Below are 115,644 nucleotides of genomic sequence, written 5' to 3' on the forward strand. Positions count from 1 at the left end.
TGTTCCTTTGGCTCCACCCTTTCTGGGCTTGTAAACTCACCTCCAGGTAAGGCTTCAGGGAAGGCGAGCCGTCTGCAGATGGGCCACACACAGGATGAAACCAGGCCAAAGATGGAGCATAGCACAGAAGACAGGCAGATAGGGGTGCTGGCATCTGAGTTCCAGCAGAGTTCAGCGGCTTCTCCTTTCTGGTTGTAAGCTCACTTCCAGGGAAGGCTCCAGGGAAGGCGAGCTGTCTGCAGAAGAGCCACACACAGAATAAAATCAGGCCGAAAATGGTTCACAGCACAGAAGACAGGCAGATAGAGGTGCTGGCATCTGAGTTCCAGCAGAGTTCAGCGGCTTCCCCTTTCTGGGCTTGTAAAGTCAGCCATTTCTTACTCACTCACTCGCTGGGTAGCTTCAGAATACAGTTTTTGGGGGGTTCGCTTCCCAGGGCTCTGGGGAGAGCTTGAAGGATTCAGGAAAGACAGAGGAGCACAGGACAGGGTTCTCTTTAGGTCCTCAGCTTCCTCAGAAGAAGCACAGCAGGGCAGAGACTCCGCAGTTGAAGCAATCAGCACTTCACCTGGCAGTCCCCACAGTCAGCCATTTCATAATTTTTTTTCTTATTTCTTTTTTTTTTTTTTTTTTTTTTTTTTTTGGTTTTTGGTTTTTGGGCCACACCCGTTTGATGCTCAGGGGTTACTCCTGGCTATGCGCTCAGAAATTGCTCCTGGCTTGGGGGATCATATGGGACACTGGGGGATGGAACCGTGATCTGTCCTACGCTAGCGCTTGCAAGGCAGACACCTTACCTTCCCTGCCCCTCATGTATTATTTTTTATGCTACATTTTTCAAGTGGCAATTGAAAACCCTCTCTTTTTTTTGGGTGGGGGGGGGCACTTCCAGCATGCTCAGGTATTATATCTTGTTTTGTAGTTGTAGTTGGGAATCACTCATGTTAGTGCTCGGTGGACCATATGGGAATCCAGGGGTCCAAGTCCATTGGCAAGTACCCTACAATGGACTATCTCTCTATCTATCTCTTACTATCTCTTACTCAAACACACAGGAGCATGACCTGATAGTAAAGTAAACAGTTTGAGAAACACAAGATCCCATGAACTCGGCAAAGTCTCAGGCTGGAAATTGGTGTCAGTGCCAGACTTTCCTTAAACAGGCAGCATTACCAAAAACAAATCAATAATTTTAAAATATGAATCAGGGAGAGAAAAATCAAGTTCACCTTGAAAAGGACAAGCTCCTAAAGCAAGTGAGCTAAAGAAAGTCCAGTGTAAGTGCTCCTGGCGCCAGGCTGTAGGGTCACCTGGTCCTGGGGTGGGGTCATTTCCATTTGGTGCCCACAATAATAACTCTCAGGACACCCCCAAAGGCCAGGCAGGTGTCCTAAGGATGCTGATGGCAGAGGGACAGGTTTTATGGTGTGCAAAAGGGAGGTGGCTTTTAGGGGGAAAGGGAAGTTCACAAATCAACACAGCAGTGAGAATGATGCAATTTTTATCATTGCTTTCATTTTGAAGGCAAGATTTTTATTATATCATTTTGGAGAAGTGCAAGACAGCGTAAATTGGAAAAGAAATCCCCATTGTTCCTGTCTCCATTTCAGCTGCTCCAACAGAATTCCGTGCTGGGGTACCAGACTGAGCTGAAAATCAAACTGGGGACTGGAAATCAAACTGGGAACTCTGCCTGCTGGGCATGCACTCTAGCACTTTCCTGCTGGGCATGCACTCTAGCACTTCCTTTTTTTTTTTTTTTTTTTTTTTTTTTTGGTTTTTGGGCCACACCCGGCGATGCTCAGGGGTTACTCCTGGCTGTCTGCTCAGAAATAGCTCCTGGCAGGCACGGGGGACCATATGGGACACCGGGATTCGAACCAACCATCTTTGGTCCTGGATCGGCTGCTTGCAAGGCAAACGCCACTGTGCTCTCTCTCCGGGCCCCACTCTAGCACTTTCAACCATCTCCTGGACCCACCAAATTCTTAAACCTTAAATTCTGCATCTGAAAATGAATTTCTTTAGGATATGAATATATAATATTCTATATAATACTATCTATATAATATTCCTGGTTTTGATCCATACCTAGTGGTGCTCAAGGTTTATTTCTGATTTTATGTTCAAGGATCACTCCTAGTATGGCTAAAGGTTGTAAATCATACTAGGGTTCTAACTAGGATCTGTGGCATACAAGGCAATTGCCTTAACCCCTATACTATATCTCCAGCCTTACTTTTTTTTGTTTGTTTTTGTTTTTGAGCCACACCCATGAGCTATATGCTCAGAAATCGCTCCTGGCTTGGGGGACCATATGAGACTCCTAGGAATCGAACTGAGGTCTGTCCTAGGTTAGCATATGCAAGGCAAATGCCCTACCGCTTGCGCTACTGCTCCAGATCCATCTCCAGCCTACTTTTAACATAGTAATGAAATGAAGGAAGTTTAAGTGTCTCAAAATATGTCTCAATAATGGAAACATTTAGATGTGACTTTCAGCAAAACATGTTTGCCAGTTTGGCCCTGGGCTTTCCCCTGAAAACCTCCATGATGACCATCATGAAAAGCCTCCATGATGACTGTCATGGAAGGTTGGACAAAGGAGTCAAGGTTGGGTCATTTTTGAAAGTGGAAATTAATCCAAGCAAACTCTAAGGTGGACTTTCAGTCAAATCCCTCCAAGAACCTCACTTAAATTTTATCATTTACTTCTTGTAACCTGGAAATGAATTTCTATGGAAACTGGGATCTCGTTTGACAATGGGGTGATGGAAATGAGGCTCTGCTTCCCTGAGTCCAGCTGGGACAGTCACAGATGATGAAAAAGGCCTTTGCAGCCATGCTTTTGGGGTTGTCTTACAGATGAACCGAGGGTGGTCACCATCTCTGAGCCTGAGGCATGAGACCAGGACAAGCCAGCCCAATCATGATCTCTGCCTTCTCCAGGATCTCTAGAATCACTTAACACCAGCCTAAGTGTTGACCACAGTTCTGGTTTTATTTCTAATAAGAGTCTCTCCTTGGATGCTTTCAAACCTCCCACCATTTCCAGCCAATGGCAGGTCTAGCTCTGCTCAGGAAGCTGGGACCAACCTAGACAGCCTGAGGAGGGTGTCCACTAGGACGAATGAGGGGTCCTGCCAGCTATCCAATGGACTCACCTGTGAAACCACTCAGATTCTTCCCATTACCTCCACTGACCTGACAAGAGAGGCAACCAGGTCTGAGCTTCTCAAGCTTATTTTCCCTCATTCCAACTGCCCCATCAACTGTCTCTTAACTGCTCTATCAGATTTAATTTAAAAATATCTTGTTTTCAAAAAAAAAAATCTTGTTTTCTTCCCTCCCATTTCCCATGTTTTCTTCCAACACTGGAGGCTGTTTCAGAGGTTGAGAATTGGGTGCTTTGGCTGTGGTCTGGCCTGGCCTCCCACCATCCCTAAAATAGTTTCTCTGTGTGGTTTCAATGCCGACCTTTCTCTAGTGTGACCTTGAGAAAGAGGGACTGAGGGTGGGTGGGAAACAAGCCAAACCTGGCTACCTCCCCTTAAGACCCCCTTCTCTACAGAGCCTGGGAGAGTCAAAGGGGCTTTTGAAAGGCAGAAGAAAGCCACAAAAGGCCCTAAGAACAAAGCTCAAACTGTTACCAGATCTCTCTACTGTACATGCACAGGGCCGTGATACTAGAGTAGAAGGTTCCATATGTTCTACACATTTTCTCCAGTATATCTATGGGCAGGGGAAAATTAAAAGAAAACCACCCACAATTAATAATACCACACTCCTGGTCTTCAGTCTCTTCTGTATTGGAAGGGCTGGGAGAGGCTCGGGGAACAGCTAAACTTCCTGAAGTTCAAAATCGCACAGGTTTGTGGGTGGGAGCAGCTGCCGTCTTTTTTCTTTTACTTTTTCTTTTTCTTTCTTTCTTTTTTTTTTTTTTTTTTGCATGTGTAGTTTACTCTCAGAAAGTGCAGACTACTGGGTAGAGAGACTTTTAAGAACAATTGGAAGCATCAGCTCTCTTTGTAAGGAACTCTAGAGTTATTAAACGCTGAATTTGAGTGTCTTCAGAAAAATTTTATTCCAAACTTAATTTGCAATTAAAACACCTCTCAGACCAGGGGTGTGTGTGGGGGGGGGGGTAGTGGTGGCTGTTAGCTACTTTGTGGAGAAGGTCAGGGCTGAGATCCTGAGCTCAGCACAGCCTGAGATACCCCTACCTCATTCACTCCCACATCCCTCCCCCAGAGACAGAGGTGGGATTGTGAAAAATGTGCTCTATTTCCAAGAGCATTTCAACTGGACAATGCCCTTGGAGTCTTGCCACCTCTCCTGCTGCCTATGTTGATATCCTGATTTACAAATAGGAAGTCACAGTAGTCTTTAGGGTTTGGGGCTCCCCACCCTTCACTAGGTTCCCAACTTCTGTCTCAAACCTCTGCCTGTGGCTGTCCCCAAATGCATACACTTCCCAATCCTGATGGCTGCAGGTTCCCTTTCTGCTAATTCCTCTTTTTTAGAGGCTGTCCACAGTTCTCCTATTAGCCCTCCACTGTGGAAAGTTCTGGAAGCAGTGGGGGAAAGGTGAGCAAAAAGGAAAGTACCTGATAGCTTTTCTCTGTCACACTGAGTGAAACAGGCTCAGAATTAATTCTACATGGAGAAAAAGGAAGGTGGGGGTCAGGATCCTAGGGAACAAACCTTCAGTCTCACTGTGTGCAGTCGAGGGAGCCCCTGAGATCCCCAGGAGAGCCAGGACACAACTCAGGACTCAGGTGGGATTAAGATAGCAGCCACCGAAGACTCTGGCATTTGGCATTTGACTAGAACATATGTAGTCTGCGCCTAAGATCTTTGAAAGGGAGAGAGCACTAGAGTCGCTGATATGGAATAGCTCTGGAGTAAAAAGAAAATTTTTAAGTTTCATTTATTTTTTATTTGAAGGGTTTGGGGATCACTCTTAGTAATATTGGAAGAAGTGATGAGTTTTATTTTAAGCAGAAATTGCAAACACAAAAGCCTTCAATGTACAGACAGGAACTATGAATGCCAGAGATAGAGGCCTCTAGAAACACCTAGAAGCACTCTTACAAACTTCATGAGAGTGGAACTATATCAGCAGATGGCCTCTGATCAAGGTAGAAGCTGCCCCTTCACCACCACAGAAAGGTAGCCATGCTATTGCCAGAGTTTGTCTTCTTTTAAGTTAGGTTCACACTAAATTGCTTTGTGCCATCTCCCACATTTTAAGTGCTGAATTCATAAAGCCTTATGAGGGCCAAGCAAGTCTTGGGTTTTGAGGCAATACTCTTGCTATCTAGTTACCGACTAGGTAAGAGGTGAGAAATGACCACAGAAAGGAGGAAAAGGAGAGACAAACCTTGACACAGATCGAAAATACTTAAGTAAAAGTTAGGAGGTATTTACCAATATAACTTAATGAAGCAGCAGTGATTTATCAAAAAAAAAAAAAAAAAAGATAGAGAGGGCCCGGAGAGATAGCACAGCGGCGTTTGCCTTGCAAGCAGCCAATCCAGGACCAAAGGTGGCTGGTTCGAATCCCTCCCGGTGTCCCACATGGTCCCCCGTGCCTGCCAGGAGCTATTTCTGAGCAGACAGCCAGGAGTAACCCCTGAGCGCCGCCGGGTGTGGCCCAAAAACCAAAAAAAAAGATAGAGAAAATAAAAACTGGAAAGTATCTCTTAGGGGAAGTCATGGGGAAACCCAAATATTATTGCTCTCTGGGGATTTTCTTTAAACCCAGACAGTAGTTGGGGATATATGAAACATGTTTGAGCAAAAGCGTAAACAACATTTGAGTACAAAAGAACTCATCAAATATGGTTGTCCCTAGAATCTCTTCTCAAAATAGGAGACCTCCCTCTTGTTGATGGAATTATTTGACCAAATTAAAGGAAGAACCTGGAATATTTTGGCCACTTTCTGACACCCCTGAAAGCTAAGTTTATATCAGCCTTACCTAGTTACTGACAAGACTCTTCTCTGTAAGTAGTCTGTCATGTGCCGCTTTGAAGCTGCATATGTGGGTTGCATGAGATCTGCGTCAAGGGGGCCAGCACCAGAGTGCATGCTATCAACAGCCTTGAAATCACAAATGTAGAAATCCAGAAATTTTCCCCCAAGAATAAGGATTTTAATGTGTTCAGAAAAGGAAGACCAGTTTAAAGTCCTGGACTTCAGTGATGAGGAGAGAACTCTCATTCCATGTAGAATTAGCTAAAATGGTTGGTGTTTGCCATTTTCCAAAGGCCATTTGATAGAGCATCTCTACTGAAATGAGAGTTTGTTGGGCATCTGACAGTCACATTACTGATAGCTACAGTTAAATTCCTTTTTGTCTGGGATCGCCCCTCTATCAATGGCAAGAAGTGAGATGACACATCAAGTTTCAGTTCTCCAAAGTTCACCTGGGAAGAAAACAAAAAGACCAGATGAAAAATAGGATCTTGTCCTCTATCTCAACAGTGTGGTCACCAGGAACCCCCTTGGCAGTCATTGTTGAATATGAGAAGCTTAAAGTACCCCCAGGTGATCCTAGATGTCCAAGACATAGAGTCATTTGTTTTCTCTGGTCACATGCAGATGAGTTTCAAGAAGTAGTAAAGTGTGAGAGGGAATCCACTTTCAATGTTAACGTTGCAGCCCAACAAGGTGTAGTGTAATATGAGTATTACCAGATGGGACTAGTTAGATGGGAAATCACCTGGAAGTTACCCTGAATAGAGTCAACATTGGGTGAAATCCAGAGAGAAGTGTTCCTGGGGGACTGATAAAATGCGATATGAGTTTCAATTAGCAGATATGGTGATCCAGAAGTTTCTGAGATCCGCTCCTAATGATAGCAAAGTTTATGTTGCAATACGTCCTTTCACAACCAGTAGGCTCAATGTTGTCTTTATAAAACACATTGCTCCAAAATAGGAACAATAACAAAGAAAAGAAATAGGTCACAATCCTAATGGAGGTGGCCTCAAGAGGGTGAGATGGAGAAGAGGTATTTTTCCATGGTTCTATAATATTTTATAAACTTTTGTTGCTTATATAACCAGAACAAAAAATTTTTAAAGGGAGGAAAAAGGAGGAGGAGGATAAGAAAGATAAAAGGAGAAGGTTGTTGGACTGTGACAAGAGCTTAAACAGTTTCTTCCTAACACATGTCACAAGGCAGGGCCCAGGGCCCATATCCACCTACACATCCAGTAAATCTAACCAATGGCTCTTCCTCCAGATAAAGCTCCACCAGCTACAGAGTCAGTTCCACTATTAGAAACAATGATCTCAAAGAGTGATGAGCATGCATCTTGGTCTCATGGTTCAGAAAATGCTTCTATAACCTCCCCTATATATGGTACATAGATTATGTATCATTTTACAAACACACCTATATGTATAGTATATATCAATTATTATGCTATGTGTATATATTTCTGAAAGAGCTCCTGGATTTTATGGAGTTACTAATAGACTTATTCTCAATTCTAAAGAGTTTAAAGTCCACTGGGAAGTTCTGGTTACATTTTTAAATTAATGAATTGGTTTTAAAGCAGAAACTAAAACAGGACAATGCTCCCAGAAAACTAGTAAAGATTATAGAACACAAAGGTCAGGATCTAAAACCACAGAACTATCTGACATTTGCAACACTTGGAAAAAAATTACATTATGTTCCACAGAAGGCTCCCAAGTTGCTCAATGTCATTGGTAGTTTATACTGTTTTTTATTTTTCTTTGAAAAAGCAAGCACACGAACAATATAGGAGTATCTCACTATTCTCTTCCATAAAATATCTCACAGTTTTGTGTACAAAATAAACGCTAGATGATTCCAGTATATCAACACCATTATGTAAATCAATCTATTTACTTCTTGGATCTACCAGCTAAGGCCGTTAGTTTATGAATTGTTAATGAGCTAGGAAAATAGTTGGCAACCACAAAAATCACTAAATTAATGGACTCTGTAAAGAAAGTAGTCATGATAAACCAAACAAAAATGAGAACAGAAAGAATATTATTGACCCTGCCATGCCCAAAGTACAGGTCAAGGGTAATAAGAGGTTGAATCTCTTATCTCTCCTGTTGACCTTTCTCTTGTATATTCTTCTCTGACATGATTTTCCAACATGTGAGCAGATGTGGACTGATAAATTAGAAGTGGAAGACAAATGGTCCTGCAGGATGTGGTTTAAAAACAAAACCGTGGGAAGAATAAAATAATGCCAGAAGTACTTTAATGTTCTCGTAGCAGTGTGACAAGGTAGGTCTCCAAGACCCAGATATGTGAATCTATGTAACTATGTAAAAGGAATCCTAAAGTCCCAGCTAAAAGAAACCCTTCAACTAGGGTTCGTAACCCCAGAGAAGAAAGTGACACTAAGACTGCCTCTTTATTAGACTTTGAGAAATGGCAAACGGCGATAGCAGTAGTTGTCACTGGGAAGAGCTGATTGCAATTTTAACCCAACTGTAAAGAACAGAGTTAAACTCAGTGCCAAGTCCTCTTATCTTATTAAGTATTCACAGCAGCTTTTGGAGGAAGGTGCTGGTATTTTCCCCTTTTCTGATAAAGTTGAAGACAGAGGTTATCTTGCCAGGGTGCCTAACCACCACATATAACTTCACACAATGATGCTACCCCCTTCAATATTGAAATAATTATGTCATGCTCTGTGCCAGAGTCTTGATGCTTTCTCCCAGTTGGAACAAGACTATGGCATCAATCATTGCATTCTATGTCATCATCTAGAGAGTATTTAGTGAGTTAAATGTTAGGTACTAGGCAGGTTCAGCTGGATTCAGCTTCCGGGAATTCAGGGTTCATTATGTGCTCTTACAGCATTTTCAGTGTAATAGGTTCTCCTATTAAGTTGTCATCATTAAAGCCAACAACTGATAACCTCAAATTACTTAGAAAATGATGCCTGGTTTTTTTTTTTGTATGTTTGTTTATGCAATATTTTGAGCACCCAATACCCTTTTGGAAGATCATTGAGTTAAGAATCATTTTTCTAATAATTTTAAGGTATTATTGGCCTCTTGCACTGGGTTTGATATTTGTACTTAAGAGTGTAAAAACAGGGGCCCGGAGAGATAGCACAGCGGTGTTTGCCTTGCAAGCAGCCGATCCAGGACCAAAGGTGGTTGGTTCGAAACCCAGTGTCCCATATGGTCCCCCGTGCCTGCCAGGAGCTATTTTTGAGCAGACAGCCAGGAGTAACCCCTGAGCACCACCGGGTGTGGCCCAAAAACCAAAAAAAAAAAAAAAATAGAGTGTAAAAACAGTGGAGCAGGGAACAGAGCGGTGGCACAGTAGTAGGGCATTTTAGCCTTGCATGCTGACCTAGGTTCCATCCCCCTGCATCCCATATGTCCCCCAAAGCCAGGGGTGATTTCTGAGCACAAAGCCAAAGTAATTCCTGAGCATCACCGGTGTAGTATCACAGCCCGTAGGATGGGCTTGGATGATGGTGGATGGTGATGGAGGTGCCTTTCTCTGCCATCCCAGGCCATGTGGCTCTGCAACCCACTTCAGCCAGCAGGTATCTGAGTCCAGGAGAGCAGTGGGTATAGAACTCACTCACAGGCAGGCTTCCAGAAAGATAACATCTTTATTTGCCCTGGCCTACGTGTGTGGCTTATATCATAACCATTTATGCTGTATATCTATTGAGCCCTGCATAGTCCCTTCTTCCTTAGCCATCTCTCTATCTTGCTTTCTTCTCTATGCTGCATTCAGGCAAATTTTATCTAACCTTCCCAAGACCCCTCCCAGGAATGGGAGGGTCTTGCAGGTAAGATCAAGTTACACAGGAAGAATGGGATTACACACCGGGTGTGGCCCCAAAACAAAAACAAAAATACAGTGGGACAGGTGTAAAAATTGCTGGAGCCTTTGTAACTACTTAAGCAATAGCACCAAACTGGAATGGTAGATTTTCTTTTTTTTTTTTTTAAGAAAGAACATAGCCTTTATTTATTTATTCATTTATTTATTTATTTATTTATGTATTTATTTGGTTTTTGGGTCACACCTAGCAGCACTCAGGGTTTACTCCTGGCTCTACGCTCAGAAATCACTCCTGGCAGGCTCAGGGGACCATATGGGATGCCGGGATTCAAACCACTGACCTTCTGCATGAAAGGCAAAGGCCTTACCTCCATGCTATCTCTCCGGCCCAATAGAGTGGTAGATTTTGTAACTGTCAATAGAGTACAATCCAGCTTTTAGATGAATCTCTTTTTCCTGAAAGCTTTAAAATCTTCTCTTAGTGGGTATCAAAACTTCCTCCATTCTCCATACTTCTGGAAGGCCCAGTATTCATGCCCACATACCATAGTATCCATGATGTAAACTCATAGGGCCAGCATTACAGATCCTGGAGTTCCTGGAGAGTGTGACCACATATGCAGCCATGAGACAACTCCAAATTCCTAGATGCTGACATACCAGTCAAAGGGCACCAAATTAGATGGGAAAGTAGCATAGAAGTCACCTAAGCTCAACAAAGAAAAACACCACAGAAGGTTCAACTAGCAGCAACCAGCTTAGTAAACCTTCAGACATTGACTTAATGACTCCTTTGTGAGATATAATGATTTTCATAAATTTTCTTTACTAAAGGTATTTCAACAATTCCTTTATCATTTAGCTGTAACAAGCAATACAAAATAAATTATTTTGTGCCTACCAAAGGAATTTGGGAGTAGGAAGAAAATTGGGGACAATGGTGAATAGAATGTTATACTGGTGGTAGACATGATGTTGGAACATTAAATACCAGAAACAACTGTATTATGAGCAATTTAGCAAATTACTTTTAAATAAAGTTATAAAAGGTTAAAATGTGGGGCCAGAGCAATAGTACAGTGGTAAGGCATTTACCTCACAAGCGTCTGATCCAGAACGAACCTCGGTTAGATCCCCAGTGTCCCATATGGTCCCCCAAGCCAGGAGCAATTTCTGAATGCATAGCCAGGAGTAACCCCTGAGCGCCACCGGGTATGGGTCCCTCCAAAAAAATAAGTTCATATGTAATAAATAAACAAAAGAAACCTTTTCTCTTGCAAATATCTTTGAAATTCTGTAAGGAAAAAAGTATTCATTTAGATAACTCAATCCTTGAGTAACTTTGTAATATTCCTATTCACAATGTATGCTAACACAGAAACCATCTATGTTCTTTGGGTTCATGTTAATGATGACATTAATGATGATCTTGAGGAAAAAGCTTTTGAATTAAGGAATGAACAAGTTACTTTTTCAGAGGACAACATTTTTACTTAGGCAAACAAATATAGACATAAAATTGTTTTCAGATAATGATTTTTGGCATGCATTTGTAATAAAATGAATCAAGTTATCTTGAACACTACAAGAAATTTCTTGATGGCAATTATTTTCAATGAGATAAGTGAATTTCCAAAATCTACCATCTGCCTCCATGATCTAATAACTTCCCAATATTTTTTGAAAATTTTGGAGAAATATTGATGATGTTAAAAAATATAACTTTTAGAACTTTGATAATGAAATGTGCACACTTTTAAAAAATTTGTGCAAGTCATTGAGCTAATATTTTCCAAAGAACCATGTATAATGTATATGGCTCAGGCCAGCATTAATAAAAGATTCTTGAAATATGATGAATCAATTTGTATATGAAAGAAAGGCAAAATTTTCTTAGACCTGATCAGCAAATTTATCCAACTCAAACTAGACTCTCAAAACCCAGCTGATTTGATGAGAGGAAAGGGAATGGTCATTTCTCAAAGTGATGAGTAGCCACTGAGGCAACTGGATAGACTGGTTGACTACTGTGCCTTTAACGTTACAGGCCAATGAGATCTACTCCTTGGGTTGATACCTCCAAAGGGATGTGGCAGCAGCAGAGCAAACAAAGTGAGAAAAATGATGTAGGAATATTGTTCCAATTTACTGTTCTTGGCCAGATAATTACCACAATCCCTGACAGTCTGTCACCTAATGACACAGCCAACCCAGAACCCCCAAAGTGCCTGTTTTCTTCCTCTAAAGCCTGAGATTGCCTGCCTAGTCACTCTGAAAAGTATCCAGTCTTTATCAAACATTGTCTTCATTTTTTCTGCAAGATCTGCTCTTTTTTTCTTTAGCAATAAAGGACAGAAAAAAAAGAGAAAAACTCCCTGAGCAGTTTGACATTTTTCCCACATACTCAATTTCCATAAAAGAAATGAGCAGAAATCAGTGTCTCTAGTTCTTCTGTGGGACCAGAATGAGCACTTCTAAAGCAACTAGATTGACAGGTGTAGTCCTGTCATGTTATCAAAGGAAGCAGAAGTACAAGGTGATGAATAAGAACAGAGAATCTCAGCATGCAAAAGCTTTTCCTGTGGGGCCAGAGAGATAGCACAGCAGTAAGGCACTTGCCTTAAACGCAGAAGGATGGTGGTTCAAATCCCGGCATCCCATATACGGTCCCATGAGCCTGCCAGAGCGATTTCTGAGCATAGAGCCAGAAGTAACCCCTGAGCACTGCTGGGTGTAAACCAAAAACCAAAAAAAAAAAAAAAAACCCACAAAACAAAACAAAACAAAACAAAACAAAACAAAAACAAAGCTTTTCCTGTAAAGAGTGCAAGAAAGTAAAGATGGTTTTCCCCTTTAAGTAAGTTCTCATCTTACTTATAATCCACATTAGCTACTTCAATCTTCAAGATGAACTACTAAAATCTTTCTCTTTTTTTGTTGTCTAATTTGGGGGAAGAAATATAGCAATGCTCATGGGGCCCAGGAACTACTCCTGGTGGGACAGAACTAAAGAGCCAGACAGATCAATGCTTCATCGTGAAGAACAACAAAGGTAGAAAGAAGGACCTACAGTGCCAAGGACTGAACTCTGGGCTTGCATTCATGATCTCCTGCATGTAAGGCACACACACACTCCAGTCTTTTGAGCTATTTTTCCCAGTCCCCCAAATTTTCAACCTTACTGAACATTTTTCATGTAAAGTACCTTAAGCATTCAAGCACCTTTTTTTTTTTTCCCGTTGGAGACTATTCTGAAAAAAATCTGCCATCACTATGATCCTTCCAGATAGCCTGGGTCAATCAAGCATAGCCTTTCCATGAATTCTCTGACTCTTTCCCTGAACACTGTGGAGAGGATGGTATTCATTGAGTCTGCAGAGGAAAAGAGATGAGAGAAATGTAGTATCTCTTTCTTTCGCACAGATAATGGCCTATGTGGCTACTCTCAGAGATTTTCCTCTTTAGAGGAAGACACAAAATTCTTACTTTGAAGATCAAGGAAGAATCATTTTCTTCACTATCCAGAACCAATGCTTCTGAGATCAGTTTTTTCTCTGGAGATAATCCATACCATCTTTGGGTATTCTGGGACTGAACCCAGTCTATATATCAGATTACTTACAGACTCTGGGTCAGGGATTGAACCTTTGCTTTTCATTTATCAGAGAATTGAATTATAAGCAGCTTTTATGTTTCATTTATTAGGGAGTTGATTAATAAATATTTACTGAGCATTTATTAGATCATTAAAATGCAAATTAATAAGATTAGAGCTGTCTATTTTAGGGAGTTGAAGGGTGGTATTGAACCACATTAGTCTGCTTAAGACTTTCTCTTCACTCTGTGCTCAGGGATCACTTCCAGAGGGCAATCCAGGCCATAAAGCACTTGCTTTATGTATACTTACTTGCTATACTATCTCTCTGCATCCACACTCACCTGTGCTGTCTTTTAGATTGTGCTTTCAATAATATGCCTGCTTCACATCAAGGAACAAAATTTGATTATTAGAGAAGTTAAGTTGGGATTTTGGGAAGCAGGATAACGATGGATAATTTTCAAAACTCAATGGAACTATTTAATGATTAATAAGCAAATAGATAATTTTAGAAAGATAATAATTTTGGATCCAATTCAAGTGCCAGCACTCATCCCAGAAAGTAGTTTATTCTTTCCAATTTTCGTTTTATTTTCTTTTTTTAATTTTTTTTATTTTCTATTAAGAGAGAATTAAAAAAAAACTAATCTCTTACAAGATATAGTAAATAGACAATCTCCCCAAAACTATATCTGTTACCAAAATCTCCCTGCAGAGACAGCCAAAGCTTTCTATTGCCACATAAGTGAGTTATGAGCAATAAGCCATAAGGACAATGGATGTATCACTTCCAATCCTGGCCTTCTCAGAATCCCCATTAGAAGGTTTCAGACTTTCCCAAGGTGCTGGCTCAATGGAGAGATCTCTGCAAACTGAGAGGAGGAGAATAAAGACAAGAAATATAAGATGCTCAAGACACTAGATAAGGTCATTAGCCAACTGTAGAGACCTACTTGCATCCGTATGCAGATAGCAAATGAATGTCATGCTGAATCAGAGAGTTCAAATCTAACTAACCATGCTTGTCCCCCTAACCTATGCTTGTTCCCTGAGCACCCCTCAACAAATGCTCATTATTTTATATAAAGTTATTTGAAGAAAAACAAAGATTGATAAGTTCAAACATAAGTTTAATTAAGAAGGCAAGATAGGACACATAGCAGCACATTCTAGATCTCAAATAGATGGAGTACACAGTAGAAGTTCAAAAATACTCAGAGGCAGGAGGATAAATGAGGCAGATTTACAGGTAATTTTGAGCTTGTCATTGCAAAATGAGTATATATTGCATTCATAATGGAGATGTCACTCATTTTAAACAACAAGAACATCATTATGAACACATCACACACAGTGTTTTCAGTGAAATGGCAAGGTGGTGTGTAAGTGTCACACATCATTCTGCCTAGTTACCAAACAAAAGATACCATTGCATACAGAGCAGGGGAAACCAAAAAAAAGGATGATTCAGAATTTGGTTTATAAGATTGTTTAAAGCGCATTTCCCCCAGGCATGTTCTTTGGTAGGAATTTCTGGAGAAGCTAGCAGAGTTGCAGAATTTTGAAATCTTGCCACCTCCCTGCCAGGAAGCAATGGTTCTGGGGAACAAAAAGAAAACATTGGGAGGAGTGTACATTAGCTATAAAGAAATGCCTTTGGTGCAAGCTGGAAAAGTCCCCTTCAGGAACATTTAAACATGATGCCTACAGGAGCTGTTGTGATCAGCACTGGGAGCAAAAGCTAAAAAACTGACTATAGGGAAGACAGAGGAGATTTGAAAGACCTCTTGATCCAATTTCCATATATAAAGTAGTCAGAATCAAATTAACTTAACCAGGAACTCGATAGTCATGGGCTCCAGCAAAGGTTAGTGCCATGTGGTTGTGTGGAAGTTTGAAAAATTTTTTTAGTTTCTTCCAAACCATTTTTCATCATTCATTTGTTCGTTCATTCATTCAGCAAACATTTTTTCAGCCAACTCTATGCTAAAAATTGTGCCAGGAGCTAGAGATTAAAGAGAAAGAGTAGAAACCTTGCCTTAATGATGCTTTCAGTCCTGTAAAGGATTTAATGCAAAAACCTGAAGTTCTCTCTAGGATAAAATCCAGGAAGGAGTAAAAAAAAATATGCATTGTGAAAAGGGTCAAATTTCTTGTCCTAGGACCAGCACAATTGCTTACTCCAAAGATTATAAATGGGTTTTAGGACTGGACATATAGTACAGGAGTTTATGCACTTGCCTTACTTGCAGCTGACCCTGGTTAGGTCCTCCGTATGGCATACTGAGCAATGCCAAAGATATCTCCCGAGCATAGAACCAGAAATAGCCACCCCTGAGTATTTTGGGTATGGCCTAACACCTCTCACCCAATTTTAAAAATAAATATGTAGATGGCTTTCAAGTCATATGATAATTCCAATTGATTAATGATGTTTATTTGAGGTACAGTGCTGAGATCAAAAAGGAAGAAGACTTTGATTCATGAGGTCAGCTCAATTCAGAAGAGAAAGTGACAGCCTGTTCGAATGCAGATGAGAGAATGTGTTTGCCAGGTATCTAATGTGCCTCATAACCATCCAAAGTCACCAGTTATTCAAGAACAGAGAGAAGCATTACAATTTTACAATAACCCAATGTAGTGAGGCACAGCATAATTATTCTGGTTATTTTCTTCTACTGATTTTTCCTTCACCTCTTTCTCTGCTATCTTCAAATAAGACTGGCCAGTATCTCTATAATAAATTGTCATAGAGAAGAAAGGTAATGAGATTCACTCTGCTTCTAGCAGCATTGCAAGGATATCTAGATTGGTTTGACTTTGTGAGTGAGGAAGCCAGGAGGAACTCACTGCATGAGAATGGCTTCCCTGCAAAGTTTTTGGAAAGCAAAACGAGTCAACCAAAACAGAGATGGTCCCTAGGGAGTGCATGAGCTTGTCCTTCTATAGTCATGGGATAATCTCTTTAATCTTAATGATAACTCTCTAACCAAAGAAACACTAATTTGTCAAACAGAATGAAAACTCAGATTGGTAGTATCCACTAAGGATAAAAACTCTCATGGCATGGTAGGTCAAACAAGAAAAAAAAAAAGACTTTGAAATAAGAAAATGTGTTTGTGTGTAAAAGAATTTAAAAAGACAATTTTGTGGGCTTTGAATACAGATAGTCCTCGCTTAATGACCAAGTTCTGGTTCAACAACTTGGTCTTTAAGCGAATTGGTCGTTAAGTGAGGAACTGCATGTACTGTATACAGTAGTACAGTATATGCATAGAACTTGACAATACAGTATTCTGAATAAGTAAAATAACAAGAAAGATCCAACTGAAAACTTCCACTTGTTTTAATTTGCATGGGTTGTGTAATTTTTAAATACTTCTGACTCGGGGGACAGAACAGTGGCACTAGAGATAAGGCGTTTGCCTTTCAAGTGCTAGCAAAGGATGTACCGTGGTTCAATCCCCAGGCCTCCCATATGGTCCCTCAAGCCAGGAGCGATTTCTGAGCTTATAGCCAGTAGTAACCCCTGAGCATCACTGGGTGTGGCCCAAAAAACCAAAACCAAAACAAACAAAAAAAAATAGTCTGATCCTTTCTTAAAACTATTTAAAGAGATTTTCTTAACAGACTGACTAATTTAGTGTCCTTATCCCTGCGTTCTGTGTCCCTTCTAAAGTCTGTGTTTCTTCTTAATATCTTTATGATTATGCCAAGGAGGTGATGGATAGATGAATTAATATATCTATTTGAATTAATATATATTTATTTGATTACTATCTGGTACATACATACATTTCCTATTTGGTGAATGACTAAATTAGTAAATGAGTAAAATGAAATGAGCGGAAGAATAAAGGAAAAAGTACTCTGGGAGATTTCAATAACAGAAGAAATTATTGAATATTCAGACTAGAATGAGATCCCTAATCTTGCTGTGAGATTACTTCTTATTCTGCAATCTTTAGATTAGAGGCAAGAAGGAGAGAGTGATTGGTAGCTAGCTCCCATCTTCCTAAGATAAAAGTAAAGCTCTGGGGCCGGGAAGGTGGCGCTAAAGGTAAGGTAAAAGGTAAAAGGTGGCGCTAAAGGTAAGCCTTGCAAGCGCTAGCATAGGACGGACCGCGGTTCGATCCCCCGGTGTCCCATATGGTCCCCCCAAGCCTGGGGCGATTTCTGAGCGCATAGCCAGGAGTAACCCCTGAGCGTCAAACGGGTGTGGCCCAAAAACCAAAACCAAAAAAAAAAAAAAGTAAAGCTCCACACCCTGCCTAAAAATGCTCTAGCTAAGACTCCAGTATTTCCTGGAGGTACCAGTTCACCCACAAAGAGGGTAACCAAATTCTCTAACATTGGTTCAGGCAGAGTCTGGAGAGGAAGTAAGGAGCCTGGCTCATGGCTCTAAATTTTTGATGCATTATATGGAGAACGTTCTAATTTCTTAGTTCTTTTAAATGGATTTTCTATGGGGTTGCGGGGGTGGGGGGGGGCACTCCTTTCTTCAGGAAACTGTTCATTCCCTGGGAGTGAAGCTTTAGTGGCTTGCTCCCAGGGAATTAACACCCACTCATTTGCAAATTGGCAAACTGATTCTTCCACAAAGCAGAAAAAGGCTCAATTCAGGGTTTAAAGGCAGCAATGGAGTTCATTTAACCAAGCCAACTTTTAATAAGATCAAAATAGTGCACATCAAAAATAAATTAATAAAGCCGCCTTTTAACTTGAATGCATGCTTCATTTCTCTCAAATGCCATCTGCTACCTTCATAGCAGTTTGTGATTGATCTTCGTGGATGATTTCTGGGGTGACTACTGAGTTAGGATGAAATATTCATTGCAATTTTACAACCGGCAACACTTTAGTGCCTGGGTCAGCTTTCAAAATCTGAAGGAGCTTCTGATGGAACAGATACCTTCTACTACTCAGTAATTTGTAAGAAAAATACAGGAGAAGAGCTTCCACTGAATTTGCTTAAATCTCTCTGTACTGGGACTTTTTTTCAGGATTCAGAATGGTTCAAATGGTACCAAAAGTTTTATTTGTATGTTGAATGAACACAGAGTCTTGGGTCCTGGATCTTAATGGGAATCTGTTTTTGGATTCTGACTCCAGTAGCACCACTCCCACTCATCTTCATCTTGTGAAGAGTGAGGAGTGTTGGAACATAGAGAAAAGGGAGGGGATGGGGCAGCAGAATTATCAGGGAGAAAAATAAGGAGTCTCCTACCTTTTATAGGAGCAAGTATCAAATACTATCTGGCTTCAGTACATTTTGTCCAGTGCTATTTCTTATGCAAATTCAACACCCAGAGACTAGCCTTCCACAAAAAGTTGACTCTGCTTCCCAACTTTATTCATCTTGGCCTGAAAGGAGTATCATGTACCTGATTGTGAGCAGGGTCCCCTCTCCAAGAAATTGTAGGCGAGATCTTATCACTGTCAGGCTTTTCTAGAAATCAAAAGCAGCTGCTCTTTGTTAAGGCATTCTTCTAAAGAGAGCCTCATTCTCAAAAGAAACGGTCCCGAGTTCATCCGAGAACACGATAGACTGACTATTCCTTCTAGCCAGAATACCAACCTCAGAGAAACCATCATGGCTGGGAACTTTTATGGATCACCTACTGTGTGCCAGGCACTAAGCGAAGAACTGGCATGGATAAGCTCAATGAGTCCTGCTTTACATGTCTGGAATTCTGATATTATTGCTTCAAGAAAACTCAAGGCTTAGAAAAGTTTTCTGGCTTGGCCCAAATCACAATTTGGAAATATGGCAGAGCCACCTCTTGCATGCACTTTTCAGATTCTGGGTGACACTGAACAAAATTCAGCATTGATGACAAAAAATGTCATCACTAACCCATTCCCAAGGCCACTGGCAAAAGTTCTCTGACTTTCTGCCTGTACTGAGGGGGATCAGCCACATCTGTTCTAATAGGGCCACATTGAACTTAATGCACTGAGTAACCCTGTAGCAGACTTTATCTGATGCCTTCAAGAGAGAAGAAAATTATGGAGCACAGAAGTGAAGTAGCCTGTTGGCTGAGAACACAAAGTTAGTTCATTGAGGAGGTAAGCATTTGCTTTCAGGTGTGCAACTGAGTCTGTATGCCCAGAGGACCCCTGACATCACAAATGCAGAGACAAGAGGGATTTTATTTCCACAGCAACACTTTCTAGGAAGTCAGTCTGTACTTCTAGGTCTGAGAAGAGCATAGTAGTGACCTGCCTGGATCAAGGTTGGCTAAAATAAGGGCATGTATAAAAAAAAAAAAAGAAAGAAAGAAATGAAGATGTATGAAAAAATCTTCTTAAAATAGAAACCAGTACCCCAACTTGCATAGCTGAGCACTATCAATATTTATCAACAGCAACATTCTACAGTTGGTGAAAGAGTTCTGTGATGGATCTCAAAAAACATTTCATTTAGAACTGTGGTGCTTCAGGCCTCAAAGGTTTAGCATACTGGTTTCTTCTTCCAGTATTCTTCTTTTCACTCCTCACTTTACTATTTACTATTTACTTTTTACTCCCCATCTCCTATGTATCATTTCTAACATAGATTTTCTTTTTTTTTGTTTTGTTTTGTTTTGGTTTGGTTTTTGGACCACACCCGGCGGTGCTCAGGGGTTACTCCTGGCTGTCTGCTCTGAAATAGCTCCTGGCAGGCACGGGGGACCATATGGGACACCGGGATTCGAACCAACCACCTTTGGTCCTGGATCGGCTGCTTGCAAGGCAAACACCGCTGTGCTATCTCTCCGGGCCCTAACATAGATTTTCATCATGATACACATCACACACACACACACACACACACTCACACACACACACACACACACACACATATCCCAGCTCTACTGATTTGTCCATATGTTCCCAGGTTCTGACCCCATATCTGGTATATTATAGGAGATCAAGAAATAAAGTTTTACAAGAAGAAAAGGAAGAAGTGCAGAGTTAATACAAAGTCCCATTAAAAAATACATCAAAATTTATACATGCCTGTGAGATTCAAGTGCCTTTTTCTGTTCTATTTAGAAAGATAAAGAGACTTGTAGTGACTCTGAGACCTATGCCCTAGACACACTCATCTCTATCCCTGTGTAGTAGTCATAGTAGTTTTTTGGGGTAAGGGGCACACCAGATGGCACTCAGGGGTTATTCCAAGTTCTGTGCTCAGAAATCACTCCTGGTAGGATTGCGGGACCACATGGGATGGGGAAATGGAGCCTAAGCTGGTCGTGGGTCAGTCATGGGTCAGCCATGTGCAAGGCAAATGCCCTACCCACTGTGTTATCGTTCCAGCATGGTAGTTGTTGATAATACTACTGATAATAAGTTCTCTCTTTACCTCTTTAGCCCATTAGGCTTTTATTAATAAACATATTTTATATTAATCTACAAGGACACTTGGTCATTCTTTTGAAGAAGAGAAAAGTCAAAATCATTTATATGTTGCCATAAATTGTAGGCTGTCTTCTCAGTTAATCAGTGTGTTTATCTAGTACTGTTTAGATAAGAACAGTATCAGAGCCTTCATAGCATTATCTTCCTTAGTCTGTAGGTTAAGCCTCTTGGCAATAGACTTTATTTACAAAAGAAGAAAAAGAATCATTGAAAAAATTTTGTTTGTCATATGGTAATTTCCTCTTTTCTAAGCCATTACTATTGTAAAACTTGCCATCAATTTAACAAAAGGTTCTGAGGAAATAGGAAATTCTATCATGTTGCCTAGATGTTTCTGAGCTAGTAATGTGTGCTTGGAAGGAGGAATGAATGCGTATTTTAGAATTAAGAAAAAAAGTCCATAGAAGAACAATGACCAAACTCAATATCCTAACAAAGTCATTGTGTATAAATAATTTATTTAGGGACTGGAATATAAAGGCCACATTCCATAGTACTTATGGCTTACTCCTGACTCACTCCTGATGATGCTTGGGGGACCCTGTGTGGTTTCAGGAATCAAACTGGGGCTGATCATATGTAAGGTAAATGACTTCACCCTGTAACATCTCTCTGGCTCCTATGTATAAATAATTCTACTTAGTGACATAGAAAACTTGAGATAAACAGGACATTTTCTACATGTTTACATCTATTTCTAAAATAACTTAATATAATTGGTTTCTGTATAATGTTATCTATTGGTTCATTTTCTTGTTTGTTTGTTTGTTTCATTTTGGGGCCACCTGGTGACACTCAGGGATTACTCCTGGCTATGCGCTCAGAAATTGCTCCTGGCATGGGGGACCAATTGGGACATGAGGGTCTATCCTAGGTCAGCCATATGCAAGGCAAATGCCCTACCACTGTGCCACCGCTCCAACCCCTCATTTTATTTTTTTATATGTTTTGTTTTGACTATTATTTTGGAAAGCATGCCCAGCAGTGCTCAAGAGTTGTTTTTTTCCTGGTTCCATGTTCAGAGGGTTCCATTCAGTGTGAGGGATAAACTGAGAACTTGGCACCTAAACCCTGCACTCTAGCATGCTGAGCTCTTTCCAGCCCGCAGTTGAATCACTTTAAAAGTTTGATTTCTGTGATCAGAGAGATGGCATTATGGGTAGGGCATTTGTGTTGCATGTGGCTAGCCTGGATTAAATCCCTGGCTCACCATATAGTCCTTCAAGTCCCACCAGGAATGATCCCTGAGAGCTAAGAGTAGAGCCGGGAGTAAACCCTGATCATCAGTGGGTATAATCCAAAAGACAAAATAAATTAAAAATCTGTTTCCTGGGGCCGGAATGGTAGCACTAGAGGCAAGGCAATCTGCCTTGCACGTGGCTGCCTTGCACAGGACTGACCGCCATTTGATTCCCTGGCATTCCATATGGTCCCCTCAAGCCAGGAGCAATTTCTGAGTGCTTAGCCAGGAGTAACCCCTGAGCGTCAAATGGGTGTGGGCCAAAACAAAGCAAAACAAAACTGTTTCCTTCAAAACCAAAAATTAAAGCAAGTCATGATTTTTCTTTATTAAATTTCTGGATGCTGATAGTTATCAAATAATATCTATAGAAACTTCCCAGAAACAACATTTTTGTCTGTTGTGTTAGATAGTCTCTTGTTTGTTGCTAAGGATTGACCCTGAACATTCCTTAAGGGGCCAGAGCAATAGCACAGTGGTAGACATTTGCCTTGCACGCAGTCAAGGAATTCTCAGAATTCCCTATGGTTCCCCAGAGCCTCCCAGGGGTGATTTGTGAGTTCAGAGCCAGTAGTAACCTCTGAGCAGCTCTGAGTATGGCCCAATGCCCCTGCTCCCCCCCCCCCAAAAAGAAAGAAAATGGCCTAGGTTTCTTCCAATAGTGTTCACCTGAAAAATTAACAAAACTTTAGAAATGCCTAACGGTTTATAACCTAAAGTGAAAAAGATTTTACTCAAATATAAAGAAAATTTTCCCAAAGCATTCCTTGGCAAAGCTTAGAGCTGTATATTTGCATGTGTGTCTGTCTGTCTGTCTGCCTGTCTATGTGTGTGTTTGTGTCTTTCTGTATGTGTGTTGCTAGGAATTGAACTCAAGGTCTCTCACACACACAACTTTTTTTTTTTTTTTGGTTTTTGGGTCACACCCGGCAGTGCTCAGGGGTTATTCCTGGCTCCAGGCTCAGAAATTGCTCCTGGCAGGCACGGGGGACTATATGGGACGCCGGGATTCAAACCGATGACCTCCTGCATGAAAGGCAAACACCTTACCTCCATGCTATCTCTCCGCCCATCACACACACAACTTAACTTCTCCTTATATTCAAAGTTAAGAGGTGAGGGGTGGGGCTAGACCTCAGTAGTAGAGTGCTGCTTTGCCTATTAAGGTGGTTCAGTACCAAACACCACATATATAAACCAACCAACCAACAAAAACCGAGTGAGAGGTGATATCGGAACAGTGGTGGAGGATCATGGACTTAGATGGTGGAAGGTCACCGTAATTTTGTATATTGATACTTTAAACTTTAACATTACTACAACCATATTAATAAACTACTATAATAATATTAAAAATTATAACGCAAACTTAACATAGCCTACATATAGAAATAAGAAAGAAAAGAGAGAGAGACATAAAGATAATTGAGACCTGGAATTGTGTAGAAATTAGTTTGCCTCTGATTGAAGCCTTGTGTGAATGGAAAAAATTCAATTTTTTGTTCCTGGTTGAAATGGTTTGAGGAAAAAAAAGGCTTGTGGGGTAGGGGGGTTCCGACTCTGTGAAGTAAAAGAAATGAGAAGCTCAGCCCGTAACTGAGCTTCCCGATGGATTATTGTGTTTGATCCCTTTATTCCCCCCACAGTGGATAATGTGTGTTCATTGTCACTTATCTGGAGCAGGTTTCTTTTACAGTCTCCGTCTATATAAAGTCGAGCTAGCGCTGGACTGGAGATGTGAGGAGCACCAGAGAGGCAGTGGACACAGCAGAGAGAATGAAGCAGTCAGGAACATGAGCAGCCAGCTGTGTCCTTGACACCCAGAGGTAGGAGCCCAGCATACCTCTCAGCAGAGAGGAAACCATTAGCCATGACTGAAGGGGGAAAGCAGCATTGTGGATCACCCTTGGATGATCCCCTAAGACCCAGCATGCTGCTTTGTTTTTAGCCTTGATTTTAACTTCTCATTCATGTTTCTGACCTAGTGTGATAGAAGCTCCAACCCTGGCAGACTGTGAAAATTCAGCCACCTTGGCTTGTACTGACCAAACTCTGGGAAGCAATGGTGATGAGGGCCTTCATGCTAATAGCCATCTTTGTGGAAGCCTCTGCAAGATCCTGTACCCCAAATAAAGCAGGTATGCACCAGAAAGGAATGTTTTCTAAAGCTTCCCTTAGTAAAGCATCGGAATGTGTGTGTTGGTATGTTTGTGTGTGCCATTGTGTGTGTTCCTGGGATTCAAACTCAGGACTTCACATGCACGAGGGACATGCTCTATGGTGGAGCCAAAACATCCCAATACCACTGAGTAGAAGACGTACTTGTGCTCTCTACTGTCCTTCATAATTTCACATAGGAAATTATAAAATTATGAGATTCTTTCAAAATTAAAGAATATTAGGTGGGTAGCCATAGATCGAAAAAGTAGAGATAGATCAAATCTCCACATTTTCTATTTTTTTATTGGTTTATTAAATTTCTGGTCCATGTCATAAATGACCCTTTCAGTGTCATCCTGTGAAATGATATTCCTATGAAATTGATATTTTAAGTTCAGCAAAGGCTGGTTTTCATGGTATTTTCAATAACTATTTCCAATTATTTTTTCACAGTATATTCCTTAGAAGAGTTTGAGCTTGGGGCAGAGAATGTGACTTTATTGTAGAACACATGCCTTGTGTATGTTAAGCTGTGTTCGATGCACACAAAATAGGTTCAAGTTTAAAAGTGAACCACAAATTTGAATACATGCTAAGAACAACACAGGTATTGCAAAAAGATAGCAAAACTATGAAGGCAGCCTGATGGTTTAAGGAGACGTTTTCTAATATCTGGTGAAGAATGGCAATGGTAGGTTTTAAAGTCACTGTTCAATTCTTTTTTGTGAACTAATACTGCCACTGTACCTGATATCTAATCGTAAATGTCTTCTTTTCAGATGTTATTCTTGTATTTTGCTATCCCAAAACCATCATCACCAAGATTCCCGAGTGTCCCTATGGATGGGAAGTCCACCAGCTTGCTCTTGGGGGTCTGTGCTACAATGGAGTTCATGAGGGAGGCTACTATCAATTTGTCATCCCAGATTTGTCACCTAAGAACAAGTCCTATTGTGGAACCCAATCTGAGGTAGGTCCTGGTCGTGGGCTAGTGAGGAGTCACTAAGGTACTAGAATCTCAAAAGAGGAAGTCTACCCCCAGTCTGACAAAGACTCAGATTTCACTAATTTCCTTTGAAGAAGCAGACCTGGAGGTGAATCTTTGAAATACTTGCCCTTCATTTTCCTTGCATGCAGAAAGATGGTGGTTTAAATCCTGGCATCCCCCGAGCCTGCCAGGAGCGATTTCTGAGCATAGCGCCAGGAGGAATCCCTGAGTGGTGCCTGGTGACCCAAAAACCAAAAAAAAAAAAGAAAAGAAAGAAAGAAAGAAAGGAAGGAAGGAAGGAAGGAAGGAAGGAAGGAAGGAAGGAAGGAAGGAAGGAAGGAAGGAAGGAAGGAAGGAAGGAAGGAAGGAAGGAAGGAAGGAAGGAAGGAAGGAAGGAAGGAAGGAAGGAAGGAAGGAAGGAAGAAAGAAAGAAAGAAAGAAAGAAAGAAAGAAAGAAAGAAAGAAAGAAAGAAAGAAAGAAAGAAAGAAAGAAAGAAAGAAAGAAAGAAAGAAAGAAAGAAAGAAAGAAAGAAAGAAAGAAAGAAAGAAAGAAAGAAAGAAATACTTGCCCTTATAAAACACTCCCACCAACCCACCCCCCCCCTTCATACTGCAGCCAGCTAGGCCATTTTTTTGGGAGGTCATTTTTTTTTTAAGCAACAAAATGCATTTCCCACTTCCCTCACTTGGAATTCAGAGCAGGAATGGGTTGCGATCCTTCTTGGAGATAATGGGTGTTTGGAAGGACATTTTAAAGAGCAACCAAACACAATACAATTCTTAACTGGGTCTTCGCAAGAATCTGTAAAAGATCATCATAATGAAAAGGAAATGCAGCTTCTTGCCAGGTACCCTTTAAGAATAGTGAAGAAATCTGACTCAATCCAGTTAGTACATGGAAAAGGAGGGTGGTGTATTACAGAATCCTCACTGTCATGAAAGAAGCTGAGTCTGAGGCCCCACTGACCGATGTCAGCATTCTTACTGCCTTGACTACAGTTTAGAGTAGACCTCTTTCAGAGCTTAGAAAATGAGCCAAAAAACTCCCAGGCGGGGCCCGAGAGATAGCACAATGGCATCTGCATTGCAAGCAGCCGACCCAGGACCTAAGGAGGTTGGTTCGAATCCCAGCATCCCATATGGTCCCCCGTGCCTGCCATGAGCTATTTCTGAGCAGATAACCAGGAATAACCCCTGAGCACTGCCGGGTGTGGCCCAAAAACCAAAAAAAAAAAAAAACTCCCAGGCCCACTACCTTTTCCTAATGTCTCCACTTTATTTGATGATTTCATGGAAATGAGTAATTCAGTAAACCCAAAATATAAAAGACATCTTTGCAATAATCCTCAGAGACAAAGAGAGGACGCTGGACGGTCCAGCTCACGACATGAAGCTCAACACAAAGAGTGATGAGTGCAGTTAGAGAAATAACTACACTGAGAACTATCATAACAATGTGAATGAATGAGGGAAGTGGAAAGCCTGTCTAGAGTACAGACAGGGGTGGGGTGGGAGGAGGGAGATTTGAGACAATGGTGGTGGGAATGTTGCACCTGTGAAGGGGGGTGTTCTTTACATGACTGAAACCCAGCTACAATCATATTTGTAATCAAGATGTTTAAATAAAGATATTAATAAAAATAATAATAAAACCAAATAAAATTTAAAAAAAGGAAGATAAAAAAAAACATCAGGGGGACCTTATGAAGGTCCCTTTCTAAAATTATACTTCCCTTCCCTTTTCATTGTTTTTGCTTTGAACAAGGATCACAGCTAAACTGCAGAGCTTGTGCTTGGTTGCTGGAATAGTATGTTTTAATTGCAGTCCTCACACATATTCTGTGGTGATGCTGGGGATCCCAAATGGCAGAAAGCTGGGATCACACTTGGGCATGTAGATTGAGGCCAAGGATTGAACTAGTAACTTCACACTTGCAAAGCATATATTTGACCACTGAACTCTTCAGGTATCAGAAGGGATCTTTGAGTGGAGGTTGAAGACACCTTCTGCTCTACTAGTATGTGATTTCAGACTCCAACAAATTTGAGGAAAGAGTCTTAGGAAAAGACTTCATGATTAAAAATGGAGACTAATGTTCTCTAATGGGAGAAGGTGAGGACATTCACTTCAAATTACTTTGATGGCAAAATGGATTTAAAAGTTTATATTGGGGCCCGGAGAGATAGCACAGCGGCATTTGCCTTGCAAGCAGCCGATCCAGGACCTAAGGTGGTTGGTTCGAATCCTGGTGTCCCATATGGTCCCCGGTGCCTGCCAGGAGCTATTTCTGAGCAGACAGCCAGGAGTAACCCCTGAGCACTGCTGGATGTGGCCCAAAAACCAAAAAAAAAAAAAAGTTTATATTGTCAGCAGGAATGATGGATGGTCCATCAGGTAGAATGCTTGCCCTGAATGAGCCTGACCTGGGTTTGATCCTTGGAAGCATGTATGGTTTCTTGCACACAGCCAGAAATGATCCCCAAGTGCAGAGCCCAGAATAAACCTTAAGTACCACCAGATGAGAATCCTTCCCAAAAAAGTGATATTGAGGAATAGATATTCTTTTAAAAAAATTTTATTTGGGTACCATGTTTTTACAAAGCCTTTAATAACCAAGTTTTAGGGAATCAGTGATCCAAATCCAAAGCTACTGTCAACATATCTCTACCAATGATTCAATTCCTCTCCCAGCACCACTTCCTTAGCAAGCTCATTTTTTAAATTTAATTATTATAGTTTGGGTTACATGCTTATGATAGTATTGACCCATGGTTTTGCTGTACATAACCACTTCCCTTCCAAATCACTGAAATGCCCAAGACCCTTGACAAGAGCCTTTATGTTATCCCGAGTCATCTCGTCAGTCCCTCTCTATCTCCAATTCTCCTTTCTTGGCATTTTCATACAGAGCCATTAATTCGCCATTCAGTCCCTTGACTTAACACTTGGGAATAGGGATTTCTTAGTATAATTCTTTTGTCTGGAAGCTCAGCACATATACGAATTCCCTTAAGCAGAAAACTTTCACTATAGATTGTTTTCATCAATTTTAGTGAACATACAAAAAATACTCTTGATAAATTCATTGACTAAATTCTTGATAAATTCATTTGCCCATGGCGAATATTCTTTCCCCAGGACTTTATCTCTGAGCCATCTTTACCCACTTTCTCTATAGCCCTCATTCCTATTATGGGCTACCTGGCCACCCTAAGTGCCTTCTTTCTTTCTCCAGTACAAGCCTCCCATCTACCACTTCTACAGCCACATTGTTTCCAATGACAGCACCGTGGTTGTGAAGAACCAGCCAGTGAACTACTCCTTCTCCTGCACCTATCATTCCACCTACCTGGTGAACCAGGCTGCCTTTGATCAGAGGTAAGCTTGGCTGTGGGGTGGCCAGACTGCCTGCTTGTGCTCTGCAGTCTCTGGCAATCAGGCATGTTGCAGTCCTTATGCAAAATTCTCTCCCCTTTTCAGAGTGGCCACCGTTCACGTGAAGAACGGGAGCATGGGCACATTTGAAAGTCAATTGTCTCTCAACTTCTACACTGTAAGTGGTCTCTATACTGTCCCATGAGCCTTCCAGGATATAATGGGCTGCTCTCTTACTCTTCCCTGGCATCTCTTGAATTCAAGTTGAGATGGAAGCTTTAGGCTAATGTTAACTCCTCTTAAAGACAGACTAGCATCAAGTTCAATGCATAGATTGGAGAAAATAACTCAAAAGTGCAGTAGAGATCTAAGGCCATTAATTAATAGATGAGAACAGTGAAGCAAGTAAAATCTTATGCATTGTTGAAAATTGATAGGAAGGAAGACAGTTAATGTCTAAATCTTAATCAAGATTAATTTCCATTATAAGACATTTCAGATATTGCTGTTTGAGATCTAACTGGTTAAAGTACTTGGCACAAGGGCTGGAGTGATAGTACAGCAAGGAGGGTCCTTACCTTGCATCCTATATGTATCCTGAGCCCACCACCATTAGTGATTCCTGAGTACAGAGCCAGAAGTAATCACTGAGTAAGTATGGCTGGGTGTGGTCCCAAAAAAAAACAAAAACAAAAATTAAACAAAAACTAAATAAACACTTAGCACTGATTAGTAATCTAGGACAAAGATAAAGAGAGAGGTTTGGTTTGCTCTCTATTGACTGATTCTTTGATCTCTGAAACCCTTAGTTTTTGGACTGCTTCTTCAAAAGTAGGCATGTTGCCTATGTTGAAATCAAAATTAAAAGCATGCTTTGGTCTCTCAAAATCAAGGGCTTTAGAGAAACTAAATATGCCATGAACATTAGCCCAGCTGTTCTCTTGCTTAGAAAAAAAATACTGGTGGAGAGATAGCATGGAGGTAAGGCATTTGCCTTGCATGCAGAAGGACAGTGGTTCGAATCCTGGCATCCCATATGGTTCCCCGAACCTGCCAGGAGCAATTTCTGAGCGTGGAGCCAGGAGAGACCCCTGAGCACTGCTGGGTGTGGCCCCCCAAAAAACAAACCCAAAAAACAATTTTGATTTTTCAACCTGTAATTTCCAAGGTGAAGAGATACACAAAGGGGCACTGACTTAGCTGGCCTGAGGAAGATGCAGGCACAGATGGAAAATTTGCCATAGAACTTGAGAACCTGATGATATCCTTACAGGTCATCATATCCAACTCAAATATTTCGCAAAGGAAGTAGTTATATTACCTTGAACACCACTGACCTTGAGCTCTTTGGACATGATTTATTGGCCCTGAAAGCTATTTTAACCCCGATGGACTCAGAAGGTGAGAGGTAGAGGGGATCCAAGAATAGCTTAGCCCGTTTACAGCTGAAGGCCAGATAGAACCAATGAAAAGAGTGAAGTTGGAGTTGTATGACTATTCACTTACAGAAGCTCTGTTGAAGGCTGTGACTCAATTTTTTGCATATAAAATCTTTTCTTCCCCTCCCCCTTCTCATTCTCCTTTTCTTTCTCTCTAAATTATATAAATCTTTGAGTTCCCATAAAACCTGCATATGCCCCTGGCATGTGTCACTAATGGTATAGTCCTGAGAGAAGGAATGCTTGTAGTTATCTGTAATCAGGGAGGCTAACACAGGGAGGCTGCTAGGTGATAAAAGGTTGGCTCATGCACGTTGGAGACTGGTGAGGTTTGTCCAGCAAGGAAAACAGGCTTCTCACAGTGACCATCTCAGGGGACATCCTGATGACAGACTCAACCAGGGAGTCATTTAGAAGACTTGATTGCTGCTTTAACCAGGTGGAAATCATAGATAAGATTCTAAGAAGATATTGATTTTTATAACAGTTGGCAATAGAAAAACACCAAGGTTGTCCAAAATTGCCATTCTGCCATGGCAGGGTAAGTTCCAGACCTAAATTAAAATTTTTCGTTTTGGGACCATCATGAATGTTGCTTAGAGGCTACTATAACACTGTGCTCTGGGGTAAGAGCCAGGGATACTCAAGGAGCCTATAAAATGCGGAGATATTTGGCTGCATACAAGAGGCATGTCCTCAGCAACTCTCAGACTACTGATAGATTGAACAAGATACTTCTTTACACTGTTCTAGAAATAAGGTGAAATCTTTCCCTGGGGTTCAGGGAGACCCTTTCAAGACTAAGGACCTCGGCTTTTTAGTGACTCTGAGGAAAGCTCAGAAAATTCTGCACTGATTCTTTGTCCTGCATGGGCCTGGTTTCTCATATCTGACTCCAGTACTTGCTATTTTCCTTTTCCCTTCTTCCTCTTAGAAAACTTTCTCATGTGTTTCTGAAGCAATGACTGCTCTCCGCATACATTTCCATCAAATTACCAGGGACAGAGCTATGCCCTAGTTTGCACAATGGAATCAATGCACTGTGGGTTGCTTAGGATTCTGAGGGCTCCTAATGCTGGGCTCCAGCAGCCCAGATTGCACTTGTAATCTTGTCTCTCTCTCTCTCTCTCTCTCTCTCTCTCTCTCTCTCTCTCTCTCTCTCTCTTCTCTCTCTCTCTTCTCTCTCTTTCTCTCTCTGTCTCTCTGTCTCTGCCTCTCTCTCTTTCTCTCTTTCTCTCTTTCTCTCTCTCCTCTCTCCTCTCTCTCTCTCTCTCTCCCTTTCCTCTCCTCCTGCCAAAGAACCATGGTTGGTATTCTTGGCAAAGGGTAATTTCAACTCCAAACCAAAGGAAAAAAAAAAGTGTGAGTGTGGGGAGGGGAGCTAGTCAGTTTGAAGAAGTAGTTTGCATTGAGGTTAATAAAATATAAACCATCAGTCCACTGGCTGGAAGCCTAATTCTGACACTAACTAGCTGTGTGACTTTTTGAAAACCTTCATTGGGCTTTTCTTTTAAGTGCTTTTTAAATATGGATACTAATAGCTCTGATCTCTGAAGTTGTCTATGAGGATGAAAGGAAATAATCCTAAGAAAGCACTTAGCACAGTACCAGGTCAAGGTGAGTTCTTGACAGACAGTTGTTCTAGGATTGTCAACTCTGGTCAACTCAGAATTCCTAAGGCTCAGAATTCTGTCAACTCAGAATTCCTAAGGCTGAGCAGCAGTGTCAGTACAGGACTTGGTTCATGCTCCACTAAGTTAGAAGGAGGCAAAGGAAACACTGTAAGACAGAAAAATTTCAGGAAATGTCTAAATCACAGACTTCCTGACCTAGAACAAACCTTTGAGGTAACTAACCTGGATCTTCCACTCCAAACCTACCAACATTTTGCAAAATAGCTGAAGGATAGGTTCTTTCGAATGGATAGTGGCCTATTCATAGCTCTAAGTGCCTCTTCTCTGAGTAAAAACCTCTGGGTCAGTGTCCCATTACAAACTGGAACCAAGAATTAAATAAATGTTCTAGACCTGGTCAGACCAGTAAGATCACAGGTGACCTTTATGCTCTGGAAAGCTCCAGAAATATATTCCAGAATAATAATTAGTTTTGATTAATTTTCTGTTATCATTTTCTTGTATCAAGCTTATGAGGAAAACAATTCACAGGCCCTTCCCACAAGAGCTATGGGGAAAGGAGACATAAGTATTCTACCTATTGTTGCCAGATAACTAACTCAACCTTTGGGAATGAAGCTAGAGAAAAGACTGCGATGATATGATTTTTCAAGGTGCTTTTCATCTCATTGTATGGAGTAGTTTGGTTGGTATTTTCTCTATTTTGTATGGATATCAAGCAAACAATAGGTGTAATACAGGAAAACTATTTGAAAATAACTTGAAAATATTATTTTCAATATATATAATATATAATAAATATATAAACAATAGGTGTAATACAGGAACACTATTTGAAAATATAAATTCCTCTGTTATATAGATGAGGGGAAGGCACACTAAACATTGCTTAAACTGACTACTATGAGTCTTTTGTTTCAAAGGTCAGGGATGTGGCTCGGTGTAGAATATATATTCTACATAGATGAGGCCTGAGGCTCTATATTTTTCAATATCAAAACAAAGTATATTTTTTAAAACTGAAATAGAATCAGTGGTGCATATTCTGTTTACTACTCTGTAACAGCCAAGCCACTTCTCAGAGAATAAAGGACATTTTCCCACATTCCAATATGCTGCTGTCTGGTTCTCTTGGAGATAAAACTTGGAGAAGCACCTCTGGCTAGGTTAAGATCTACATCTACATTATGCTCCCAAATTAACTCCCATTTTGGGAAACAGTCTTTTAAAATTTTAAAAAAAGAAATCTGAGCACCTGAAAAGGGGCCTTCAAAGCCACTGTAAGTCTGCACAGTAAGATAAAAGTCATGTAATTAGAACAATCTTGTGGGCCCAGAGAGATAGCACAGCGGTGTTTGCCTTGCAAGCAGCCAATCCAGGACCAAAGGTGGTTGGTTCGAATCCTGGTGTCCCATATGGTCCCCCGTGCCTGCCAGGAGCTATTTCTGAGCAGACAGCCAGGAGTAACCCCTGAGCACCGCCGGGTGTGACCCAAACAAAACCAAAAAAAAAAAAAAATAGAACAATCTTGTTTGATTATTGCAGCCATCTAATGGTGTGAGGAGTTAAAAGAAAATAACTGATTTCCAGGTACTAATCTAAGGACCCTGAGACCTGCATTATTAATGCATTATTAATCATTATTAGATGATTCTAGGTCCTGTCCACAATTTTTTTGGACTTGACACTTGAAATGTTAGAGTCCATCTTTAATAGATTCCATGTTTTTGCTCCTGGTTTCCTCTTGCAGTACTATAAATCTAAGTATATAAATATATATATAGTATATAGTATATAAATATAAGTATATATATACTTCGAGGCTTGGGGACTACTCCATGCAATATTCAATGAACTGTGCCAGTCAATTCAACACAAGGGCCCACAGGTAAGAAGACTTTCAGGGCCAGAGAGATAGCACAGCAGTTTGCCTTGCATGTGGTTGACCCAGGATGGACCTGGGTTTTATCCCCAGCATCCCATATGGTCCCCCAAACCTGCTAGAAGCGATTTCTGAGCACAGCGCCTGGAGTAACCTCTGAGCACCACTGGGTATGGCCCCAACAAAACAAGCAAACAAAAAAAAAAAAGACTCTCAAGCCCTGCATTTCCAAAGTGAGGTGGGGCACTAAAGAGCCTCCAGAGTCACACAGTGTTCAGGGGCCTTCAAGACCTTCGGTGGTACTATAGAGATCATAGAGTGCCAGTGTTCAAATGCAGGTTCCAATCCCTGCAAAACATGAATACCAGACTACTGAGCTCCTTGGTCCCAGACTCACTCTTTAAACATGTTTCTTGGTCTAAGCTTTTTATTTCCAAGCAATTAATACAAGCACCACCTAACGTCATGAAGGTAGGCCAAGGAAAGGCTGTTTCTATTTTACAGATAGAAAAACTGAAATTTATGTGGCTAATTTGCCAATAATGTGTCCCACGTTAAGTGACAAGAATGTGGATGAGTCTTTGATCCTATTACTCATTAGCAATGCTTTTATATCTGGAGGCTCAATTTAGGAATTTGACATGGTTACTCAGGTGAAATGAACCCCAGACACAAAGAATGGAGCTGTCACCTGCTGTGGGTAAGTCCCCTGGAAACATGAGTATTATTCCTAAAAGCTCACCCATAGCTGTTTGGAAGAGATAGTAAGGGCCCAGTCAGAGACTGTGCCTCTACCATACATTTTGAGTTGGAGCTATACTCTCTCAGACCAACCCTTGTAGCCCTTAGAACTTCATCATCTGCCCTCTATTCCTCTGATTTCCCTACTCCCCCTTGGTTTACTCTACTCCAGCCACTCTGACCTCTTTCTCTAATGCTGACCACACTTACCTTAGGGCCTTTTCCTCAAATGCTACTTTTCTCCCTGAAAACCAGCATATTCCCCTTAACTCCTTCTACATATATCATTAATAAGGCCTTCCTAATATTGTGTTCATCATCACCATTTTTCCCTATTTACATTTGCCCCACCTTATATTGCTCTATTTTAAATAGTTTTTCTATATAACAGATTAAATTCTGCTCAAACTTATGATGTAAGTCAGTGCTCTTATGTCTGTGGTCTATCTCATGACTAAAATATCAGGGGTTCTGTGTTCACCAAGAGCTCCACATGATTATTTGGACAAGACACTGTCCCAATAGTGAGCAATACACATAGTAGGTGATCAATAAACAGTAAGTGGCTACTGCTAGTGGTGGTGATAACTGTACTAAGGATCTGATAATAAACTCTCCAACCCATGCTAGAATATTCTCCAAAGAAGAGTTGAGCAAGGTCAGTGAAGGGTTGGATGCATTTGATCTCCATGCCCTCTAATGAGTAGGCAAAGTTCAGATTTTTGGCATTATTACTAAATTCCATTTTTTTTTCCCATCAACTAAGTCCTTTTTTCTCCTTGGCAGAGATGAGACACATATCTTGTCTCAATGTGAGCAACAATGCTATCTGGTGATATCTCCTCCTTTCTAAGATGACAGAGGACTCTGGGATGGGATGGAGTGACAGCGTCACTGCCCCAGACCACCTACACCTCTGGGTTGAGTCTCAACCCCGGTCCATCCTACTGTCTGTTCCTATCAGACCCAGTGGCTCAGTCTGTGAGCTCATAATACCCAGTGTCAATTTCCTCCCAAAGAATGCCAAGTTCTCCACCAAGAAAGAAGCTCCTTTTGTCCTGGAGACTTCCGAAATTGGATCCGATTTATTTGCAGGAGTAGAAGCCAAAGGGTTAAGTGTTAGGTGAGTACATTTTCTGTTTCTGTTTTCAAATACGAAGGAAGAAATGATCAAGTATGAGACTTTCTTAATACAAGTCACTCATAGGTACAGCATGTCTAGTGATCCATTTTTCCTTTATTTTCAGGTTTAAAGTGGTTTTGAACAGCTGTTGGGCCACCCCCTCGGCTGATTTCATGTACCCCTTGCAGTGGCAACTGATCAACAAGGGGTAAGTATTACTGTCTGGAACCCTGCTCTGAGAGGCAGAATGAGCAGATCCAGGCCCACACAAGCTTGGAATAGTAGGAGAGCTTGGAAATAAGAGGCAGGGACTCTTGAAGTCACATCTGTCATATCCTTTATCTCTGTAGCTGAATATGAAACTACAGAATGCTTCCTAGCACCCAGCCATTTCCCAGAGCACTTTATGGCAAATAAGTTTTTTTGGAGTTTATTTTGTTGTTGTTTTTTTTTTTTTTTTTTGGTTTTTGGGCCACACTCAGCGTTGCTCAGGGGTTACTCCTGGCTGTCTGCTCAGAAATAGCTCCTGGCAAGCACAGGGGACCATATGGGACACCGGGATTCGAACCAACCACCTTTGGTCCTGGATCGGCTGCTTGCAAGGCAAACGCCGCTGTGCTATCTCTCCGGGCCCAGCAAATAAGTTTTACAGATAAAAAAATAGGCATAGTGGGTGTGAGTCATGTTATTTTGTGTGTGTGTGTGTGTGTGTGTGTGTGTGTGTGTGTGTGTGTGTGTGTGTGTGTGTGTGTGTGTTTAAGAGTAAGTGGGTTGGCTTATCAGTCTGACCTGGGATTCCAGGAGGACTACATTAGATAATCCATAGGAAAAGCTTAGCACGTAATATCCAAAAGATACAACTGATATCTTTATTTCATTATTAATTCAGTCAATGTAATAGGGCTCTCTTAAAGTAGAGGACAGGGTGGAAAACTAAATTCATATTTGTACCAGAGACAGGCAGTTCTTGAAGTTATACATAGCAACAGTAAGTACACAGAAAGTGGAAAGACCATATCAGACCCTGTAGTCATCCTGGTGATAAGACTTGGGAAGATCATTCAAGAGAGTGAGAAGTGATCAAACTTTAACACTGCTTGGATACTGGAGGGAAAGGCAAGCCCAGCATCTGAGGAAGGTCTGACAGCAGTGGGTTTGCACCATAACATGTACAGCTTGTAAAGAGCTGTTTGCTGTCAGGGGAAAGAGCTTCTGGATAAGGGCGTTGAAATCTCCTTTAGTTAAGTGTTGCACATTGAAATCAAGAAGCATTTAGAATTGTACCTTTACGTGGCAGAGGAGAGGAGGAGCTAGACTAGAAGCATGGGTTTGCTCCTCCATACAAGGAGAGGTAAAAAGAGGAGGCTAAACTTTAAAAGATTTAAAAGATTAGACCAAAGCAGGCCAGAGTGCCCGTGTCATCATTAGAACTCAGCAAGGCAAAGTCTATACTGGGGTCAAGGCCAAAGAGGTTAGATAAGGTGGAGCCACTTTGGATATTCAAGTATTGATTCTTTTTCAAACACTTACAGAGCCCTTACAACATACCAGAATTGTTCTAGATAGGTGCACTATGAACAGTCCTTTATTTTAATTTCTTAAACTGTTCCCCTCTAAAATAGGTTAGAGAAATAGTACAGAGGCTAAGAGCCTCACCTTCCATGCAGCTGACCTCAGTTTGATCCCTGGCAACATATGTGTCCCCTCTAAAGTAGAAGGGGCTATTTCTGAGCACAGAACTTGGAATAGTCAATCCCTAAGCACCATAGGGTGTCATACCACAGGGTGTGAACATAAATTAATAAACCCTCTGTGTAGTGGGGAGCATAATAATCATTGTTTTGTACATAAGAAAACAGCCTTAGAATAGTCAAGAGTTGGGCCCGGAGAGATAGCACAGCGGTGTTTGCCTTGCAAGCAGCCAATCCAGGACCTAAGGTGGTTGGTTCAAATCCCGGTGTCCCATATGGTCCCCCATGCCTGCCAGGAGCTATTTCTGAGCAGACAGCCAGGAGTAACTCCTGAGCACCGCCGGGTGTGGCCCAAAAAAAACAAAAAACAAACAAACAAAAAAGAATAGTCAAGAGTTAGTGAGGCCCTTCATAGGAGGACTGAGAGATGTGCTGAGGTTCCTATAAGCTTTATTGAGATAATAATAGCAGAGTTGGAACAACCCCTCAAAGCTTCCTGCAGAAACATGGGCCTTGTTGCACTTCTGCCATGGAGTTTTGTTAGACTCTGTTAACAGCCATGTTATCAAAGGATGTCAGGGAGCTACTGAACTGAGTTAGAAACCTCCTGGGACCTGAAATTACTAGCAGGTCAGGGTGGAGTCCTTTCAGATAATGCCCATAAGCAGGAGTCCTAGTCTGTGCTGCATTGTGGAATCATCTTTGTGCAGAAAATTGGTCTCAGGGCTGCCCTGACCTTCATGAAATGGGACAGAGAAAGGCATGCTGGGAAAAACAGTCCTCAAATGCTGGTACACACAGGAGTGACCTTGCTTCTGGAGGATCCTGTAACCCCCACATCAGGAGGTCTGGGGTGCACTGCAGGACTCTGCCTTTAAATACACTCACAATGAAGACTCCTCTTGCCTCCTTCCTCCCTCCCCCCATTCCTTCCCACCCCCACCCATTCTGCCAAGAAGATGAGGCCTCACAAATTTTTTTCCTTGAGGCTAGAGATCCTTGGACAAAGATCAGCATTGAGGGGAATTGAAAAAAGCCCATTCCTCCACTCTTCCCAATACTTTGGGTTCATGCCTTTAAGGAGGAAAATGTTATTTATGGAAGTGTCCCAGGAGCTTAAGTTTACTACCTGAAATTTCTGGGGGAAAGGAGACTCTAGTAGCAGTGATGCCAAGTCTTCCCTGTGAGCATTCCAGCCACACAGATCTCTGAGGTAGCTAGGCCAGAGCACTGCTGAGAGGCACCAGAACAAGGCCTCTGGGCCTACTTCTGTCCTGCCTTGCCAGCCCTGGACAAAGCTCTGTTTACCTTGTTCCCATTGGCTGGCACCCGCCCCTGGACACTCAGGTGGCAATGATCTATTTTAAGGGCTAACATCATGAGTTCATGCAAGGATCTCTGACTTATTGCAAGAGTCCTGTTTCATATCTTAGAAAATGTCCTCAGCTCTGTCACAGCTCAGTACAGACAGCAGACAGAAGGCCCAGCATTCGCACCTCACTTGCCTCTCATTCAGCATTGACTCACTTTGTGTCTGACCATTCACCAGGTCACTAGTGTCTAGTTGGGCTGGAATAGGCTGTGGAAAGGGTCATTCTTTAGGTCTGCAGAGAGAGTAGAACCATTTCTGCTAGTGAGTTGTGCTGATGAAGGTGAGTCAGGGATCCTTCAAGAGGATGCTGACTTCTGAATTCCCTGTGCTGTGGCCCAGGGATCTTGAACTTCCTTATCTTATCTATTAGCTCCTTTCCATGAGGGAGACACTCTGGTACTCCTTCTCACTGCAGACCACAACCCCCCTTCTGCGGGCCTCACTCCTTCACAAAAGCTGTGTCTGCTCCCATACCTGGTTGCAATTCTGTCACTGCGGTAGGAAACCAGTGTGTCTCCTTTTCTATACCACTGACAAGTGAGGCTGTCCTGGGCATTGCAAAATTTCTGCAACATCCCTAGGCTCTAATCACTAGATACCAATAACACCACCCCTCTTCCCCCATAGGCCACCATGATAACGATTCTCTTAGGGTCCTTAGAGAGCAGGAAAATGGCCCAGATGAGAATCTCCCCCTTCTCTCTCTCCTCTATCTCTGTCTTTGTCTCTGTCTCTGTCTCTCTCTATCTCTGTCTCTCTCTGTCTCTCTTTGTCTCTCTCTGTCTTCTGTCTCTCTCTGTCTCTCTCTGTCTCTCTGTCTCTCTCTGTCTCTCTGTCTCTCCCTCTGTCTCTCTCTCTCTCTCTTTCTCTCTCTCTCTCATTTGACCAGCCACACCTGGTGGTACTCAGTGTTTATTCTTATATCTGTGATTAGAGATCAATCCACACAGGGAAATTCAGGGTCAGCCAGCAGCAATGCACGAACTCTTGCCCTTTGTACTATCTATCTTGCCCCCAAAAAAACTGTGTTGACAATACACCTATGTATCTTCTTTTCATGTATCGTATTTGTTATCTTTGGGATTTTGGAATTTCTCTATTTCTGATTTTTCCTTATAATTTGAAAATATTACATGAATTTACAAAAAAAAAAACAAAGACTGGGGCTGGAGAGATAGCACAGCGGTGTTTGCCTTGCAAGCAGCCGATCCAGGACCTAAGACAGTTGGTTCGAATCCCGGTGTCCCATAAGGTCCCCCGTGCCTGCCAGGAGCTATTTCTGAGCAGACAGCCAGGAGTAACCCCTGAGCACCGCCGGGTGTGGTCCAAAAACAACAACAACAACAAAAAAAAAACAGAAACAAAAACAAAACAAAACAAAAAACAAGAACTGCTCATGCTGCCTCTACAGTTGATTAATATTAGCCTAGAAGTCTCTCCCCAACATTTTTCTGGGCTTGGATAATATTTGGGGGGATTGGAGCCACACCTGTTGGTGCTCAGGAGTTAATCCTGGCTCTGCACTCAGAAATAGCTCCTGGCAAGCTTGGGGGATCATATGAGATGACAGGGATCAAAACTGGGTTTGACAGAATGGATAGAATTTAAAGAATATATCATGGACTCAAATTCCTAATGCAAACCCTCATAGCACACAGAGATGAGGTAGGTAGACAGGGAAGTTCTCATCTCTCATTCTTCTGCACATTCCCCACAGGGTCTATCCAGATCTCAGCATCCATAGCATTCTCTCCCCTTCTTTGAGACAGTTGTGTGGGATGTCCTCTCTATGTGGCTTCTCCTAAGCCATTCCTGGCTGTTGTCCCATCAGAGAATAGTGCCACATATTGTGCCTTTACACCCCAACTCCTCTCATCACAATATGACCTCATGGTCCCATGGAGGAGTGAGACTGACGATTGAAGTTTCCAGAAGGGTCACAGGCTGTATAAAAACCTAGGGTGCTGTCGTTTGTGGATGTCATGTTTTCTCTTTTCTTCCCCCTGTTCATGCCTTAGCTGCCCCACGGATGAGACTGTGTTGGTGCACGAGAATGGAAAAGATCATAGGGCAACCTTCCAATTCAATGCCTTCCGCTTCCAGAACATCCCCAAGCTCTCCAAGGTCTGGCTGCACTGTGAGACATTCATCTGTGACAGTGAGAAGCTCTCCTGCCCTGTGGTAAGCTGGAGCATGGTAAAGGGAATGCCAGGGGGCATCCTCAGCTAGGAAATTCTTACCAGGCCCTGGAAGGTGTGTTTTGAGTAGAGAAAAGGACCGTGTGTGTGTGTGTGTGTGTGTGTGTGTGTGTGTGTGTGTGTGTGTGTGTGTGTGTGTGTGTGTGTGTGTGTGTGTGGAGGGGAGTACATGCCAGGCCTGTGGTTCTGCTACTGTCATGCCCTACAGCCTGGCATGTGTCACTTGAACCTCTGGGCCTGGTTGTCACATCTATAGGGAGGTGATAGGGACTATGGCCTTTTGCAGAGTGCACTGTTTAAGCGAAGGGAGAACAGAGGTGAAATGATTGCAGAAGTAAAAGCATGAGGTAGGAGCAGCAGGCATTGAACAAAAGACAAAAGGCAGGTGTTGGGGTCAGAGTGACATGACAGTACAGCAGATAGGGCACTTGCCTTGCACATAGCCAAAATAGGTTTAATTACAGTATCTTATATGGTCTTCTGAGTACTGCCTGGATTAGTTTCTGAGTACAGAGCAAGGAGCACCTCCAAGTGCCCCCCAAAAAAACAAAAAGGTTGAATGTTTTAAACTCCTCAAGGGAAAGCATGAAGTCTGGCTCTGGGACTTGAGATGAACAGAGATGCTGCAGAGTCCCAACTGGACTCGGGTCACAGCCGACCTGACCAAGTGTTCACCTCTCCCTGGCTCAGTGGGAAGGTGCAGAATTGACTCATTTCGAGTTGCCTATCTAGGGGGGAAGACAATCTCCCATTGCCACCAGCTGTGCACATGGACTTCCTGACAAAAGGGAGCTTCAACATCACCTGTGAACTTGTTTGGGATGTGGCAGGCCTTCTTACTCAGGATTGCTGAAGATTGCTAAAGTGGGATTGCTATGGTAGGCCCAAATCAGAACTTGCCCAAGATCTTCAGGCAGTTCCAATACCTACCTGCTCAAGTCTGAGAACCTTCATGTTCGAGACTATAAAGGGCTAAAGGGCGAGTTGCAATCGCATCCTTCACACAAATGGAGTACAGTGGGTGTGGGACTGGAGCTCTGGCTCACAGTATCCCCAGTTCTCCCCAGAAATTTGGGGAGAGGAGTTGAGTCACACCCCCAGGCGGTGCTCAGAGGTTACTCCTGGACACTCAGGAATTATTCCTGGCTTTGAACTCAGAAATCACTCCTGACAAGCTCGAGGAAACATCTGGGTTGCTGAGAACCTAACCAGGTCTGTCTGGGGTTGGCCATATGCAAAGCAAATGCCTTTCTACTGTGCTATCACTCCGGCCCCTCTAGTGATTCATTTGGACAGAAAATGCCTCTGGTGAGCACAAATAGAGAGGGGAAGCAGAACGAACCAGTTGGTGAGAGTATGGCTGTCACTACTATGTTGCAAAAAGAAAACAACTCAGAACCCATTGGGCGAGTGTCCACTGAGCAGATGACTTCGGGGAGAGGAACTGTGGAGCAAGAGCCTGATTTCTTATCAAGAGGCTCTGTGTCAATCCCTCACACAGATAAGTGGTTAGATTTTGTTTGTGTGTGTGTGTGTGTGTGTGTGTGTGTGTGTGTGTGCGCGCACGCGCGCGTGCGTGCGTGTGTGTGTGTGTGTGTGTGTGTGTGTGTGTGTGTGTGTGTGTGTGTGTGTGTATGTGCTCAAGCACCCTTGAGGTGCTGGGTCTAACCTGGCTCCTGCATAATGTTGAGCTCTCATCTTTCAAAACAAGCCTTCTTTTGGCTTTTCTTTTGGAAGAGGTGAGAAATGTCTCCTAATTCTCACAAAAATGCAAGTTGGCTAATATCTGTCAGATAGAGGATTTTGGACTCCATTGGGTGGGTGACTACTTTTTATAAAAATATGCATTTCTTCTTTCTCTTCCATTTCCTCCTCACACCTGTATTCTTGCTCCACATCTCCTCTTTCTCCAGACTTGCGACAAAAGGAAGCGGCTCCTGCGAGATCAAACAGGTGGTGTGCTGGTGGTGGAGCTTTCCCTCCGAAGTAAGCTGCTCTGAATCCCCAGAATTGTACCATTCCAGGCTGCATCTACAGGCACCACTGCGATGAGTATTTTGACCAAACTACCAAACTAATTGTGCCTGTAGCTACAGCCTTCTCCTGCTCCTCCAGTATTCCAGCACAGGGCTGGGGTGAATAGTAACTCAGTCAAGGAGTGAGGCTAGGGAAGTATCCTCAAGGCTTGCTTTGCAACCTTGCTCCAGGGTTTTGGGGAAATTAGAAAGGGTCATGCATAGAGCACAGCAACAGATAGACCAAAAAAAAAAAAAAAAAAAGGCATGAAACATCTCTTGCAGTCCTCAAACTTTTTAAACAGGAAGCCAGTTAACTGTCCCTCAGATCGTTGGACTATAGTTTAAAAAAGAAAACTAAGAACAACAGTGGCTCGTGGGCTGTAGTTTGAAGACCCCTGCCATGACCGAGAGGAGGAGGAGTCGAGAGAGAGGAGGTGATTCAGAGAGTGCAGCACACATCTCACACATGAGCACTGTGGCCAGGGATGAGTCAGCTGATAAGCAGGACAGGCAGCAGTGGCAAAACACCCAGCAGTCCAGATAAATGTCCTTGGCAGGCCGCATGTGGCCTTCAGGACATTGTCTGAAGACCCCTGTACTAGACGATCAAAACTGGTCACAGCAATAAAACAGGTGGCCTTGTGCTGTGCCCTCCCATCTAACGAGGAGAGGTAATAAAAGGAGAGAAAAGGGCTGGAAGTTATGCACACATATAGACAAAGGGTCTCAACCTTGTCCTTGGTTCAGAGGAGGCCAGTAAGTCTCTTCAAGAATGGTCACTTATATTTGTCATGAGTATGTACCTATTCTATGCTACGAAGGGAAAGCAAGGTCTGTGAGGTGGGAGTTCTTAGTCGTTAAACTTTAAAGTTGCATTTCTCAACCAAGAGCTATATGCTCCCCTATATGTCTACAGGATATTCCAGGATGTTCCACAGGTGAAAATAGCATAAGTGGGGGGGGGGGCAAAGTATGAGACTAGTAGACCAACTAGTAAGGAAGAGAGGTCACAAAAAGAAAACAAGTTTGGGAGGAGGAGCTATAGCTTGAGAAAAATTGAGAGACACTTTTATGAGTATAGGGGACCAAGCTTGACCCAGAAGACCAGTGCTATCTGCCAGCTCATTATTTGCTTTTTATTGCCTTGCTGCTGAAGTCACACTCAGCACCTCACACATGCAAGGCACATACTGTACTGCCAAGCCACTTCCCTGTCCATACATCTCCTGCAAGATAAGGCCATATTTATATCTTTTCATAAAGTTGAAGAAAGATGAAAGAGCACTATTTTATGACACATAAAAATGACAGGAAATGTGCATTTCAGTATTTATCAAGAAAGTGTTCCTGGATGCAGTTATGCTTGTCATTTTGGTGTCACTGTGGCTGCTTTTGTGCCATTTCCACAGTGTCAAGTGGTTGCAGTCAAGACCTGATGGTCTTATTTTCTGGCCCTTTTCAGAAAGTTTGCCAGCCCCCACCTTCAGACACTGAGGTAAAATGGTATGAGATGAAGGCTCTGGAAACTAGCATATTGTACTATTAACACATAATCATTACATATTTCATGGCAAATTTGTTTTAAATGTGAGATATAACCATTATGCAGAGATTTAACTTGAAAAATAAAAGAACATTGTGAAAGTATAACAAAAAGATCAGGCCACAGTAATGATACAGTAAATAAAGTGACTTTGTCCTCAAAGTAACAGTTTAATCATTGGCTGTAGAGTCAGGATGACATGGGATGTTTCCTTCTGCCATCATCTCTTACACCTATGCTCTCTCTTTCTCTCTCTCTCTCTCTCAATACAGGCAGGGGATTCTCCAATCTTTATCACTTTTCAGGTAAGGAAAAAATATTTTCAAAAAAATATACAGGGTCTTAAATGTTTTAAAAGATAATAATAGGGACCGAAGAGATAGTATGTAGATAAGGCATTTGCCTTGCATGCAGAAGGACAGTGGTTCAAATCCCGGTGTCCCCAGTGGTCCCCCGAGCCTGCCAGGAGAAATTTCTGAATGGAGAGCTAGGAGTAACCCCTGAGTGCTGCTGGGTGTGACCCACAAAAAAAAAAAAAAAGATAATAATAAGGGCCAGAGAGATAGCACAGTGGTAGGGCGTTTGCTTTGCAAGTAGCTGACCCAGGACTGATGTTGGTTAAATCCCGCCATTCCATATGGTCCCTGAGCCTGCCAGGAGCGATTGCTGAGCACAGAGCCAGGAGTAACCTCTGAGCACCGCTGGGTGTGGCCCCAAAACAAAACAAAACAAAAAAGATAATAGTAAAATTGGGGCCAGTGTGATAGATAGCACAGTAGGTAGGGCATTTGTCTTGTATATGCCAGCATCAATCCCCAGCATCCCATATGGTCCTCCAAGCCTGCCAGGAGTAAATTTTGAGTGCAAAGCTAAAAATAATGACTGAAGGGGCCGGAGAGATAGCATGGAGGTATGGCATTTGCCTTGCATGCAGAAGGATGGTGGTTCGAATCCCGACATCCCATATGGTCCCCTGAGCCTGCCAGGAGCAATTTCTGAAAGTAGAGCCAGGAATAACCTCTGAGAACTGCAGGGTGTGACCCCAGAACAAAACAAAAAAATAATGACTGTCACCAGTGTGCCCCCCTAAAATAATAAAAGTTAAAAGTTGGGGGGTGGACAGATAGTATAGTGGGTAAAGCATGCACCTTATAAACAGATAACCTGGGTCCAATCTTAAGCACCACATATGTTCTCCAGGAGTAAGCCCTGAGCACCACTAGGAGAGACCTAAGACCCTCTAAGACCCAAATAACAGTATCATATTTTATGGAAACTATGGAATCCAACCATATAGGCTGGAGGTTCAATGCTTGTTCAAGAAATCTGATGTGATATTGCTGGGGCCCAGCTGTGCTAAGGGCTACCTGGTGGCCTCCAGGGCAATAGTCATGGTGCTGGGATGGCACTCTAGGCACCACATACTCCTCCCCTTTAAACTCTTCCCCCCAGGCCCCAGATCCAATGCTTTTAACAGACCAAAGTGTGTTTCCAAAGCAAGTTCCCTTTGGTTCTGGAAAAGCCTTTAAGAGTTGACCTTAACGCTTTCAAGTTCAAGGAGCAGGCAGGCTGGAGTTAAAGGTTGGTCCTTTGAGCTTTGAAGGGCTCTAAATGGAATGTTGGGATTCCACCAGGTTGCTGCACTAGGGATTCCTGCCTTTAGAGGAAGTGAGGTTCATGATCTCTTATGGCACAAATATTCTTGAGTCCCAAAAGTAACAACACCCCCTCATTACCTGGGAGTCTTGGACAGTGACCTCATCTTTCTGGCCCCCAGTTTCTTCTGTGAAATTAGGCTAATAATTGCCCTCCTCCTGCACTGCTATTGCATGAACTACATATTACAGCGAGAGGCATCAAACAATGCCTGGCATCCAGCTGAAACATCCCGCCAAGTTCAGCCATAATTACCCAGATCATGTCTATGTGCTGGGCTATGGCTACCTGCAGTGAGCAAAGTGGGGGAGCTGGCACCCTTCCTGATGTGTGTGAGATATGGGGGCTGGGGTTGAAGAATGACTTGGGTAGCAGCCAGGGAAGAAATAATTCCACCAACACCCACACTTCACTATGTCAAGGATCTAAGCTCAATTTATTTTGGTGGTTTGGGGCAAGGGGATTTGATTTGCGGGCCACTCCTAGTGGGTTTAGGAGATGATATGAGACTCCTGGGATAGAACCCAGGCCAGCCTTGTGCAAAGCATGAACCCTATGTGCTGCACTATGGCTCTGGCCCAAAAGAGCTCAATTTATTAACTTATAGATCTGGACTTTGGTCTCTGTATTAAGGAAAATTACACAAACTTCCTTTGTGGGTGGGGGAGGGACAGTTGTGCTTGGAAGCTACCCCTGGTTCTGTGCTTCAGAGGTTGTTTTGCCAGTCATTGAACCAGGGTTAGCTGCATAGATACAAGCGCACTAACTCCTATACTAGCTAGTCCTTACGATTACATTTTAAGACTCCAACCATACAATCTCATTTCTTGTGTGTGTGTGTGTGTGTGTGTGGTTTTGGGGTCACACCCAGCAGCGCTCAGGGGTTACTCCTGGCACTAGGCTCATAAATCGCTTCTGGCAGGCACAGGGGACCATATGGGATGCCGGGATTTGAATTACCGACCTTCTGCATGAAAAGCAAACGCCTTACCTCCATGCTATCTCTCCGGCCCCGTACAATCTCATTTCTAAAGAAAGTTCTAGGGGCCTGAGTGATAGCACAGCGGTAGCGCTTTTGCCTTCCAAGCAGCCTACCCAGGACCAAAGGTGGTTCGAATCCCAGCATCCCATATGGTTCCCCGTGCCTACCAAGAATGATTTCTGAGCAGAGAGCCAGGAGTAACCCCTGAGCGCTGCCGTGTGTGACTCAAAAACCAAAAAAAAAAAAAAAAAAAAAAAAAAAAAAAAAAAAAAAAGAAAGAAAGAAAAAGAAAGTTCTAAGGACTACATATACACACCAGTAAGTTGTGCTCTGTGGGTCAAAGTTCACCTTCCATTAGTCAGTGACTCAGAATCTGGGTTTGTTTCTTTGTACTGATGAAAGTGAGCTACAGAAACCCTAAGAGATAAACAAAATTGGCTTTATTTACAATATGGGGGCTATGGGAAAGACACCTTACCACCCCTAGTTGGTGCTTTAAGGGCATTAACTCTGGTAGGGAGTGGCCCAGCTCCCAGTAGAACTGGGTCCCTCCTTTCTGTCTGCCTCAGATGTTTTCTACCACCTCATCCTGATGCTGGGAATCTGTGGAGTCTTATAGAAAAGACGCAGGTAGGCAGCCAATCCTCCTACTCCCAGGATCATCTCCTCGGTCCATGACAGACCCACCTTATCTATGCTGCCAGCAAGAACCACAAGCAGAACCTGTTGTTGGAGGCAGAAAACAGTGCTTTGCCAAAGACAAGTTCCAGTGTTTCTCATGTCAGTGATGATTTTGCTGTGGAGTCTCCACCTCCTCCTGCAGTAACCCTTAGAATTGGCAGTTGCTGAGAAGTCTCCCTTCATACTAAAGGCAGAACCTTAACCAAGCACAATTGAGTATGTGGAGGGGGGCAGGCTTTACCCACAAAGGCAGTGCTAAGCACAGAACAACAAGGTTTTTTCACAAAGGCTATGCCTGTCTTATCTAAAGATTAGGGCTGAATCACCCCACAGGTGTGTTCAGTATTTCAATGAAGTGGGACTCAAAACACTTTTTGCTCGAGCCTGAAAAATATAGATGAAAATAATCCTTGCAAAGAACCCCTCATGGTAAGTTCATTTTTATTATAGGATTTCAAATGATATTCCCATTTATATAGTACTTATACTATAGACATTTCTAAGAACAAAAGTGGCTTTACAAGTGAAATATAAATAAAGCTACAAGAAATAATGCAAGTCTCATTAACATGACTTAAACCCCACAATATGGTGTTGCCCAAATAAAATGGCAACTTGAAGGTCCCCTAAAATATGTCTGCCAAGCCAGTCTGTGCCTGCCACACTCCGTGTGCTATCAGTTTCACCCTTTGCTCTACAAAGTCTCCACCTTTTTTTTTGTTTTTGTTTTTGGTTTTTTGGTTTTTGGGCCACACCCATTTGATGCTCAGGGATTACTCCTGGCTATGCGCTCAGAAATAGCCCCTGGCTTGGTGGGACCATATGGGACGCCGGGGATCGAACCGCAGTCCGTCCTACGCTAGCGCTTGCAAGGCAGACACCTTACCTTTAGCGCCACCTTCCCGGCCCCAAGTCTCCACTTTTACAGAATAAAATGATGTCCTTGAGCCTTTTTCTAAATTTTTTTTCTTTTTCTAAATATTTAAGCCCATATCTGTGTTTATTTTATTGTTAGAATGAACCCACAGCAAAACTCACAAATGCAAATAGGACCAACTCCACGAATTCAAAATAGGTTGATCTTGATGATTTACATTGTCAGCAAAATAACAGGAGAACATGTCAACTGTGCTAGATAACTGGTGGACCCTGAGATTGCATCATGGGTCCTGGGCTCTGAAAAGAAAAACATACATCTAGGTTGGTTTCTTTATCGTGTGTAGACCTAATGAGTGGACTTATCATTTGAAAACATGCCTGACTGTATTTTTGTATTAGATGTACTTGAGAACTGCTGAGATCTGTAGTTTGAAGGCGCTTTACAATTGTGTTAATGAGCTCAGAAATTACACTAGTGCTCAAATCTCTGGAGGCATGGAATGCATGTTTGTTTAGCAATAGAGTTAAATGACTCTGTGTCTCAACTGTCTCCAGGCCGGTGCTTCCACCAGAAGGAGATTTATTCTTCTTGTAAATTCAGAATATTTTTAGTGAGGAAGTACAAAAGACACATTTTATTGGTTTCAGTTAAAAGCTTTTAACTAACTGTGCTATCAGAGCACAATAATGTTGAGTTAGTTTTGCTTTATTTGTTCATCATGTTTAAATATGTTTCTATTTGGTACTGTGGAATAAATAAACTATCTTGAAATAATGACCAATGACTCTTCCCATTATGAGATTTTGTGCTGTTGGCCAGTTCCTCAACCTACTCAGTAATGTCATACTGAGGTTTCTGAAAACATACCAAAGAATTTCAGTCTTCTTAGCCTATTATGATTTCCTTTTGAAAATTTCCAGCATTGAGTTTCTGATGTTTGATGTAAGCAAGTCCTTCTTTATGATTCACATTTCAGAGGTGATCTTTCTGGCCACATCTGTCTCTAGTTCCCTATTGTCTGTGACTAGAGTCTATGTTTAACCTAAAGTGAACTGTGTCCTTAGATATTTGGTTGCCCTTTGGTTCTTAGAACATCTCACTAAGGGAATTAAAAGAAAGAATTGGCACAACAATCACTCTTATAAATCCCCATTAGTGCTAAACAAAATACAGACACTTCGAGGAGAAGGAAAGAATGTATTCTCCCTCAGGGATACCAGGTTGACATGGGGGAACAACACTGGATCTTAAAAAACAGCTCTTATTAAAATTTGTGGATGTGATCTCTAAAGGATACCCCCACCTCACATTATTTTTCTCCATAGATGAATCTATATTTATAAATATAGATCTAGATATAAACATAAATTGTGTAAATGTACTTAGTAGATACATTGTTTTATATGCAAGCACAAATAAGTCCATGTCTATTGTGCCTGTGTGTGTATGCACAAATATGTAGCTTTGTGTGTATGTAAGTTCCAAATGTTTATATTATAATGTTAAAATAAAACCTATTAGAGTTTTTATTACATCAAATAAATTTGTAAACATTTGTGAGTTAAAGCTGAAGGTATCAGGATATAAACATCTAAAATATACACATGATGGAGCCAGAAAGATAACACAGCGGTAGGACATTTGCATTGCACCTTGAATGATCTAGGATGGACCCAGCTTCAATTCCCGGTATCCCTCAAACCTGCCAGGAGTTATTTCTGAGTGCAGAGCCAGGAGTAACCCCTGAGCACCATCAGTTGTGGCCCAAAAAACAAAACAAAACAAAAATAATACACATAAAATGTTTAGAGACACATTTTATACAAACAGAGATGAGTGAATAGAAAATTGCTACATCTATGTATTATTTTCTCATCAGCTTTTAATGTGACTATATTTGATTAGGTAGTTATTTTATACTTTTTGTGTAAAAAAAAAAACCAATGCCTTATTGTTCTTACTATATTGAATTAATAAAATTTGAGCCTCCTTCTCTCCAACAAAACTGAGAGTTAAAAGTCAAGGTAACCTTTATATTCTCTCATGTTTCTTGATGAGATTCCTGAAACTCAGTTAATGCTCAATAAATGTTCTTTGAATGTATGAAATGGATGATGGATAGATAAATGAACAAGAAGAGTCTTTGTTTCCTTTCATGGTTAAGCAAAGTGTTTGGAATCCAGAAGTCCTGATCCAAAATAGATGAAGAAGTTGTAAGTCATTTGAAGATATAAATTTGGGTCCTTTTTCCTTTCTGGGATGACAAGGGAAGGTCTTCTGTCTTTTTGATAAATGTTTCCACTTTCTCCATCAGTCACAGGCTTTCAGTCTTAACACGGGGAGGTGGAAAGGAGATTGTTGCAATGCAAATGGAACCCATTTACAAAAACAAGAGTTTGTAAAGGCCATAGAGTCTGGTCTCCACATGGACAGAAGAGTCTTATGATAGCCAGACTTAGGAGCCCAAGGAGATAGGACTGTTTGTAGAAGTACTTCTTATGCTGATTCCTTCATACTGAAGAAATGCAATGTTCCACCAAAGGTTTTGTGCAATTTGTATTCGGTTGGCTAAATGATAGCTTATTTATCTATAAAGAGTGCTAAAGGTAGCTCATGGCTCAAACATAAAAGAGACATTCCTAATTTCAGTAGTTTTCTCCTCCAATCTCAGGAATGACAGGACAGTTCCACCCTTCCAATTGCTCTGCTTTATTCAGGAGCAACCACAGGGAAGGTCATTTCAATATGAACCATATCTGTATTCAAAAAAGAAAAGCAAGGGGCCAGAGAGATAGTAAGGCACTTGTCTCCTTTATAGCAGACCAGAGTCCAATTTATCACTACCACCACTCCAATATAGAGCTAAAAGTAAGCTCTAAACACTGCAGAGTACACTGTCCAACTCCCTGTGCATGCAAATACACGCACGCATGCGCGCACACACACACACACACACACACACAGTCACAAAATGCATTAGTACCTCAAAAAAAAATCTATTACAAAAACCAACATGCAAACCAACATGGAATCGTTTTTGTGTGTGCAAAAAAAAATTTTTTTTTTTGGTTTTTGGGTCACATCTGGTGGTACTCAAGGGTTACTCCTGGCTCTGCATTCAGAAATCATTCCTGGAAGGCTTGGAGGACTATATGGGATGCTTGGATTCAAACCACCATCCTTCCTGTGTTGGCCGCTTACAAGGTAAGCGCCCTATTGCTGTACTATTTCTCTGGCCCCGGAGAAGAAAATATTAATAGCAAAATGGACAGGTTTATTCTTGTCTACTAAAGTTTGGTTTCATTACTTCATAAAAGTAAAATTCTTCATAAAATTCTAGCCTTGATTGTATCGTTCGCTTAAAGGAATTAAAACAATAAACTGAGAACAGGACATTGTCCACTGGGAAAATGTTCTCAAGAAGCGTGAGCTCAAAACAAAGACTCCAGGGAGCGTCTACAGGGCTCTTGCCTGCCTGGAAAGACCTGATCTGATGCTCAGCCCTAAGGCATCAAGTCCTCCACACATTCCAGAGATGCCTTTTGGCTAGGGCTCCTCTCTACTTGTAGGAAGACTAGCTGGTAAGGAAAATAAATCCTCATGGTGGAGTAGAATAGTGAGGCCTGTGCTCCAGACTTCATTCTCTTGCTTTCCCTTCACCAAAAATGAAATTGGGTTAACTGCAAACCTAAAAGCTAATGGGCCATAAGTATTTAGCTGTTTGAGCAGGCTCAAGGCAGGGCTGAGAGCACCAGCCCCTCTCCACCCTCTAAGAAACCATTTACCCCAACCAGTAGGTCTATCTCTTCTTTTGCCCCAGGCCTTGTGCTAAGAACAAGAAAAGAACAGCTAGAAGGCTCCCTCTTCTGGAAGACACACTCAGTCAGTAGTCCAGATATTCAATACACCTCAGAGAATGATTCCCCACAGATTCATAGGAGCTCACAAACAACTTTCAAGAAAATACCTCAGATTTCTGGGACTTGCACTTCTTCCTCAGTAAATTCAGGGAGTGGAATTGTGAAGCCTTCTTTGCCTTTCAACCAGTACGTTGTTTGTTCACCTTTGCCCTGTGGGAGATCAAGGGGAGAGCTGAGGATCACAGAGGAATGGGAAGGATCTGAGATGACAACTAGGATTTTACTTGTTTGCTAACAAAAGCACAGTTCTGTGAGGCTATTTCTAAAAAGGGCTTAGCTCTTAAGTGAAAGTTTGACTATTTCCTCAGACCTTGAGGATTAGCCTAGATCAGTGGATCCCAAATTTAACTACTGTTCAGTTTTGAGGAAAAAGAAATCACTGGATACCTATCTTCCTTATATGAACGTAAGTGTCCCCAATTGCACTCAAAGCTACTACTCCCACCCCAGCATTAGTCCAGCTAACCCAACCCCATCCTGAGGGGCAGTGATATTAGCCATTTTCAGAAAGACAGGAAGTGGACAGTTGCATACTAATGAGGAAAGTTAGAGGTGGGTGTGGAAAGCAAAGCCCAATGTGAGAGGAACCATCCATCTTTCCCTCTGAGGAACCCCTCAAAAGAAGCTCCATCTCACTCCTTGTCCTGAAGGCCAGTGTTTCTCAGAGGACAGCTGTGGACCAGGACGAAATACGTTGAGGTGTGTGTGTGAAGGAGAAAGATATTTAGCAATATAGACATGAGGTCGTAGGACCCCCAAGTTAGGCAGCTTCACTTCAGTTTCTGAGCACATTATACTCAGGAGAAAAGACATGGAGGAACTAGTGTCTCAGAATTACTTTGACTTGGTAGCAAAGAAGATTGGGATATTCCAGCAAAAGCTGAGAATTTGCAGGTGTGAAGGGTCAGAAGAAGACTGCATCAATGAGAAAGGAAACTTCTCACAGGATTGGGCTTATGAGAAGCTAGTATCTGACAAAAATTTCAAGTCTGATCCTGTCTTGTCATGTCTGAGGAAGTTCTGGCCATGGTGAGTGCCTCAAGGCACATCTTCGTGGTCTTCCTATCTCATATTGTTGAGTCACTCAACCCAACAATTGAGATGAGCATGGGATGCTCAGAGGGCCAGGTCCTACCTTGACTAGAATGGTGCCTCTCCTTCGCAAATCATACCTTCCCGAGGCCAGCAGGGCACCTGCAGTGGTCTGAGAGACGTGGATCCGGAGAGCTGCCATAAACCAGTTGTTCCATGTTAACTATTTTTTTTTTTTTTTTTTTTTTTTTTTTTTTGGTTTTTGGGCCACACCCGGTGACGCTCAGAGGTTACTCCTGGCTATTCGCTCAGAAGTCGCTCCTGGCTTGGGGGACCATATGGGGCGCCGGGGGATCGAACCTAGGTCCGTCCAAGGCTAGCGCAGGTAAGGCAGGCACCTTACCTCCAGCGCCACCGCCCGGCCCCCCATGCTAACTTTTTGCCTGGAACTTTCTTAGGCCTATCGAGGGGTGGTGCAAAGGAGAGGGTGCACTGCCCTTGGCTTAGTCTCTGGGAGAGTGGACCCCTGCAAAACCAAGCCATGACTCTGAAGTGCCCCATATATGGGCAGGATCTTTAATAATCCAAGTGTTACTCAGACATTGTTGGATGCTGCTTAACCTTTACTAAATTCAATCTATAAACAGAAGACCAACCTGATTCCATAATGCAGCTTGGAGTCCCTGTGGATGAAGGCCAGCGAGTACCTCAGGCTTCCTGCACTGGGCCATATCACTGACAGCATGGGCAGCAACGATGACTGCCACAAGAGTCAGATTTAGAGGCTGCCTGAACAGTTTCACCTGGGCCTTAAAGGCAGAGGTTTAAATCTAGGTTGGAGAGTGGGAAAATGATTTGCAAGTGTTTCTATATATGTAGGATAATGTAGATTTTTTTTTTTCCTTTCGTTTTGTTCTTGTTTATCTGAGGGGCCACACTCAGTAGTTCTCAGTAGTTACTCCGGGCTCAGTACTCAAAAATCACTCCTGGCAGGTTTAGGGAACTATGGGATGTCAAGGATTGAACCGGGGTCAGCCCCAGGTCAGCTGCAAACAAGGCTAACACCCTACCCACTGTGCTATGGTTCCAGTCTCAAGGAAATGTAGAATTTTAGAAGAAGCTTAGCCTCATTTCTTTAAAACTGAAAAGACAAACTAATTTTTTCTGGCCAGACTGATAAATGTTTCCACTGCAATAATTCATGCAGGGTCAGAGTGATAGCACAGCAGTAAGGCGTTTGCCTTGCACATAGCCAAGCTGGGATGAACCTGGGTTTGATTCTCAACATTTTGTATGGCTCCCCAAGCCTTCCAGGAGCAATTTCTGAGTAACCTCTGTGCTGAGTGCAGCTGGTATGGCCCAAAAACAAACAAAAAAAGAAAGAAAATTCACATTGGTCTCAATAAAAACTATAAATAATAATAATAATAATAATAATAATACTTGATGAAATAAAATTACTGCAAAGTAAGAGAGGTGATGGTCCCTGGAAGAGCAATGAGTAGAATACAGGGTTCCTCTACATCCCCACAACCACACTCTCCATCCATGATCATCAAAGCACAACCATAGGTCAAATCCAACTAGCACCTGTATTTGCATGCAAAGTTTGACTAGTACATGTTAGCCATTTGTTTATATGTTGCCTAGATTTCTTTCATATGCCAATGCAGTGACATAGCTGTGACATAAGTAGCTGTTACAGAGACTAGGATTATACAGGAAAGAGTGGCCAACTCCTGATCTTCATCCTCATGGACTTATTAGATGTGTGCCTGCCTGTTCAGATTGGAAAGTCTCGGAAGGCGGAAATGGTATGTGTTCACGGAGCCCCAAAAGCAGATACAATGGCAAAGCCCCACCTACAAGTCTTGTGGTCAGTGTTGTCTGAAGTGGTAATGATCTAACTTCTAAATGGAAAGCGGAAGACAAAATTCAAATGACCCTTTATAATATACCCTCCAGTGAAAAATAGCTGAGAGGAGGAAAGTATACTTTGCAATACTTTGAATGATACCCACGGAGACTGCTGCTTTCCATCCGGGAGGCCATGTTCACTGTGTCTCCAAACAGACAGTATCTGGGCATAGTGATTCCTACCACACCAGCCACCACAGGCCCTGCAAAGGAGGAAGAGAAGACCATAAGCCTTTCCTGAGGATCACTTGCCATAATTCTCATTGAGTTCACAGGTGCAATTCAGCAGGAATATGTTGTGTCTTCCTGGAAAAAAACTGGGTTTACAGAGAGGTGATCGAGAGAAACCAAAGACTTATGGTGGCACCATAATCATTGATGGTTTACTGAAAGTTTGTGTGGTTCCCCCACTCCACTAAATTCACATGTTAAAGATGTAACCTTCAAAAGACGGTTTTGGGAAGTGGGCTCTTGAAGATAATTAGAGTCAGGTGAGGCCACGATGCTAAGACTCTCATGTACCAATAATACCCTCATCAGAAGAAAAAGGGCATATGTTTGCAAACCAGAAAATTTGACCCCACTGAAGTCCTATCTTAGACTTCCAGTCTCCAGAATAATGAGAAAATTTCTGTCACATGTCACTGTTCAAAGTATGCAGACTATGGCATCTTGTTATCACAATTCAAGCTGAGCACAGCAAAAAAATTAATGGTTAGTCATTCATGCACTGCAGAGAAATGTAAACAGAGCCAGTGAGATGCATACACGAGAGCAAATGTTTCTGACTCTGGGTCAGGTTTTATTTCACTGCGCCTTGGTGGTGAAGCCTTTGATCAGCTATTGAAATTGCACAGCCCAGTGCAAAATGAACAGAAGGAGCACTTAATTTAAAAACTTTTCTGCATCCAAAGATAGCAATAATATAAAGCCTTTAATCAAAATATAGAGCATCCTGCAGGAATCTAACAAAATCAGAATGCATCAAAGGGCCTTTGACACAGAGGCATGACAAAAAAGCAACCCAGCAGAAATATACTGAACTTTGTTCCTTTTCTTACTTCATTGACTTGGCGTCTTTGGGTATGCTGTGGTTGCCAAACTGGCTAAGAGTAAACTCGCAAGGCAAGTTCAATTTTTCATTGGCCCTCATGTTCCTTTTTCATTTTAGGGTTATGAAAAGCTTCAAACCTAGATCTTGAAGACAGAACTCTCTGCCTGCCAGCCTACCCAGACCCCAAGATCCCCTGCCTCTATGTGAGCTACCTGTGTGGAGGCCAATCCGGAGCTTGAGCTTCTCTGTGGGCATGTGCCCAATCTGGAAGTGCAGGACAGCACTGAGGAAGTGCAAGGACATGGTGGCAATCTCATCCACATGCTGGGTGCCATTGCGAATGGGAAGTCCACTAGCCACCATGTAGGCATCACCAATGGTCTCGATCTGAAAAGAAGAGTTAATTAAAGGTACTGCTGACCATGAGGACCAAAAGCCAGGAACCAAAATGGAGCCAGGGACCAAAGCCACTCATCAGTACCCTAGGCTTTGAGAGAGCCTGTTTCACTATCAGTGCTCCTGCCCCTTGAATTTTCTTCCTCATGCCAGTTGCTTCCACCTCTGAGACCAAATAGTGGGGGGACCTGTTTAAACCAGACAGCCAGCAGAGCTCTATGGGGAGTAAATATTTTAGTTCTAACTTCCTATTTCAATGTCCAAACATTGCACACACATCTGACTAGGGTGCTTGTGCATTTGGTTGTGGTGCTTACACATTGGCTGCTGAGCATCATCCACTGTGCATTGTGCATTAGTGCTAGCCCTGGGTCACACCACAGTTTGAGGCTCACTGCAGATCCTACTCCCAAGCTGCATTCATATCTAGTTGTTGTGCTTGCACATGAGCTCACAAGGGCTACATACTTGGCTGCCATGCTGGACTCATATTTCTTTTTTTTGGGGGGGGGGGGGTTGGGTCACACCTGGCAGTGCTCAGGGGTGACTCCTGGCTCTGTGCTCAGAAATCACTCCTGGCAGGCTTGGGGGACCATATGGGATGCTGGAATTCGAACCACCGTCCTTCTGCATCTAAGACAAATGCCTTACAGCTGTGCTATCTCTCCAGCCCCTAGACTCACATTTCCTTTTAGCTATGTCACTCCCCGGGTTTTGCACCCTGTCATTCTAGGACTATCATATACCAGGCTACAATAGGGTAGATTGTGCTTGTGTTACGGGAAATCACAGACAACAGAACTGCCAAAATCAAGCTCAGAATGTGCCTCAACACCAGGGATTACATGGCCTCACACTCGCAGGGCAGGATCTTTAGTCACTGTGCAATTTTCCCGTTTCTTAGATGATGTTTTTATTTGTTTGTTTGTTTGGTTGGTTGGTTGGTTGGTTGGTTGGTTGGTTGGTTGGTTTTTGGGTCACACCAGGCAGTGCTCAGGTCCTGGTTCTATGCTCAGAAATCACTCCTGGTGGGCTCAGGGGACCATATGGGATGCCGGAATTCGAACCACCGTCCTTCTGTATGCAAGGTAAATGACCTACCTCCATGCTATCTCTCTGACCCTTGGATGATGTTTTTAGTTTGATTTGTTTTACTGAGTTTGAGGAATACCTAAGGGTGATTTGACTCTGTGTTCAATGATTGTTCCCAGTGATATTCAGGAGACCATGGTGGTATAGGGATTAAATGAGGGTCAGTGATACACCAGATAAGTGCCATTACCTCTGTATATCTCTTCAATCCTGATGGAGTAGATTTTGAAGGATCACAATGATTCATGGGCCAGAGCGGTGGCACAAGTGGTAAGGCATCTGTCTGCCTTGCCCACACTAGCCTAGGACGGACCTCGGTTCGATCCCCCAGCATCCCATATGACCCCCCCAAGCCAGGAGCGATTTCTGATCACAAGGCCAGGAGTAACCTTTGAGTGTCACCGGGTGTGGCCCAAAAACCAGAAAAAGATTCATTAAGTGGATTCCACCCAAATCAACCTAAAGTGTGTTCATCTTTACAGAGTCTCATATACATCGACAAATCTACATTCTATAAATATTTACATAGACATGCTTCTACATGCCTGGACCAGCTGAGAGATCCTCTTGTCTCCTAACCCATGTCTAAGAACTGGCTTTTAGATTGGCCATTCACATCACATGACATGTACAAGCTCAATGTTACAGTCTTTTCCAGATGCCTTTTCTCTTAAGGGGGAATCCAAGGATGATGTGGTCAAAGCAGAATTTCAGGTATGAGTTAAGCACTGTAAACACCCAGGTATGTGGTCCCCAAGTTACACGAAGTTAACTATTTGGGGGGTGACATTCCCCACCATGAACACATCCTTTGTGATGAAAAGTTGCTTTGTTGTATTCTTCATAATTGGGAAGGATCCTACCCAGTGATTCTCAGAGACCAGTGAGATGCTGGAGTTTGAACATGGGACTTGTGTTTGCACAGCACTTTACACCTTTGGGCTACTGCCCCTTTAGCCACCAAACTAATTTGACTTTCATACAGAATATGACTGACATGGCAACACTGAGTGAAGTCCGGAGAAAGCCACCTAGCAGAATAGATCTGATTGGAGGGGGAGAGAAGGTCATGTGTTTTGTTCCTTGAAATACTTGTGCTAACTTTTCTTTCACTCTCAACAGAGGCAGCAATTAGAGAGTAGTCACTAAGGATATGCCCCAGAGGGATATGACCATACTGTTCTTCAGTTCTCCCTGGCTCCAATCCCTGGAATCATAGTTAGCACTGACATGTCAGAAGAGGAACAAGGCACATAGCATCATCCCAGAATTTGGCTACATTCAAAAGTCCAAAAAAGCATAAAGCAGCCATTGCCATACCATCTGGTTGCAGTCAGATGAGTCATTTTCACTCTGCTACCAACCTCTAGTCCATTTCCTACACCAGGAGGTCATATTCCTATACCCCTCAGCTCTCATTAGGCAAGTCACTGTGTCCACAACAGCACCAGAATCTGAGAAGCCATATTGACTGAACTGCTGAGGATCAAGGCAATGAAAGAGACACTGAAAAATCCAGGGGATCCAAAGGGCTGGAGAGAGTACAAGGGGCTGAGTATATGCAGGGCATCAACAATTGGTGATTCCTGACAAGCACATCTGTGCTTAAAATCTTTTTCATGACAGCAATGTCAACAGAATAACATGCCTCTGCCAGGCACTGAGACAGCTGCCAGCCCATAGGAAAGCATCCAGAACCGGTTCATCTGGCTGATCAGGAGGAACACATGTCTCCTTCTGTCCAGTGACAGGCATCTCACCTTATATACATCGTAAGCTTGAATGATGTGGTCAAATAAACAATATAGGTCATTCAGGAGCCTGACAACTTGCAAGGGAGAGCTGAGAGAACACAGTTTTGTGAAGCCAACAATGTCAGAAAAAAAGATGGTCACGGATTCAAAATGTTCTGGTTCCACAGATCTGCCATCGATGAGCTGCTCTACAATGAAGCTGAAATCAGAGAATTGGGCAACTTAATTATGTTTCTAGCGACTTCTCTCCTGTAGCCCTAAGCGAAATCATTTTTGTAGGTGCAAATGCTTCATTAGACTAGTTTTCTGGTTAACAAAGTCCACCGGACAGAAGGAGAAGCTTGCAATACTCAATTCTCTAAGGAGCTATTTTAATTGATATGAGAGCAGGGGCTGAGGGGAGCCATTCCAAACTTGCCTTTACAACATGAAAAGTCTCCCAGCAGTCATCTGATTTTCTATTGGCTGGAGAGTCTGATTGTCAAAAATCATTTCCAGGTGTGAAATCAAATATAAGTACCCACAAATGATTTCTGCTTCAACTATCTTACCTGAATACGTTCAAACTACACACACACACACACACACACACACACACACACGCGCGCGCGCGCATGCACGCACAAATCTAATTTCTTTGGTCAAGATATATGAGAAGGTATTCTTGTAACAGAGTGCTCTAAGTGTTTAAGTAAGAACCCAAAAACGGGCCGGAATGGTGGCGCAAGGGGTAAGGCGCAAGGGGTAAGTAAGGCCTTGCCCGTGCTAGCGTAGGACATCGGTTCTGTCCCCTGGCGTCCCATATGGTCCCCCAAACCAGGAGCAATTTCTGAGCACATAGTCAGGAGTAACCCCTGAGCGTCACCAGGTGTGGCCCAAAAACCAAATATAAATAAATAAAACAAAACAAACAAACAGACAGACAAAATAAAACCCAAAACAAAGAAAGTTCTGAGTTCTGAATCTGAAGTCATGAGATTGCTTTTGTTTGTTTTGGGTGACACCCAGTCTACTCAGGGCTAGACTGGCTTTGTCTCAGAAATTATTCTGAGCAGCCTCGGGGTACCATATGGAATGCCAGAGATCGAATACGGGTTAGCCACCTGCAAGGCAAACGCCCTATCCGGTTTCCATCCTACCACTGTTTTTTGTTTGGTTTTGGTTTTTGTTTATTTACAGGTACAAGCAGAGCTCAATTAACTGCACTCACGAGTCTCGTGCGCCATCTAGTGGTCCTCTGTTGTTAACGCACCTACTCTGGGAGAAGTAACTGCCCTGCGTTTTCTCTGTTCCTATGAATTCCAGGGCATTCTGCCTCCCTTTACCAGTAGGAGTGCTTGACCCATTAAACTAAAAGACCTGATGTTATCTTTGGAAAGGAACAAAGGAAACGATGTCTTCCAGTAGGGTTTCTTAGATAATGCTGCGATTGCATCCTGGCTTCCTTTGTCCTCAAACCTTTGGATACCTACCTAGGCAGCATTGTGAACAGCAGCTTCTCTACCTTCCTCTTCTCTGCCGTCAGCTGATTGGTGCGTTCTGCCACCACTTCCTCCAAGTGATTGGCGTAGACTTCCAGCTTGCTTGCCATATTGTCCAGTATGCTCACCCGGCTTTAAGAGAAACCAGACATTGACGTCTTTTTCCAAGAATTTCAGCATAACTTCCAACTCTGTATTCCAAGAACTCACATGCCTCATCCTTGAGCCTTCTGCCAACACATAGCGATAAAACGCTCAAGATTATGAGGCCCTCTGGCCTGCCTTTGACCAACTCTGGGATCCAGAGAGCCCCTTTCCCCTCGTTTGGTAAGTGAGATTAACAAGACAGAGGGGAGTTTTCAAAAGATGGAGACTTTAGGGTTGATTTGGTACCAACAAATGGTGGTTTTCATTGGCTTTCTCCGACTTCTCAACCTGTTCAATATCATCATGATTGCTAATTAGGAATGTATATTTTAAGGTGAGCTGTCATTATTTTTTGTTTCAGATGAAAGCACAAAGGGTACTTCTATGTATTAGTCCTCCTTGTTTTAGAAGGAGCTTGACAAGGAAAAAATATTTAAGTTCTTTTAACTTCAAAAACATATAGAAAACAGATTTGCCTTAGCACGAAGATCATAACTGCTAATAATAAGTCTTTTAACTGACAAGAAACATACCCCTTGAAATGAGTTTGATGCGGCAAACTTAATCTAGTGAGAAATTGCACTCAGAAAGCACAACCAAATAGTGTGAAACAAATGCCCCACTTCCAGCTAAGGGTTTCTCTGTCAATTCGACAAACTCAAGCTGCTTCTCTCAGCCTCTGGCTGCAGATGTTCATTGTGCCAAATGATGATACAATTACCCTGATGAGAAGAAAATGGCTTTCAAGACAGTTTTGAAGAGCCTACTCTAAGACTGGTGAATAATTTCTCATCCCAAAGTATAAGACCAATTGATTCATCATGACCCTGAAATGCTGGTTTGAAAAATATCCTGGGGCCGGCGAGGTGGTGCTAGAGGTAAGGCATCTGCCTTGCAAGTGCTAGCCAAGGAAAGATCGCAACCACGGTTCGATCCCCCGACGTCCCATATGGTCCCCCCAAGCCAGGGGCTATTTCAAAGCGCTTAGCCAGGAGTAACCCCTGAGCATCAAACAGGTGTGGCCTGAAAACCCCCCCCCAAAAAAAAAAATATATATACCCTAAGGATAATGTTAAAAGCCCCTAGAAAAGAGCCGGAGCGGTGGCGCAAGCGGTAGGGTGTTTGCCTTGCATGCGGCTAACCTAGGATGGACTGTGGTTCAATCCCCCGACGTCCCATATGGTTCCCCAAGCCAGGAGCTATTTCTGAGCGCATGGCCAGGAGTGGCCCCAGGTGAGGTGAGGAAGAAAAAAAAATACCTAGAAAAGAAGCCCTAAGTGAGTGATCCACGATGTCCAAAATGAACAAAAATAGGCCTGGATAGATGCAGAATCTGATCTGTGTTTGTGACAACTGTGGAATGAACGCAAATCTCTCAGGTAGCACAATGCAGGGCATGGGGTAGACCCTAAGGGAGTGGATGATAAGGGAAAAAATGTATAAGGGAATGAACAAATGAATGACTGAACAAAAAACAGAGAGCCATGGGTCAGAGAGATATCACAGAAGTAGGGCATTTGCCTTGCACATGGTTGACCTGGAACGGACCCAGGTTCAATTACCAGTGTCCCATCTGGTACCCTAAGCCTGCCAGGAGCAATTTCTGAATGCAAAGCCAGGAATAACCCCTAAGTGCTGCCCGATGTGGCCCCAAAACAAAACAAAACAAAACAAAAAACCAGAGAGCTGCACAGAGAAAATAACAATTATGTAGTTTTAAACTGCCAGAAGTTAAATTATTAGCAGAAACATCACATTTGTTGTGTCTCTTTTACCTACCCTTTGGGACTGGCTTCTCGTAACATTTTCTTGATCAAAGAGAAATTGGGTCTTTTCTTTGGAGATTCATCCCAACATGCCTTTATCAGAGCCACAATCTTCTCATTGCCCTTCTCTTCTGGCAGGGAAGGTCGAAGTGGAACTGGTGCCTTAGGGTCCTTGATACGGCTGATAATTTCTGATATTCAGTGATAAAGAAGTTCATTTTCGATTTACATAGTCAAATGTCTGAATGGTGCACCATTCAGTTTTACCTCATCTTCAACCTACATGTTGTCAACTTTACAAATTGACCTTTAGACTCCATGGAATAGATTAGAATCTTTAAAGAATATGATTTTTATTTTTGAGGGGTTTTGGGTCACACCTAGCAGTGCTTAGGGTTTACTCCTCGCTCTATGCTCAGAAATTGCTTCTGGCACGCTTGGAGAACCATATGGGATGCCAGGATTCAAACCATCGTCCTTCTGCATGCAAGGCAAACGCACTACCTCCATGCTATCTCTCCAGCCCCATAATATGATTATTTTAATATAAATTTCTGAATCCCCTTGGAAAAAGAAATATTATTTCAATGTAAATACCATTTTATTATTTTTTTAATTATTTCTCAAAAAACTTTCCTTAAAGTAAAATTTTTCTCTACAGAATTCCAAGGAATATACAAATGTTTGATGATGAAAATCCCCAAAGTATGTTTTCTATTATCATTATTTTTATTATATGCTCCACTAACATTTTCGGGGGTCACACCCTGCAGGGGTTACTCCCAGCTCTGCACTCAGAAATCACTCCTGGGGGGGGAACCATCTGGGGGACCATATGGGATGCTGGGATTCGAATCACCGTATGTCTTGGATCTGCTGCATGCAAGGCAAACAAACACCTTGCCGCTGTGCTATCTCTTAGGCCTCTCCACTAATATTTTTAACACATAGATGTTAGTCCATGACCTGTTCTATGTCTGATTCTGTAAACTCACTTTCTATCACTTTCTCATTAACTGCTACCAATATCTATGAAACATTATATTTAGATATTTAGATTCTGGAGTAATAGTATAGCAGGTAGAGCATTCGCCTTGCATGTGGCCAACCCAGGTTTAATCCCAGCACCCTCTAGTGTCTCCAAGCCCTGCAGGAGTGGTTGAGCACAGAGCCAGGAGTAACTCTGAACACTACCGGATGTAACATAAAAAACAAAAATTAAAAAATTGTGTTTAGGGGCAGGAGAGATAGCATGGAGGTAAGGCATTTGCCTTGTATGCAGAAGGAAGGTGGTTCGAATCCCAGCATCCCATATGGTCCCCTGAGCCTGACAGAAGCGATTTCTGAGGATAGAGCCAGGCCAGGTGTGACCCAAAAAACAAAAAAAAAAAAAATTGTGTTTAGCCAAGATTTTTAATGGAATTAAAATTTTGAAAATGATGCTTCCATATTTCCATTTTAAAAACTGGGTAACAACACAGATGGATCTTAAATGGATGTCATATATAAATAGAAGCTAGTTAACACAAGCCATCTACTTTGTCAGTGGTCTTTAACACTGTAGAAAAGCTGAAAGGCAATGTTCTACCACCTTGATTATAACTTCTGGTTCACAGGCCATTATACAGGACAGGGGCCAATGTGCAGATTTTAAAAGGTTGAAATAACCTGTTCTATACAATTGTGTTTATTTGACTTTTTAGGAAAGGTATAAACAAAACAGTGAAAGAATTTAAGATAATGAAAGTATTCTGCCTGGTACTGTGGTGTTGGATACATAACATACTACTTACCAAAACCCACAGAACTCTAGAGCACAAAGTGAACAGAAAGGAATTCATTTAAAAGGCTTCAATTGGGGCCAGAGCGATAGCACAATGGTAGGGCTTTTGCCTTGCACACAGCCAACCTGGGACTGACTTGGGTTGAATCCCAGGCATCCCATATGGTCCTCTGAGCCTTCCAGGAGCAATTTCTGAGCGCAGAGCCAGAAGTAACCCATGAGCGCCACCAGGTGTGGCCCAAAAACCAAACCTCCCCAAAAAAGGGCATTGATTGAGAGATTGGATAATGCACAGAATGCATGCAAATTGTATCAAAAGAGTCTCCCTATCTGACAAATGTGGCATCACTCACTGCAAGAGTAAAGGGACAGCTAACTTCCTATTTCCAAAGAAGAACTAGAAACCACTGACTACAAAAACTGTTCATAGCTATAGAACAGGAGCCAAAGCAATAGCACAGTGGTAAGGCATTTGCTTTTGCACGTGACCCAGGATGGACCTGGGTTAGATCTCCAGCATCCCACATGATCTCTGGAGCCTCCCAGGGGTGATTTCTGAGCACAGAATCAGGAGTAACCCCTGAGCACCACTGCCGGGTATGGCCCAAAAAAACAAAACAAACATAACTATAGAACATATATATGGATATAGATAAGAGATAGAAATATACTTGGAGGGCTGGTGAGGTGGCGCTAGAGGTAAAGTGTCTGCCTTGCAAGCGCTAGTCAAGGAAGGACCACGGTTCGATCCCCCGGTGTCCCATATGGTCCCCCAAAGCCAGGGGCGATTTCTGAGTGCTTAGCCAGGAGTAACCCCTGAGTATCAAATGGGTGTGGCCCAAAAAAAAAAAAAAAAAAGAAATATACTTGGATGAGAACAAACAAGCTTCCCACAGAGGTAAATCCAAATAACTGCTGAGCTATTCTCATTCAAGGCCAGTGAGTCAAATTCTCCACCTTGTGTGGCTTCACCTGTGACTCCCTTTATTTTTATAAGTAGTAAAATATTTATTTTTTAAAACAAGTATTTGTTCTTGGAGCCAGAGTGACAGCACAGCAGGTTGGGCATTTACCTTGTACAGGGCTGACCTCTGAGCACCACTGGATGTGGTCCAAAACCCAAGATAAATAAATTAAATTAAACAAATATTTGGTTTTTTTTTAACTGATTGTCACAATAATATTAAACAATAGAAAGTCCTCCCTTATATATGGAGTGATAAAGAAACAATGTCATGCAGTAAAAATCCCAGGAGCCACAGAAACAGAGTTGTAATCCCCAGGAGGAAGCTACCTAAAGGGGGTGGTACGACAGGAATGAATGAGAAGACACTGGGGAAACAGTGGAGAGAAGCAGACACTCTGGTAGAGAACGTGGTGCTTGAATGTTTTATTAATGAAATCTTATTATAAATCATAGTGCCTGAAATAAAATAAAATGTTGTTAAAAATAAGTGAGATAAATGTCGAAATTAATGTGGAATTAATGAACAAAGAATTAAATAAACACCAAAACTAAATGCTACACTGTTTAGGAATAAAGATATAATGAGGCCTCTGTATAAAACCAAGAGGCAAAAAGAGTGCCAAACAAAAAAGACCCAACAGAACAATAAGACATATAGTAATCCAAATGGCAAAAAAAAAAAAAAAAAATCAGAGAGAGAAATGGACTCTTTAAAGTAGTAAAGAAGAAGAAAAACTTTAAGTATATTTAAAGAAAGAACATAAAAATCAAGTCAGATCTTCTATTTGAAACAATCCAGGCAAGAAAAGAGTGAATGTCATATACAAACTACCAAGTGAAAGAAACTTTCAACCTAGAGTTCACTACCCAGCAAACCCCTCATTTATATTGGGGGGGAGGAGATAAAAATATTCTCAGACCAAAAAAAAAAAAAAAAAAAAAACTTGCAACATTCATGTTTACCAAACTGACTCTAAATTAACTACTCAAAGATCAATTATAGGGGCCGGAGAGATAGCATGGAGGTAAGGTGTTTGCCTTTCATGCAGAAGGACGGTGATTCGAATCCCAGCATCCCATATGGTCCTCTGTGCCTGCCAGGGGCGATTTCTGAGCACAGAGCCAGGAGTAACCCCTGAGCACTGCCAGGTGTGATCCAAAAAACAAAACAAAACAAAACAAAATATATATATATATATATATATATATATATAATTTATACAGGGGCCTAAGAGATAGCGCAGTGATAGGGCATTTGCCTTGCACGCAACAAATCCAAGATGGATGGCAGTTTGAATCCCATATCCCTTGAGCCTGCCAGGAGTGATTTCTGAGCACAGAGCCAGAAGTCACCCCTGAGTGACCCCCCCAAAAAAAAAGATCAATTGTGTGCCCGGAAAGATAGCACAGCGGTGTTTGCCTTGCAATCAGCAGATCCAGGACCAAAGATGGTTGGTTCGAATCCCGGTGTCCCATATGGTCCCCCGTGCCTGCCAGGAGCTATTTTTGAGCAGATAGCCAGGAGTAACCCCTGAGTGCTGCCGGGTGTGGCCCAAAATAAAACAAAAATAAAATTAAAAAAGAAGAAAAGAAAAACAAAACTCAGCCATCTGCTGCCTAAAGAAAACACACTTAAAATTTCAGGATAGACATAGGTTCAGAGTAAACAGATGGAAAGCAATTATATAAGCAACTGGAAAACAAAACAAAAAAGCTCAGACAGCCATATTTATATTCATACCAAATTGCACTTAACCTTAAGAAAGTATTTAGGGGGTCCGGAGAGATAGCACAGCGGCGTTAGCTTTGCAAGCAGCCGATCCAGGACCAAAGGTGGTTGGTTCGAATCCCGGTGTCCCATATGGTCCCCTGTGCCTGCCAGGAGCTATTTCTGAGCAGACAGCCAGGAGTAACCCCTGAGCACTGCCGGGTGTGGCCCAAAAACCAAAAAAAAAAAAAAAAAAAAAAATTTAGGGACAAGAATGGACACTACTTATTGATCAGTGGAACGACAGAGAAAGTATTAACTCTGACCAAATTTATGCACCAGAAGATGTAATCTTTTGCTCACAAACCTAGAGAAACATACGGACAGTAATGTGATAGTAGTGGGAGATTTCCATACCACTATCACCACTAGACAGATTCGTGAAGCAGAACATTAACAAAGACATAAGAGACCCAAATGAGAAACTAGAAGAATTAGAACTAAAAAATCTATACAGAGGGCCCGGAGAGATAGCACAGCGGCGTTTGCCTTGCAAGCAGCCGATCCAGGACCAAAGGTGGTTGGTTCGAATCCCGGTGTCCCATATGGTCCCCCGTGCCTGCCAGGAGCTATTTCTGAGCAGACAGCCGGGTGTGGCCCAAAAACAAACAAACAAACAAAAAATCTATACAGGGCCTTTCATCCTCAAAAAGATGAATACAGGGCCCGGAGAGATAGTACAGTGGTGTTTGCCTTGCAAGCAGCCGATCCAGGACCAAAGGTAGTTGGTCCCCCCATGCCTGCCATGAGCTATTTCTGAGCAGACAGCCAGGAGTAACCCCTGAGCATCGCCAGGTGTGGCCCAAAAACAAAAGCAAAAACAAAAAAGATGAATACACATTCTTCTCAATGCACATGGAACTTTCTCTAGGATAGACCACATTTTAGGACACAAGTCTAATGTATATAAATTTACAAACATAAGGATTATACCAAGTATCCTATCAGAGCACATGCCACAGAAATCAAGATTGATTGTAAAAAGATGTGGAGAAAAATCTAACACCTGGAGTCTAAACAACATGTTGCTCCAGAGCAGCTGGACCAAAGAGAAAAATCAGGAAAATATAAAAAGATTTGGGGCCAGAGAGATAGCATGGAGGTAAGGCGTTTGCCTTTCATGCAGAAGGTCATTGGTTCAAATCTCAGCATCTCAAATGGTCCCCCAAGCCTGGCAGGACTGATTTCTGAGTGTAGAGCCAGGAGTAACCCCTGAGCACTGCCAAAATCTAAAAATAAAATAAAATAAAATAAAAAGATTATTTGAGATAATTGATAATGAAGAAACAAATTACCAAAATCTATGGGACACAAAAGAAAAAGCAGTAATTAGGGGAAAACTCATAGCAATACAGGCCTATATTAGAAAATAAGAAAAAGACAAAATCAGGGGCCAGAGCAGTGGTGCAAGCGGTAGGATGTATGCCTTACACACGCTAATCTAGGATGGACTGTGATTCGATCTCCCAGCATCCCATATGGTTCCCCCAAGCCAGGAGCAATTTTTGAGCATATAGCCAGAAGTAACCTCTGAGTGTCACCAGGTGTAGCCCAAAAACCAAAAAGAAAAAGGCACACCTTAAACATCTTGAAAACCAACAGCAAAAGAAATCAAACACAAGCAGAATGAAATAATAAAAACCGGGCCTGGAGAGATAGCACAGCGGTGTTTGCCTTGCAAGCAGCCAATCCAGGACCAAAGGTGGTTGGTTTGAATCCAGGTGTCCCATATGGTCCCCCGTGCCTGCCAGGAGCTATTTCTGAGCAGACAGCCAGGAGTAACCCCTGAGCACTGCCGGGTGTGGCCCAAAAAAAATAAAAATAATAATAATAATAATAATAATAATAATAATAATAATAATAATAAAAACCAGAGCAGAAATCAACAAAGAAATCAAATAAAACAATACAAAGAATTGATGAAACCAGGAGCTGTTTTTTTTTTAAAAACAAACAAACATTTAAAAAAAACAAGATAGACAAATCATTGGCAAGACTCACAAAAAATAAAAATAGGGAAAATATAAAATTAAATTAGATCAGAAATGAAAGATTACAACACAGCCCCCAAAAACCCTAGACATCATAAGAGCCTATTATGAAAAACTGTACTCTGCTAAACTAGAGAATCTAGAAGAAATGGACCAATTTCTGAAAAAATATAAGGCTAGAAGAGGCACAAAATCAGGCTCCTTAGATTTCTTGGGAGCTCTGCCTGGCTGTATCCTGACTGTAGATCTTTAACCTCTGGAACCATAGACAAAGATATTTCTGTCTCCAGCCACCACATTTGTGGTCCCTTGTTCCTGTAGTTCCAGATACTAGTACTAAGGGCCTCAAAGACCACATGCAAGGTTTTTGCATGGTCTGAGAGCCCATCAGAGGATGGGCTCATTTCCCAAATGGAGACAGGGGCTCACGGAAGCAGAAGAAAAAGTGGCTTTTTATAACCCACTTTCCAATAGGATTGCACTGGATGCTGGTAGAGAACAAGTGATGAAATTCTGAGTTACTTTATTTGGGAAGAAAAGTACATCCAGTGGTGCCTAGGAGCTCATCTGACTTGGTGCTTGGGGGTCACTCCCAGTGGTACCTGGAAAAACGTGGTGTTGGGGGTGAACTCAGGGCCTCATTTATGGAAGGCAAGTGCTCTGCTACTGATTCACCTCTCCAGCCCTGCCCTGATTATTTTTTACCAAAATCTGATTCATTTTCTAGTTTGCAAAAGATTACATATTTTAAAGAGAGATTTGATAATGGAATCAACAGCAAAATCCTAAGCATTTAATAAAACAATGCACTAAAACGCAAATGTAAACCTTCGATTACACAGTGCAAGAAAAATCGAATTTAGACATTCAATAACACAATACACTAAGATTCAAATATAAACATTCAATTACACAGTGCACTAAAACTCAAATGTAGACATTCAGTAACATGGTGCATTAAAATTCAAATTTCAAAGCCAGATAAGCAGAGCATGGGCTGTTCAGGGGCACTCCCAGCCTTACCATCTGGCCTCTCTGTGAGATCCTCAAAGGGTCCTTGGTGTTGGGGGTATATCAGCTCCCTCATCACAATGGCAAAGCTGTAAACATCTCCCTGTGGGGTGCCTGACCGGGGTGCCTCTAAGAGCCTCAATAGCTCAGGGGCTGTCCAGTAAAGATCTGCAAAGCAAGGCATGTTGGCCTGGAGTCAGAGCCTCCAGCAATACAGAAACTCCCACCCATCAGCCCCAGTATGTCTGACCTAGAAGCAAACGAGGTGCAGGGATGTTATTCATTGACAAAGTAGATGTCTTGGGGCCTGAGCATTGGCACAGCAGGAGGGCATTTGCCATGCATGCACCTGACCCAGGACAGACCGCTGTTCAATCCCCCAGCGTCCCATAAGGTCCCCCAAGCCAGGAGCAATCTCTGAGTGCATAGCCAGGAGTAACTCCTGAGCATCACCGGGTGTTGCCCCAAAAGCAAAAAAACAAAAACAAAAACAAAGTCTTGCACTCCTGAGATTGGTTTTGACTCCCAGCACTTGTAACCTCCTCACCCTCAAAAAAGTCAGTGGGGTCCCAAGTAGGTGACTAGAGTACTCATCGGGTAACACATGGCAGTGGAGAAGCAGAACGTGCAGCTAAAGCGAGTCTCATTGTCTTTACTCTTCCTGTTTGGCCCACAACTGAAAAATCACTCATTGATACAAGATTCATAGAACCTAAGGGTGACTTTTTCAATTTATTTTTCTTGTTTTGGGGCCACACTGAGCTGTGCTCAGAGTTTACTCCTTCGATTCTGCATTCAGGGATACTGGTAGCACTCAGAGGGACTATATGGAATGGTGAGGATCAACCCAGGTGATACCTGTGCAAGACAGGCATCCTAAATGTTGTACTACCATAGCACTCTAACCCCAAGATTAACCACTTAAGTAGGACACCTCATTGATATTTTGTGCATGCTCGGATTTCTGAGCATTTTCATCCTCAAAGTCCAACCCCGATCTGGGTCAGCCACGTGCAAGGCAAACGTCCTACCACTGCATCATCACTTCAGCCCTTAAGTAAAGATATTTAAAAAGAAGGGGCCAGAGCAGTGGCACAAGTGCTAGGGCATTTGCCTTGCAACGTGTTAATCTAGGACGGACCACAGTTTGATCCTCTGGCATCCCATATGGTCCCCCAAGTCAGGAGTGATTTCTTTTTTGGGGGGGGTTTGTTTTTGGGTCACACCCAGCAGCATTCAGGGATTACTCCTGGCTCTATGCTCAGAAATAGCTCCTGGCAGGCTCAAGGGACCATATGGAATGCCAGGGTTCAAACCACCACCCTTCTGCACGCAAGGCAAACACCTTACCTCCATGCTATCTCTCTGACCCCCAGGAGTGATTTCTGAGCACATAGCCAGGAGGAACCCCTGAGCATCACCAGGTGTGGCCCAAAAACCAAAAAAAAAAGATGAAGAAGAGGAGGAGGAAGAGAAGAAGAAAAAAGAAGAGGAAGAGGAGGAGGGAAAGGAAGAAGAGGAAGAAGAAGAAGAAGAAAGAAGAAGAAGAAGAAGAAGAAGAAGAAGAAGAAGAAGAAGAAGAAGAAGAAGAAGAAGAAGAAGAAGAAGAAGAAGAAGAAGAAGAAAGAAGAAGAAGAAGAAGAAGAAGAAGAAGAAGAAGAAGAAGAAGAAGAAGAAGAAGAAGAAGAAGAAGAAGAAGAAGAAGAAGGAAGAAGAAGAATTATGAGTAAACCCCTAAACACAGAGCTGAGATTAAGCACCAAGCATCCCTAGCTGTGTCCTAAAGCCAAAACAAGAGAAAGACAAATGCCCAAATGCCCAAGTTTTTTCTTCAGATCACCCTATTAAATTGAAGAAGGGCAATACCCACTCCACCTACCTATTGAATGGGGATCCATTCTTTCTTTTTTGGTTTTTGGGCCACACCCAGCGGTGCTCAGGGGTTACTCCTGGCTGTCTACTCAGAAATAGCTCCTGGCAGGCACGGGGGACCATATGGGACACCTGGATTCGAACTAACCACCTTAGGTCCTGGATCGGCTGATTGCAAGGCAAACACCACTATGCTATCTCTCCGGGCCCAGGATCCATTCTTAGGGGGCAGAGGAGGACAGAAAAGGCAGTGACTAGCTCCAGGCAACCCAGCTGACCAGAATGAGAACCTGTGCTCCAAATTCAAATGTCACAGGGGGGAATTTTCCTTCCTCTCTGGGTGAATAGGACAGCCTGTTTCACCAGCTCCAGGGGTAGTCCCCATGCTGGCAATTGTGCTGGTGAACATCAGGGAGAGAGATGGGTTCAGCAGTCACAAGCAGATGAAAATTCTTAGGCTACATAACCCCTTCACCAGGAGGCACCTGTGGGTGCCAGATCTGTCAGTGTTTACCTGAGTGGCCCGTCAGAGTCTCCTGGATGCTTCTGGACTGGTGGCCATGCTTGAGCTCCCACAGCCCAAATCCTGACAGCTTCACCTGCAGTCGCCCATCCACCAGGCAGTTGGAAGGCTTCAGGTTGCCATGGGAGCCCAGGGGGCTGCTGTGGAGGAACAACATGCCCTGGAAGAGAACACATGAGCCACAGAAGCAGAAGCAGAAGCAGAGCTGATGCCAAAAGATGGCCTGAAAGAACATGCCCCTTTCCATCATATGCCAAAAGCTGCAAGCAGCCCCTCATATACAGGGCTCAACTTGTCCTGAAACACAGAAAACTATTTCTGGCCTCTCATGAAATCAAAGTTGTTAGCCTAGTGGTCAGCTCTTCCTGTGAACAGAAGCAAGTTAGCTACTCTCCTGTCTGAGTATCATGCTTGACTCAGAATTCTGGACATGACAAGTATCCCTACATCCAGGCTTAACACAGTGACATAGTGTGCTCCTGGGCACGATGCAAAATCACCTCCCTTGTTCCTCCTTAGACAATGGTCCAAACATAAGGGACCATAAGAAACATAAGAAACCAGACAGTGGGATGAAGAACATGCTTCACACCTTCCACACCATGATTTCTCTCTACCCCTATTATAAAGGGTGGCATTATAGCCACAGAATGTTATACTCAATGATGCAAGTTCAAGAATCCTGTTTGAACCCAACTGGTTGGTGGATATAGCCTATTGATTGACAGATACTGACAGCACTTGGCCTGCTGCCTATGTGTCAGACCAAGGGTGTCTCTCACCATACCAACTCCCAGGTCATCAGCTAATCCACTTTGCTCTCAAAAGAGTTAAGTGAGCTTGAAAAGTGAAATTCTATGTTTGCCCAAGCTATAGAAAGCAAGGATGTTTAATAAGGTTGCTGGTCCTTACAGACAAACCACCAGCAACTCTCTCAATAAGGAAACAAGGTAATAATATCTACCTGATATTTTTCCTTGATAATTAGGTAAATTTACATATGAAAACTATTCTAAGGCATCTGGACAAAAGTATGTGTAACTCCACCCTGGATTTAGGTGTAGCTACCTGAGACCCGCCCTTTTCTGGGAGGGGTCTTGGGAACTGGATATTAGGTGTAACCTTACCTGCAAGACCCCTCCCATTCTGGGGAGTAGTCTTGGAAGGTTATATAAAGCCTTTGACCCAGGGGATTAGGGTCTTTGCCTCTTTTGGTCTTTGACCAGCATGGAGGTCAAAGGAAGATGGCTGAAAGAAGTTAAGATGCAGGGCCAAGAATAACTAGTGCTTGAAAGGTTATGATGTAGGCCACACACATGTGGTGGATAGGGTATGAATAAAGCTGATGCTTCCTGATGCCTGCCTGTGAGTGAGTTCAATACCCGTCACTTTCCTGGACCCCAGACCCACTGGTTGATGGGAGATGAAGCCACGTGGCCAGAGCCTAAGAACAAAGGCCTCCATCCATCGCCATCCACTTCAATTATTAATTATTTAATACAACAAGTATGCAATTAAAATTTTTATGATTTTACTGTTATTATACTATTACTATTATTGTTATCATTTGCAAACCATCACATCTTTCTTTGCCCAAAGTACGGATTCTACCTACTTAGGTAGAGATAGCTTTAAAGGGCTGATACCCCAGCACTGCCTGGTCCCCAGAGCAACATCAGGAACACTGCTGACTGTAGTCGTTACCACCTCCAAGCTTAAAATTCTCTCAATTTATTTACCTTCCCAGATATGCATCCCTGATATCTATGTCTTAGGTCAAGAGTTTTGTGGTTGGTATAGCAATCATCCCCATATCCTTGGAGAGTGAAAGGCAAGAAGTATTAGGAATCCTCACTAGTTCACTTTATGGTCTAATCCTTAGATTTTGGGGGGTGGGGGTAGGAAAAATTTCCAGCCCAAAGTGTTACTACTCTGGTTTGTTTGTTTGTTTTTTCATTGAGTGAATAAATCTAGACTCTATTTCAATTTTAAAGTAAAATACTTTACTATCTGAATATTTACTTAAGATCAAGAAGAGAGGGGCCGGAGAGGTGGCGCTAGAGGTAAGGTGTCTGCCTTGCAAGCCTTAGTGTAGGAACGAGGTTCATTCCCCATCCCCCCCCCATATGGTTCCCCCAAGCCAGGAGCAATTTCTGGGCGCATAGCCAGGAGTAACCCCTGAGGGTCAAGCGGGTGTGGCCCAAACCAAAAAAAAAAAAATCAAGAAGAGAGAGGAATTCTCTACTCCCACTGCTTCACTTGACTAGCCTTTAAAAAAAAAAGAGAGAGGGTGGGAATGGAATATCTGAAAGTGTAAATTAAAAGTGGAGCTACTTTGTTTGAAGAAGGAATATGTCGAAGAATAGAATTTTCAGGGACAATTATAGTTAAGTTTAATCTATATTTAATTTATAATACAGAACAGTGCAAACACACCATGGTATTTGTTCAAATAATTTACTCACCTTGACTATGTCATATGCAAATGAGAGTTTGAATATCCAATCTATTTCATTATCTGAACTTCTCAAAACATCCTGAAAAATAGTTATTCAAAATGTTGCCAGTCACTCAATTTGAAGTGTCACACAGGTTTTATTCTGAGGATGATTTTGACTAGAAGTAATACAATTTAAATTGTAAGTATTCCTATAAAAGGGATCCTATTAATTATGTCACATAGTGCTAAGTTTTACAAATACATCCTTGTTCTCAGTTTAAAGTGGGTGATTAGGGGCCAGAATGATAGCACAGAGGTAAGGCTTTTGCCTTGCATGCACCAACACAGGACGGACGTCGGTTGGAAATACAGCATCCCATTTGGTCCCCCAATCTGCCAGAGGCAATTTCTGAGCACAGAGCCAGGAGTAATCCCTGAGTGCAGCCGGGTGTGACCAAAAATCAAGCAAAAAATTTTTTTAATTAATTAATTTGAAAAAGTGGATGATGGGCCCGGAGAGATAGCACAGCGGCGTTTGCCTTGCAAGCAGCCGATCCAGGACCAAAGGTGGTTGGTTCGAATCCCGGTGTCCCATATGGTCCCCCGTGCCTGCCAGGAGCTATTTCTGAGTAGACAGCCAGGAGTTACCCCTGAGCACCGCCGGGTGTGGCCCAAAAACCAAATGAATAAATAAATAAATAAATAAAGTGGATGATTATATATAATATGGTAAGAATGGCTCTGAAACACAAATCATAAGCAATTGGGATCTCTGAGATGAAACAGTTTGCATTTGGGCCGAAGAGATAGGACAGCGGTGGGCATTTGCCTTGAATGCAGTCAACCCAGGACAGACCTGGGTTCAATTCCTGGCATCCCATATGGTCCATAGAGCCTGCCAGGAGCGATTTCTGAGCGAAGTCAGGAGTAACTCCTGAGCGCCTCCAGGTGTGGCCCAAAAACAACAACCACAAAAAAGAAACAAAACTTAGTCTCTATCCAAAACAAGAAAAACAGGCAATTGCAACCCCACTCCTCCATTGAGACCCTCAAAAATATCGTTTCATTTTTGCATATTGACAAGGAACTTTTCTCAGATAATGAAGCAAAAGCATTGGAAAGGTTCTTTATTAGCTAATCAGAACTGGGATAAGTCCCCTTAAGACTTACCTTAAGACTCCCCTTTTTATAATACTGGGTGACAATACAGATGTTTGGTGGTTCTGGGCAAACACCAAAGAAGTGAACAATATTCTCATGCCTTAGTTCATACATCTGAAACAATAATGATAATGAACACTTACAGATCTAAGTGGTCTTCTGTTCCTAGGGTGAGGCTCTGTGATTGACACTTCTTCATTTAATTCTCTCAAGGACCTTTTGGAAAAATGATGGCTGATCCCATTTTAAAGATGAAGAAATAAGTGCATAAAGTAACAATTTGAAGAGCATATGTTGTATGCTCTGGATTTGTCAGGTAAGACAAGTAGTCTGAGTCTAGCAAGTAAACCAGAGGAATGATCAAAGTCTAGCCTTAGCTACAGGGATTCACTCAGAGCAAACACAGTAAAAGGGCCTCCCTGCTTCCCAGCACTTACGAGTATTGTTGCCAGCATGGAGGGCCCCATTGGAAGATCATGGACTGGGAATGAAAACAGACACCATGACCAGTTTTCAGGTGCCTGAATCAAGTTGAAGGGTGGCACACCTAATGTCTGGGCTATCAGGGGTAACAGCCTGAGCCGGAAAGATAGCATGGAGGTAAGCATTTGCTTTGCATGCAGAAGGACGATGGTTCAAATCCCAGCATCCCATATGGTTCCCCTGAGCCTGCCAGGAGCGATTTCTGAGCGTAGAGCAAGGAGTAACCCCTGAGTGCTGCCGGGTGTGACCCAAAAACCAAAAACAAAATAAAAGGGGGTAACAGCTTCCCAAACTTCTCCTTTGGATCCAGGGAGAGTGCACAATAGTGAGAAGGGGGGCTGGAAAATCAGGGCAACATATAGCTGGACTGCATCTCTCAGGGTGGAAGTGGGGTGGGGTGGGGGCTCACCAGCTGGATTTCCTGCAGAACTGATGGCTTCCTAACCCAGGCTTCTGCTTGGTCACCAACATAGCAAATGGCCACATGATTTCCCTGGAAGCAGAGACAAAGGGGAAGGTTCTTAGACCATGATGATTCAGAAAATGATTCCTCAGAAAGAGCCAACAAAGGGAGCAGGAGACTTAGAAGAAATTCATCTCTCTAGCAGGGGTCTCAAACTTGCGGCCCGCGAGTTGTTGCGGCCCTCCGTACAACATTTTGTGGCCCGCGGCTGGCCTTCAATTATGCGATTTTTTTAAATATATTTTTTATTTAAGTAACATGATCATAGTTGGGTTACAGTCATAAACAGAACACCCCCCTTCACCAGTGTGACATTACCCCCTCCCCCCTTCCCAACCCCTGCCTGTATTCGAGACAGGCATTCTACTACAGTTATTTGTTTTTAAGTTCAGTACATTGTATTTTTTTTCCTTAAAGGATAAGAGTAAAAAAAATATAGTAAAAAAAAAAAATATATATATATATATATAATAACGGCAATCGCCGTTGTTTGCATAGGTACAAAAAAATGGGGAAAATGGAAAAAAGTCCTGGACCTGATTACAAAAAGGCCTCAGCCCAGAAGTTTATTGGCATAAAACCGACTCTGGGGGGGCCGGGAAGGTGGCGCTAGAGGTAAGGCGTCTGCCTTGCAAGCGCTAGCGTAGGATGGACCACGGTTCGATCCTCCGGTGTCCCATATGGTCCCCCAAGCCAGGGGCGATTTCTGAGCGCATAGCCAGGAGTAACCCCTAACTTCTGAGCGTCAAACGGGAGTGGCACAAAAACCAAAAAAAAAAAAAAAACCGACTCTGGGTTCTAGGCATATCAGTCTGTCCAACCCGAGTCATTCTCCATGCTCCTGGTGAAACTTTTTCACACTTTAGCTATTGTTGGTATCAGATTCTTATATTTAAAGGCTCTGAATTCTGTGCATTTCTTTCATCAATGTCAGGATGATGTGGAGATCCTCTAGTTTCAGCATACCATTAAATGCAGAGCCATCTGCCCTGCATACAGACTGTTGCTGAGTCATCTGGGTGTTTGGGAGCACTCTTTGGAGTAAGTCAATGCCAAAGCAGTGGTAGGTCTTCCCTGGTACAGGCTTGGATCCTGGTAATATTATAGACAATTGTGGTTGTTTCCATAGATGGTATCCATTGTTCAGGTGTGTGTGGGCGATGCCCATTCTTCTGAGGCCTAAGCCAAATCATTATGCTAATGTTCAGGGTATAAGGCCTAACTGCATTACCAATAAATATGCGGTGTTTATTCGGTAAGTGAATAATTGCGAATACTGCGATATTTGAAGGCCAGCCGCGGGCCACAAAATGTTGTACAGAGGACAGCAACAACTCGCAGGCCATGAGTTTGAGACCCCTGCTAGTAAGGGATCACCAACTGCCAAGACTGGCCCTTAGTGTGACTACATGCAGGTACTTAACGCAGAAGACCATATTTAACTAGAAACAATGCAGTCTTTTTTTTTTTTAACAATGCAGTCTTTAGGCTTTTATAGCTACTTTCTTTCACTTATCATAGCAATTCTGAGATTCATTTGTGTTATTCCATATCAGTAGTTTGCCCTTTTCACAGGTGAGTACTGTATCTGTATCATTCCTACGTAAAAACCTGGCAACAGTCTTGATCCAGAAGGCCAATTAAATAAACATGGACTTTAGACCAAACCAAATGAAGTTTCTATAAGTAGGATGGAGGGAGGCAGTAGGGAGTTTTGAGTGCTTTGCTTAAGAATATGTGCGAGGGGGCCCGGAGAGATAGCACAGTGGCGTTTGCCTTGCAAGTAGCCGATCCAGGACCAAAGGTGGTTGGTTCGAATCCCGGTGTCCCATATGGTACCCTGTGGCTGCCAGGAGCTATTTCTGAGCAGACAGCCAGGAGTAATCCCTGAGCACCGCCGGGTGTGTCCCAAAAACTAAAAAAAAAAAAAGAAAAGAAAAGAAAAGAAAAAGAATATGTGCCAGGGCTGGAGAGATAGCATTGAGGTAAGGTGTTTGCCTTGCATGCAGAAGGATGGTGGTTCGAATCCTGGCATCCCATATGGTCCCCTGAGCCTGCCAAAAGTAATTTCTGAGTGTAGAGTCAGGAGTAATCCCTGAGTGTTGCCGGGTGTGACCCAAAAAAACAAAAAATAAAAAACATTAAAAAAAAAAAGAATATGTGTGCTGCAGCTGTAGGGCATTTACCTTGCAAGTGGCCAACCCAGGACAAAAGTTGTTCAAATCCTGGCATCCCATATGGTCCCCATGCCTGCCAGGATTGATTTCTGAGCACAGAGCCAAGAGTAACGAGTGCCACTGGCCCAAAATTAAAAAAAAAAAATCGTTCCCGGTTTCAGCACCAAAAAAAAATAAAAATAAAAAGAGTGTGTGTACCATCATATAGACAGCAAAGTACAGTGGTAGAGTGGTTGCTTTGCATGCAACCAACCTAGGATTGATCCATTTATGGTCCCCTGATACTTGCTAAACTTATCCCTAAGTACAGAGCCAGGAGAACACCTTGAGTACTATTAGATGTGCCTGTTCTCTCCACCCCCAAATAAAAAAGACAGAAGACACACAGAAACCCCAGTAGCTAGGTTTAAGAAATGGGAAGAGAATTGTCATCTTCATTGCTAAAGCAATCATTGGGAAAAAGAATATGGGAGGAATTACTTTCCCCAACTTTAAACTGTACTACAAAGCAACAGTTATCAAAACAGCATGGTATTGGAATAAGGATAGGTCCTCAGATCAGTGGAATAGGCTTGAATACTCAGAAAATGTTCCCCAGACATACAACCACCTAATTTTTGATAAAGGAGCAGGAAATCCTAAATGGAGCAGGGAAAGCCTCTTCAACAAGTGGTGTTGGCACAATTGGATAGCCACTTGCAAAAAATTGAACTTAGACCCCCAGCTAACATCATGTACGAAGGTAAAATCCAAATGGATTAAGGACCTCGATATCAGCCCCAAAACCATAAGTTATATAGAACAGCACATAGGCAAAACACTCCAGGACATTACAGGCATCTTCAAGGAGGAAACTGCACTCTCCAAGCAAGTGAAAGCAGAGATTAACAGATGGGAATATATTAAGCTGAGAAGCTTCTGCACCTCAAAGGAAATAGTGCCCAGGATACAAGAGCCACCCACTGAGTGGGAGAAACTATTCACCCAATACCCATCAGATAAGGGGCTAATCTCCAAAATATACAGGGCACTGACAGAACTTTACAAGAAAAAAACATCTAACCCCATCAAAAATGGGGAGAAGAAATGAACAGACACTTTGACAAAGAAGAAATACACATGGCCAAAAGACACATGAAAAAATGTTCCACATCACTAATCATCAGGGAGATGCAAATCAAAACAACGATGAGATACCACCTCACACCCCAGAGAATGGCACACATCACAAAGAATGAGAATAAACAGTGTTGGCGGGGATGTGGAGAGAAAGGAACTCTTATCCACTGCTGGTGGGAATGCCGTCTAGTTCAACCTTTATGGAAAGCGATATGGAGATTCCTCCAAAAACTGGAAATCGAGCTCCCATACGATCCAGCTATACCACTCCTAGGAATATACCCTAGGAACACAAAAATACAATACAAAAACCCCTTCCTTACACCTATATTCATTGCAGCACTATTTACCATAGCAAGACTCTGGAAACAACCAAGATGCCCTTCAACAGACGAATGGCTAAAGAAACTGTGGTACATATACACAATGGAATATTATGCAGCTGTCAGGAGAGATGAAGTCATGAAATTTTCCTATACATGGATGCACACGGAATCTATTATGCTGAGTAAAATAAGTCAGAGAGAGAGAGAAAAATGCAGAATGGTCTCACTCATCTATGGGTTTTAAGAAAAATGAAAGACACCCTTGTAATAATAATTTTCAGACACAAAAGAGAAAAGAGCTGGAAGTTCCAGCTCACCTCAGGAAGCTCACCACAAAGAGTGATGAGTTTAGTTAGGGAAATAACTACATTTTGAACTGTCCTAATAATGAGAATGTATGAGGAAAATGGAGAGCCTGTCTAGAGTACAGGCGGGGGTCGGGTGGGGCGAAGGGAGACTTGGGACATTGGTGATGGGAATGTTGCACTGGTGATGGGTGGTGTTCTTTACATGACTGAAACCCAAACACAATCATGTATGTAATTAAGGTGTTTAAATAAATTTTAAAAAAATGAAAAAAAAATGGGAAGAGAAACAAACTTTAAAAGTCTGCTCAATAGTCATAAGCGTGGATTGCTGGTTTTCATCTCTAAATAGGTAGTTGAACATAGTAAGTTTTGAGAAATGGTCATCCTTAAGGTGTTAAGAATGATAACTTTGGGCCGAAGTGATAGCACAGCAGTAGAGCGTTGGCCTTGCACACAGCTGACCCAGGACAGACCTGGGTTCAATACCCTGCATCCTATATGGTCCCCTGAGCCTGCCAGGAATGATTTCTGAGCACAGAGCCAAGAGTAACCCCTGAGCATCGCCAGATGTGGCCCCAGAACATACAAACAAACAAAAAGAATGGAAACTACCCAAGGGAGTCTTTATCATTTGAAAGCACAAATTATACTTAAAAAATAAGTTCACTTGTAAAGGGATGACTTGGCTCCAGTATTTGCTGTGCCACTAGAGAGCAAGAAAGACCTCTAATGGAAGAGTAAGGAAGATTCCTGCTTGAAGACCAAGGAAAATCCTTGCTTGAAGAGTTCTTCCCTGGGATGTAAATGCCCAGAGAGAAATTAGTTTTTACTTCACATCATTTCTTCCTGCCAAAGGGTTTGAGACAGGCAGACAAAATGTTTCGCGTTTAGAAAGGTGGGCTGGGGGGGCCGGAGAGATAGCATGGAAGTAAGGCATCTGCCTTGCCTGCAGAAGGTCAGTGGTTCAAATCCCAGCATCCCATATGGTCTCCCGAGCCTGCCAGGAGCGATTCCTGAGCGTAGAGCCAGGAGTAACCCCTGAGCGCTACCTGGTGTGACCCCCCAAAAAATAAGTGAACTTCATAGAAAGGTGAACAGGAATGAGTTGCATACTTTGTAGCTTCCACCTTCTACCATGCAGAAGCACTGGACCCCACAACTGAATCAGCAGTACCCAAGTGCTGAGGACCAAATCAAATAATTTATGTTCAAGTATGGCAGATTCTAGTTTACTCCCCTAACCACTAGTCCTCACGGGCTCTTCCCCTAAATTTTCAGTATGTGACATGTAAAATTCAGGGTGCTGGTCACTATTAATGGTGCAGTGAGGCCACTATCCTAGACTGTAAGATGAGCAACATTTCCCTCCCTGAAAAAATCCTAATTTATCTAAATTTATCCTAAATTATCTCACTTAGAAGCCAGTTTAAGAATCATGGGAGATTAATAGGGAAAATATAGATCTCAAGTGTCCCAGCCCCTCTTCTGCATTTTAACAAGAGCCCTGAGGGCTTGACATACAGAGTGGAGTTTGAGAAGTACCAGCCTGGAGTCACAAGATTACTTTGGCTCTTGCTTGGAGAAGGGCCCCTGATTTAGAACACCCCAATTCAGAGCATCAGCCTGCCAGAAAGGCCTTGCAGAGAACAGAACAAACACTACAGACTACATACTTCCAGCTTGCCTGCACACATACCTTGTAAAGTCCGACTGGAGCATAAAATACTCCTTCCCCAAGCTGACTCCTGAGCAAGGAGGAGACATCGGCAGAAACCGTTGCACTTGACGAGTTGCTTGGGTTCCCTCTCGACACAGGCGTGTCTTGTGGGGATGGCTGTAGGACAGGACACAATGCGGTGACTCTTGAGCCTGACTGAGTATAGAAGAGACCTTACATGTGCAAGAGAGGAGGGCCTCAGTAACCAAAAATGTGCAGGAAGAGCCACATTTCTGATCTCAGCATGAGCATTGGCTGCAGTCCACACACTCTTGCTCTTGGACCTCCAATAACCAGGTGGGGTCAGGCTGACCATATTAAGGAGCTATTTCTGAACTGAGCAGAGGTGTGACCTGATTTTCTGTTCTTCCAGGGGCACCTAACCATGCTACCTCCCTTTCTGGACCCATAGGCTCTCCCCAATATCTGGAGAACAAGGAACCCCAGGTGTCCAGTAGTCTTGCCCAAAACAAGGGAGCTGGAAATAGCTGCTTTGATAGAAGAAGGAAGAGAAGGACAAGGAGCACTCTCCAGCTCACCTCAAACAGTCCACCATTTATCCAAGTCCCAAAACCTAGGAATGACCTATTCATGACCCCCAGTTTTGGGTCTTAGCTTTTTCAAGCTCCCTAACTTGGTACCTACCAAGTTCCATTTTACTGTTTTGTTTTATTGTTTTATTTTGTGTTCATTTTTGTTTTTGATTTTTGGGGTTTTTTGTTTTTTGGTTTTTGGGTCACACCCGACATTGCTCAGGGGTTCCTCCTGGCTCTATGCTCAGAAATTGCCCCAAGGGACCATATGGGATGCCAGATTTGAACCACTGTCCTTCTGCATGAAAGACAAATGCCTTACCTCCATGCTATCTCTCTGGCCTCTTGTGTTTGTTTTTTAAGTCATAACCTTATTAACAACTTTATAAATCATGATGTTTACCTTTTGTAGAAATGGTGAGAAAAAAAGTCATAGCTTATTTCTTGAATGAACAATATATGCAAGAATAAAAAAAAACTGAATAGGGACTGGTGTGATAACAGTGGTAGGACATTTGCCTTGCACACAGCTGACCCAGGATGAACCCAGGTTCAATTCCAAGCATCTCTTATGGTCCCCTGAGCCTGCCAGGAGAGATTTCTGCAGAGCCAGGAATAACCCCTGAGTGCTGCTGGATGTGACCCCAAAACCAAAATAAATAAATAAATAAACAAATAAATAAATGAAACTTAATAGCACAAACTGCATTTTATGGGAAAAAGCCAATACAACTGTCAAAATATCTGCATTAATGTAAGTGCCCATTAGAACATGTCTAGATGCTTTTGTGTAACTTCAGCTCTTTTACATAAAAGCAATATATTAGTACACTTTATTTTTGCTTGGAGATCATCAACACTCACATATTTTTTTCATTACATTATCTGATGCAATAGTAGATTGCTATATCTTAATATTTTGAGCTACATTTATTCTGGAGAAAGTATTATTTGAAGTTCTAAAATTACTGTTCTTTGTGGCAAAGCAATTATACAATACTCAAGGCACTTACCTTTTTTTTTTTTTTTGTGTGTGTGTTTTTTGGGTCACACCCGGCAGTGCTCAGGGGTTACTCCTGGCTCCATGCTCAGAAATTGCTCCTGGCAGGCACGGGGGACCATATGGGACGCCGGGATTCGAACCGATGACCTTCTGCATGAAAGGAAAACGCCTTACCTCCATGCTATCTCTCCGGCCCCAAGGCACTTACCTTTTACATGACCAACCTGGATTTGATCCTATATTATCCCCTGCGCACTAACAGGACTAATTCCTTAGTGTAGAATTACAGCCCTTTACAATGGGCTTGAATGGTGGTGGAAGGATGGAGGTGCCTTTCTCTGCCATCCCAGGCCACGTGGCTCTACAACCCCCTTCAGCAGGCAGGATTCTGGGTCCAGGAGAGCGGCCCCATCCACCACATGTGTGGTCTATCTTAACCATTTACGCATGCTATCCTTAGCTTGCCCTTCGTCTTAGCCAGGGGTCTTCAAACTTTTTAAAGTGGGGGCCGGATTATGGTCCCTTAGAGAGCTGGAGGGCCGGACTATACAAGCTACTAATTCCTACTCACACTGCACATATCTTATATAAATAAAATGAAAACCATTTATAAACAAACAGATCATGCACCAGTATTTCAATGGGAACTGTGGGCCTGCTTTTGGCTAATGAGATGGTCAATGTCCAGTTCCGTATTTGTCACTGCCAGCCATAACAAGTGATGCAAGTGGGCATCAGTTAATCTTGATCTAGTTGGAGATTTTAGATGTTTCATTCTTGAAAAGGTCTGTTCACAGGCATAAGTGCTACCAAAGATGGTTACCATTTTCAGTGCATGGTTCCTGATATTTGGATATACACTGAGTGTATATGCTGCAGGTATCTTGGCAACCAAACAGTGCTCTCTGCTGGCAGGCCTGATCAGATTCCTCTGCGGGCCGCATGTGGCCCGCAGGCCGTAGTTTGAAGACCCCTGGTCTTAGCCTTTTCCAGCCATGTCTCCTCCTCTTACCTCTCCATGCTGGCAAATTCCTTAATCTTTTTTTGTCCCTTAGGCAAAACCTTGTATAACCTTCCAAGACCCCTCCCAAGGAATGGGAGGGTCTAGCAGGTAAAGTTATTCGTAGCAAGACCCCTCCCAGGAATGGGTCTTGCAGGTAAGATCAAGTTACACAGGAAGAATGGGGAGATGGGTTACACTGAGAGCAGAGTCAGGAATAACTTCTGAGCATTGCTGGTGTAGTTTCTCTCCTCCAAAAAAAAAAAGGCTAATCTTTGAAATAAAATTTAGGCCAGTGGTAGGTCTTAAACACACACAAAAAATAGAATTCCATTCTCCTCTCCAGGAGTAAATTTTTTTTTTTTTTTTTGGTTTTTGGACCACACCCGGTATTGCTCAGGGGTTACTGTCTGCTCAGAAATAGCTCCTGGCAGGCACGGGGAGCCATATGGGACACCAGGATTCGAACCAACCACCTTTGGTCCTGGATCGGCTGCTTGCAAGGCAAACGCCACTGTGCTATCTCTCAGGGCCCCATATTTTTTAATCAAAGTATAGGATGAAGGAAGGAAGGAAGGAAGGAAGGAAGGAAGGAAGGAAGGAAGGAAGGAAGGAAGGAAGGAAGGAAGGAAGGAAGGAAGGAAGGAAGGAAGGAAGGAAGGAAGGAAGGAAGGAAGGAAGGAAGGAAGGAAGGAAGGAAGGAAGGAAGGAAGGAAGGAAGGAATAATTAAAAAAATTCAAGCTCGAGGGGCTGGAGAAATAGCATGGAGGTAGGGCGTTTGTCTTGCATGCAGAAGGACAGTGGTTCAAATCCTGGCATTCCATATGGTCCCCCGAGCCTACCAGGAGCGATTTCTGGGCATAGAGCCAGGAGTAACCCCTGAGCGCTGCTGAGTATGACCCCAAAACTAAAAAAAAAAAATTTCAAGCTCTTAAATGTGTAAGAAATGACCAAGACAGCATTTCTGGAAATACTCCAAACATATTGCATATACCAATTAAATAAGGTCATGCTTATTCATCCTGTACCTCACTCTTGGCCCAGGGTACCCCATATATTAGCCTACCCAATATAGGTTTTTGTTTTGCATAGCCCATGTATTTTTGCTTCCCTGGCTACCACTAACATGCCCACTATTCCCCAAAGTAATCCCTTTTCTGAAGCCTTCAGCATGTAGAAACTTTTTTTTTTTTTTTTGGTTTTTGGGCCACACCCGTTTGACACTCAGGGGTTACTCCTGGCTATGTGCTCAGAAATCGCCCCTGGCTTGGGCGGACCATATGGGACACCGGGGGATCGAACCGCGGTCCGTTCCTTGGCTAGCGCTTGCAAGGCAGACACCCTACCCCCAGCGCCACCTTCCCGGCCCCAGCATGTAGAAACTTTTAGTCCCTCCAGCCCCAGGGCTTACTGGACACACATATGGGATCCCTTCAAAGGCACCTCATTTATGCTAAATCCCCAGTTAGTCTCTATGCTGGACAAATAGTTTATTAATGATACTCAAATGAACCTTCTCAGATCAGCTACAGAGTCAAGTGTGACTTTGAAAGTAACATTAATATTTAAGCAAAACTCAGGAGGTCTTATACACATGAGTGACAGAGTCAAAGGGGATGTTAGAGACTCTGACATCTGATATTCCTAGAGGCCTTCAGTCAGAAGCAGAGATCCTCTGAGAGTGCTCACTCTCCAAAGGAGTCTCCCCAGTGCTCATGAACAAGATCCCTGAGAGCCCAGCAGGGAGCAGGAGCTGGAGTGCCAGGGCCACAGGGGACACTTACCTTGCTCTGGGGCAGGACAGTGATGTCCTCATAATTGATTTGCCACCAAGTGTCTTTGTTTTGCTGCTGCAGCTTTCTCCTCTGCATCCATGAAATCAGCCCTCTGAGGACAACTCCCAGGGTGGTGATCAGGAGGGTGGTGGTGAGAAGTGCAACAGTCAGGCCTGGAGGGCAGAGACAAGCCTCCCTGGAGCAGAGTGAGCTCAGCAAGGGTGTGTGGCGCAAATGTCAAAGACCCTGATTCACTCTGATGGATCTTCCAGGAATCCCACCCATCCTCTGGTTCCCATGGTAACTGCACTCACCAAGCCCTTTGGATAGAAACTTGCATCAGACAGAAGCAATGGTGATGGTTTCTTCCCATTAAACATATATGGGGGGGGGGGCACAGAAAGATAGCTTAGTGGTAGGACATTTGCACACGGCCAACCCAGGACAGACCCCGGGTTCAATCCCATATGGTACCCTGAGACAGCCCAGAGCGATTTCTGAGTACAGAGCCAGGACTAACTCCTAAGCATGCAGGGTGTGGCCCCAAAACCAAACAAGCCATATACTAGGTGTTGACTATGCTGGAGACCACCAAGTCTGAGCACTGGGCTTTTAACTTCCAACTGTCCTGCTCCACAAACCAGACTCTGCCTTAGTTCGAAATGAACATCAAGATGCAAGTATCTCTGTTTTCCTGAAAATACAGTTTTCCATAAGAAGGTAGGCAGGCAGGGTTGATGCCCTAGTGGATATTTGACAACATCAGGAGGCATTTTGTATTGTTACAAGTAGGGGTACCAATGGCACCCAGTGGGGAGTGGTATGAGATGTTTCTAGGCAACCAAAACACACACACACACACACACACACACACACACACACACACACACACACACACACACACTGATGCAAGTCACTGGTTCTGTCTCAGCCAAAAAGCCCAGCTGCAGAGACCTCTCTTGGAGCCTTCCCAGATGGGACCCGTCTGACCTGTGAAAGTGGAAGCAGTTTCACAGAGTTCACTAGACGATCCACAGCCAGATCTGTCTTCAGAAAGGGGGTCATGCAGGCGAATATCATGGGAAAAGTTCCTCAAGGATCTTGGAAGAATGGAGAAAAGAGTTCATTAAAAGACAGCACCTACTCAGCTGGTCTCCCGACAGTGAGCCTGAAACAGCAGCAACTGGAACATGCAGCTCATTTACAAGAGCACAGACAGACCTTGGTCTCTCAATTCCAACTTCTGCTGATCCATCCAATTTCTCCACCTCACTTACAACTCTTGAAAGCCCAACTTCAGCTAATCGAATTCATGGGAGAGCAATAACTTTTTTCCTGCATAGACTAGCTGACTCGATCTTTTTATTTCATCTGTGTCACTTTTGATTTAAAGATGATATGTCAGTTCTCCAGTGTCACTCCGATTTTCCCCCATGTTAGATAGAGACAAATCTTATTACCAGAATCTTGACATTTTGCAGACTGAAATATCTCCCCTACATGAGTGCTTGTACCTACAATGTCGAGGCCCTAGTTTGCTGTGGTTATTTTATTGTCTGAGTCCACTTCTTTGGGCCTATTAAAATTCTATAAGGGTAAGAAAGAATCCAAATGGAACCAAATTTAAAGGTAGTGGCTGGTTGGCACAGAGGAGAGGTAGAAACAGAAAACTTTAATTTGATTTTTGCACTTATCAATGTTGTAGCACTGAGATAATACTGGAGACATGATTTTCTCCCTTCAGGACTTTCTGGGTTTTGGAAGCCTCATTCAGCCCCCTCTATCTGTCCTAGTGTAGGGTTTTCTGGGTAAGTGTGTTTTGCTGGAGGATAACAATACTCTCTTACACCCCTCTACACCCTTGGTCTTTCTCAGATCAGAGACCAGAGGGACTTGCTTGGCTGAGACATTAAAGAGATCCCTGTCCCCTGAGTAGAGCCATCAGTGAATAGTCCCTGCCAATGGAATATGCTGAGGCTAAATATCAGCTACTGTCAAGGGCAAGACGATTTTAAAGGCAAATAAAAAAAAAAAAAGAACTTTCTGAGTGCAGGAAACTCCAGACAAAAAAAAAAAGGACTTTCTGAGTGCAGAGAACTCCAGACAAGAGATGGGTTCCAGCAGCCAGATCCCATCCGGGCCTCTCAGAAGATCCCTCCTGTCCCCTCTCCACTTCTTCCAAGTGACTTCAACTCAAAGATGTGAGCCCCAGTACCTGATGACTTTCTGATGACTGTCATAGTGAAGAAAAGGAAGGAAGTGGGATCCATTTCCAGATTTCTGCAGTGCATAGACAAAGTAATCCATGTGCCGTGCTCCCTGGGTATCCACCAACATGGGCCCCGTGACTCCTGGAAAGGAAGGGATTGTACACGTAAAGAATCAACGGTGTTGCCAGCTGCTGACTCTTACAGGCAGAATCTCCTCCCAGAGCCACTTGCAGGTACTGCCACCACTGGGGGTCAGAGTTCAAGGACAAGAAGAGAGAAGTGAGACCCCAAAGGGCCACTTGGGAAAGTCAGGGATTTGTTATTAATCCATTGCCAGAATGGCCCAAACATGCTTTTCAGAGTTAGGTTAGGGGCACAGAGAGAATACAGCAGATAAAATGCTGATCTGGTATGTGGTGACCCAGGTTCAATGTTAGGTATCACAGATGGTTCCCTACCAGAAGTAATACCTGAGTACAGAGCCAGGAATAAGCCCTTAGTACAGCTGGGTGTGGTCCAAAACCAAAAAAATAAAATAATAAATTAACTAAAAGTTAAGGGTCCAGAGAAAGCAAATTACTGTGTTTGCCTGCATGCAGCTGCTCCAGTTCAGTCATCAGAGCCAGGCGGCACTGCTGGGTATATGCAGCACCACTGGACTGTTCCCAAGTAATCGCCAGCACCAAGGGTCTTGGCATTCAGCTGCCAGCCTGGTAGGCCAAGAATCCCCAGAAGGGCCCCTCAGCGTACAAAGCACTGCCTCAGGTACCTCACCCGCCCAAATAAACAGTTTCTAACTAATTTTATGTACAAGACAAGATTTCTGTTTCCTAAGTAAGAAAAAGATGTGAACAGCTGAGTGCAAGGACCACAAAGAAGTGGCAGAAGTGTGGGCCTGCCCCTAACCAACTGCTCCCTGATGCCTAGACTAGAACTTGCATCCCATATAGTCCCCTGAGCCTGCCAGGGGTGATTTCTGAGCACAAGCCAGGCCTGTTCCCAAGCCTGTCCTCGCCACCACAAGAAAGTAAAAAACAAAAACAAAAACAAAAACAAAAAAAACAGGTCCCTTCTCAGACCGAGATATTGCTCAGGGGGTTTGGAGTCCAAGATGGGATAGACCAAAGAAAGTGACCCTTGGATGCTGAAGCTTTATTCCTGATGATTCTACCTAAAAAAAGATGTGGGAGCTTCACTCTCTGTCTCCTGACTAGGGCAGCCTCTGAACAGAGAGGCCACATAGGCACTGACTTATTTCAGACAGTACCTAGGAAAGATAAATTTCCAGTAGAAAGAGGGAGTCTGGGGTTGGAGAGATAGCATGGAGGTAAAGCATTTTGCCTTTCATGCAGAAGGATGGTGGTTTGAATCGCGGCATCCCATATGGTCCCCCAAGTCTGCCAGGAGCAATTTCTGAGCATAAGGCCAGGAGAAACCCCTGAGCACTGCCGGGTGTGACCCCCCAAAAAAATCCTTTAAAAAATAAAAAGAAAGAGGGGTTCTGTGACTCCCAAAAGGGGCCATTAGGCCTCAGGGCTCTGTGGTCTGGACTAATGCTAAGTTCACAAAGCTTGGGCAGCTGGCCACTTACCTTGCAGCACTATCTGACTGGAGCTCTTCAGAGTGCTGACCAGAAGCCGTCCATCCCGGAAGTCCTCTCCAGCCCTGGCCAACTCCTGGGCTGTCTGAGCATAGAGCAGCACCGCATCATGAAGATAGGCTGAAGAGGGACTCACCTGCAAGGAAGAAGGAGAAGACAGGGCATAGCTCAGCAGCCAATGCTCTCCATGAGCTCCCCATACAGGACCTGCCTGAAAACCTCCTGAGACAGGCTCTTTCTTAGGCCTTGTCTTCCCAACTGGCTCTCAGGCTCTTTGTGGGGCAGATTGGCTTTGCAAGCATGAGAATGGCCTGTGAGGTCAGACCCTGTTCCTCACAGATGATAATACCTGCTGTAAGTACTGTGACCTCTCTATAAAGCCCAGCTCCTGGGTTATTAAATGCAAGAATGATGCCAGGACCTGGTAGTATAGGAGAGTTAAGTGAGAGAACAAAGTTCCTTCCCATAGTTGAGTCAGCAGGAACTGGGCCTCCCATGCATGTTCTCTTCTATGTATTGATACAAGACAACACAAATCCAGGGCTTCTCAGTGCCCAGCTCTGTTCTCCTTACAGTATCTGCTTCCAAGCTAACATGTATAGGTGAATTCCAATTGTTCTTTGCTCATCTTTCTCAGTAGGTGCTGGGGTAGGGGTCCACATCTGACTACTCCATTCTTTTTTTTTTTGACTTTTGGGTCACACCCAGCAGCACTCAGGGGTTACTTGCTGCAGACATGCTGCGTCCCTAACCAAGACCTTAGTGGGCTCTGTAAATCCTCACTGGGAGTAAGCGGAAACATGATGCGGATGAATATGAAATATGAAAATAATGATACCACACGCAGTATGTGTGGGGGTCAACACATATCTGGCAGGAGTGTGACAAATTTAATCTTCAGGCAAGGGAGTATATAAAGGAAAAAAGAGGCAGTCATAACATGGAAGGAATGCAATGTACATTGTTTAGAACAAATACACATAGCTTTAGGTGTTTTGTAACCTTAAATAGAATAGGTTTCAGTTAGGAGTTAGGATAAAAGGAAGACTAAATTCTTTTGTTTTGTTTTGTTTTGTTTTGGGCCACACTCTTTTGACGCTCAGGGATTACTCCTGGCTATGCGCTCAGAAATCGCCCCTGGCTTGGGGGGACCATATGGGACACCGGGGATCGAACCGCGGTCCGTCCTAAACTAGCGCTTGCAAGGCAGACACCTTACCTCTAGCGCCACCTTCCCGGCCCCAAGACTAAATTCTTACACATTAAAGAAGTTCCTGGCCCTAGGTGTCATTACTGATGTAAATTAAGGTATAGCAGGAAATTCTGGTTTACTCCTGATAACAAATATTCTTAACCTGAGGGAAATAGTATTTTAGCTAGGGGCTAAGACCCACTTCCTATGATCTGGTAATAGAGAATAACACTAAAGAAAAGAGTACAGAATTATACCAAGTAAAATATATTATACCTAGTAAAATAGCCTAATTCTACACTGACCAAACCTGTTTGTAAATAGGTATTCAAAGTGACAGGGAAAGTCCCTGAGGCAGAAACATTCTGCTGTTGTGCTCAAAGGCAGGAAGAGAAGACCATTGTCTTGAAGATGCTATTTTGACTTGGCCTTAGGAAGTAAAAAGGCTGACAGAAAGAGAGGACTTTGAGTTGCAAATATACTAAGCCAGCAGGGAACTTCTAGCAGTTTTCTTTGGTACTGAAATACCTTTAATGACTGCAGGATAGCTAAGGCGAATTTCTGTAGTATAGCAGAAACAAATTAAAGGGAAAATGTTAAGTCACTACCATGTAAGAAGTATGACAGAAATATCGCCAGTGATCCACGCAAGGGGCAATGATTGAGTTCTCCAAACGGGCCTTCTGGCAGATATTTCTTGGGAGGAAATTAGGCACTGCACCAGGAAAGCCAAAGCCACATCTGGTGCGTGCTTCCTTAATAAATGGAGACATACCTTTGCGGGTAGTGACAGTTACTCCTGGCTCTACACTCAGAAATCACTCCTGGCAGTCTCAGGAGACCATATGGGATGTGGGGATTCGAACCACAGACCTTCTGGATGCAAAGCAAATGCCTTACCTCCATGATATTTCTCTGGCCCTGACTACTCCATTCTTAACAGAATGCTCCATTGTCAATGAGTTGCATCATCTGTGCTTCATGCTTAGCTTCACACTAGGAAGAACTCCCATTCTGGACAAGGGTTTATCTCTAAAATCTCTCTGTGGGAACTAACCCCCAAAACCCCATTATTCAGTCCCTCTAGAAGTGACCACTGACAGGCCATCTGGCTCCTACCTGTCCTCTCCCTGCACTTATCCCTCTACTTACTGTGGCCTGTCCAGGAGCTGCATTTCCAGCAGCTCCATTCTGGCTCTTGGCTTTGATCCCCTTCAGGAAGGAAAACAGTTCAGGTTTCTGTGCTCCTCTATTCTTCTGAAGCCACATCACCATGTTAGCACATGTTCAAGGTGGGTAAAGAGACTGAGATGTTGGGAAGTTAAGCAGTTCCCCCTGAGGACCCAGGTCTCAATTCTAGAGGCCCGGTGGCCTCCCTATCTGTCACCTGTGACCTCTAAGGATACCAATATCACAAGAGATCATTGACACACTTTTTGGTTGGGGCTCTGGAATATGGGGAAATATGTGTGTATATGAATGTGGGTGCCTATAATGGGAACATATGTGGGAACGGGTTTCAGCTATTTTTTTTTCCAAATAAACTGAATTCATAAAAGCTGGAGGGGAAAGAGGAGGAAGAGGAAAGGAAGAGGAAGAGATGCCCAAGTCTAGCACAAATAGTCTCCCAGGGCGACAAGGGCCAGGGACAAGAAAGTGGATGGCTTCAGTCTCAGACCTGTTCCTCTGAGGTGATGGAGCTGTGAAAAGGAGGCTGCCTTAGCTGTTGGTAAACTTGTTTCCAGAAACTTCCATTGCTAGGCTCTTCTCTATATGTGCTGAGGGCAATGAGAAACAGGGACTCGTAGACCTTGGGGAAGTGCCTTGTTGTCTCACTTGTCAATATCGCCTTCCAGAAATTGTCCTATAAAGTCAAGAATACACAGAGTCATTTTTGTGGGGCTATCTGCACACGGGTGTTCCAGAGCCAGTGACAGATGTGGCACTCTACATTCTGGTCCTCAGACATACCATGACCCCAGAGGTTCCGCTGTCTGAGAGTCTCACTGTCTAGCTGTCTTTGAAGCCTTGGGGGGGAAAAGCCAGAAAAACAAACAAAAAAAAAAAAAAAACTGTTTGGATCATTAAGTTATTCATACACACACATACACACACACACACACACACACACACACACACACACACTGTTTTATTTCCCCTGTATCAGGAGTTAAACCAGATCTCATGCATGAGAGGCACAAGCTTTACTACTTGGTTTTGGTTTTTGTTTTGAGAGGGTCACACCCAGCAGGGGTTACTCCTGGATCCACGCTCAGAAATCACTCCTGGCAGGCACGGAGGACCATATGGGATGCTGGGATTTGAACCAATGACCTTCTGCATGAAAGGCAAACGTCTTACCTCCATGCTATCTCTCTGGCCCCACAAGCTTTACTACTGAGCCACATTATTGGCCCAGAGCTCTTACTGTTTCACAATCATTGGCAAAAAACTTCAAAAATTCTCTCTCTTTCTCTCTCTCTCCTTCTCTCTGATTCCCTCCCTCTCTCTCTATTTCTCTCCCTGCCTTCCTCTCTCCCTCAATCTCCCCCACTCTTTTTCTCTTTCTTTTCTCTCGCCCTTTCTCTCTCTCTCTCTCACTTTTTTTTTTTAAGTATTTTGGGCCGCAGAAGTTGCTCCTGGAATGCTCCGGGGACCATATGAGTTGCCGGGTATCAAAACCAGGTCCTCTGGGATTGGCTGCATGCAAGGTAAAGGCCCTCCCCTGTGCTTTCTCTCTGGCCCCTCTCCTCTCTTTTTTTCTCTCTCTTTCTCTCCTCTCTCTGTTTCTCTCTTCTCTCCACTCTCTCTCAAATCAGAATAGCCAATAGTGCTCTTCTCAATGAAAAAAAAAAAAGCTTCAAAAACATATCTATTTATTCTCAGTATTCTGCATGGCATTACAGGTACAGAGCAATAGCACAATGGGTAAGACATTATTTTCTTTGCATGTAGCCGACCTGGGTTCTAACTTCAGTATTCCATATAGTCCCCTGAACCTGCCAAGAGTGATTCCTGAGTGTAGAGCCAGGAGTAACCCCTGAATATTATTGCCAGGTATGGCCCAAAAGTCAAATAAAATAAAATGCTTGTTACTGTCATAATTATCTGTATTATTAGTAGTGTGGAAGTCATGCATGCTCATTTTGTATATGAAAGACAGTAAGGTCATGCCCGGTTTCCCTACCTTTCACTACTTCCACTCTGAGATGTGAAATAAGACAGGGGTGCTTTGTGTGTTCGTAGGGAGTGGTGATAGTGAGTATGGGGGTATTTTACATAAACATATCATAATAACGCTATACTGCATTTCTGCAGCTTGATATTTTTCTCACTTAACCCTACATTGGCAACAGTTTTATAGGAGGAGTTTCTGCTATTCTTTTTTAAAGCAACATGAATACAACTGCTTAATTGAATGGTGTATACCATTTCAGTGATATAGTCTTTCTATTAAAAACCAGAATTAAAAAATAAATAAATAAATAAATAAATAAAACAGAATTCAATCAGAGAGTCTGGAGGTAAGGTATTTGCCTTGCATGCAGAAGGTTGGTGGTTCGAATCACAGGAGTGATTTCAGAGCCTGGAGCCAGGAGAGACACCTGAGCACTGCTGGGTGTGCCCCAAAAACCACAAAAAAAAAAAAAAAAAAAAACAGAATTCAGGGTCTTGAGCAATAGCAAAGCAGGTCAGGTGTAGACCTGTATTCGATTCCCCAGCATTCCACATGGTCCCCCAAACCTGCCAGGAGAGATTTCTGAGCACAGAGCCAGGAATAACCCCTGAGAGCTGCCAATGTGGCCCCAAACCTGAATAAATAAATACATGTTTAAAAAAATAAACAGATTTCAGTCATCCAAGTTTTGGGTAGAAAACAAGTGGGAATTCACTGATTTTCCCTATTAAGACTTGGCCAGGCTCTCCTCCTCCCATCTGCCTAAATTCAAGGTAGAGGACAGTGACAAGGAAAAAATGGAGAGCAATAGAAAAGAAAAGGAGGAGAATCTTCTGGACAATTTGGCACTCTAATTGAATTCTAATTCCAGCTGTATCCCTAAAACATTTCAAGTGATCTAAAATACTTCCTAAACCTGGACATTGACACAAGTTTTTCTGTTCCCTTTTGTTCCAGTTTATCTTCTGACAATCCTGTAAAAAGAAGCTCCCTTAATGAAGATAAAAATCTCTAGGAAAGTTATTCAATGTACCCAGACTTGAATGCAGGTGGCAATGTTGGTTTTGAGTGATGGTTGGATGTACAAACTAAGGCCACACCACACACCCACACACAGCTCACCCCACCCATGACGAGTGGAATTCTAGCTCTCCAATAAGCTAGTCTCATGGCCTTGAGCAAATTATTTCCCTAGTTAAGATCTCAGTTTCCTCATCTATAAATGAAGAAAATAACTATCTACCCACACAGTGGTATTAGAGGAAATGAAGTTAGTAGAACAGGTGTTCACCATAGGGCCTGACACCCCATACACCAGGAATTAGAGCTGCTGAGAATCAATCAACTCCTAAGTCTCCCAAACTCAGTTTGAATTACCACTGAGGCCCTTAAGAGCTCAGGAAATGTGGATAAAGTACCTTACCTAGCTGAGCCCCCACGGTTTCATTTGTAGGCTGAAACTATGATACCTACAGACCTGTGGTAAAACACCAGGTAAATCCTGCCCAGAATATTCACCTCGAGTGGCTCTTGGCACTCCCCAGACAATGAAATAGGTGAGATTGCCCACCACTCCCATGGGAGCCGTGTGCTAGCATTCCTTGCATTACCTGAAGAGCCCAGCCACCTGAGAACTGACCTATGACCTTGAGGATGGTAATCTCTCCAAGACACAGGGAAGTGGTGAGGAAGAAAAGGAAGAAGCCCTGTGTTTCAGAGTCCTTTAGGGATGTCTCGTTATTCCCGGAAAAATGATAGTTGTTCCACATTAGAACATAGCCTTCAGTCCTGAGGGCCAGGCACCAGGGCCAATGGTCTGCTTCAAGGGCTGGCTCACTGATAATGCTCAGGGAAGTTTCCTCTAGATCACTGTGTTCTGATCTGAGGATAAGGATACCAGCAGACCTACCTCCCAAGGCTTCCATGTTTGTTCAGTGAACTGGTTCTATCCCAAAGCAAATGACCAGACTTTCACCTCTCACTACATGAGCCATAAAGGGGTAATGGGCACATACCTCCCACTGCTGCAAAACAATGAAGATAAAGTCTCCTGTATTGAGCCCCAGTTCCTCTGCAGTCAGCAGAATAATTTTGGCATCCTCTGAGGTGCAGATTAAGATGATAACTATAAAAAATAAATAGCTGATTGTATGTGAGACTGAAGGAAGTAAGCACACACACATATATACAGACACGTACTCATGCACTTTATAAGGTCTGCCTGAGCCCACTCCAAATAAGACCTGAGATTTTTCTTTCTTTGAGTGTACTTGAGGAATTAGGCAAGCTCCTCTACTCCAGAGAAGTTTGAACCAAGCCGACAGTGTACTAACTGGCAGCATCTGCCCTATGGTTTGACTGTCTTCTCCACACAAAGCAGCAGTGAAAGGCCAAAGCGATGGCACAGTGGTTAGGTCATTTGCCTTGCATGCAGCAGACCCAGGTTCGATCCACGGCATCACATATGGTCCCCCCAAGACTGCCAGGAGTGACTTCTGAGTACAAAGTCAAGAGTGATACCTGAGCACTGCTGAGTGTGGCCCCCCGAAAAAAAACAAGCAAAGCAGCAGTGAAAAATAGATCTTTCATTTCCATGCTACATGTCATTGAGTCAGAAAACAAGCTGGCTGTGGCCACATGTCAGGAGTTTACAGAAGACCTAGAATCTGCCTTTCTGCATCAGAATGGGGGGGGTGGGTTAACATTGGTAATTCCCCATCCATTTATACACAAGCACATTCATTTTGGGGATGCACAAATTTTATTTATTTATTTGATTTATTTACTGGTGAGATGGGAGTGTTGGGTTACCTGAAGTGCTCAAAATCTATTCCTGGTTCTGTGCGCAGGAATCATTCCTAGCAGGGCTTGGGGCCCCATAGATAGTGCTGTCAGTCAAACCATAGCTACCCATGTCCAAGACAAGCACCCTACCTATTGTACTATTGCTCTGGCTTCAGGGTTTTGTTTCTTTTTTTGTCTGTTTTTTTCTATTTGTCTCAAACACAGACCTCATAAGATTCTTTTATACTTACCCCTGGCAACTGATGACATGTTTCTGAGAGTCTCTCTGAGAAGGGCTGGGTCATTGCTGGCGTATCTCAGACGGGCAGTGATGGTGAAATGAGATTTGAGTTTGCTCTCTATAATCTGCCACAACTCGTCCACTCCATCCCAGGCGGGAGTCCCACTGGAACCTCCAAACATCCCAACATGTCTCCATCCCAGGTGTTGGAGACTTTTCTGGAGCACGTCCCCAATGGTGTGCCTCGGTGGCACAACTTTTACGTAGGTGTCATACAAGAAGTCATTCTCTAGTTTTGCTGTTTGTCCAACAAAATCAAACATGGGTATGTTCCACTCAGAGGCCAGCAACCCAATGACCTTGAATGGAGCCAAAAGGATGTGTTTCCATGATGGAAATCATGCACATTCAAATCCCATGGAAAGGTGCCTGCATAATATTTAGGTCCCACAATTTTGAAATGGAATATAATGTCTTAGATCCCTTGTGAGGATGCAAGACATCAGAGAAAGCAGTAACCATAGCAAGATGTAGTGATTTATCTAAAGCATTCCTTTAAAAAGCTTATATGTCAGGGCCAGAGCAATAGTACAACAGGTAGGGCTCTTGCCTTGCAAGCAGCTGACCTAGATTTGGTCCTTTGTATCCCATATGATCTGCTGAGTCTTCCTGGAGTGATTCTTTGGTGCAAAGCCAGAAGTAAGCCCTGAACATTAGATCTGGTACACACACTCATACACTCACACAAGAGTTTATATATCACCTCTACTGTTAAAGTGTATTTGTGAGATAGGTACTATCACTACCTCCATTATATTGAAGTAAATAAGGAAACGATGATGGACTTTACCAAGTTAATAAAAGTGAATCAAGATTGGAATTGAGGTGCTAAGTCTCCAGAACAACCTGCCTCTCACTCTTTGAGACTTTATTTCCTTATTTGGTCTTTATCTTTTTTGTTGCTCTTTTTGTGGGGTACACACCCAGCAGTATCAGGGATTACTCCTGGCTCTGCACTCAGGAATCACTCCTGGTGATACTCATGGAACCATATGGAATGCCAGATATTAACTCTGGTCTACTGCATGCAAGACAAGCACCTACCAACTGTACTAGACTACAGCTCCAATCCATTCTCTTATTTTTTTAGAAGTCTATTGTTGGGGCTGGAGCAGTGGCACAAGCAATAGGGTGTTTGCCTTGCTAGCACTAACCTGGGACGAATTGTGGTTGCATGCCCTGGCATCCTCCAAGCCTGGAGTGATTTCTGAGCACATAGTCAGGAACAACCCCTGAGCATCACAGGGTGTGGCCCAAAAAGCAAAAAAAAAAAAAAAAAAATTCTACTATTGAGGGGGGCTGGGGGCACACTTAGACCAAAGACTGTGTTCAAAGCTTACTCTGTATTTTACTCCTGACAGTGCTCAGGGGACCATGTGTGGTTCCAGGGATTGAATCAGAGTTGCTTGCATGAATCTGTGTACTACCTCTCCAAACAAAATAATTACTCAGAAACTCTGAAGATCTTGCTCTTAAACAAGATAATAATCTATTATAGGAACTAAATTGTGATAGCATTAACATGAAGTATACCCTCTAGTCATTCTTCTAGACAATAGATTTATAGAACTTGAAAAAGACCAGAAATGACTTCTGATCTGTGACTTAGGGAGACGGAGGATGGAAGGACCCCTGGATACTTGAGCTCGACTTGCATGAATGGGTAGACTTTGACAGAGGGATAGACTTTGAGAAGCTAAGAACATGTCAAATGGAAGATTTGAGGAGAGACCAGGGTGCAAATTCATGTGGGAACTTAGCTTGCCAGGAACTAAGGAAAGGACTGCAGTATTGAGTCGAACATGTTCCTTTCTCCCCTGCCTATGCATAAGCACTTCTCATAGCACAAGACACCTGGGGCATCAGCAATGTGACTCCCACTAACTAATAAACTTATCTGCTGCCTTTTTTTTTTTCAATTACTTGTCTTGGTTGATTGCAATCAATTTTACTTCCTCTTTTCCCACTTCTACCATCTCTGAATGGTTTATTATAAACACCAATGAAAAACCAATACCAATAAATCATATTTTCTATTTAAACCCCAGCATTCATTTTCTTTTCTCCGAGCCTGTGATGCATGTTAGTTGGAATATTATGAGATTATATGCAACAGGACAGACTCCCAACAATCAATAAGTTAGTTAGGAACCATTGGAAAGCTTTTAAGTTCACTAACAATTATTGACAGGCAGGAAAAATGCCTGTTATGTTCTAATACATGGTTTAATTATCCCCAAGACCTGCAAATCTTATGTATAATAATACCTATCAAAAGATTACTCAAGGGACTGAAGTAGTGGCACAGGACATAAGGTGTCTGCCTTGCATGCACTAGCCTAGGACGAACTGAAATTTGATCCCCCGGTGTCCCATATGGACCCCCAAGCCAGGAGCAATTTCTGAGCGCATAGCTAAGAGTAACACCTGAGTGTCACCCAATGTGAGCCAAAACAAAAAACAAACAAAAAAAAGCAAAAAGATTATTCAAGTCTGTCCCAACCTCTCTAAAACACCCCTTTTAAAGGCAACTCAGACCAAGTTTCTAGAAGACTGGGTACTCTACCTCCAGAGCTTCTGGGCATGCAGGTCCAAAGAGGGCAGAAATCTGTTCTTGCTGGACCTGCTTGGTGAAAATAGCAAGAGATTCCTTGGTGCTGCAGGTTGAATTAGTATACGTGAACTCCCAGCTGATATTTCCTGGTTCCGAGTTGATCTTGTCCAAGGCAATTTGAAGACCTGCACCCAACCTTTGCACACTAAAAGGATGAGTGATGTTCCAGGGGGCTTGGAAGCCCATAAGGACCCTAGCTGCCTCCAGCCAAGCCAAGAACACGCTGGCCAAGAGAGTGAGAACTAGTGTTAAATGGGTAATGTGACATTTGCATCCCAAACAGAGCCCTACTGGGCCCGGGGCCTCAGCACCTGCCTGGGGAGCCATGGAAGGTGTCAAGCAGCTGGATCCCTGCAGAACAATGAGCAGCTCAGCCTCCTGCCCACCAGTGTCTGCAGCTTTAACAGCAGAGAGCTCCCTGAGGATGGCAGCTTGCTTTCCACTCCAGCCACTAATTAACCCAAACCTCCCCCTTTTCATCTTTCCTAACCTTGCTAGAAGTAGCCATTTTGCAGACAGAAACCAGGGCAGACAATTGGGTCCCAATCATTGACCTAACAACATCCCCCCATCACCCTAGCCAACCATCATGGTCCCAGGCAAGTCACCTAGCACCTATGTCCCTCTTCTTTTTTTTTTTCTTTTTTTTTTTTTTTTTTTTTGGTTTTTGGGTCACACCCGGCGGTGCTCAGGGATTACTCCTGGCTGTCTGCTCAGAAATAGCTCCTGGCAGGCACAGGGGACTATATGGGACACCGGGATTCGAACCAACCTCCTTTGGTCCTGGATCGGCTGCTTGCAAGGCAAACGCCACTGTGCTATCTCTCCGGGCCCCTATGTCCCTCTTCTGTCCCTGCTTCCTTTCCCCTCATCAAGTCAGTGTGCCGTGAATGCTTCCTGCACAGACAGGTGGCTGTGCTGGATTCTCACTTTGGATGCTCCCTTCACCTCTGTTGCTTTCATTTCCTGATCAAATGAAGGTGTAACTGCACGAAATGGGGTGAAACTGCAATGGGTACAACTGAAACTGTCCAGGAGTTTGTTCTGGATTAGGGGAGCTATAACAACTGAATATTCTGTATATCTCTCACTAGCAACTAGGCTCCAGGGAGAAGATAGAGATGGAGAGATGCTGACACCCCATCTGTCACTGTCAGGCAAGGGCCTGCATGCCACTTTATGAAGACTTCACACTGTGCTATTGCCCCAGCCCCAACAGTGGAAGCCTTCTTCCTTCTTGCCTTCTTCAGTTGTCTGAGTTTGATTAACAGTGCAGAACTTGGTTCCTGTCAGTGGGGGGGCGCCCTTCAATTCCTACTTCCTCGATACCTACAGACAGTCCTGGCTGCTTGATTTATGTTTTTATGAATCCAGTCCAACAAGCCTGGGGGCAGCTAGTAGAGGGTACTCAGACAAACAATCCAAGTAAACTCAGATAAGATGTCCTGTACCCAGGTGCTTGGTTTTCACCATACATCTAGCATGTATCCAATTGCCCCCCCTTTCTCTCTCTCTCTCTCCCTCCCTCGGTGCTTGGTTTTCACCATACATCTAGCATGTATCCAATTGCCTCTCTCTCTTTCTCTCTCTCTCTCACTCTCTCTCTTTCTCTCTCTCTCTTTCCCCCACCCCCTTTTCAATTGAACTTGCAAAGCTCTGGCCTGATCTAATTCAGAGAAAATCTGAAGATCTGGAACATAAACCCTTGAACTTCTGCCATGGCTTAAAGCCAACAGAGAAGCCAAAGTGTTTGACTTACTCTTTAGCCAGTGAGATTGTGCTGTGACAGTGGCCAGACCAATGCCCCTTCATTCCAGGAGGAGCTGTGGGAAAGGCCCCAATTGGAAGTTTCGCAAAGGAGGGAGATAGTTGGGGCCAGAGTGATAGCACAGCAAGTAGGGCGTTTGCCTTGTACATGGCGGACCTGGAATTGACCTGGATTCAATCCCTGGCATCCCATATGGTCACCTGAGCCGACCAAAAGAGATTTCTGAGCACAGAGCCAGGAGTAACCCCTGAGTGCCAATCAGGTGTGGTCCAAATAAAAGGAGGGAGATGTTGTCTTTTATGAAGTGGGGTAAAGCACAGGCAGGGACAATGATGGACCACCTTCACTCCCTGAAACTTGACACCAGTGTGTTCAGAACCAGCCACACTCTTCAGGCTCTTGGTACTTCTCTGTCTGGTCTTACTAGCAGGTTCCTAGAGGGGAGGTTCCTCAAGGTCAGACACACCTTGTACCCACTTTCCCAGAAACAATCACAAATCAGAGGTGACTATTAATTATCTGGGTGTGAGCTTCAGGGTGTCACCTCTTACTAAGGGTTGGGGAGCTGTCCCTGAGTCAGTCCCTGAGTCAGGGGGACCTCCTAGGAAGTGAATGTTTGAGGAGCCAGAGGAGAGTGGGCCAAGGTTGAACTGGAACAAAGAGAAGTTCAAGGGTCTGACATTAGCACATAGCAATTTTCTGCATCCCCAAGCCACTTCTTTGGTTAACCTCACTCTAAGCTTCTAGAGGCTGAGGATGGAACCCTGGTTTGAACTTGGGAGTCCAGGATGCATTTGTTAATTTTTGTTTCTTAGAGAAGAAAACCATTCCTCAGAGCTGTAGAGATTGTACAGAAGGTAAGGCGCTTACCTTACATGCAGCAGATCCAGGTTTCACCCCACCCCTCCACCACCACCACATCTCATATGGCTCCTTGGCCAGTCAGGAGTGATCCCTGAGCCAGAGCCAGAATTAAGTCTCAAGCACTACTGGGTGTGCCCTCCCCTCAAAAAAAAATAGATAAATAAAAGCAGCAAAAGGTGAACCTCTCTCATGGGGTATCTGTCCCTTCAAACATTCAACCACCACTGCCTTTTCCCCTCTATGGCTGAAGTGGCCCTTCTTCTGGCCTCTGGCTGACGCTTTTCCACAAGAATGCACCCTTGACACCAGTGGCTGCTTTGAAAAAACTAGGGCTTCTCATCCACACTTGCCAGTTTCTCTAAGACCGAGGATAAGTTGGTAGGTCTGACCAAAATGCTAGGTTTTTCCGCTCTGAATCTTGATTTTGGAGTCTTTATTCTACCTCTCAAGTCCTTACTGTATCCTCCAAAAAATCCTTCACAAGAAGCAAACATTCTAGAAAGATTGGGCCAGAGCAGTGTTACAGAGGGTAGGATTCTTAACTTGCTTATGGTTGAGCTGGTTCCATCCTCCTAGCATCCCATATGGTCCTCTGTGAACTGCCAGAAGTAAATCCAGAGTGCAGGGCCAGGAGTAACCCTCATGCACTACATGGTGTGGCCCAAAAAGAGAAAAAGAAAATACTTGAAAGAGGTGATGAGGAAGGGCCATCTGCCTGCTTAGGCTTTGCAGCAACCCAAGGCCCCAATGCCAGACAGCAAAGTGCTGCCTCCCAAAGCCACTTGCTGTAAAAGTTAAAGGTTCCCAAGAACACATTTGTGTTGACAAATGTTGTCCAAGTCTTACTATGACTTCCTGTGGTGATGCTTTTGGCCTGTGGAAATCATAGACTTCTTCCTCCCAGCCCACAGAGGACCTGGGGTGCTGGGAAGGGTTTCCCTGAGGACCTTCTCTCTGGTACACAGAGAAAGCAAGTGGGGCCGGATGTCCCCTGACTCCCCACCCTCTTCCCTTCTTGCCTGGAGAAACAAGAACCCTCCCATTTCCTGGAATTTCCCCTACTCCCCAGAGAGCCCTAGCCAAGCACTCGAGTTGTTGTCCCCAGCCCAAAAAAACAAGGTAAAGAAAGGACAATGTCCCAAAAGGTTGATATACAAGGTATTGGTGAGAAAACTGATAATTGATGGTTTTTCTGAATACCTCTGGCTTCCAGTAGGGGGAGTGAACAGAATGGGTGAGTCCAGGTTCCCAGCTGGCTTCATCCATCAAGCTCTATCTCCATATGCGGAATCATCCCCAGAACCCCTGTGCAAAGCAAATGCATTAGCAAATGTGTGTCATGGCCAGCTGTTAGCGAATGGGGAACAAAGTTATTATGAGGCCAAGGAACCTCAAAACTTAAAACTCTGTGAGATGTATGTTGCATAAACTTAAAAGGCACAAACCCAGCAGGAGGCTAAACTGTGATTCAACACTTCACTTGCATGAGATTCACTGATTTAGGCCTTGAGCAGTGCAGAGCAAAAGCAACAAGAAAATAAAGTTCAGCTTTGGAGGCTTCCAATTTGTATAAGGCCCAAGAATGATCTGGATTGGGGAGATATAGCCCATGGAGTGCATGCTTTGTCCTTAGAATCCCCCGGGATAGTTCTTGCACTAGATGGTCCCTCTGAATAATACTGGGTTCTCCTAAGCATTGCACTGGGAGTAAACCCTAATCAATGCCAGGTGTGACCTGAAAACAGCAATAGAAAATGGCAAAAGGTTATAAGACATTTTCAAATTCACCTAGAGAGGTTACAACATGTTTTGTGCTGTAACTGAGTAATTTCACCTCTTCCCTAGATTTACAGGTGTCAAGAAAAAGGATCTGGGGCTGGAGATAGAGCCCAGCTGGTAGGGCATTTGCCTTTGCACTTGACCAACCCAGGTTCTTTTCTCTTGAACCTGAGGAAAGTGATTCCTGCTCGAAAAGCCAAGAATAACACCTGTGCACTGCTAGGTGTGGGCCAAAAACCAAAATTAAATAAAAATATAAATAAGGGCCGGAGAGATAACATGGAGGTAGGGCATTTGCCTTGCATGCAGAAGGACAGTGGTTCAAATCCTAAATACCTAAAAGGGAAACTAAAAAGGGGGGAGCAGGAGAAACAGGGCCAGCATGGTAGCGCAGCAGTAGGGCGTTTGCCTTGCACACGACTGACCTAGGACGAATTGCTGTTCGATCCCCCGGTGTCCCATATGGTTCCCCAAGCCAGGAGTGATTTCTGAACACAAAGCCAGAAGTAAACCCCAACCATCACCAGGTGCCTGCCAAGAGTCAGGCTGTGGGCAGGAGGGAAACGGGGAACATCAGTGGTGGGAGGTGGACACTGGTGAAAGGATTGGTGTTGGAACATTTGTAACTGTAATTCAGGATGATTCAATAAAAAAAATTTTTTGTGGGCCCGGAGAGATAGCACAGCGGTGTTTGCCTTGCAAGCAGTCGATCCAGGACCAAAGGTGGTTGGTTCGGATCCCAGTGACCCATATGGTCCCCCGAGCCTGCCAGGAGCTATTTCTGAGCAGACAGCCAGGAGTTACCCCTGAGCACCGCCGGGTGTGGCCCAAAAACCCAACAAAATATATTTTGTTGGGTTTTTGGGCCACACCCAGTGGCTCTCAAAGGTTACTGCTAGCTCTGTGCTCAGAAATCACTGTTGGCAGGCTCAAGGAACCATATGGGGTGCTGAAGACTGAGCCTGGGTCCATCCCAGGTCAACCACATGCAAGGCAAACTCCTTACTGCTGTGCTATCACTCTAGCCCACAATAAAAAAAAGAAAAATTGGGGCCAGAGAGATAGCCTGGAGATAAGGCATTTGCCTTGCATGCAGAAGGACAGTGGTTTGAATCCCAGCATCCCATATGGTCCCCTGTGCCTGCCAGGGATGATTTCTGAGTGCAGAGCCAGGAGTAACCCCTAAGCGCTGCCAGGTGTGATCCAAAAACCAAAATAATAATAATAATAATAATAATAATAAACAAAATAAAAACAATAAAAAGTATTAGAGTGTAAGCCACATATGTTCTTTATGTGTTTGCTTATTTATCTATTTATTTATGGTTTGGCATCACAGCCAATGGTGCTCAGGGTTTATTCTTGACTCTGCACTCAGTGATCACTCCTGGTGATATCAGAAACCATGTGGGGTACTGGGGAGTGAACCTAGGTCAGTTGAGAGCAAGGCAAATGCTCTACTCCTGTAATATCTCTCCAATCCTAACGCGTGTTATTCAGAACATCTCCAACAGATCAAATTATTGTTTTGACTATGGTACCAAGCCAGGCAGTGCTCAGGGTACTAGTAGGACAGTCCCCCTGGATGTAAATCATGCCATGAAGCCCTCTGAGCTATTCTCCTAACCCTCCAACAGACACATTTAGCAAAAGGAACAGGCAAAAATACTTGCCTGATATTTCTCCTAAATATTATTTCAACAGGCAAGCAACTTTTTTTTTTTTTTTTTTTTTTTTTTTTGGTTTTTGGTTTTTGGGCTATACCTGGCACATTACTCCTGGCTCTGTGCTCAGAAATTGCTCCTGGCTCGGGGGACTATATGGGATACAGGGAATCAAGCCAGGTCTATCCTGGCTCTGCCGCATGCAAGGCAAATACCCTACCACCGTGCTATCTCTTCAGCCCCTAGGCAATATTTTTTTAATGTGAGCTATGGTGCTTGCTTGGAATGAAACAGAGAAAATTTGCATAGCCTCTGCACAAATTCATAAAGAGTTCCTTTTTTTTTTTTTTTTTTTTTTTGGTTTTTGGGTCACACCCGGCAGCGCTCAGGGGTTACTCCCGGCTCTATGCTCAGAAATCGCTCCTGGCAGGCTTGGGGAACCATATGGGATGCCAGGATTTGAACCACCGACCTTCTGCATGCAAGGCAAATGCCTTATCTCCATGCTATCTCTTCAGCCCCAAGTTCCATATTTTTTAAAGAAAATGAAAAAAAAAATGTACTTCACATTAAATCTCAAAAATTTGGGCCCAGAGAGATAGCACAGTGGCGTTTGCCTTGCAAGCAGCCGATCTAGGACCAAAGGTGGTTGGTTCGAATCCTGGTGTCCCATATGGTCCCCCGTGCCTGCCAGGAGCTATTTCTGAGCAGACAGCCAGGAGGAACCCCTGAGCACCGCCGGGTGTGGCCCAAAACAAAACAAAAAAAAAAAAATCTCAAAAATTTGTTAGGTATTCTACCTAATCAGTTTCTCAGGCAGATTTTATTCCATTTCAAGTTTCTCCTACCAGTTACCTGGTATAAGTCATAGACCTCCATCTTCACTCCCAGCTCTGCTTCTAGCTTCTGGGAGAGTTACTTTCTGAGCAGCTGGAAAAGGCTCTGAGAACTTAGAGATGATGCCTCACGCTGGGACCTTTCCATCTGATTCTTCGGTGTTCATTGAAAATTCTTGCTACTAACAAGGCAAATGTTGATGATACTAACCCCCCCCCCGTTTTTTCTTTTTTTGTTTTTTTTTTTGGGGGGGGGGTCACACCTGGCAACGCTCAGGGGTTACTCCTGGCTCTATGCTCAGAAATCGCTCCTGGCAGGCTCGGGGGACCATATGGGATGCCCGAATTCAAACCACTGTCCTTCTGCATGCAAGGCAAATCACCTTACCTCCATGCTATCTCTCCGGCCCCACTAACCCTTTGACATCAGAAGAATTGGTACTGAGTATGACTCACGGAACTTCTTAAACTGTGGGTCACTGCCACATGTGGGAATCCTAACTGAATGTGGGTGAGGCAAATTATTTGGCAATAGTAAAAGATTTATGAGCACAGCATGACCAAAAATAAAAGATTCAGACACTTCATGAATCCATGGTGTTTCTGGCAGTTCTGGCCCATGTTCCATTTCTTGGTTGAAAACAGGTTACTTTTAGCATTTGCCTGTAAGTTATTAAAGACTGATGACACTATAAAAAATAAAAGAAAACAGGGGCCGTTTCTGGGCTTAAAGAACCTACAAAGGGCCCGGAGAGATAGCACAGCGGCGTTTGCCTTGCAAGCAGCCGATCCAGGACCAAAGGTGGTTGGTTCGAATCCCGGTGTCCCATATGGTCCCCCGTGCCTGCCAGGAGCTATTTCTGAGCAGACAGCCAGGAGTAACCCCTGAGCACTGCCGGGTGTGGCCCAAAAACCAATAAATAAATAAATAAAAGAACCTACAAAGGGGCCGGAGAGATAGCATGGAGGTAAGGCGTTTGCCTTTCATGCAGGAGGTCATCAGTTCGAATCCCGGCGCCCCATATGGTCCCCTGTGCCTGCCAGGAGCAATTTCTGAGCCTGGAGCCAGGAATAACCCGTGAGCACTGCCGGGTGTGACCCAAAGAACCTACAAAGACTAGAAGTCAAGATCTGCTGCACTGGGGTTCCTGGCTTACTTGCCTGGTGGGGCCGCTTGGAACTAAGTCTACAAGGCAATCTGTGTATGTTGGGGTGCGGTAAGGGAGAGGTAGTGTCACTGGGTTTGGAGGGACTTTGGTTGGCCATCAGAATTTATACTTGAGCCACACTTCCCACAAAGAATGAGCAAATCCCCTCAAGAGCTCAGATGCCAAGCCCAAGCTGAGAAGACCCCAAGTTGATTATGGTAAGATGCTCAGAGACTGAGCTGAGTGCAGATAGTGCACTAGTGCACATAGTGAGACCCCACCAGGGTGCTGGGCCAGACTCAGAACACTTACAGTACAACACAAAGCTCCGCGGAGCATGCTAAGGCTCAGACAGTGGAATTCTAACAGGCTGGTTTCAGGTGGAGTGAAGCCTGGCTGTGATAGAAGTGAACTCAGTAGCAGGAAGCAGACCAGAGAGATGGGAAGCCCTTTGGAGGGGGCATAAAACTGCAATTTCTCCATCTTGTCCGTATGACTCACATTGGGTTCTGCTTCCTCTAGGACTTTGGTTCTTAATCTTCTTTGAGAAACCAATAAAAACTCCCGAGTGTAGGTAGAAACATCAAAAAAAATTTTTTTATGGTTTTGGGGGCACACCCAGTGGCACTCAGGGGATATTCCTGGCTCTGCACTCAGAAATCACTTCTGACAGGCTTTGAGGACCATATGGGATGCTGAGGATCAAACTCGGGGTCCATCCCAAGTCGGCCATCTGCAAAGCAAATGGCTTACCACTGTGCTATTACTCCGGCCCCAATACATCAAAAATTTCTAAGGGATGGGGCCACAGAACTATAATACAGTGGATAGAGCACTTGCCTTGCATGGTCAGCCCGGACTCAATCTCCATATGGCCTCCTGACCATTGCCAGGAGAAAATCCTAAAGGCAGAGCCAGGAGTAACCCCTGAACATCACTGAGTATGGCTCTAAAACAAAAACAAAACTTTCCAAGGGTCTTGGACTGCATCAAACTTAATCACACATATGTTCTTGGGTCTTGGAGCAAAGAATTTTACTTTCTGCCAACTGTTAGCTACTTGCCTCAGGCAAGCTACTTGATCTCTCTTAACCTTTCCTCTCCTTGCAAAAAAAGCCTCTTTTGATTCCTGTCAGATTAATTGATTAATTGAGATGTTGCAGACCAAGCTTTATTGGATGTAGCCACATGGGAAGTGCTCGGTAAGGCTCATACTCAGGATTGTGGAAGGCACCTTCTCCAGAGAACAGCAGGCAGGAAAAGCTGAGATTGCTACTCAGCAAGGTGCACTTTGAGTACCATTAGTCTTCTGAAATATCAGATAACCAAACCAAAGGTGGGTATGGAATTCTGATCATTGGAATGGCCAATTATGACATCCTTGTTAAGAGAGGGCTTAAGGAACTTTGCCCCTTCCTAGTCACATCGCAGTAAAAGGGTAAACTTCAAAGTCAGCTCTGCCATGTGGGAAGCTAAAGGTCAGTCCACCTCAGCTCTTTCTTTCTACTGTTTGCTGCCACCACCTCTGTCTTGCTGCATGGCAGGCTCTAGAGAGATCTTGCTGTATATCTCTCTCATTCTCTCTCTCTCTCTCTCTCTCTCTCTCTCTCTCTCTCTCTCTCTCTCTCTCTCTCTCTCTCACATCTCTCTCTCTCTGACTCTTCATTAGTATGTGTGTAATGTGATTAAGAGAGGGTTCAAAGGATGCTAACAAGCATGAATTCGATCTCTAGTCCTAGGAGTGCTTCTCTGGCTTCTTGGTTAGGTTGTCTGACTTCTAAAGACTTGACTTAGCTACCAAAGCAGCCCAAAATTCTTTCCAAACAGGTATTGCTCATGTCTCAGCTATTCCAGATAGATCTTCTCTTCATAGCTCTTATTTTTGTTTTTGTATTCATTTTTTTTTTTTTGCCCACACCCAGTGGTACTCCGGCATTATTCCTGGCTCTGAGCTCAATAAATCACTCCTGGCAGGCTCAGGGACCATATGGGCTACCAGAAATCAAATCTGAGTCGGCCACATACAAGGTAAATGCCCCACCACTGTGCTATCACTCCTGGACCATCTTCATCACTCTATTCACCCTGCAATACTTAAAAGAGCCATTGCTTAGTAATCAAAATCCAAGCATTCTTTTTATTTTTTTATTTTTTATTTTATTTTTTTGGTTTTTGGGTCACACTCGGCAGCGCTCAGGGGTTATTCCTAGTTCTGCACTCAGAAGTCGCTCCTGGCAGGCACAGGGGACCATATGGGATGCTGAGATTCAAACCACCTCTGTTCGAATTAGCTGTGTGCAAGGCAAACACCCCACCACTGTGCTATCTCTCCGGCCCCTCTTTATTATTATTATTATTATTATTATTATTATTATTATTACTATTTTGGTTTGTTACACCCAACAGCTCTCAGGGTTACTCTTGGCTCTGCATTCAGAAATCACTCCTGGCAGGCTCAGGGGACCATATGGGATGCCGGGATTCGAGCCACCATTCATCCTGAATCAGCTTCTTGCAAGGCAAATGCCCTACCGTTGTGCTCTCTCTCCAGCCCCTTTATATTTTATAATATCTTTATTTAGCACCATGGTTACAAATAATTCAAGCATTCTTTTTTTTGGGGGGGGCCACACCCGGTAACGCTCAGGGGTTACTCCTGGCTATGTGCTCAGAAGTTGCTCCTGGCTTGGGGGACCATATGGGACACCGGGGGATCGAACCGCGGTCCGTCCAAGGCTAGCGCAGGCAAGGCAGGCACCTTACCTTTAGCGCCACCACCCGGCCCCAATTCAAGCATTCTTAAGTAGTATTATTCTTAGATGAGTCTTTTGGATTCCGAGGACGAGCTTTATTAAAAGGAGAATCCCACTTTTCTTAGAAAGGACTTGCTTAGATTCAGCAAGATTTGGAATCTGCAAACATTCCCCCTTAAGACATTTATCAAAGGGCCGGTGAGGTGGCGCTAGAGGTAAGGTGTCTGCCTTGCAAGCGCTAGCCAAGGAAGGATCGCGGTTCGATCCCCTGCATCCCATATGGTCCCCCCAAGCCAGGGGCAATTTCTGAGTGCTTAGCCAGGAATAACCCCTGAGCATCAAACGGATGTGGCCCGAAAAACTAAAAAAAAAAAAAAAAAAGACTTAACAAATACTGGGATCCTAACAGATTCATGGCCCCCATCACCTCCCAACCTGGTCTAAGATCTGCTTTGTTATTAACTCCCTTAAAGGGAACGCCTTTTAAAATAAAAAAGTGGGGGGGCTCCTTTAAAAATACTAAGATGGGGGCGGAAGAGATAGCACAGCGGCGTTTGCCTTGCAAGCAGCGGATCCAGGACCTGGATTGGTTGGTTCGAATCCCGGCGTCCTATATGGTCCCCTGTGCCTGCCAGGAGCTATTTCTGAGCAGATAGCCAGGAGTATCTCCTGAGCACCACCAGGTGTGGCCCAAAAACCCAACACCCCCCCCTTGAAAAAAATACTAAGATGTATAGGGCCGGTGCTGTGGCACAAGTGGTAAGGCATCTATCTGCCTTGCCTACACTAGCCTAGGACAAACCTCAGTTCGATCCCCCAGCATCCCATAAGGTCCCCCAAGCCAGCATCTATTTCTGAGCACATAGCCAGGAATAACCCCTGAGCATTACTGCTCAGGTGTGGCCCAAAATCCAAAAAACAACAACAACAAAAACCAAAAACAAAACAATTAAAAATAATAAGATGTAAATCACTTGTTTGAAAAATAGCCTGGAATTTTCTTTTAAAATAATGTTTCATCCTGCCACCACCTCTTGATCAAGCCATGAGATCAAGGAAAGATGCTCTCCTTTATTGAAGCAACTATTTTCTCACTTGAACAAGTCACAGTAAACTTGCAAGAGCCAAATGAAGTGCTTATCCCAAGGCCAGGCCCCCAGAAGGCACTTGCTGGGATTTCTTCACTTTTCTCACCCAACTTAACCTTCTGATGCTAGCTCAGAGATCAGCTAGAGGCCTTGAGTGAAATGGGAAGAGCATTAACAGGTCTGTGGGACTTTGCTAAGTGTTAAACCTTAAGGTCTGTCTTTTCCTGTTATTAAAACATGGAAGGGGGCCCGGAGAGATAGCACAGTGGCGTTTGCCTTGCAAGCAGCCGATCCAGGACCGAAGGTGGTTGGTTCGAATCCCGGTGTCCCATATGGTCCCCCATGCCTGCCAGGAGCTATTTCTGAGCAGACAGCCAGGAGTAACTCATGAGCACCGCCGGGTGTGGCCCAAAAACAAAACAAAACAAAACAAAAAAACATGGAGGGGAAGGGGGACTGAGAATAGTGTTGGGAGCACAGGGCTTTGCATAGATGAGGCCCTAGGTTTTAACCCCAGTGATGTGTGGCCTCCATGCACTGACAATTAAAAAGAAAATAGGTGGAAACCTGATTTCAGCTGTCAGTTCCTATGCTCAGATTTACCTTTAACTGTTTCTAGGCTATTCTGGAATGTTGCCTTCTAGTTTCTAGTCTTCTAGAACTGTTACCTAGAATAGGGGAGAGATATTCAACCTGCTCTGTGTGTGTGTGTGTGTGTGTGTGTGTGTGTGTGTGTGTGTGTGTGTGTGTGTGTGTGTGTGTGTGTGTGTGTGTGAAAGAGAGAGAGAGGGAAGAGAGGGAGGGAGGGAGGGAGGGAGGGAGGGAGAGAAAGAGAGGGAGGGAGAGAGAGAGAGAGAAAGAGAGAGAGAGAGAGAGAGAAAACATTGTATATTATGATGATTGGTCCAGGCTACTTCATACCTCTAGCACCTCACCTGCAAATGATCCAAAAACATTGGATTCTAAATGTGAATTGCAAGCTGGAGAGATAGCACAGCAGTAGAGTATTTGCCTTGCATGTGACCAGCCCAGGATGGACGTAGGTTCAATTTCCAGCATCCCATATGGTCCCTTGAGCCTGCCAGGAGTGATTTCTGAGCACATAGCCAGGAATAACCCTTGAGTGTCACCACAGGGTATGGCCCAAAAACCAAAAAAAAAAAAAAAAGGAAAAGAAAAAAAAAGAATAAGAATAAAAGAATAAAAAAAAAGAATAAGATGCTGGGTCAGATGATGTCACTCTCTTCTCCCACACAGAGGCCCACCTGGCTTCTCTAACAGGGCAGCTCTGATCATCATGAATATAAATGGGACAGTGAATTGCAGAAACTCTTGCATTGGTTCAAATCCTCCTTGGGGCCTTCCTTCCCACTGGTCTTGTGAAACAACTTTTGTTTCGAGCACAAAAATATGTTTACTTGGTGTAAAAGGTATCTAGCTGACCTCCAGAGACTTGAACCAAGTTTGCCCCAAATACGATCCTTTTTACCTGTCAAGTAGTGAGCTTCTTGGAAAAGAGAGGGCAGTGGTGCAGTTACAGCATCTTCCACTGTGGGTACCTACACCACCTGGAATGTGATTTATGCAGAAGTTTAAACACTAACTACAAACCTACCAACATTCTGAGGGCAAGTCCAGTAGTCTTTGGGATTGCAAGTACTTCCAAGAAAGGTAATTCTGTGGCCAGAGTGATAGCACAGAGGTAAGGTTTTTACCTTGCACACTGCCCACCTGAGACAAACCCAGGTTCGATCCCATATGGTCCCCTGAGCCAGAAGAGATTTCTAAGTGCAAAACCAGGAATAATTCCTGCACACCTGCAGGAATAATCCTGCACACACCAGGTGTGGCTCAAAAACAAAACAAAGCAAAAAAGGTGACCCTCACTCAATTTTAGGGGCATCAGAAGATGTCAGAGGGTTGCCACTTAATGTAGCATGAAACAAACCAAAAGGATCACTTCCCACTAAAACCTATTTTTATTAGTCAGTTCTTAGATGCTTTTTTTTTTACTGAGGCAGAAAAAGGGCGCTGCAGCAATAATTCATGCATCTAAGACCGCCTGCTGATCTAGAAAAAAAAAGTCTATTGTAAGAGTGCTTCTTCTATGCAGCAGTCAGCAGGAAGTGGTATTGGCTTCTGATTTTGATATTGGCCATCTGCACAAATACACTAAGAATAACTACTGTGGTTCCATGAAATTTTGCAGGCCCAGTACCCAGAATGGGTTCAAGCATGTTAGCTTGCTGGTGATTAAATAAGTTCTAACAACAAAGTCACTTGTCGAGGGATAGAAAATCTTGCATGGGTTGAGGCCCTGGTTGTGTCTGCACTCAATTATTAATTGTTTGATGCTGGTTTTGTTCCCCTGAAAAAGATCTTCATGGCCTCACCTGGAAAACAGAAAAGAAGAGTCTCCTGGGACTCTCTGACCTACAATACTTCACTTGGTCACTTGGTTTAGT

At 43.3% G+C, this 115,644-nt stretch overlaps 2 protein-coding genes across 2 annotated transcripts; one reads left to right on the plus strand and one right to left on the minus strand.

Moving 5' to 3' along the window:
• The first annotated feature begins 24,118 nt into the window (after positions 1–24,118).
• Positions 24,119–47,478, plus strand: TECTB (tectorin beta). The gene is made up of 10 exons (XM_049764520.1): positions 24,119–24,194; positions 24,996–25,186; positions 28,441–28,583; positions 28,686–28,758; positions 35,296–35,399; positions 35,524–35,607; positions 40,481–40,643; positions 42,574–42,646; positions 44,494–44,526; positions 47,429–47,478. The coding sequence occupies exons 1-10, from the start codon at positions 24,119–24,121 to the stop codon at positions 47,476–47,478; spliced, it is 990 nt and encodes a 329-aa protein (XP_049620477.1).
• Positions 47,479–52,388: 4,910 nt separating this feature from the next.
• On the minus strand, positions 52,389–101,759 carry LOC126033456 (guanylate cyclase 2G-like). Its single transcript, XM_049790432.1, has 21 exons — positions 101,232–101,759; positions 98,616–98,964; positions 97,596–97,705; positions 94,081–94,266; positions 91,202–91,346; positions 89,616–89,751; positions 88,391–88,500; positions 87,410–87,573; positions 83,068–83,205; positions 77,388–77,471; positions 76,505–76,609; positions 75,360–75,431; positions 72,886–73,054; positions 70,512–70,667; positions 62,993–63,170; positions 61,058–61,198; positions 59,592–59,784; positions 56,556–56,730; positions 55,394–55,492; positions 53,476–53,567; positions 52,389–52,490 (listed from the first exon to the last, which is right to left on the minus strand). Exons 1-21 carry the CDS (start codon positions 101,757–101,759, stop codon positions 52,389–52,391), a joined length of 3,432 nt encoding a protein of 1,143 aa, XP_049646389.1.
• Between the last annotated feature and the right edge of the window lie 13,885 nt (positions 101,760–115,644).

This window comes from Suncus etruscus, chromosome 17 (genome assembly GCF_024139225.1).
Source record: "Suncus etruscus isolate mSunEtr1 chromosome 17, mSunEtr1.pri.cur, whole genome shotgun sequence".
In the NCBI taxonomy this organism is placed as follows: Eukaryota; Metazoa; Chordata; class Mammalia; order Eulipotyphla; family Soricidae; genus Suncus; species Suncus etruscus.

What these genes read in the sequence shown, in the direction of transcription:
- LOC126033456 (XM_049790432.1), bottom strand. Translation starts at nt 101,759, where the DNA reads ATGAAAAGGGGGAGGTTTGGGTTAATTAGTGGCTGGAGTGGAAAGCAA. An exon ending in TTGCATATGACATAGTCAAG is followed by an intron (nt 73,055 to 75,359) that starts GTGAGTAAATTA and finishes GTTCTCTTCCAG; the next exon opens with GGCATGTTGTTCCTCCACAG. An exon ending in GAGGCACCATTCTAGTCAAG is followed by an intron (nt 52,491 to 53,475) that starts GTAGGACCTGGC and finishes GATCTCCCACAG; the next exon opens with GGCAAAGGTGAACAAACAAC.
- TECTB (XM_049764520.1), top strand. Translation starts at nt 24,119, where the DNA reads ATGGTGATGAGGGCCTTCATGCTAATAGCCATCTTTGTGGAAGCCTCT. An exon ending in GCCAAAGGGTTAAGTGTTAG is followed by an intron (nt 35,400 to 35,523) that starts GTGAGTACATTT and finishes CTTTATTTTCAG; the next exon opens with GTTTAAAGTGGTTTTGAACA. An exon ending in GGTGGAGCTTTCCCTCCGAA is followed by an intron (nt 42,647 to 44,493) that starts GTAAGCTGCTCT and finishes CTCTCAATACAG; the next exon opens with GCAGGGGATTCTCCAATCTT.